The sequence below is a fragment of the Staurois parvus genome, unplaced genomic scaffold, assembly GCF_062004578.1.
Source record: "Staurois parvus isolate SC_StPar_1 unplaced genomic scaffold, SC_StPar_1.0 ptg001653l, whole genome shotgun sequence".
Taxonomy (NCBI): domain Eukaryota; kingdom Metazoa; phylum Chordata; class Amphibia; order Anura; family Ranidae; genus Staurois; species Staurois parvus.
The window spans coordinates 1-143,678 of NW_028319449.1; the positions used below are offsets into that span (position 1 = coordinate 1).

Here is a 143,678-nt window from a genome sequence, read left to right on the forward strand (position 1 = left end):
GGCTGGAGCTTGCAGCCAAGTTCAACAATCTACAGATTACTTTGTAGCAGCTCAGCGAATGCTCTGAAACCTCGTATTTCAGGTAAGGAAAATGACAGGGTCTGGTGGGACCACACTCAAGGGGCAAGGCTGAGCAGACACAGGGCAAGGATGTCTCACCTGACCACCGGTGTGTGCTGTAATAGGCAAAATGCTGTGATCTGCAGGCTTCTATGTATAGCGAATACAAATAGGTGCATGCACCATACAACCTAGGATCATATCTACAGCAGGCTGGAATATTATTATTATTATTATTATTATTATACAGGATTTATATAGCGCCAACAGTTTGCTCAGCGCTTTACAATATAACGGGAGACAATACAGCAACAATACAGTTCAATACAAGAGGGAAAGGAGGGCCTGATCCTTGGAGCTTACAATCTAGGAATATTATTTTCTTTATGTGCATTTTTGTGCACATTTGAAATCTAGATTAACAATCTAATGGTTTACCGATAAGTGTTAGCATTTAACACAGGCATTTTTTTACATTTTTGTTTATGAATAAGATGCTACTATTATCCCTTACAGTGGGTTACATTTCTAATGTCATAGTGACTGCTCTCATCATTGACACGCATCTATAAAATAATTTTGCCAGTTGTGGCCCTCAAACCATTGGGGAAATACTAGTCTCAGCATGCCCTTTGTCTAGTACCGCAAACTTGCGGCAGTTCATTAGTAGCTGAAAGTTTGTCCAACCCCAATACACAGATCAAGCTGGGCCTGGCATAGAAATGCTGGGAACATTAGATGAGAAGTATGGGTTGTCGTTCTGCCATGGAAAGTGACCTTCTGTGCCTTGTACTGACTGGAACAAAATGTTCTGATTTCCAAATTTCCCATTTATTGTCTTAATGTTTTAACCTGAACTGAATATAATAACTTATGCAAAGCATTTATTCAGAAAGCCAGTACTGTAGCCCAGATCACTGCAGAAATTAATATATGTGATTAGAAAATTAAGCCAATTTTTTACATCAACTTAAAAGAAATTGTAAAATTAGGTTTAGTATTTTTTACAAGTTCCAGTTGTTTCAATCTATTGTTAATAATGTAAAGAAATCACACAGCTGTTTTTTTTTTTTTTTAATTCAAGTCTTCTTTGGGGTCAATACATTTGGAAATTATGTGCCATTTTCAGTCCTCACTGAGAAAATTATGTAAGACATGTAAAGGTTGTTAACATCTTATATGTGGCATTATATCCAATTCCACTAAACTCCAAATTTTATAAGGATGCATGGAGTCATATTTGTGAAGCAGAGAGTAATACATAGTTACATAGTTAGTCTGGCTGAAAAAAGACAAAAGTCCATCCAGTTCAACCTTAAAAAAAAAAAAAAAAAAAAAAAAAGTTATAATTCTATACCCACAGTTGATCCAGAGGAAGGCAAAAAAACCCAGCAAAGCATGATCCAATTTGCTCCTGCAGGGAAAAAAATTCCTTCCTGATCCCCTTAGAGGCGATCGGATATTCCCTGGATCAACTTTACCTAAAAATGTTAGTATCCAGTTATATTCTGTGTATCTAAGAAAGAATCCAGGCCTTTTTTAAAGCAATCCACTGAGCTGGCCAGAACCAACTCTTGAGGGAATCTATTCCACATTTTCACAGCTCTTACTGTGAAGAAACCTTTCCATGTTTGGAGATTAAATTTCTTTTCCTCCAGACGTAAACAGTGCCCCCTTGTCCTCTGTGATGACCTCAGGATGAATAGCTCTACACCGAGTTCACTATATGAACCACTGATGTACATATACATGGAGATTATATATCCCGCCTTATGTATTATACATGTTGATCATATCCCCCCTTAATCTCCTCTTCTCAAGAGAGAATAAATTCAGTTTCTCTAATCTTTCCTCATAGCTTTCCTCAATAACTTCCAAAGACTATACCATTGCATAGATGTAATGGGGTTGATTTATTAAAGGCAAACAGGCTGTTCACTTTGCAAGGAATTTTCTCTTTTTAAGGGTATTTTCTCTTAAGTGGTAGTAAACTGCCACAAAAATGAAAAAAAATCTGACCCCTCCCCCCTGCAGGTTTATGTCATAATGTATTAGGATGTACCACCTATGAGCACATTATGACCGACTTGCCTGCACAAGGAGCCCTCCAGCGTAGCGCTGTCACAGCTCTTTGGTGCTTTGATCGGGGGTTTGCAGGCCCCAACTGTATGAATGCACGGTGCTCCGCATTTCACGGCACACTGTATGCCCTGAATGCAGATCTTCACTGTCCATGAATGGGTGACATGCGCTGTTGGCGATATTCATATCTCTTAAACAATATACACTGACAAGATGTTCATTGCACCTACAGGTAAGCAAATGGTAAGCCCCACATCCCCTTGGTGTCTATAGCTGTTGGTACCTCCTTCACGTTGTGCCTGTAAACCTATGGGGCACAGTATGAAGCACGTCACAAAGCAGTGAATATTTGAGCTGTGCTGAACTGCCACCAAATTGCAGTGTGTAATGAGGGGTCAGGCTTATACATTTGCCAGACAACCAGTGTGAATGAGCCCTTTTATTTTTACAATTTTTTATTTATTTTACAATTTTTAAAGTATTTTGAATTTTGTAATTATTTTTTATTAACCATGCTGTTGGGGAGGCATTTAGTGAAATATCAGGGGTCTAAACAGACTCCTGATGTCTCACTGATGCAACACCTCCTGCGCTCAAGGACCCAGATCAGTAGAGGGCTGATGGACCAATATATACTAGGTATATGGAAGTTCGTCCAAGACAAATAAAAGGTTGTGCAGCTCCAACACAAAGCTGGGGAAACTCCATAAAAACTGTAGTAGAGAACATAGAAGGGACAGAGAACAAAAAATGTCATCCCTTTCTCTGCAGCCTCAGCTGCACTAGACAGTGTGTGAACAGAAAGCTCTGTACAGAGGCCACCTGCTCATTCACAAACTAATGCATAGCAAGCACAATTTACTTTGCCTCAGTTATCAATGAAAACGGTAAATGATCAGTACGATCCAGGGGTGGACTGATCATTCGAGCATTCGGGCACTGCCCGAGGGTCCGGGGTCAGTAGGGGGCCCCATGAAATGCCCCTGTTACTTTTTTATAGGCTTTTTTGGGTGTGGGCAAAGACACGGGCCCCATGATCCCCTATTGCTGGGGGGCCCCATGAGTTGTTAGTCTGCCCCTGGTACAATCACTCATTTGTTCATTTACAAAAGGAAGGGGCTGGTAAATATAACATATTTACAGGCACCTCTCCATCCTAAAAACAGCAGCAGCTGGTGAAAGAGGAGAGGAAAAAATCCACAGCACGGTGGGGTGGGGAACAATACACAGGGTGGGGGGGCTCTGACAACCAGGGGTTAAAGAATGGTGCACAGAGATGGTGATCGGTGCGGCAGGGGTTCATTTTAGGAATTGCGTCTCTCCCTGCAGCAGCTGAGCGCTGGCAGGAGGGAGAGAAGGAAAAACCATCTTTCAGCTGTTGCAGTGAGACACAGAGGGGATTGGTTCCTGTACAGTATTTGCCCTCCAGCTGCACTGATCACCCCCTCTCCTGCTCACATCTGATTCCTCTGCTGCCTGAGCCCCTCTGCTGGCCTGTACCCAGAACAGGAGGACCGTTGCTACCCTGTTATTGGTGGCCCTGTTTGAATTCCCATGTGGCTGGGGAATCGGATCTTCTTCCACGTCATCCTGTGCCCTAAGGTGGCTACCTCAGCAGCCTTATGCTGGAGCTGCCCCTGACCATTACAATCTTCCAGCCGCCTGTGTCCTAACAACCAATGATGTCATCCGTTGATGGGGAAGATGTCGGGTGCCTGTCCAGCATTCTTGTTTGACCTTTCACCTGTCAGCCCTGGGTTCACATGAGTGAGGGTGAGAAACTGAGGAAGAAGAGGATCATTGGAATACTGGTCAGTACCAGTGTGGAAAGGAGTATTTGCTGCCTCCGCAATATATGTGGAAAATGCAATTGTATTGGTGTATACAGCCCGAGTTGTTTTTTGGTTGTTTGTTTATTATACTGTCACCTTTTGACTATTTTTTATATTACATGTTATTTTCTGTATGTCCTTTCCCCTTCTTGTGAGGTCATTTGCTCTTTCTTGTGTATGAGTTTTATCTTCACTTCCTTACAAGACACACATGGGGATAGAAAAAGCCAATAGTCCTTTTTGAGTGCATAAAACAGTCTACAGCATCTTCTCATATTGCCTCTGTGTTCTGCATACTCTAAAGACATTTTTGTGGATTTCAGGTGTTTGGTGAGTTCGGCTATCTCAGGAAGATTTGTCCGTGGTGAGTGTCTGTGCTATATACAGGCCAGGCATGGAGTCGCTATTACAACAATTGGCATCAGAATAGTTACTGTTGCGGAATGCCCTACAGGACATGAAGGGGCAATCTTCCCAGATAGGACAAGTACACCGATAAAATAAGATCAAGGTTCTGACCTCTGATAGTCCAGAGCAACCATTCTCAACCAGGGTTCCTCCATAGGTTAATAGGGGTTCCTAGAGCCATGGTGTATGGACCTCTCATCTTATGGTGGGCTGCATATTCCAGGACCAATGTCACTTGACAGAGGCACCAAGGACCTTTTTTGAGTTCTCAGTTAGGCCCCTTGCACACAAGGACACCTAGCTACTGTGTCCCTCCAGGTATTTTCGTGCCCGTCCTGGAATTCATGGGGCCCTAAACAGGAGTACAACTTGTTAGTGTTCAGCCCTGTCCATTTGCAGCCTGTTATAGACTTTGGTCCACTAACAACCTTTTTAGTGGACTGAATCTTTGCCGCCCCTATTTTATGGTGTCCCTGTTTTTACAGTTCCACCTTTAAAGTGTTACTAAACCCAGGCCCCTGCATTAACTATATCTGGTCTCCCACAGTACACAGAACATGGAAGTGCAATTATTTTAGTAAATATAAACTGCTAAATACCTTTACTCATCAGCAGTTAGAGCAGTCTTGTGACTTCAGCTGAGCACTGGTTAAAGCTTGTAGGAGGAGTTTTCATGTTCTAGGAGGATGCAGAACCCCTTACCTCTGTCTGGACAGTGTTGATTGGCCCTGTGCTGATCACATGCACTCTTCCAAGAAAAAAACCCTCTCTAGCAATACACACCAAACTGAACATGTGCAGAATGACTCCACATGATATGTCTTATCAGGAGGTAAGAGGGGGATTCTGGAAGGAGAGGATCAGAGAAGACAGGCTCAAACAGCCTTGTTACACAATGCAGAGGATTAACCCCTTAGGTTCCACAGTGAATATAACAAGCATGCTTTACTGCATATACAGACTGATTTTACTGTTGAGGGTTTAGTAACACTTTTTAATTTGTTGTATCCATCTGTTATAGACTTTCCTATAGAGTCTGACAGGCTGCAGGGCTGAGCTGGAGGGACTCATAACAGTTATACGCCCCAATGTTCAAGGGACCTAAAGGTGGCTTTCTGAGCACTTATGTCACCTATGTCAATGGGGCATTTTTCCCACAGAATACCAATCTGAGAAGCATTTTCACCATTGACCTCTGATGAATTAGTTTCAGCACAGGCTTACTGAGACTGGGAAATTGTTTGAGGGGGTTTTTCAGGGTATAAAAGGTTGAGAAAGACTTGATCAGAGAAAATACATTTTATAACTGAAACAAACATCTATTGTTTTTGAAAAGATAGAAGAACTGAAGTAGAATAAATCTGCAAAATTATTTCTCCATCTTTCTCTACTAGACAATGGAGTTCAGAAGCTCAGACAGAGCTTCAATGCTACCATGGCCAAGACTATTGTGTAATTACATACAGCAAATAATTACATAGAGATCTTGTTCTGAATACATTTTGTGCTTTTAAGTGTACAAATAAAATGTCAGAGAAGGCTCTTATTCTAATGAGATTTGCCACTGTATAAATGCCAGGAAATGGTTATGGAGATCGCCTGTAACAATTGCATTTAAACTTTCCAAGTGTAAAAGTCACAAGTGAAGTTACTGTTAAAAATGATGCAATGCTATTTACAAGGAAAACGTATTTTTTTTTTTGCAAAAAGTAAACTGTGTGAACACTGAAATATTAATGATTTCACTAAACAAAACCTCAACAAGAGAAAACATTCATTGGAAAGAGGAAATAAAATGTACTTTCTGCCAGGAGACCTATACTGTATGTGTTCCCTAACTTGACGTTCGGCCAAAACTCTCAAATATTGGGCAGCCTCCATTGCACCTGTGTGCTGTGCTAATGGCCAGCAATCTACTTTGCCTGCTTTTGGACAGCAGTAAGGAATTCTAGAGAATAGTTCTCTTACAAAAAAAATATATACCGTATATATATGTATAAAACTTCTCCATGCATGATAATAGCATAATGTGCTAGTATGCATCACATGCTAGCTCATTATGAAAGACTTACCAGAAAATGAAGCCCTCCAATGGAGCTCTGCCATGGCTCCCCAAGACTTACCAGAAAATGAAGCCCTCCAATGGAGCTCTGCCATGGCTCCCCAAGACTTACCAGAAAATGAAGCCCTCCAATGGAGCTCTGCCATGGCTCCCTAAGACTTACCAGAAAATGAAGCCCTCCAATGGATCACTCCCATGGCTCCATCTTTACTAAGTCTTCCTTCCGGTTTACAGGCAGCGGCCATTTGACTGGCCGAGCCGCCGAAGACATCACTCCCACTCATGTGCACGGAGGTCTCGGCCGCGGCACGGCTCTCTCAAAGGACAGCACACCATCCATTGAGAGTGCAGTACGCATGCGCAGGTGACAGGTCACCAGCGCTGCCACATTAAATATCTCCTGAATGGTGCACGTTTAGGAGATATTTACAGTAAATACAGATGAGCCTTATTAAAGGCTTACCTGTAGGTAAAACATGAAAAACAAGGTTTAGGTCCACTTTAGGCGGTCCTACTTTAAATGCGTGTAGTGTGTTTTCAGGTCATTAACTTACACTAGAGATTGTTATCTATTAGCAGCATATTCTTTCTTCGTTAATGACCACAAAACCTAATTGCTGAAATGTAATTGAGATTTAAAGTGATTAAACTGAATGGGTTGTTTTACGAGGTGAAGGTTTACAAATAGAAATGAAAAGCAAAACATTTGTGTACACATATAAAAATGTTTATTTATTTTTTTGTTTTCTTTTTTTAAATAAGGGATCACATTTTATTATTTATTTCAGGTACTTATATAGCGCTGTCAATTTACGCAGCGCTTTACATATATATTGTACATTCACATCAGTCCCTAACTCTCAAGGGGCGTACAATCTAAGGTCCCTAACTCACATTCATATACAAAGGCCAATTTAGACAGGATCCAATTAACCTACCAGCATGTGTTTGGAGTGTGGGAGGAAACCGGAGTACCCGGAGTAAACCCACGCAGGCACAGAGAGAACATGCAAACTCTAGGCAGGAGGTGCCGTGGCTAGGATTCGAACCAACGACCATAGTACTGCCAGGCGGAAGTGCTAACCATTTAGCCACTGTGCCACCCATAATATCTGTTCTCAGCTTCAGGAAGAGAAGGGGGAGGAAAAACAGCAGGACTCTAATCATCCCAGAGAAAGGCTGTGCAGGATGGGGGGGAGGGAGAGGAGCACGTGTCAGGACCAAATCTGTTCATTGGAGGAGAGTAGGCTGAATTCCCAGCTCAACTAGAGCACTGACCATGGTGTATTATCCTGCTTAGTGTGGTCAGTTTTCATTAGGAAAGCAGAGGGACTGGCGGGAACACCAGGGATATCACACAAAGGAAGCAATACAAAGACAACAGGATAATTTTGCATCGTATGAAATGTTGGGTTTACATATTATTTAACATGGGAACCTCTTGCCACCTATGCAGCGGCGGACTGACCATTGGGGAATTTGGGCACTGCCCGAGGGCCCAGGGTCAGTAGGGGCCCCATGAGATGCCCCTGGTACCTTTCATAGGCTTTTTTGGGTGTGGTTTGAGTGTGGGCGAGGACACGGGCCCCATGATGCCCTATTGCCCGGGGGCCCCATGTGTTGTCAGTCTGCCCCTGCACCCATGTAACCCATATGTGTGGCACAAGGAAAATCAGTGGCTCACAAGCTGCACAGATTAATTTATGGATGACCATCATTCCTGTGCTAATAGCAGGCTCACTGGGTGCTTCCAGCTCAGTGACCCCCTGGGCGTAAAGACCCACTTAAAGGGATGCTAGAGCTGGGCGGGAAGGGATTAATGTAATTTTTAAAATTTGTTTTTGAATCCCTTTTAAATTTTCAGTATCCATTAAAATAATACCTGGTGACCCTGCCCTGAAAGTCCTTGTTCAAGCACTTCTCATCCTAGGATGATAATGCTCTATCCCTGTATCCTGTTTGTTCAGCTTGAGAGTTGTCACCTTGTTGCACTCTCTCCGAACAGAGACTACAAGTACCCATGCACATTGCACAGGCGTGTTTAACTTTTCTTACAAGGAAACCCTCCCTAAAAAATGCAATACAGCTATTGATGTGTGTGCAGATAGGAAGTGGCTGCAAAGAGGCTGCAGGAAAACACCAACTCTGATATTTAACAATGAATGTAAAAAGGCAACAAACAAGTCATTTATATTACAAAAAATGGCAATTGTTTACGATACACAATGCCGTCACAATCTAAAATGGCATTAATTAGGGTTGCCATGAACTTGAATCTACCCTATGTTACATAATTACAAGCAATGCATGCCTGCACTCAGCATTGTTGGAAAGCAGTGGGTTAAAGGGCCTATCCCATTTTCTTATCTTGACTTTTTTTTCCCAGCTGTCTAAAATAGAAACCATGAAACTTTGAAAACAGGCGGGAGATAAGCATCAGCCATCACTACTTTTCAGTATTTTTGTTAAATGTATATTTATTGATTTTCCATTATCTCACATGAACTGCTGACCGCACTGCATTACTGTGCTTAGTGACCGGAATCAAACCCATCTGCAGAATTCACTACAAGCAAACTTACAGAACAGATTATTCCAGTAGATCATTTCAATACATCTGTTGAGGCAAAAATATATAATGCCTACCAACATTTTTTTTGGTGGAAAAAAGGTTTTTCGTAATCTTAATTTTTTTTTACGCCGTTTAGGGTAATTTTTTACTTGGATTTTACACAATGCCTAAAGTGCAGCATTCTAAAAGCATGGAAATGAAGTATAAAGGGTCAATGTGACATTTTCATTTAGATGGAGGTTGTGCCATCCCTTTTAATTACAGTGCCATGAAAAAGTATTCATACCCCTTGAAATTTTCCACATTTTGTCATGTTACAAACTTACAACCAAAACCACGTAAATTAATTTTATTGGGATTTTATGTGGTAGACCAACACAAAGTGGCACATAATTGTGAAGTGGAAGGAATATGATGAATGGTTTCAAAATGTTTTACAAATAAATATCTGTGTGGTGTCAATTTGTATTCAGCCCCCTTTACTTTGATACCCCTAACTAAAATCTAATGGAACCAATTGCCTTCAGAAGTCACCTAATTAGTAAATAGAGTCCACCTGTGTGTAATTTAATCTTCATAAAAATACAGCTGTTCTGTGAAGCCCTCAGAGGTTTGTTAGAGAACATTATTATTATTATGCAGGATTTATATAGCACCAACAGTTTGCTCAGCGCTTTACAATATAACGGGAGACAATACAGCAACAATACAGTTCAATACAAGAGGGTTAGGAGGGCCTGGTCCTGGGAGCTTACAATCTAAGAGGATACATTAGTGAACAAACCGTATCATGAAGGCTATGACACACAGCAGGAAGGTCAGGGATAAAGTTGTGGAGCAGTTTAAAGCAGGATTTACTTATAGCCCCCCCCAAGCTTTGAACATCTCATGGAGCATTGTTCAATCCTTCATCTGAAAATGGAAAGCGAATGGCACAAATGAAAACCTACCAAGACGTGGATGTCCACCTAAACTGGCCGGGCAAGGAGAGCATTATTCAGAGACACAGCCAAGGGGCCCATGGTAACTCTGGAGGAGCTGCAGAGATCCACAGCTCAGGTGGGAGAATCTGTCCACAGGACAACCATTAGTCGTGCACTCCACAAATCTGGCCTTTTATGGAGGAGGGGCAAGCCATTGTTGAAAGAAAGCTATAAGAAGTCCCATTTGCAGTTTGTGAGAAGCCATGTGAGGGACACCACAAACGTGGAAGAAGGTGCTCTGGTCAGATGAGACCAAAATTTAACTTTCTGGCCTAAAATTAAAATGCTGTGTGTGGTGGAAAACTAACATTGCACATCACCCTGCACACACCATCCCCACTGTGAAACATGGTGGTGGCAGATATTGTGGGGATGCTTTTCTTCAGCAGGGACAGGGAAGCTGGTCAGAGTTGATGGGAAGATGGATGAAGTAAAATACAGAGCAATCTTAGAGGAAAACCTGTTAGAGTTTGCAAAAGACTTGAGACTGAGCAGAGGTTCACCTTCCAGCAGGACAAAGACCCTAAACATGCAGCCAGAGCTACAATGGAATGGTTTAGATCAAAGCATATTCATGTGTTAGAATGGCCTAGTCAAAGTCCAGACCTAAATCCAATTGAGAATTGGTGGCAAGACTTGCTGTAAAGGTCCCAGGTGGCGTACACTTGGTATCACCCCTCCTGGGACAGCAGCCAGCACTGGAGAGGAAGCAACGACTTACGAGGCTACTGCTTCCGCCTGCTCCCTCTGCTGCCGCCACCAGCCCGATGCACTCTGATGCTCTGGGACCAGGGGCGGACTGACAACTCATGGAGCCTCCGGGCAATACGGGATCATGGGGCCCCTGTGTCCTTGCTCACACCCAAAAAAGTCTATGATAAAGCCAATGAAAGGTACCAGGGGCATCTCCTGGGGCCCCCTACTGACCCCGGGCCCTTGGGCAGTGCCTGAGTGCTCGAATGGTCAGTCCACCACTGTCTGGGACCCAAATTGTGATCAATGGGTTGCCAGCTCATGCTTCTCTGGTTTGAGGTTGCAGGTCACATCAAAGAACTCCATAGGCCCCATGTGGCCACAGGTTGGGCACTCCTGCCCTAGGAATATCTTGAGCTGTGGCTATTTGAATTTCTATGTAATGATGCCTTTATAGTTCCAGTCCAGTAGTGACTTTAAAAAGAGTTTATTATATGATCTTCAGCTGTTAAATTTTTTTTTATTGGGATATGCTTTCATCATTGGTTAGACACTTTGCTGGTGGATTTTGCTTTGATGAACTTTTATTGATGAACTTATGTAGAACTTTTTTAGATGTGGTTTGTTTTATATATTTATGCATGCTTATTTTTTGGTTTCTCACTATTTTGATTGTCTGTTCATCCTTTTTTTTTTTGCATTTATTCACATTAACTTTTTTTTAATTATTTATTTGTGCACATTGATTGACAGCGCTACACAATTTTAGTATTTTTATTTTTGTTGTATATAGTTTGGTGTGTGGATAGTGGTGAGAGCAGCTGTCAGAATTTCTTTTATTAATTTCACAGGTTTGCACTTTAAGTGCAGGGCACTTTCTTGTTTTAAATCTAGTTCCAGTCCATTGCCACTTGGCGGAGTCAGCGGCATGACACCAATGGATTGTAAGCTCCGAGGAGCAGGGCCCTCCTATCCTCTTGTATTGAACTTTTATTGTTGCTGTATTGTCTCCCATTATATTGTAAAGCGCTGAGCAAACTGTTGGCGCTATATAAATCCTGTATAATAATAATAATGGTCTTTTCCGCGAAGTGTAAGGGTGCAGTCTAACCAGCACTGTAGGGGGTCATTTCCTCCACTGACCACCAATGTAAGAGGCAGTTCCTTTATGACCCTTAATGGACTAATCTTAGCAGGGCTACCTAGATAACTCAAAATAATTTCAAGGGTTCCTCTGGGGTTGAGAGAGGCTGCTCTAAAAGTAGGCACCGCTACTACAGTGATCTACTGGGTCCTACTCTGAGCAGCTGCCCTACTGCATTGTGAACACAGGAGATCACCTCATGGCAAAGCATTCTCTGATTGTATGAAGTGGAGGGGCATTGCAACGACGTCCACTTTGTCCAATCAGAGAATGTTTTGCGTTCATTGAGAAAATGCAAAGTATTCTTTTGAATGACGACCATGCCGGGCGAGCGACCAACCTCTTCTGTTCGCAATGTAGCAGAGCAGCTAGGTTCTGCATGCCCAGGCAGCGGTGGAGTGGGCTCAATAGCTAACTCTTTCTTTCTAATCCAAATTAAACGGGTTCTATGGAAATTGTGTTCAGAACATAGGACACTGCAACTGACGCACCCCCCCCCCACCCCACCTTTCCAATCCCCGTAGCCCAGGGATCAGGTCTATGACGATTAGTCTTGTAGGAGGTTGCTGCAATGTCCTCCTATGAAGATTCAGAGGCACATAGTGCAGAGATATGCAGCACAGTTTTTTCCACCAAACACCAGAGACAGGAACAGATGGGACCAAAGGCGCTGAGGTTGAAGTTTTGTACCAATTTAGTTACAATAAAGCCCAGGTGTATGCAAAACCAATGCAGTTTACTATCTGCAATTACAAACACAGAGTTGTTAAATACACAAAACGTTATCCTCAATCAAAACTCAAAAATCATATGTGATTTTATTTATTAACCACTTGACCTCTGGAAGGTTTTACCCCATTCATGAACAGCCATTTTTTTTTATATTTGGCACTGTACTTCTTTGACAATTATTGAACACTGTACCCAAACGACAATTTTTTAAATCTTTTTTTTTTTTTTTTTTTTCCCCTAAATAAATAGAGCTTTTCTTTGGTGGTATTCAATCACCTCTGTGTTTTTTTGTGTTTTGTTTGCAATATAAACAACAAAAGACCAAAAATTAAAAAAAAAAAATAAAAAAGTTCTACATTCTGTTATAAAACATATCCAATAAAATCAAAATGTATTCTGCTATGTCTCTTTGGTTAAAAAAAAAATCAAACAAGACAAAAATCCCACAAGTGCATATTAACTGATTTGTTCAAAAGTTATAGCATCTACAAACTATGGTATACAGTATATATTTGAATTTACACAGCTATGACACTATAGTAGTAATGGCGGTGATCAGTGACCTATATTGTGATAATGTGGAAGGCATTCTGGCGCTAGCTCACGCTGGCTGTGAGGGACACATACTGACCTCCATAGTGACACTAATACAGTGATCAGTGCTAATACTGTACACTGACACTGTCCTAATGACACTGAGAAGGGGTTAACGCCTAGCAGCAAGCAAATGCTTAACTGTGTGCCTCAGTGAAGTCCCAAGCTTTCCTCCTTCCAAGGTCCTCTTCCTCTAGGTAGGCCCCTCTCCATCTGGACCCCCTCACAGGCTTCTGTCTTCCAGACTCACATCCTCCTCAACTCTCCTCCTCCAAGTCCTGCTGCTGAGCAGGATCAGTTAATCGTAAATGCTTTCCTTAGCCCCATGCTAAGCCTCTTGTTGGGGATTGGCCAGGTCCCTCTAAGAGTACAGACCAGCTATTCCTTAGATCCACCCACTGCTTCTAGACCTTTCTCCAAAGTTCTAGAGCAGGGGGAAATTCCAGCTGGCTGGTCTGCAGAGCCTTTCCGCTCCTGACCACAATTTGACCCCTGCTAGCTATCACACCCAGGCTGCTACTTGGCCTTCCTAGCTTACAATTAGTCTTGCTCCCCCTAGCTGGCTAGGAGGGTGCTACACATTTATCAGATTTTTACAGTCTGAACTGTTGAGTACTGAACTGTAAATTCCACATATTTTGAAATCCTTTAGTGTGTTGCTCTGCGAAACACTGTTGATACAAAATGGTTACATTTAAATAGTGAGTTGTCTGCAAGTAATTAGTTGTGTCAGTACAACCATATGTTTGTCTGTGTTGCAGAAACCAAACAAAAAATAAAAGAAGGAAATTCCCTGATTGTGTTGCTGAGAATGTTTAACTGCGTCAGTGTTAAGTGTTCAGTTATTAGATTCCTATTATTAGGTTCCATATTTAGGGAAAAGGTATGGCTTGTGTAGTAAGTTCTGCTAAATATATTTTTTTCTCTGCTATAGATTTATCAAATACAATGCAGTTCCATCTGACGATGAAACCTCCCCCTATCAACCAAGTGCCTTGACTGAAAACCTGAATTCATCAGCTGGGAAGTGATTTCTAACCTTCGGAGCAGGTAGTGTAACAATTCCCAATTCACAAAGCAGAACATTGTGGTAATGTGATTTAATGCATGGACCATGCCCGTGGGTGACTATTTCTATTGGTTTTGCCTTAAAACATGATTGAGGAGTCCCTGAAAAAGCTGAAAGCACATCAGTAGATATCTACATTGCCTGTCCTCTGTTGTGCATATTACGGTCACTCTTCTGTGTGGTTCTAAAAACAAGTATATGCTTTTTTTTTTTTTTTTTTTTTTTTGATGGCCTTTTCTTTATTAATCTGGCAATAAAGCGGCCCTATAGGCACAGAACATTTAGCTGGCTGTGAAGATACTTTGTGGAGCAGTTCAATTATTTGTGTAGCACTTAGGAGCCGTTGTTTTCCTGGGTTCCCTGTTCCTAGTGCCCCCAATTCTCCAAGCAGCATCATGCTCTCCGACCCAGCAGAGCTGAAGAGGGGATATTTACTGTATTGCAACACGGCACAATAATTCAGCAATTAGAATGAAAAATGTCAATAAACACTTCAACGAGTATGTGAAACAGTTGCAAAGTACCATATGCGCTTCGCTTGGTAATAAACAAGCAGACCAGTGACTGAGCCCTTATTGCTATACTATGGGCAGTGGCGTATTTAGGTTTCGTGCTGAAATAGGCAACACAACAATTGGCTCCCCCCATTGACCAACAACATCCCAGTCCCCCTCCCCCTGCTGAGAGAGCCTTCCATTACCACCGCCCCCATACACTGGCAACCCCCCCCCCACCCCAACAAGAGATGAGACACTCACCTTCACAACTCCAGACATCCCCGGGAACAAGAGTCGGGCTCTGCATACACCATCAAGCAGCCCGCAGCCTCTCTCAGATCCCACCTGGTCCCCCTGCTGCATGTGTCCCTTCTTCCTTTCCTTCTTTCGGGGGACAGCGCTGCCCCCCTGAAAAATGCTGCTGTGCCCCTGAAAAATGCCGCCCTAGGCAAATGCCTTGTGGTAAATACACCCCTGACTATGGGAGATCCTGTCTAAGGGGTGATGCTAAAACAATGGCTCAGCATTCTTTAGCAAACCCTCCCCTACTAGCCAGTGTGTTTGGGCCCTAATCTGGAGCACTCAAAATTAAGCCCCTCCAAACCTGGGTGTAGGTGTCTAAACAGTGTCCTAAGTAAGCAATACTGTTCTGTTAAAGCAGAACTATACTCACCCTTGCTCCAGCAATGCTGCATTCTGGAGCTCCTGCTTCCAGGACCTGATTGCAGGCCACTTTCATTGTCTGAATGGGAGTGATGTCACTGTAACACATATGTGGGAGTACCGTCAGCTTTGGCATTGCCAAAATTGTACAGTGGGCAGCTCACTGTACAAAGGCAGAGAGGCAGGTAGGTAATGCTAATGCAGAAGAGACATAATCCTGCCTGTTCACTCATTTATCTTTTGTACATAAATTTCCACTTTATTTACGGAGTGGGAGAGTACAGTATGGCCAGTAACATCTCACCAACTCCTAGGGTGAAGACCTCATTCCTTCTGCTTTCTGTCTTGGGCTCAGTAATGCCAGCTGCAGTGACGTCCTCCCTACAATCTGGCGGAAATACTAGGCTCAATAGTGGTGGTTCCACAAACCAGAAGATGTCCGCTGCTCCGCTGCTACACTGCTGCAAATGACTCGACAGCAGCCTTCTTCACTGTGTGTGTACTCCACCACATTCTCTCTGAGACTGTCCCAAGTCCCAAAATAGCATAGTTGCCAAATATCCCAAATTTTAAAGCCCTGTCACGCAGTGGCATCCCGAGGCAGGTGCAGGGGGTGCGGTCCACACCGGGTGACACCAACCGCATGGGGTGACACCGGACCCGCTCCACAAAAAGGTAAGTTGTAAAGCAAGCCGACGATTGGCTTTCTTTACGACTTACCTTTTCTTGGAGCGGGTCCGGTGTCACCACGTATAGGTGCATGCTGGCAATCCGGCGGGAATAAGCAGCTCTATCCAGACACAATTGAATGCCCCACTCATAATTAAAATGTTGTTCCACCCATACCACTTTTCTGGACATACAGAAAAAAAAGTGCCCTTAAAATTTTTGGGAAATGTTGGCAACTATGGAATAGTCCTTCCTTTTTCTCCCCACAGAGCTCTGGTAATGCTAGAATATGCAATACAAGCAAAATCACCCTGGGGACTACATTTCTCACATGTCATAGCTCCTCTCAGCAGGCTTTATCCTTCAGACAATCCACAACTTCGTTTCTTCTTCCCTTGTTTTTTTCCAAGGTGATGGGTGAGGCTTTCCTCCAGCTCTCTGTGGTTTCATACATATTGGCTCATTAAAAATGGCAACCGCCAGGGTTAAAGGCATTCCATACCTAAGCATTGTTCATGGTCTTTCCCAAAATGGGCACTGCAGTTCAGCATTGCAGGCAGTTCATTTTTTCCTCCTTGTGTCTTGGGTAAGAAACAAGACTTTCAAAAAGGGAAAAATGTTTGTAACCACTAGAAAACCTGGCTACATAAGAATCATTGGTGAAACTATAATAGAGCATTACCAAATAAAGTGCCATCTGGATAAAATGAAGGGACCTCTAGACATATTTAAGTTTTTTCAGAGTGCCCGATAGCTCTGAATCTCAAGTACTCAGTCCATGCATGTCGTGACCGCATATGACTTCATGCACCCAGGATGTTTTTTTCCCTCCTGGATGCCTTTGCTCTAGGGGGGAAGCAGTGTTAAAAATGTATCTTAAACCGCTTTTTGCAAATGTATTTGTACATTAGAATGAATGAACGCTCAAGCACTAAATGCACCTAGTGCTTAAGCACGTTTAAACGCGCATCAGGTGTTTTTTGCAGCAACATGATCCTCTCCTGAATGTGTGCTCACATTGTGTTTTTATTCTGCCTCTAAATGCTCCTGTCTGTAGACAGAAAAAAAAAATCAAACACCCTTTTAAGTGGTCTTTTTGATGCCAAGTGTGCATGAGGCCTATAGCTGGCTGACTTTGGCCTCTCCACTTCACGTGTTTCACAGTTGATCGCTGAGACTAATCATCACATTGATGGACTAAAGGTGAGACACCAAAGGTAGGAGAGGGCAGGGCCAAATGCCATTTTCCTAGCGAAAAATGGTATTTGCATACATAGAGCATTGTGGAATTTGTTGCTTTGAAGTTTTTTGCAGTTACAGGGGTTAGACAAAAAATGGAAACACTACATGATTTGCAGGTGTGAAAGTGACCACATGTTTTGCATTGAAAGTAGAAGTAATGTAACATTCTTTTCCTTCTGCTGTGTGATGAGACAACTAGCTAACAGGTGGGAAGCCTCCCTTTTGCCATTTACTGCGTGCACTGCTAGTAATATGGAGTCTTGTCAGAGCTTACTGAGCTTCAAAGAGGGCAAATTGTAGGTGCTCGCTTAGCTGGTGCTTCTGTGCCTGAAGTTACCAATTTATTTGCCATGTCACGAGGTACAGAATCAAAGGTTATGACAGCAAATACGGTTTCTGGTTAAACGTCATCTGATAGGCATAAGCACGGTTGCCACAGTCAACTGACCGAGACAAAAGGACATTGCGTAGGATTGAGATCCAGAATAAGAAAACTGCTCAAAATGTGACTGCAGAGCTCAATCTCAGTCCCTTGCAGACCGAGAATGAGCTCTGCAGTCACTTTTGCTGCAGTTGTTTTCTTTTCTGGGTCACAATCCTGCACAATGTCCTTTTTGTCTCTTTCAGTCGACCATCATGATTGAGGTTATGCTTGACATGACATTTTCCCGGAAACTGCATAGGCTGTCATAACCTTTGATATTGTACCTTGCGACACCAACAATTTGCCCTCTTTAAAGCTCAGTAAGCTCTGACATGACTCCGTATTGCTAGCAGTGCACACAGCAAGGCTTCCCACCTTTTAGCTAGGTGTCTCATCACACAGTGGAAGCAAAAGAATATTACATCACTTCCAATGCAAAACATGTCATCGTTTTCACACCTGCAAATCATGTATTTTTTCCAAATTTTTGTCTATCCCCTGTATCTGCCGACACTACTGAGTGCATTCTTCATGGTAATTAAGAATGAAAATTCAGACAGGGAGCATGGGAAGCTGTCATTATGGCCATAATAGATGTGTGGACTCACCAACAGAGTATGCACTGATATTAGAAATTTGTCAGACGAATGAGTTCTTATCAGTTTGGGTTGACCGACCCATGATTAATATGATACTATTCTGGTCTTTGTATACCACTAGTAATGGCTTTGTTGGATAATATGCATTATCTCCAATAGATTCATTGATATTCTTAAAGAGTTCTGCTGACATATATTGGTTGATCAGTATTGTCTTAAAGCGGAACTTCACTCTCTATCAACATTGACTATTATTAATCCTTAATGCTGCTAACATTAGTAAATCGATAAAGTACCGTATATTTTACTTTTTTAAACCTTTTTTTTTATTTCTTTACTTCCTGGTTTCCATGCCTAGGAAAATCACTCTCTATCAACATTAACTATTTTTAATTCTCATGCTGTCAACATTAGTAAATAGACAAAGTATATTATATTTACTTGTTTCAAACCTTTTTTTTTTTTGTTACATTTCGTTAGTTACTTCCTGGTTTCCATGCCTAGGAAAATTGCATACATCCCAGGAGGCTTCATGATAGGAGGAGGGCTTTTCTCAGCTAAGCACGCCCTCCTGCCTGCATGCCAGAGCTAAGGGTAGATGGATTCCAGGAAGTAAATGCTACATGAATTATCTGTCATTACTCAAGATGGCCACAGCCAGAAATGCTAGGAGGTGTTTTTCAAAGTGATTTCTCAGGAAAATAAAGCATGGAGACATGGATGGATGGATGGGTGTGTTTTGCTTTGAATGTTAACCACTTTGCCCTCCAGAGGATTTACCCCTCTTCCTGACCAGGCCATTTTTTGCATTGCGGCGCTGCGTTACTTTAACTGACAATTGCGCAGTCATGCAATGCTGCACCCAAATGAAATTTACTTCTTTTTTTTCCCTTTCTTTTGGTGGTATTTGGTCACCTGTGTGGTTTTTGTTTTTTAATTTTTTGCGCTATGAAAAAGGAAAAAAAGACCGACAATTTTGAGAAAAAAACAATATTTTTGACTTTTTGCTAATAAACATGTCCAGTAAAAAAATTAAAAAAAAAACAAATTTCATCAGAAATTTAGGCCAAAATGTATTCTGCTACATGTACAATACATGTACATAAACTGGTTTATGTGAAAGTTATAGCGTTTTACAAATGGCAGTATATATACTGGAATTAAAAAAAATATTTTTTACTAGTAATGGAGGTAATCAGAGACTTATAGCAGGACTGCAGCGAACATTCTGACACTGGGGGAAACTGACTTGGTGTCACTGACATCCCCAGTGACACCAATACAGTGACAAGTGTTAATAAAAAGCAGTGACACTGTACTAATGGCCCTGGGCAGGAAGGGGTTAACATCTGGGGCAATTAAAGGGTTAGCTGTGTGTTTTTTACTGTTTGGCTGTGTGTGTGCTTTCAACTGTAAGCACACTGCTTTGCATGGCTCTGCTATGCAGAGCCATGCAAAGCAGTGTGTGGGAGCTGACAGGGGAGAGAACTGTATTGTTTACATACAGTTCTCTCCCTCCGTCGGTAATGCTCCGTGATCATTGGGTTCTGGCAAGTAATCACCGGCTGGGACCTGGTGACTGACAGAGGCCTTGAATAGCGGCGCAGGTAGGGAATGCACGCAGCTCCTACCTGGAAATGCAAAATCATGTGTATATATATATGTTATATATATATATATATATATATATATATATATATATATATATATATATATATAATGTATGTATGTGTGATTTTGCACATCCCTGTAGCCGTATATCTGCTATAGGGCGGTGGGAAAGCGGTTAAAAATGAATGAAGTAGCGTTTTTGGTTTGTGGTGCTCAGATGCAGTGTCGTTCCACTTTAAAGAAATCCAGTGTAATGGAATGTAACATGACGGTTTATGAGATACCTCATACTGTCCATATAGACTAGAGGAATATTCACACATTCTATTGGATTGTACTAGATTTTGCTATCTTTTGTATGGAAGTGAATCATGTGGAACGGGTAAAACAAGTCTACACAAAATCCTGGATCCGGTCTTCTCCCTGTAAAACAAGAAGGACCTGAGTCACACCAGATTCAAGTTTACTCTGTGAGGAGTCAGCATTTTATCCAAACTGGGTCATCCACATCCATAGTTAATGCTGAATTCCATAGCCTTCAAGTGAGTCATGGAATGGTGTGACACAGACTATCCAGCAGGATGATACACGTGGGATCAGCAGAGTTGTTAACAGTCTTGTTTCCAAAAACCTGTGAATCTGACACCAATACACATTGCTTGTTCGTTAATTGTTCTTCATACCTACTGCAGAGGAATGTGACCCTGTCTGATCTTCAGACACTAATTACTGCAATGTGCACTGACAGCTAAAGGCACTAGGCTTTCTGATTGAAGTTTGTATGGTGGGGAATGTTAACTTTTACTATTACTTGGATAATTCATATGCATTTACTTAAAGTGATTGTAAAGCCTAATTTGTAATTGTAAAGCCCTAAGCCCCTGGTCACGATGGGTGCGACTTGGCATGCGATTTGCATGCCTTGCGACTTGCAAATCATATGCCAAGTCGCACCCTATTGTCCGTTATTAGAGCGGTCATATCGGTGCGGTTCTGACTTGGAGCCGCACCGATTTATAAAGTAGTGCATGCACTACTTTTGTTGCAATTTGCATAGACATCTGTGTCAGATCTCTTGCAAATCGCAAGGAAATCGGCAGGTCACCCAATTTTGAAATCATGCAACTTCACTGTAAGTCGCACAATTTCAAAATCGGCTTGGATGTGACCGGAGGGTAAAATAATGACAGAAGTCCTACTTGCCTAAATCTGTGTAATGGTTTTGCACAGAGTGGCCCCGATCCGACTCTCTGGGATCCACTGCCAGTGCTCCCCATTCCTACAGAGAATGCATTAAAGTAGTTCTAAAGGATGAAGGTTTTTTTTTTATCTTCCAAGCATTTTACGTGTAGCACCCTCCTAGTTAAGTGCTAGGATGTGTATAGTCATAAGCATAGCTATGTTTCCCTGCTTGCCAGAGAGGCTGTCGGGTAAATTCGGTGTGGTATTCTGCTTGAGAGAGTGCTGCAATTGATTAGTTAGGTCTGCTCATGCTTCTCTGGTGCTGTTGGAGTTTGGGTTCTGCCCACCTTCAGGAAGCTATGAAAGCCTTCCAGAACACAGGAAGGGGCTAGGAAAATGATCAGCATGAATATGGATACAGCCCTGGGCAATTGCGGTGGAAGGCAGTCCCATTGCATGCTAGGAGTGGTATTTATGTTCTGGGAGCACATGGGTTTGGTTTTTCTTGGGAGTGGATTCCACCAGCCAGGCTGGAGGCAGGCTTGCCTCACCTGGCACTCGCTGCCATGTGGCCTCAGGTGGGTCGACCTGAGGGCCTGAAGTTAGAGCGTGACCCTGCTTGTTCAGGAAGCTGACTGAGGGGAATTGTCCACCAAAGCTGTCTGGAGTCGCTGGAGGGTTTCGTTTGGACGATTGGAAGGAGGAAACCATTCTGTCAATGAGCCTTTTGAGTACTGATATATTGAGGAGTTTGGGGACACTGTGCTTGCTACCTCCCCTGGTGTTTGACAGTCAGCATGGGTTTGGAAAAGGGAACATTGGCTAATGTTCTAAAGAGCTTGTCCGAGTGTTGCTACTGCAAAGGAACTTTGCTATGTTACCTTTGGGCTGTCGCAGTCTGTCGTAACTGCCTTGTACCTCAGGAGCTCAGCCCTGTAACTACTACTACTGCAAAAAGGGACTTTGCTCACTCCTAAACTACTTGCTGCTGTATGTTACAGGGAAATCTGCTATCTACTGTCAGCTAAGACTTCAAAAGTGCTCAACTAAGAGATCAGTTAGATGTCTGCAGTGTGAATAGTTCTGATTTTGGAGTGTCCTACTACAATTCCCCAGCTCTATAATAAAACTTCAAAAACAAAACATCCCCTAGACTGGTCATTGAAGACAAAGATCGGACGTGTGAGTGTATTTAGTTGAAGGAATACACTGTGCCTGGCTGCATGGTTAAGTAAGGGGAAACCGAGACATCATACAAGCAGCCTTCATGAAGATTGTACTTACATATGCATGATGGTAAAATATCTTCAATGTGCAGCTCCCTTTATACTTACCTGAGCCCACTCTCAATCCAACGGTGTGTGCAAGAGAAGAGGCTCTCCTGGCTCTCTCCCTCCTCATTGGCTCAGATATAGCAGCAGGTGCCATTAGTTCACACTGCTGTCAATTACAGCCTGTGAGGAGGTGGGACTGAGCCATGTTTTGTGTGTCAATGAACACACGGAGAGGGGCTCGACAGTGAGCAGCCATGAGTGTTCCCATAGCAAGTGGCTTGCTATGGGGGGCACTCAGCAGGGGGGAGGGGCTAGGAGATCCAGCACCAGCAGGGGACCCTAGAAGAGGAGGTTTGTGGTTGCTGTGTGAAAAACCATTGCACAGAGCAGATAAGTATGACCTGGTTAGTTAAAGAAAACAAAACCTTTTAATATCACTTTAAAGTTGTTTTAAAGGCAAAAGGTTTTGTACCTTAAAGTATAACTAGAGGCAAAACTTTTTTGTTTTTCTTTGGATTGAATGGAGAGGGATTTGAACACCTGTCAGTTGTTGTTGCTGTCTGTACCCCTGTTGAGGGGATTCACCCTCTCTATTTGTCCTTTTTACCATTATCATTGAAAGTAAAAGAAAATCGCAAATTTTGGGTTATCCCCAGAAAAGTAATGGAGAGGAAATCTTCCAATGGGGACAATAGTTTTGGTGACCTGGGGGTCCCCAAGGAATTCCCTTAATTTGCACAAATTTCCTCTCCCTTCCTGTTTGGCTATGGGACAGGACATGAAGGGAAATCTCCACAATAGGACACAGATGGCCAAAAAAAATCTGACAGGGGTTATAACCCTCCCTTGCTCTATCCAAAATGGAAAAACAAAGTTTTGCCTATAGTTCTGCTTTAAAGTACATAAAAAGCCAACAATTTTGGTTGTATTTTTGGATAGAGTGGGAACTGTTTGAACTGTTTTTCCCTTTTATAGTGGCAAGATTCCTGCTGTGTCTTTCGATTCCTGTTGTGTCTCTTGGATATAAAGTAACAGGGAAACCTTACAATAAGACAGGAATGCAAAAAAAAAAAGCAAGGGTTTTAACCATTCCTTATTGTATCTAAACGTAAAGTTTGCCTTTAGGTATACTTATTGTATTGTGATTGTGCATTTATTTATATATTTGTTACGGTCAAGATATAATCCATATAATAACCAAATCTGTAATCATAATTTTTTGGTAAGGTAAAAAGGTAATGCTTCATGCAAATATTTTTGGTGTTTCATAACAATCCAGCAGGTGCAGCTCTAGTCTTTTTCTAATGCACACCTCTCCATCTTTAACTTTAAAAAAAGATGTCTGGTGTTAGCAGAGCTCAATAACTGAAGCTGTAATTTACACACAAGTAGAGCAGTGACAGCAGTGTCTGTTTCAATTAATTTTGGGTGTTCTTTCTTTAGAAAACTCTGAGCGCTCCCAAACTCTTTTCACATTTGTTCCATGTATTAGGCCCAGCTCACACAAGTGCAGGCCTTGCAGCCCGTGTTTGTTCATTTGAATGGGCTGCTGTGCCGCGTGTCCCGCACAAAAAAGGTGCATGCACCTTTTCAAAAACGCATCTGCAGGGAATCCCTGCAGTTCCTGCACTCGCGCTGCGGGCTGATGTGTGGGGGTACCATTTAGAATAAATGGCAGTCCCACGTGTCTCGTCAGGCAGCGTGATTTGGCTGCAGGTGCTGGAACAGATACGATTCCCACACCCGCAACCGACACGCACAGTGTGAACCAAGGGTTAAAGTGCCTCTGTGGCGGCAAAAAAAAAAAAAGGCAGTCTGTAAATGAAGAGTGATAATATATGCCACTCCCTCTGCTGGTGACTTTGATCTTCGCTCTCTTGAAGAGCTACCCCAGCAGAAGAATCTTCAGCATCCAGCACTTGTCGGATGTCTGTATTACCCTTTGAGCTTGTGGTTCCACCTTGGGGACTGGAATTGAGACACCCAGCTATGACAAATGCTGGAGATCCAAATGGTCAACTGGAATTAAACTTTAAGGACAGCATTTCTAGTATAGAAAAGCTAAATAACTTCTTTTTACTTTGATCTTTAAAAGCAAAAGGACTGAAATAGAATTAGAAAACCTTTGTTCTTTATGCAAAGAGAGATCCTCTCTCTCATTGAATACTGAGATAACATGGAAATTACTGAGATAAGCCTTAGAGGAAAGGCTTGCATGCTGCTCTTGCTGCCTTCAGCTCTGACTTGGGAATTCAGGAAATCCATTTCTGCACAGTGCATAGGTATTATTTTATGTGGATACCTCTTAGCCTTACCCAGGGGTGGACTGACAACTCATGGGGCCCCTGGGCAATAGGGGATCATGGGGCCCTGTGTCCTCGCCCACACTCAAATCACACCCAAAAAAGCCTTAGAAAGGTACCAGGGACATCTCATGGGGTCCCCTACTGACCCAGGGCCCTCGGGCAGTGCCCGAGTTCCCCAATGGTCAGTCTGCCCCTGGCCTTACCCCAGCACACAGGCATTGACATCTGACTGTGTGGATTGTGTACACTAATTTAATGGATACGGGTTTAGGAAATATTGTTACAAGTGCAATATTGGGCGTCCTTCTCCTTCCACTCTAGGGTTAGAGAGTATATGCAAACTTTCTAACAAGGGGTCAGTTCACTGTCCTTCATACGTTTGAGGGCCAGACTGTGGCCAGAAGGAGTAAAAAATGTCCTGATGTCAGTAGGAGTAAATAATGCCACATCTTTTAATGGGAGGAATAATGCCCCCTCATTGGTGTTAGTGGGAGAAATAGTGCCCCATCATTGGTGTCAGTGGGAGGAATAGTGCCCCATCATTGGTGTCAGTAGGAGGAATAATGCCCCATCATTGGTGTCAGTAGGAGGAATAGTGCCCCATCATTGGTGTCAGTGGGAGGAGCAGTGCCCCATTGTTTGTGTCAGTGGCAAGAATTTTCCTCCCATTGTTGGTGTCAATAGAAGAAATAGTGTTCCAAGGGCTGGATAAAGGCAAGCAAAGGGCTGCATCCAGCCCCCAGGCCGCAGTTTGGAGACCACTGATATAGTCTATCGCACACAAATAATACATTTCTGGAATGTTGCTTTTACTAAATCTGAGAGCTGTTTAATTGGTATGTGTATGATTTTATACGGGTTTGCCTCATGTTATGCCTTTAACATTTGCCTTTTTGGAAACCTATTTGTTTAATTGATTTCTGCTTAAACTTTTGGCTGTGGCTCAGGTGAAGGTGTCCTCTTTTTGGAATATATAGTTGTAGTAGTTATAGTGTGGTTCATCCATAAGAGCTCCTTATGGTATTCCTGATATATTAGGAGAAATGGGATCATTTTGCCCCAGTGGACTCAGTAATGCACCAACAAATGCACCTATCACCTGCCCTGGAGTGAGCCTATAGTCCCTATGGATTCTCTTACATCTGACAGGGGGAGGATTTGACCATACCATCTATGGGGGGATGTCTTCGAGAAACTGCTTTTGTGTATACATTCAAATTTTAAATGAATTTACCTTCATTAATCTCCTGATGGAACAATAGGAGGGTACTGTGAAACGTGTTGGGACAAGCCTACCCCATTCCCATTAAAAAAAACAGCATCAGGATGATCATTTGATATATTTATATATGGGTAATGATAAAAATATGGATATGATGGTGTTGATATTCTGACTGTAAGGGGAGACTTTGATGTAGGATATGTATCATTGTCTAACTCAATCATAATGATTTTTGAGTACTTTTAGATAATCATTTTACTCTTTTAATGGTTATTTGTAGTACATGGATATTTTAATGAAATTATGATTTGTGTACATGGTGCATTCAAAAGTCTGCATTTCATCTTTTTGTTGGGAAAATATTCTTGACCTTTCATCCATCTTCAATCTCTATTTTTTTTATTTTGAAGCCCTTAAAGAACAAATCCAGGCAAAAATGTTACTTTCCCATGCAGTGGGGCTGTGCACAAACTGCATGAGTTAACTGCTTGTTTTGGTCTAGGTGATCATAAAGCTGAAATATACTTACCTAATACGCCTCTCCTCCGAGTGCAAGACTGGTCCCCAATGCTCCTACCCCCCCCCCCCCCCCCCGACGTCATCACACCCATAGACTGGCTCCGGATATGAGGAGACCAGGAACAGTCCACCGCTGGAAATGAGGGTGCACGGTTTTCCAGAGGATGGGGTAAGTATAGTTTTTCCCTGAGCCCCTAGACAAAGCAAACAGTTAACTTATGCAGTGCCCCACTGCATAGGAAAAAAATTAACTGGAGTTCTGCTTTAAGGAAAAAAAAGAGAGCAGTGTATTGGTAAAGTGAAATAACAGATGGATCTTCTGCTATCTAAAGTAAAATGTAATAATGATAAAAAGGTTTAGCGGTGATGGTGAGGTAGAGCAGCAGGGAATTTCTCAAATTCATAACAGAATAAAGACTATTTCAGGGTATATGTATAAATATAGGAATTATTTCTATTTCAAATGTATTCAGGGGATCTAATTGTGAGAGCTCCCCGCCAAAAATCCAAGTTTCACCTGCTTGTGAGTAGGTGCAGCGTGGTGAAGCGTCAGCAACCACATGGAGTCTAGTTGCAATTAAAAAAACTTGTATTGAAGTAATGGCCCAAAGATACAAGCAGCCCAGTGGGAAGGCACCCAGCTAGGAACACTCACAGTTCAGTGCAAACTTAGGCTGGCCATACATTATACAATTTTCTTGAGTTTTTTGGTTTAGATTTACCAAAAACCATATAATATGACGTCAAACATAACAACACTTTCAATTGTATTCAATTAGGCAGGCTCTTGCACCACATAGTTGAAGGTAAATCTAAAGGAAATTGGGCAGAAATTGGGCATAAAATTGTATAGTGTATGGCCAGCCTTGGGGTTAGTGGTAAATTGGAGCAGGTTCTGATGCACAGACAGCGTCTGTCTCTGGGGGTACAATGTAGCTTGGCTAGTCTAAACCCAATGAGGAGGATTCCATTGCAGGATGGAGTGTCCCTAGCCTGCCCCTAATCATCAGGAACCTTTCCCTACTGCAAGTCACTCTCCCTGACAGGTGGGTGAACTGTCCTTACACTATCCACTTGCCGGAAAGTACATCAAAGCCTGGCGGCAGGCACTTAAAAAGGCTCTACTGACCCAAGATCACCCAGATGCAGCATTGCCAACCAGAACATTGCCTAGGGGACCAAGGGAACCATAGAGAAACCAGGTTTCTCTTGACTTCCTCTCCAGTTGAAGTATTGCTCTGGCCACGTGCCACCTACAGTGGAGAACATAGACTACACCTGCCCACATGCTGAAATCATTACAGAGAAAGATTATTTTATCAAATTCTTTGACCTTTTCCCCATAGTGTAGAAGAAACCCATTATTAATGAACACTGTGCTGCTGAGTGACACCTTCATTATGACCTTGTTGGGACCAGGTAAAGACACACGTTATTGTGGAAAAATCTTGTTACCAGCGTAAGCAGCAGCCAGCAGGTGATTAATCCTACTGATGTTCACCTGAGATATCCATTTGGGGCAGAGCTTTTAATACAGTTGTTCCCAGTCCTCCAAGCTATCTCCTAAATCTCATCTACTTAGAGACCATTCCACAAAGGATCAGTCATGTTTGTCATCAATATTTGTCTATCCCTATAGGTCTTTGTTTTCAATGACTGTGCAATGACCTTCTAGTCATGCCACTGATCCTCTAAGACTGCATTGTAGACAGTCATACATCTTCAAGGTTCTTCTACCTGTGTCAGATAAGCCCCACCCTGTAATCAAACTCCCAGCCAGGTAAGAAAAAAAAAAATGATTGTACAAACATGTCAGGTTTCCTCTCTCCACCCCATTCTCCCGCGCTCTCTCCCTCCTCTATTCTTGTCTTTTCAAACTTTCCTTACAGTGAGTGGATTATTTCACGTGAGTGATCAGGCACAGGCTCTGCTGTCCAGGTAAGGCTTTTCCTCCCAGTGTGTGCAGGCTACTTTCAGACGTGTGTGCATTTTATGTCGCAATGTTAAATATTGCTCAACTCTGCAACATATATCCTGTCTGACCAGTACAGAGAACACGGGGAAGAACTCAAGTTTAGTATGAGTGAAAATCCCAGGGCTTGTGTTAGGGTAAAGGCTGATTGTGTGCGCTCTTACACTGGCTGCTTTATGTTGTATTTTGTATTTCTTTTTTATTAACTTCTACACTGCATAGTTATTGTTCTAGTCTATACCGTATAGAGTAAGTGCTTGCTATGTAAATGCAGCACACTAGGACATAAATCCCTCCAGCCCATGTGATATTAGATGTACAGAGATCAGGGTGAGGATCTCCTACTCAGTATGGGTCCTGAGGGTTAGGGGTTGATTTACTAAAACTGGAGAGTGCAAAATCTGGTGCAGCTGTGCATAGAAACCAGAAATCAGCTTTTTCTTTTTTTTTTTGTCAAAGCTTAATTGAACAAGCTGACATTTGAAGCTGATTGGCTACCATGCACAGCTGCACCAGATTTTGCACTCTCTAGTTTTAGTAAATCAACCCCCTAAGGTGCCTATACACTAGACAGAAAAATCATCAGAAAATCTATCATTTGGACAGTTCATTTGTTTTTCGTCCAGTTAATGGGCACGCATCGAAAATCGATAGTAATGTTTTTGAGCCAAAGGAAAAGTTTGGAAAAACTGGTTAATGTACTTCTTGCCCGTTAAAAATTAAACTGTTCGTAGTACGCATATGTGACAAAACAACCAAATAATTATTAATTTATGTCCATTGAACAATTTATTGCAATATAATTTTTTGGAAATGCGTTAAAATGATTTTTCGACTAGTGTATGGCTAACATTAGTATTGAAGACAAAGGCATACAGTATGGCCATTTAGATGTTTTATGTTTTCTTTTCTTACCTGATATTTTAATTATGTACTTTCCATACAAAAGAAACTACACTAGTTTTAATGTATGCATTTGTATACATTTTTGAAATATTTTAGATTGATCAGGTAACATTATCTTCTTCAAGACAGTAACTGTTTCATACCTTTGCTACAAGGTGATGACTTTTCTCAGAGCTACTTTGTCCGGAATAGTTCAGCTTTGTACAGCATGTAAATGGTGAAATTACCTTTTGCAGGGAAACAACTCCTGGAAAGAGGCATCTTTTTCATGATGTTTACATCCCCCTGCTGCTGTTGTTAACACATGGATAGCTACGTTGTAAAAGCGGTACTGAGCTATGTGGCATCGTCCATTTGTGACTGTCTTTCTTTATACATATCCTTCCTCCCTCTTTGACGCTCCCTGGCGCAAAGTATAAAAAGTGCCTACTATAGAAGGTCATTGCTTTTTCTAGTGGATGTGGGTGTTCAGATGTCTCAACATTTTGCTAACTTCTGTTTGCATTTCACTTGTTTCCTGCAGTATGTTATTTGCATCTGGCATTCAGAAGTTGGTAATTGTTGGCTTCTATGTCCACCACAGAAAACCATTTTCTAAAAGGGACACTTAATACATCTGTACCCAAAATCTTTAAATATAGGAGCACTCAGATATGGTTGAGTTCCCTGACAGAGATGAACAGAAGAGTAGCCTTTTTACTTAATGTATCAATGGATGTCTCTAAGCCGAAGCACCTAATACACATGCTCTGGGTCTCCTGGCAGCTGCCCCTCATGTTGGTCTATGAGTGTAATCCCACTGCTCCCCATCTTTCATTAACCTCCACCTTTTGTTAAATGGGGAAAAAGCAGCTTGCTTTTGGTTCAATGTGCATTTAGTAGGCATTTGAGATTAGTTTGAGGCATTTGATCATTTGCGGTTCATCATTTGATCTTCAGTTGACCTCCTGTCTATAGGCCCAAGCACCTAAGACATAAGCTCTGGGTCTCCTGGCAGCTGTCCCTCGTGTAGATCTGTGAGTGTAATCCCACTGCTCTCCATCCTCTATTAACATCCAACTTTGCTAAATGGGGGACAGGCAGCTTGCTTTTGCTTCAATTTGCATTTAGCAGATATTTGAGAACAGTATGAAATGCTTGATCATTCACAGTTAATCAACTGACCTGCAGTTGACCACCTCCTAAGCTGCACCAACCTTCTTCAAGCTGCTTTTGCATTCTTGCTGCATTCCATTGGTAGAGGAAAATTTTAATAATGCAACCAAAAGCTCATTGACACAGACCATACCAATGTAGCATACAGTGGAGAAAGGTTTTCCGTAAAACACAGAAAAGTGCACATTACATCTATGGACAAAAATAACCGGTAGAAAAGCTAGGGCCATACAACATGTAAGGGAGGGTAACAAATAGTGTCATTATTTTATTCACTGCTATATATTTAAGCACCACGGGTTTAAAATTGTTATATATTCAGAGCTTACAATTGGTGGCTCAGAGTATTGCTCTCTCTGAACGCTTCATGGTCTTCATTTCTTCTTTAATGAGTAGCAGCAGTAGGCTGAGTGGTTGGATTGCCTCCAGGCAGAACCTGAGTTTTCTACACAGTATTGCAGAGCTGTATTTTTTAGGCTTAGGGATTTGACACATTGAATTGTATCATTTCAACATTATTAGATATGTTAAAATACAGTTTTTATCATGATAACCTATGTTCTTCATGATTTATTACTAGGTTAAGGCTCAGATTTAAGTTTTAGCAATATATTTTAGGGCAGTTAAGGTTAGGGGTCAATTTGTGCTGGCTCAAACGAATGGTTTCAGTTAAGGTGCTGGAGTTAATTTTTCTGGGTTAAATTTAAGAGTTCAGTTAAACTTTAGTAATATGTTTAGGTTAAGGGTCAGAGATTGAGATTATATGGTATTAAATTTTAGGAATAGAAAATAGTTTGTATTGCGATAACCCAGTTTTAACCTGGTTTTTATATGGTGGCTTATTGGGAATAAAATGGACTGGTATCTGAAAGTATGCCACATTTACACCCTGTTCCAAATTATTATGCAAATTCTATTTAAGTGTCACAAAGATTAAATATTTTGTTTTTCAGTTTAACTCATGGATGGCATTGTGTGTCAGGGCTCTTTTGATCACTGAAAACAATCTCGGACACCTGTGATAATTAGATTGGCCGGTGAGCCCAATTTAAGGAAAAACTACTAAAGGAGGGTGTTCCACATTATTAAGCAGAGCACCATTTTCAAGCAATATGGGGTAGAAAAAGGATCTCTCTGCTACCGAAAAGAGTGAAATAGTTCAATTCCTTGGACGAGGTATGAAAACATTAGATATTTCACAAAAATGTAAGCGTGATCATCGCACTATTAAGAGATTTGTGGCTGATTCAGAGCACAGACGGGTTCGTGCAGATAAAGGCACATTGAGGAAGATTTCTGCCAGATCCATGCATCGAATCAAGAGAGCAGCTGCTAAAATACCATTACATAGCAGCAAACAGATATTTGAAGCTGCTGGTGCCTCTGGAGTCCCACGGACATCAAGGTGTAGAGTCCTCCAGAGTCTTGCAACTGTGCATAAACCTTCTATTCGGCCACCACTAACCAATGCTCACAAGCAGAAATGGCTGCATTGGACAGAAAAATACATGAAGACTAATTTTCAAACAGTCCTGTTCACTGATGAGTGCCGTGCAACCCTGGATTGTCCAGATGGATGAAGTAGTGGATGGTTGGTGGACGGCCACCCTGTTCCAACAAGGCTGCAACATCAGCAAGGCGGTGGTGGAGTAATGTTTTGGGCCGGAATCATGGGAACAGAGCTGGTTGGCCCCTTTAGGGTCCCCGAAGGTGTAAAGATGACCTCTGCAAAGTATGTGGAGTTTATGACTGACCACTTTCTTCCCTGGTACAAAAAGAAAAACTATGCTTTCCGTAATAAAATCATCTTCATGCATGACAATGCACCATCTCATGCTGCAAAGAATACCTCTGCGTCAATGGCTGTTATGGGGATAAAAGGAGAGAATGTCATGGTGTGGCCTCCATCCTCCCCTGACCTCAATCCTATTGAGAACCTTTGAAACATCCTCAAGCAAAGATCTATGAGGGTGGGAGGCAATTTCAATCCAAACAGCAGCTCTGGGAGGCTATTCTGACATCTTGCAAACAAATTCAAGCAAAAACTGTCCAAAAACTCACAAGTTCAATGGATGCAAGACTTGTGAAGCTGCTATCAAATAAGGGGTCCTATGTTAAAATATAACATGACCTGTTAAAATGTTTAAAAAGTTAAAATGTTGTTAAAGTTTGATTGAAATAGCTTTCGATTTCAGTAAATATGCTGCAAACACAACAAATGACAATTTTCAGTTCTTTACAACCTATAAAGTGTTTTGAAACTTACTGTGCGGAATAATTTGGAACAGTGCATTTATGTTTAAAAAAAATCCTGTTATCAGGAGGTTTGTTCAATAAAATGTGAATTGTACTCCTAATAGTTGTAACATGAGAATTATGCTGACTGTTATTTACATCAATTATTAAGATAAATGATAAAAATATCATTTGCATAATAATTTGGAACACGGTGTATTGTGCCAAAAATATTGTACTGCCTGATGCTGGTGCTAGAATGCACAATATCTTGGAGAACTACAGGTTCTCACAGTGCTAATGAATGCATGCTACACCAGGAATTCCCCTCAGCTTGAAAACATTGCTTGGTCCAGGTGATTGGCATAGTTGAAGAACCAGCCTGGCTACTTAAACCACATTACCTCTATTCCTAATTAGTCACCAAGGAGTTATTCTGTTTGGCACTGCTATTTGTGTGCAGGAATGAATGGCACAAAGATGGGTGGAGGTTTACATTTATTTGTGTAACCTCAGCCAAATGATAAATGCAATGACTTGGCTATAGCCAGCAATATCCAGACATGCACTGCTGTATGTGCAGTACTGCAAAAGAGGTGTGCCGATTTCCATCTCATTGCAGATGAAGATTTCATGTCTGAGAAGCACTATATTAATGTGTTAAAAGACAATAAAGCCTATTATTATTGCCTTTTTGCATTTAAACAGGGAAGGATCAGAGGCTGAAATATATTTCATGTGTAGCCCTTTTTTGGGGGGTTATGAGAAATGACCCTCCCCAAACAGGATATTGCACTAAACCTGTAGGTAATTAACAGAACCTTTGCTAAGTGGAATGATAATTTAATAATAAAGTTGCCAGTGCTTCCACCCATTACAGGGCATCTGTGAACAGAAGGGATTCCCCTCCTGGGAAATTAACCAGTAATCTAATCAAAGTAATTGGGAGCGAAGGAATTACTGCAAGCAGCATATAACATTAACAAGTATATAGATGTACACCAGTAAAGAAATAATACAAGCTTTATATGAGAAAAGATAATCGTACATACATCAAATGTTATCAGCAAAGTGCCTGATAAGAGACTTGGTTGTGCACATAGACCAAAGTTCTGTATATTTATTTATTATTAGTAATACCTCCAGATAAATGTTGCAGCAAAGTTCAGTTGCATCTGTCTTTATGTAGGAGACCTGAAGACCAGATCATTGGTGATGGAGAGATCCTCCAACTGTTCAGTTATTCTGGAATGCAGCTTCTTACACACAGAAACTGTGATGTGACACTAAAACTCGGAGTCAGCCTCCAAGAGTTAGGAAGTGCTAATACATAATTATACAGAACACTATAATATTAGCAGCTAACAGTAGAAGACAGCCGATCCCTACACATGCAAAGTGTATGTCAATGTAAAAACTTTTTTTTTTTTTTTTTGGATCAGGGGAGGATTAGAACCCTTGTCTTGTTTTTAATGATATACAAGGCTCCATATCCAGGGCTCCATAAAAGCGATTTCCCTCACTTTCTGTCCTGCTGAGAACCGTTTTTACCAGAAAGGAAATTATAGAAATTTGGCAACAGGAGCACAAACAGAAACAAGAAATCTGACAGGGGTTCTAGCCTTCCCATATTCTGCTAAAACATCTCTATTTTTGTATCTTGTGTTGTTGAAGAGTTCCCTTCACATTCAGTAATAAATGTCACCAGGACAGGAAGCAAGGGGGCATTTCTCCAAAGAAATAAAATCTGACAGGGGTTCCAACCCTGTCAAGTTTTGCCTTGACCAGGGGCGGACTGATCATTCAAGCACCCGGGCACTGCCTGAGAGCCTGGGGTCAGTAGGGGCTTTTTTGAGTGTGGGCCAGGGGCGGCCTGACAATTTGGAAACTCGGGCACTGCCCGAGGGCCCGGGGTCAGTAGGGGGCCCCATGAGATGCCCCTGGTACCTTTTTTCATAGGCTTTTTTTGAGTTTGGGCAAGGACACAGGGGCCCCATGATCCCCTATTGCCCGGGGGCCACATGAATTGTCACTCCACCCCTGGTGTGGGCAAGGACACAGGGGTCCCCATGATCCCCTATTGCACAGGAGCCCCATGAGTTGTCAGTCTGCCCTTGGCCTTCACAAATACTTTAAAGCATAACTAAACCTAAAAACAAATCTGTAATACATTATAGCTAACCAATCACTGGATGTGGTGGCTGCATTTGTTTTTTTTATTTTTTTCGTTTTTAAACATTTATTCCTTTTTTTTTCATCTGATGATCAGCCAGTAACACACCTCCTGTCTTAGGGTGGCTACATTCACTCCTCCACTGCATCCGTGGAGGAGCAATGGAGTAACCGTTGGACAGTAGTATTGCCACTCAGTAGAGAGGGTAGTGTTAGATGGACTAGTAGATTTAGATGAACTTTACAACATTTAAAGCTGAACTCTTGAATAATGAACTCTGAATAATGCTTATTCAGCAGTTCCTTGTTGGATAAGGGTTTTATAAATGAATAGAAACTGACCCTAGTAAGTACCTCGATCAGTGTTAAATGGTTTGTTCACACACTTGCTGGACAGCTTGGTCTGATAAAGGAAGTTAAAAAACAAACAGACTTTCATAGTTACATAGTTGGGTTGAAAGAAGACATCCATCTAGTTCAATCAATACTGGCTGGATCACCAGGTAATAAACTATGTATGGGGGACTTGCTGTGTTAATGCCCATGACAGACTGTATCTTGCATGTCATTTTGAATTTTTGCCATAATTATGCTTTATTGACTACAACTCACAGAAGCAGGTTGATACTACAGGCAGGCTTCTAATTCTGTTGTAGGCCAAGTAGATTTTTTTTTCCTTCCAGACAGGACATCTTAAAGTGGAACTTCACTCTCTCAATCAACGTTGACTATATTTAATCCTTATGGTGCTAGAATTGGTAAAAAAAATGGGAAAGTGTGTCATATTTACTTGTTTTCTTTTTCTTTTTACATTTCTGCAGTTACTTCTTGGTTTCCATGCCTAGACAAATGAGGTCAGACATCCCAGGAGTCTTCAGGAGGGGTTTTCTCAGCAAAGCACACCCTCTTGCCTGCTTGAGCTAAGGGTAGATGGATTCCAGGAAGTAAATGCTACATGAATCATCTGCCTTTACTCAAGATGGCCACAGCCAAAAGTGCAAGGGGGTGTTTTTCAAAGTGGTTTCTTAGTAAAATAAAGCATGGAGACATGGATGGACGGGGGAGTTTTGATTTGAATAGTACAAAAAAAATGGCATTTTCGGTTTGTGGTGCTCAGATGCAGTGTAGTTCCGTTTTAAAGGCAGATGATGGTAATGAGGCTTGACATGCTGTAGGTATTACTGACTATTTTCTCTTTAGTATTGTATATTGCAGCCATTCTTAGCCAGGGGTCCAGGGAACTATAGGGTTCTTCATGAGGTTGCTAGGGGTTCCTGAACTTTGGCTGGTTGATCTCCCACGTGATGGTGCCCTCATAGTTCTGGGGCCAACGCTGATAGGCAAAGCCAGCTTCTGGACACCAGCGATCATTTTGGATGTCTGTCTGTAAAGATGGCATTTGACTACTGCTGTAAAGGGGGCATTTTTCCCACTGACCCCCAAGGAATTTACGGGTTCTTCTGGGGGGGGGGGAAGAAAGTTGGGAAAGGCTGGTTTAAAGCATTCTCTAGGGTAAAACCTAGTGTGTAGATGTTCCTCGTGGTATCTATTGATGTTTGCGCAACACATTCATTTGACTGATTATTGCAGTGACAACACATGTTGATAAAATCATGGTATGGAATGTTTTCCTCTCAGTAATGTAGTCAGGGAAAGGCAGCCCTGCAGTCATACCATTTCTTTTCAAAACAAACACTGCAAGTTGGAAAATGTTCAAATAGCACTGTAAAAAAAAAAAAAAAGCCTGTCCTTTCAACTTCTGGAGACCAATTCTGGCTGCTTGGGTCATTAGTAATGCAAGGGTTTGTGCGTGCACGTGACTTTGCTCCATCTGTCCGCTGTTTTTTTCTGACAAAAAAGTGAAAATTGTGACAATAATACCGTAATTAATTTAGCCATTGTTCCCCTCGGAATCAGGCAATGCCCGATATCTGGAATGAGCAATGCAGAAATATATTCATTTTTCGGTACTTTACTTGACATTTCCTTCTAAAGGAGTATACAGAGTCTGAAAGATTGATTGAAGGGTGGTAACTTAGGCTTAAGGAAGAATTATCCTGTGACGGTATTATTTGCAGGAACAGAATTTCCACTATACAACTTTTTCTTTCAGGTTGTCACAATATGTGTATATAAAATTTTAGTTTGTTCGGCAAACCTATAAACGCCTTAATACCTTAAAGTGGTTGTAAAGGCTCAAGGTTTTTTACCTTCATACATTGTATGCATGAAGGTGAAAAGCCTTCTCTGTGCAGCATCCCCCCCAGCCCCCCTAATACTCACCTAAGCCCCCTCTCAATCCAGCAATGTGCACTGGAGTCTCTGCTATCCCGGGACTCCCTCTTCTCATTGGCTGAGTAAGAAGCGGGAGCCATTTGCTCCCACTGCTGTCAATCACAGCCAGTGAGCCAATGAGAAGAGAGAGGGGATGGGGCCAAGCCATGGCTCTGTGTGTGAATGGACACATGGAGCAGTGGGTGCCCCCATAGCAAGCTGCTTGCTGTGGGGGCACCCAACAAGAGAGGAGGGCCAGGAGAGCCTGCGGGGGACCCGAGAAGAGGAGGATCTGGGCTGCTCTGTGCAAAACCACTGCACACAGCAGGTAAGTATGTTATTTTTTCTTAAAAAAAATAAGCCTTTAGAATCACTTTAACAGAATTTTCGGACGCTGTATGTGTCAGACCTTTGAAATAGAACTATAGGTAAAACTTTTTTTTTTTAAATTTTGGATAGAACAACGGAGAGTTATAACCTGTTAGGATTTTGACATCTGTGTCCCATTGGAGAGATTTCCCATCACTTCCTGTCCCATAGCCAAAAGCAGAAGTGATAGGAAATTCTCCGAAAATTAGAAATCCTTGGATGACACCAGAACTGGTGTCTTTATTGGAAGATTTCCCCTCTATTAGGCTTCATGCACACTGGGCTTAAAAAAAAACAGTTCCCTTGGTAGAAAAAAAAATGCTCATAGTGTTTTTTTTTTCACACAGTTTAGGCAACTTTGGGGGAGTTTAGCGTTTTTCTGCCAGAAAGCTCCAATCAAAAACCCGAAGCAGAAGGGTTTTTTTCTGCCTCCTAAACGTTGAGCTTGAAATCTCTCTAATGGTCCTAATGTGCATGGACACATTGGATAACACTGAGCTGCTTCTACAGGCAAAACACAAAACTCCTGTAGAAGCAGAGACCCGTAGGCCTCAGAACATTTTTATAGCTGCACTTAGGGGCCTGGTTTTTTTTGCCTTTTTTTTTTCTTCCCTCTACAATCCCCTGCATGTTAGCCTAAGTGTACAGGCGCCCACAATGTTTGAGGCAGGAAAGAATCCACTGCCAGTGTGTCTAGGAGCAGCAGAGTTTTGGTTAAGTACATTTTAGCGCTTGAACGTTGATTAATTTCAATGACCAGAATTATTCTTGCCAATTAAATGAATTACCTCCCAAATGCTTGACTCGGGGGGAAAACGCAGCTAAATGTGAGACTTTTACAAGCGTTAGTCATTGTTTTTGCCAACACTCTGCTGCCAGGAGGAAGACTTTTAGGACAATTAAGAAAACGTGTGCATGAGGTCTTCCTATTCAGGGGACAACCCAAAATTCTAGATTTTCTTTCAGTTTAGGTGATAACGGTAAAAATGAGAAATTGTTCCTGTTTCTTCTTGGCCAAGGCTGCTATTTTGCTGAAGCCCAGAGCCCGAGTGGCAGTAAATCTTTAGGCTGTCAGCAGATCGACCTCTGCATTTTCAGCACAGTGCCGGAAAATAGAGCTCAACTGCATGTGCAGAGTGGAGTGGGCATATTACTAGGGTCCGGAGAATTTTTGATGTGTTTTTTCCAGTACAGTTCTGAGCAGGAAAAATGCAGCATGTTCTACTTTTTTTTTTTTTTCCTTGTAACCAGAACGCACTGGAACTGCAAGCATTGGTGTGAACTATGCCATTGAAAACCATGTAACCTATTTTCTATGCATTTTGGAAGCATAAAAAATACTGGGACGAAAAAAAAAACCCCTCACAGATTCCTTCAACACAAGTGATGTGGATACAGCGATCACTCCTGCTGCGCTGTCTGTCAGAATACAAATTGGCTGCATGTGCTGATCAAGCAGGACCATTGGACAGAAGCCGGTTGTTTGCCAGACAGGGGTACATGCAGAGAAAAATGCATCCAGTTCCTGTTGAACTGGCTAGTTTTTGGTCTGTGTATAACCTGCTTAAATGGTATGAAATAGAAGTTAATTATTAGTGTTCAGCCCAAAACTAGCTTAAACTTGTAGGAGGAGTGTTCATTCTGCTCTAGGAGGATGCAGGACCCCTGACCTCTCTGCCCAGTACTGAATAGCCCTGTGCTGAACACATGCACTCTCCCAAGAAAAAAGTCTCTAGCAATACACACCAAACTAAGCTTGTGCAAAATGCCTACGGTTCAGTCTATCCTATCAGGAGATAAGAGGTGGTCACTTAACCTCCCTAGCGGTATTCCCGAGTGTAGCTCGGGGTAAAATGTCTGTACCAAAAGCGGTAACCCCGAGCTACACTTGGGCTTACCATGCAGCGCTGCATAGGGAGTCCCTGCAGCACTTACCTTGTCCTTCGCTCCGGCGATGTGTCCCCTGCAGCGTCCCAGCCATCTCCTCCGGCTGATGCCGGCATCCGGCTCCTGTGTTCCAGTCCCTCTGACGTCGGGACGTACGGGCGCCGGCGGGAAATTTGAAAATTTTAAAAAAATTTAATTTTTTTCAAAACGATTTTACATGGTAAAACATTGCTGTTTCAACCCATTTCACATACATTTTGTCCCGAGTGCTTTATCCTGTCCCCTGTCTGCATTTTGATTGTTCTTTCTGCCTGGAAACTTAGAAAAGTCAATGGCGTCCAAAAAGCGTCCCTTTAAGTCAAAAGCGGGTTTAGATCAGCTAGAGAACAGTGATAGTAAATTACAACTACTTGCAGAATTGAGTGATAATGATTCGTGGAGAAATTCGTCATCAAACACTGAAAACGATTCTGCGACTTTGCTCAGTGATGTGCGAACTTGGCGCTCTATTTCAAATTTCAGTGTTTTTGGTTTGATTATATTATTGAATTAAATGTATGATTTAGAATCTTGCTCAGACAGATTTCAGTGAGTTATTCCTAAAAATTACAGCCTACAATAAAAAAACTACATATTTCCATGCAAAATAATTGTACCGCTTTCAGCACCAAAAATATGAAATAATCATACCGCTAGGGAGGTTAAACAAGGGGAGGAACATAGCAATCAGGATCAAACAGCCTTTTTACACAATGCAGAGGATTAACCCTTTTGGTTCCACAGTGAGTATAACAAGCATGCTTTACTGCATATACAGACTGATTGTACTGTTGTGGGTTTAGTAACACTTTAAAGCTGAAGATAAAACAATCATATTAAGAATCTATATGGCTTTGTTATTATTTTGTTTTATGAATATTTAAAATCATTAGCATTTTTTCAAAGATGAATATTCTAACACCATTCATACAACCTGTTTAGAAAGAAAACAGTAAGGTAGTTTCACTAAAAATATCTCCTAAAATTATTTCTGGCAGAGTAATTAAACATCTATCTAAATTGTAATTATAGCATAATTATAGTAACAGAGCGAGGAGCAGTGCCAGCAATCACTTGATATGTGTCATCTTGGAATGTTAACATAGCAGACACAGATTCATCAAAGTGGCATTATTTCAAAGACTGGTATTTCTCGGACAACCTCCAAATATCTAAGGACAGTTAGGAAACGGAGGTGGTGTCTCGTCTCTGAGTCAACTGACTCAGCTGTCAGAATTTTGGGAGGCCATTTAACCATTTAAGAAACAATTGAGTACTGTCCGTGATACTTTTTTTATTTGCACTAACATACAATTTTGAGGACAAGCTTTCAGGGTATGTCCCCTTCTTCAAAGTCCAAGCAGTACTTTGAAGAAGGGGACATACCCTGAAAGCTTGTCCTCAAAATTGTATGTTAGTGCAAATAAAAAAAGTATCACGGACAGTACTCAATTGTTTCTTTCGCAAATGCACTAATACGGCTACAATCACCTCAAGCAACCATTTAAGAAAATTATTTCTAATTTAATAAGGTAACAAAAATGGAAATTGGAAGGGCTACATCTCTGCTAAGAAGTTCAGATTCCACTTTGTTCCAATAAAAGGCAAGGGGATAACCAAAAAAAAGTCACTGGCACACATAGCTGCTGCTGACCAGGCCTGCGCTTATAATCACACTGGAAGAAATAACAGTAAGCCCCGGTTCACACTGATGTGGTGCGGAATTTGCAGCATTTTCTGTGCGAATTCCACACCACAACAGAATCACACCCTGTTCATGCGAACTGCTGCGGGTGTGTATGATAAGTTAACAACACCCCGAAAGCGATCCGCAAAACGCGGTGCGATATGCAGAATCGGATCGCATAGGTGTGAATACCCATGCAATCTGATTTGAGTGCGGATAAAAAAAAAAGGCCCTGCATCTTTTTGGTGCAGGTGTGATGCAATTTAGAACCATACAAAATGTATGGCTCCAATCACACCGCACACAAATCGCATGTAATTTGCACAGGAATGCGGTGCGTTTCCTGTGAGAATCACATGCGTTATACCGCACCGCACATATGTGAACCCAGGCTAAAGGTCCAATTTTCTTGTAGTCCATTCACATGGTTGGCAATCCCCAAAGCCCTGATAAGGGGGGTGTTTTTGAACCCCAGAAACATGTCGGATACTTTTTAGATTGTCCTGACTTTTATTGGAATAAAGTTGCATCTCGACCTCCTTCCTGCTTCAATTTCCAGTTTTGCTACACTGCACTACAAGTCAAGGAGATGGCAGAGATTGGAGGGTAGAAGATGTTTGCTGGGAGCCGGATTATTTACATCCACATTGTTACTTTAAGAGAGCGATACCAATAAGATAACCTTACGAGTCCAGCGCTAGTTCTACACTTTCCTCAACTGATTTAATAAAGGGTGTGGAGGACCTCATCTATCAGGATAGATTACCTGCAATTAATTTTTCCACCCTCCAGGAAAGGTGATTAAGAGAGACTATGATTACCTTTGTATGCATGCATAAAAATGTCCCATACAGAAAAGTCATACAAAAGGTACAAAAGCCTTTGCTGCTAGAAGAAAAGAGGAAGGCTTCTTTGTTGTAAGAGCTGTGAAAGTGTGGAAATATTGTGCATAGCAGATATACATTAATCAGCCATAAGATTATGTACGCCTAAAATAACTGAACTCCCCACCCAATACTGAATGGGTCCTTTTTTTGCTGCTAAAGCAGCCCTGACCTACTGAGGCACAGACCCCACAAGACAAAGCATCACACTGCTCCTGCTGACTTGCCTTCTTTCCATGGTGCATCCTTGCACTTTCTTTTCCCCTGGTGAGTGATGCAAATGCATCCAGCCATCCACTTGATTTAAAGGAAAGCATAATTAATCAGACCTGGCCACCTTTATCCATTGTTCTGTAGTCCATTTCTGATGTCCACGTGCCCTGGCAGTGTGTTGATGCTTATGGCTATGCAACAGGTCAGCATGGGAACCTCGATCTGTCTGCAACTACGCAGCTCAATACATAACAAACTGTGATACTCTGTGTGTTCTGACAGCTTTCTATCAGAACCAGCATGAACTATTTCTGAAATTTGATCTACAGTAGCTCTTCTATTAAATCAGACTACGAAGACCAATCTTTGCTGCCCAGGTGCATCAATGAACCTTGGCTGCCCATGGCCCGGTTGTTGGTTTTCCTTCCTTGGACCACTTTTGGTAGGTCCTGACCACTGCAGACTAGAAACATCCCACAAGAGCTGCAATTTTGGAGTTGCTCTGACCCTGTTCTAGACATTACAATTTGGCCCTAGTCATTCAAATCCATATGCTTGCCCATTTTTCTGCTTTCAACATATCAATACCAGGAACAACTTGTTCACTTGCTGGCTAATATATCTCACACATTTTCAGGTGCCATTTTTACCACTTCATGTCCGGACACTTTCACCCCCTTCCTGCCCAGGCCAATTTTCAGCTTTCAGTGCTATCACACTTTGAATGACAATTGCGCGGTCATGCAACACTGTACCCATATGAATTTTTTTGCATTTTTTTGAGACAGATAACACTTTATTTTGGTGGTATTTATTCATCACTGGGATTTTTTTTTGCTATATAAATGAAAAATTCAAAACATTTAAAAAAAAAAAATAACCTAATTTAGTTTATAATCAAAAATTATAGCTTTTCAAAAAGATTTTTTACATTTTTATTTTTTTTATATTTATTTTTTGTTTTTAACATACTGTCACCCTAGCAGTACAGTGTCACCATAGTGACACTGTACTACTTGTGGGGGGGTAATGAAGATTTTTTTTTCTTTTTTTACACTGATTACTTTTATACCCATAAAGGCTGTAAATGCAATCATTTCTCCTTCTTTCTGGCTGCATTCCTGCAGCCATTGAGCAATACTGTGAGAGCTGTGATTGGTCACAGCTTGTCACATGGTACAAGGCTGTTGTGAATAGTCTTGTACCATGTGATCTCTGTGATCATTCATAGATTTCACACATAGTAAGCAATGATGTCAGGAAGTGACATCTTGTTTACTATTATTCATGTGATCACTGATTGGCCAATTAGTGATCACATGAATCGGGACCTCACACAGAGGTCCCGTACAGCGATCTGTGTTCTGGAGGAGACAGTGGACACTGATCGCGGTGAGGCGCGATCCTGGGGTGTGCACACAGGCAATGGATGCGCTGAGACGTTAAGAAACCTCCACCCACATCGGCAGCGCTCTCTTCCGGCTGTTTATCTACATGGGCCAGACAGGAAGTGGTCACAAGAAAATCAATGTGATTATCTTTACCTGTCAATGGTCAGAATTTTATGGCTAATCGGTGTATATTGCTTCGATAAAAGATAGGACACTTTTTCTAAGAGCACCCTATGTAATTAGCAGTCTATAATATACTGTAGTAGACTGTGCCAGGGAGCCATCTGATTGTATTTGGGAATCAAGACAGAAGCAAAATGCAACACACTTTTTGAAGATTTGCTTTACCTTCTGGTGCAGCTATGGGTTAAAGCAGGAGTAAACCGCAACCTTTAAAAAAAAGCAAAAAAACCTGCCAATGGTATAATGTGCTAGTATGCATCAAAAACTAGCACTTTATGTGAAACTTACCTTTAAAACAAAGCCCTCCGAGCACACTGACAGGGCTTCCATCCTAACCCAGTCTATCCGGGTTCAGCTTGAATGGCCGAGTCATGATGACCTCACTCCCATGCATGCTCGTGGGAGTCACTTTTTATGGCACACAGCTCTGAAGGAATGGCATGGGCACGCCATTCCTTCAGAGTGCATGCGCTGGTGCTCTTTTAACAAGTAAATATCTCCTAGATGGTGCACGTTTAGGAGATCTTTACAGTACCTACAGGTAAGCCTTGTTATAAGCTTACCTGTAGGCAGTGGTGTATTTAGGTTTTGTGCTGCCCTAGGCAACACAAAAATCAGACGCCCCCCACGCGGAGAGAACCTGGCACCTCCTGCCCCCCCACCTGAGGAAGCCTTCCACTAACACACATTCCCTCCCCCAGTGAGGGAGAGACACACTCGCCTTCACAGCTCCAGACATCCTTTGGAACAAGAGTCAGGCTCTCCATACACCATCAACCAGCCTGCAGCCTCTCTCAGATCCCACCTGGTCCCCATGCCGCATGTGTCCCCCCTTCTGTCCTTTCTTCCGGGGGCCCCCTGAAAAATCACACCCTAGGCAAATGCCTTGTTTGCCTTGTGATAAATACACCTCTGCCTGTAGGTATAAATGAAAAAAAGTGTTTTCCACCACTTTGAGTTCTAAGGATGCAAGTTCTTCTTTTTTTTTTTTTTTTTTTTTTTTTTTTTTGTTTAGGATGGACATGTTTGCTATTTACAGCCTAACTATACAACAGCAATTATTTTTTTTATAAAGTGTTTTATTAATCATAAAAGTATTTTGTAACATTTTCAATTAATGTCATTGATATCATCCCTCTTTGAGTGGCTTGGCTTCCAGGCGAAGGCTGCAATAAAGGAAAGTGTTCTAGTCGTATTCAGAGTGGAAGAAGTTTAGTAAAGCTACCAAAAACTGTTTGCTGAGACTGAGCTGCATTTGTTGGCAGTTGCTAATATTTTCTGTAATATTTGGGGACTTTCCCACTAAGCTAAGGCAGGTATACCAGTTTTGGAAGACTAGGAGACACGATTTCGCATTTACAATATGCTTAATAAATGTAAGTAGAACTCTAGTCAGGCAAGCCAATACACAGTTGATTTTTTTTTTTCTATCAGGGGTTTTCAACCCTTCTCTACTAAAAGAAGGCGTTTCGACCTTAATTGCTTTAAACCAAAAGATAAAAATGTCATATAATGGAAGCTTACCAGTCCTTGGATAGAGTTGGCTGCATTCATTTTCTTATTTCAGTCTTTTCCCCTTTGTTTTCTGCTGCTCGATATGAGAAAAAAAAACTTTTTTTGTCCCGTTTGTGGCTACTCTTACTCCTAGCCCTGTATCTATGGAGGGAGCCATGGGTGGCTGGACTTCAAACATGTCTGCCTTGGTTTACCTATAGTGTGGTGGTTTGGTGAGGATAATAAGAATGTTTGTGCAGTTTTCTGCAAATGTTCTTAGCTTGAAAATAAAAATACAAATGCAGCCCCCACATCGAAGGAATGGTAAGATGTAATGGTTATATTTTTGCATTTAGATATGCTTTAGTCTGAAAATTGACATGCTATTCATAGATGCCAGCCTAGTTCAATAATTAAAGTTCCACTTTAACATTTGTTAAGTCCTGCTGGATCACTGAATGTATTCTCTCTTCAGAAGGAGATTAAGGAGGGATATGATCAACATGTATAAATACATCAGTGGTTCATATAGTGAACTCGGTGTAGAGTTATTCACCCTGAGGTCATCACAGAGGACAAGGGGGCACTCGTTATGTCTGGAGGAAAAGAAATTTAATCTCCAAATACGCAAAGGTTTCTTCACAGTGAGAGCTGTGGAAATGTGGAATAGACTCCCTCAAGAGTTGGTTCTGGCCAGCTCAGTGGATTGCTTTAAAAAAGGCCTGGATTCTTTCTTGGATACACAGAATATAACTGGATACCAGCATTTATAGGTAAAGTTGATCCAGGGAATATCCCATTGCCTCTTGGGGATCAGGAAGGAATTTTTTCCCCTGCAGGAGCAAATTGGATCATGCTTTGCTGGTTTTTTTTTTTTTGTCTTCCTCTGGATCAACTGTGGGTATAGGATTATAACTTTTTTTTTTTTTAATGGTTGAACTGGATGGACTTTTGTCTTTTTTCAGCCAAACTAACTATGTAACTTCAGGCTGGCTCGTTTTTGCATGTATAAATATGTAAAACATTACAAATACAGTAGGTGCCTATACTGTTTGCAATCCAGTAATACACTATCTCATCATACTCTGCACAGGCTCAGTTACCCTCCTTTTTTTTTTTTTTTTTTTTGTCACTGTGCTGAAAATCTGAGCCGCTAGAGGCTAATCTGCTGACAGCCTAAATATTTACTGCTGCTCAGGAGCTCTGGGCTTCAGGAAAATGGCAACCTCCAGCAAGAAGAAACAGGAGTAATCGTGGAGGCAATTTACAGCACACACTAATTTTGGTATCAAAATTATTAATGTGGAATGTGGGTTTCTTCCTAAAGAACTTAACTTTTTATTAAGTTGTTATGGGTAAAGTTCCGCTTTAGTGGTTGTAAAAAGCTTTGTTTTTTTTCTAATTAAAATAGCAAACATGTTATACTTACCTGCTCTGTGCAATAGTTCTAGAGCAGCCTCGATCCTCCTCTTCTCGGGTCCCCCACTCATTCTCCTGGGTCCCCCGGCCCATGCTCCTGGGTCCTCTTCTTCATCCAGTGCCCCCATTGGAAGCTGCTTTCTATGGGGACACTTCTGAGCCCCGCTGCCTACATTCGTAGACACAGACAGCGGGGCAAGGCCCTGCCCCCCATTGCCTTGTCAGAGTTACATTGACAGCAGTGGGAGCCAATGCATCCCACTGCTATCAGTCTGCCCCATGAGGTGGGACAGACCTGGGAGAGGTGCTGCTCTAATGTACAGAGCTGGAATGTGATGAGTCTCAGGTAAGTATAAGGGGGACAGTAAACACAGGAGGAATAAGTGAGCGCTAAAATAGTATCAACTCTGTCAGCAGCTGTACACCAAAAAGGCACCATATAAGACCTTCAAGGACACATGTAAAAAAAGGGGGGGGGGGTGTAGCGCTGCACCCCCCCTTTTTTTTACAGGTATATGGGGGGGCAGGGTCGGATGCACAGAATGTAAAAAAACTTTAAAGTATTACTTGTAACAAATGTTAAAGTGGAACTTTAGTCAGAAAATTAAGTTCTGCTGGATCACTGAATTCATCCTCTCTTGAGAAGAGGAGATTAAAGGGGGATATGATCAACATGTATAAATACATCAGTGGTTCATAGTGAATTCGATCATACTTACCATGTCATACTTACCTACTCTGTGCAATGGTTTTGAACAGAAAAGCCCTGATCCTCCTTTTCTTGGGTCCCCTGCCAGCGCTCCTGGCTCCTCCACTCTGCTGAGCTCCCCCAATAGCAAACCTCTTGCTATGGTGACTCTCCAGCAGGCTTGCTCCCTAGCTGAGCTCCTGTGAATAGACATTGTCCCTGCACACAGCGTGGCTCAACCCCACCTCCTGCTCTCTCCTCATTGGCTCACTGGCTGTGATTGACAGCAGCAGGAGCCAATGGCTCCCGCTGCTGTTAGCCAATGAAGAGACATAGACCTGGGATAGCCACTGCTTTCATACACATCGAGATGGGGCTCAGGTATGTATAAGTATGGGGTGGGGGAAGGGGGCTGCATAGAATGCATGAAGGTGAAAAACCTTCTGCCTTAGAAACCACTTTATGGCTTTACAACCACTTTACATTAGAAAAGAGAAGATAAGACGTGGGCAGCACAGTAGCTAAATGGTTAGCACTTCCGCCTGGCAGTACTAGGGTCGTTGGTTTTGAATCCCAGCAAGAGCACCACCTGCCTGGAGTTTGCATGTTCTCCCTGTGCCTGCGAGGGTTTCCTCTGAGTACTCAAGTTTCCTCCCACACTCCAAAGACATGCTGGTAGGTGAATTGGATCCTGTCTAAATTGTCCCTAGTGTGTGTATGTATGAATGTAAATTAGAGACCTTAGATTATAAGCCTCTTGAGGGTTAGGGACGGATGTGAATGTACAATATATATATGTAAAGTGCTGCGTAAATTGATGGCACTATATTAGTACCTGAAATAAATAAATAAGACATAAAAAAAAAAAACATTCCTGGTACATTTTGGTCAAGGATTTAAAAAAAAAAAAAAAGTACAAATCATGAAAATCTAAGGCTGCCAACAGAAATTGAGGTCAGTTAGGATCAATGCATTCACCACATAAAGGAAATGAGAATATGTGACTTTTCTGGGACAGGATAAAGATATGCATGCTTCATCTCTCGCTTGCTCTTTACCTGACATTACTATTCATCACAATAAAAATAATAGAAGATGATAATTAGGGGTCATGATTGACCGTGTAGGACGGTAACGCGATATCTAGATCATTATAAAGAAAATACAAGCTGGCTGATTTGGGTCACATTCTAGAAAGACTACACAGGTAGGCTATACAGATCTGTATAATGGCTTGTGTCTTTATAATTGACCAGAGAGTTCGGTCCTGTCTTATCGGTGAGAAGATTTTTTCCAAATAGAATGTGCGGTGCAGACATGGTGTGTGGGTTCTGACAACAGTACATCTCCCTGGTTATTGCAGTTAGAGCAATACACAGTCTGACCTTCTCAAGGTCATCATTAAAGATGATAAAGTCGCTTCCTCTTTCCACATGTACTTTTCTGTTGCTATGGTGATGCATGGTCGTAAATTCTAAGCAGATGCCATGTCTTTTGTACTGATAAAACCTAGAACTAGACATTTGCATAAAATACTCCCTTTGTTACTGTTCCTCTGTACTTATTAGAATTGCTAAAGCCAGATTTAAAGGGTATGTCCACCTTTTGGCTGTTTGACTACCTCTGATTTAATATCTGTTAATTCTGAACATACTGTAACGGGGATGATATTCAGAGGAAAAACAGCTCAGGTAATGGATAGGTATTTGGTAGAGCTCCATGGTATAAATGAGAGGAGCTCAACCAGAATCCGTCTGCCTCCCATCCAATCGCAGTGCCTCATTGGCATTGATATTGGTTGGGAGGTAGATGTTGCTGGTGGGTAACTAAAGTATAACTAGCCTGCGGTGCTTGTGCCCCTGGAGTGACAGTCCATGGGTGCCAGAACAACTCACTGCAGGAAAATTGACTTTGATTTTCATACGGCACATTGCTCACATCACCCATTGAACACTTTAATACACACCTGCCTCCTGGACTGGGCCTTTTGGCCGGGATGGGAGGAGTTTTTACACCAGCTGGAAGGCCAGTTATTTTCTAGCACATTGGCATCTGAAGTATTTTTTCCTTTATCCCCATTGCCTTTTTTATGTTTGTATGTTTTTGCACAGCACTATGCACTTTAACTCACTTCGGATTAGAAGGGTGTAGGTCCTCCGACTTCCTGGGTTCTCCCCCTCCCATGGGGTCTCCCTTTGGGAGAGCCTCACTTAGTACTTGGGGAAGCTTATTCTGGCAGGTCCCATAAAGAAATGGAAAATTCAAAAGAAAGAGGGAGCACCAGCCTAGCTCATTATCCCAGTAACCATTTATTGTCCTTTTTTTAAATACATCTGCTGAAAAACAAAAGTTGGCAAAGCACATTAAAAGTATCACGATTGTTCAATTCACTTCACATGGGAGAATGTCACCTGGACCCAACACATTTCACAGCCAGTGCCTTCTTCTTCAGAGCTAAACAAGAATTGTGTCCGATTGGTTTCTGCCAGATGGACCACAAGTACCCCAGTCCCTGTTGGGAGTCTTGTGTCTTGGAGGATCAGGGCCAGGTTCCTTTGTCATCAGAGAAGGACCAAGTGTACCTCCTGTGTACTTTGTTGTGTGCTTCACTTTTTGTGTTCTAACATTTTTTTGCACCTGGTGTTAGTTTTGGAAGAAATAATAATGTATAACTAAAGGAAATACTTTTTTAAACTTATGGATAGAGTGCAGAGGGATTAGAATATCTGTCAGCATTTGGAAACTCGGGCACTGCCCGAGGGCCCGGAGTCAGTAGGGGGCCCCATGAGATACTCCTGGCACTTTTTCATAGGCTTTTTTGAGTTTGGGCAAGGGCACAGGGGCCCCATGGTCCCCTATTGCCCAGGGGCCCCATAAGTTGTCAGTCCGCCCCTGTCTGTCAGGTTTTTTTCCTGCTGTATGTGCCCCCCACACTATCATCGTAAGTAAAAAAAAAAATCCCACATTTTAAGTTGTCCCCGGTAATAGAGGAAGACTCTTCCAATGGGAATACTAGTTCTGGTGACAACCAGGGATCTCCTCACTTTGGAGATGTTTTCTCCCACTTCTTCTGTTTTGGCTTTGGGACAGGATGTAAGGGGAAATCTCCCCAATGGAAATGGAATGGCAATAAAACTGACCGATATATAATCCATCCTTACTCTATCCAAATTGAAAAAGAAACATTTTGCCTTCAGTTCTACTTTATTTATTAGAGCACCCTTTCTTAACCAGGTTTTGTGGAACCCTGGGGTCTCTTCTGAGGTTGCTAAGAATTCCTTGAGCAGTGAACAATGGCAAATTGATCTCCTACCTACACCAACCACCAATACATAAGGGCAGGGGTGGGTAACTTTGGCCTGCCAGCTATTGGTGAACTGCAAGTCCCATCATGCCTTTGAGAGTCATGCTTGTAACTGTCAGTTTTGCAATGCCTCATGGGACTTGTAGTTCTACAACAGCTGGAGGGCCACAGTTGCCCACCCCTGCATGAGGGGATACTTCTACAGTAATCACTGGGATGCCACAATTTTTACTGTCTGCATTTCTTTACCATTATTACCATTTTCTGAATTTTAAAATTATTACTTAAAATGTTGTACAGAGTATCAGGGTGCAAAAATGATCTGCTTAGGGTGTGAAATATGCTAGGTATACTAAATTATGTTTATACATAAAATGTTTCATAATTCAATGATCATGGTAATGTATAATAGACTGCACGTATAGATATTTTTTGTAGGGGTTTCCCAAGACCTGAAAAATATTTAAAGACATTCTCTATGACAAAAAAGTTGAAAAAGGCTGCATTAGAGGTTTGAGATAAAAACAGTGTATCCAAGATTATTGCAACAATAAACGTATATCTAAACTTTTTTTTGTTTGGGTATTTTCACCATTTCTTACATTATCCAAAGCTAAAAAAAAAGGGGGGAGTTAGATATACGTTAACAAAGAAATGACAAGGCAGTAATATTTCTCCACATTCTGATAACCAAAAACCGCTAAATTACCATACATCCAAATAGTAACTATGTACTGGACTTGCAAAGTCAAATGCAAAAAGGTGGTTATACAAGACTTCATGCAAGATCTGCCACATAATCTCCTACTGATTCTTTTAGCTTCAGGGCATGTCCTTCAACTGTGCTGCCTGACAGAATCTGATGTCACTTGTCTAGCTGAGTGCAGCATAATTACCGCAGACCTGTGCTAAACTAAAATTGTGTTTCCACTTTGAAAATCGCATAACTAAGGTAGAACATTTAACATTTACAGCTTACTTTTTTACTGGCTTAAAAAAAGGAATTTCAGGTATGGATATTCTGGGGGCAGTAACATCATGCTCTCCACCTCATCCAATCAGAGAATAGCATGCATTAATTGTGAAACTGGAAAGCATTCTTTGAATGGCGCCCATGCCCAACGGCCAACTACTCTGGCTCACAATGAAGTAGGGCAGCTGCTTGACATGGGATCTGGAAGCTAGTGGAGATCACTGGAGTAGCAGTGCCCACTACAGTGATTTCCAGCTTTTAGAGGGATCCACAGGTATGGTATATGCATAGTTACATTGATCCAGGATGGACCAACATACAGTGGGGATCGAAAGTTTGGGCACCCCAGCTAAAAATTTGTATTAATGTGCATAAAGAAGCCAAGGAAAGATGGAAAAATCTCCAAAAGGCATCAAATTACAGATTAGACATTCTTATAATATGTCAACAAAAGTTAGATTTTATTTCCATCATTTACACTTTCAAAATAACAGAAAAAAATGGCGTCTGCAAAAGTTTGGGCACCCTGCAGAATTTATAGCATGCACTGCCCCCTTTGCCAAGCTGAGACCTGCCAGTGTCATGGATTGTTCTCAATCATCGTCTGGGAAGACCAGATGATGTCAATCTCAAAGCTTTTAAATGCCCAGACTCATCTGACCTTGCCCCAACAATCAGCACCATGGGTTCTTCTAAGCAGTTGTCTAGGAAACTGAAAATAGTTTACGCTCACAAAGCTGGAGAAGGCTATAAGAAGATAGCAAAGCGTTTTCAGATGTCAATATCCTCTGTTCGGAATGTAATTAAGAAATGTCAGTCATCAGGAACAGTGGAAGTTAAAGCAAGATCTGGAAGACCAAGAAAAATATCAGACAGAACAGCTCGCAGGATTGTGAGAAAAACCATTCAAAACCCACGTTTGACTGCACGATCCCTCCAGAAAGATCTGGCAGACACTGGAGTTGTGGTACACTATTCCACTATAAAGAGATACTTGTACAAATATGGTCTTCATGGAAGAGTCATCAGAAGAAAACCTCTTCTACGTCCTCACCACAAAAATCATCTTTTGAATTTTGCAAATGAACATATAGACAAGCCTGATGCATTTTGGAAACAAGTTCTGTGGACCAATGAGGTTAAAATTGAACTTTTTGGCCGGAACGAGCAAAGGTACATTTGGAGAAGAAGGGGCACAGAATTTAATGAAAAGAACCTCTGTCCAACTGTTAAGCATGGGGTTGGATCAATCATGCTTTGGGGTTGTGTTGCAGCCAGTGGCACAGGGAACATCTCACGAGTAGAAGGAAAAATGGATTCAATAAAATTTCGGATGGTAACTTGATGCCATCTGTGAAAAAGCTGAAGTTAAAGAGAGGATGGCTTCTACAAATGGATAATGATCCTAAACACACCTCGGAATCCACGGGGGATTACATCAAGAGGCGTAAACTGAAGGTTTTGCCATGGCCTTCACAATCTCCTGACCTCAACATAATTGAAAATCTATGGATAGACCTTAAAAGAGCAGTGCGTGACAGACAGCCCAGAAATCTCAAAACTGGAAGACTTTTGTAAGGAAGAATGGGCAAAGATACCTCTAACAAGAATTGAAAGACTCTTGGCTGGCTACAAAAAGCGTTTATAAGCTGCGATACTTGCCAAAGGGGGCAGTACAAGATATTAACTCTGCAGGGTGCCCAAACTTTTGCAGACGCCATTTGTTTGTTTTCTGTTATTTTGAAAGTGTAAATGATGGAAATAAAATCTAACTTTTGTTGACCTATATTATAAGAATGTCTAATCTGTAATTTGATGCCTTTTGGAGATTTTTCCATCTTTCCTTGGCTTCTTTATGCACATTAATACCAATTTTTAGCTGGGGTGCCCAAACTTTCGATCCCCACTGTAACTATGTGAAAATATCCATTCTTTAAAAACTTTACCTAGCTTTTTCTCATCTGTAGGGTTAAGGAGGGGACTTGGAATTACATGTACCATAATTAACACTGTCTATACTGTGTTGTCATATTTTATTATCAGTTAACTGATGTGCACACTGTCTGTTCTAACAAAGGCTGATAAACAAAAAATCGGTCATTGCTGATGCTGCCACTAATGTCCACGAAAAACAGCCGTTTTTCGTGGATTTTCCAGCATGACCGATAAAAAGAAACTAGAAGATCCACGAAAAACGGCCGACTGCATTGCCCCGCTAACGGCATGAATATCGGCCGATCTTCCGCGTGGACAAAAATTCGGCCGATAAACGACCCGTCTATGGCCTGCAAAAGGGTTGCTACACTGTTTTTTAATGAACTCTTAAAAAAAAAAAAAAAAAAATATCCCTCATTCTGTCCCCTAATTGCATATTGCAAGCTATCCTAAACAATAGCAACTGAATTCAAAGCTGGCAATGGATGGTTTGGGGAATCAAGCAATTCATCTATGGCTTGCCTAAGTCCTGTTGGGGGCTGACAACAGTTGTCTTATGCTAAACTACTCAGATCCTCCTACTTTTCCACCTCTACAACATAGAGGAAGATTTACTAAATCCGGTGGCCACACAATCTGGTGCAGCTGTGCATAGGAATCAATCAGATTAATTGAACAAACTGAAATTAGATGCTGATTAGCTGCTCTGCACAGCTACACCAGATTCTGTGTGCACCAGTTTTAGTAAATATTCCCCATAGACACTAATTATCTTGTAGTTTAAGACAAGAACTTGGACTAATTAGACTTATTGAAATAATGCACTACACAGGACAGCTCTGAATTTCTGACCTGAACAACAGGTATTTTTTGCGCTTATCCAGCAGATAACATAACACATGCAATGGCATATTTAACAGATCAAAATATAGCAAAAAAAAAGTTAATTCTTGAGATTCATACATGTTAACATTTGACTTTAGGTCCATGTAACGCAAGCATAGGCAGGACAGAACACACAAAGAAGATGGTAAACACACAAAGCTTTATTGAACTATGGAAGGCACTCAATCAGGGCAGGAAGGTAGTGTCCAAGTACTCAAAAAGGGGAAGAGAGGGGAGGAGCGCAAAATAATTGTAATCCGGCCCACGATAGGGCGCTTTGGGTAGCGATGGCCCAAGCACTCAGGGGGGCAGTCCAGGTAGCTATAATACGGGCACGCAATGGGGCAGTTCAGGTAAGGGTAATCCGAGCACACAATAAGGACAGTTCAGGCAAGGGTAATCTGGGCATACAATAGGGGCAGTCCAGGGCACTCTGCAACATGCGGCTTCTAGGGACACTCACGGTAAGCGGCTTGTGGACACTCAGCAGGCAGCTTCTAGGGATACTCATGGTAAGTGGCTTGCAGACACTCAGCAGCAGGTGGCTTCTAGGGACACTCACGGTAGCAAGCTCACAGGGACTCAGCGGCGCCCTGGCTGTGGGGTCTGACCTCAGCGCAACCCTCACACAGCTCTCTAGGGACAACAGCAGGCTCATGGGGACTCAGTGGGATCTTGGCTGTGGGGTCTGACCTCAGCACAGCCCTCACACAGCTCTCTAGGGACAACAGCAGGCTCGCGGGGTCTTGGCTGTGGGGTCTGACCTTTCCAGGGACAACCAGCAGGCCTACAGGGACTCAGCGGGGGACCTGGCTGTGGGGTCTGGCCTCAGCTTAGACCCCACACAGCGCTTCTCTCAAGAGCAGGGGACAAACAGGGCAGTCAGCTTGCCAGGGACACAGCAGGCTTGCAGGGACTTGGCAGGGTCTAGGCTGTGGGGTCTGACCTCAGCTCAGACCCCGCACAGCACCCTGTCCCGACTCCCTGACTCCTATTTAACATGATTTTGAATGTGATTGCTTAATTCTGAACACTGCTAAATCCCCAGTTATAAGAGGGTGTGCACATTTATGCAACCACATTTTAGTTTTTTTTTTTGTTTACTTCCCCCCCTAAAAGATGTCAGTTTGTTTTTCAATTGAGTTGTACAGTTTATAGGTCACATATTAAGGTGGAAAAAGTTTTTCAGAACTAGCAACTCTCCCTAACTCTGGCCTGAAACCTATACAACTTTTGCAATTTCTGCAGACTTATCCTAACAGTACACAAACTCAGTAGTGTGGCTTTTGACCTTGTAGGCAATTCATTTCAGGTTATAAGGCACTGAACCGGTTAATTAACATACCTGCTGGACAAGATTCTTGTGTCTTCCATGGGTGTAGATCAGATATAATTTTTTTTTCTATGGTGCCTTTTGCATAGTTTCATAGTTATACAGTTACATATTAAATATATTTCCTGTTATGTACTGATCAAGCCACTCTAAGACAATCTTTACTGTTATGGACAGGTCAGTGCAAAGCTCTTTGTTATTATAATCACAAATAATTCTTCTCTCCCATTCACTGGGTCTAGTGGGGGCTGGAGGCCTTAATTCCAGATGTCCCCTTATTTTGAATTTAAGAGGTTTATTATCTATTTTAAGGTGTTCCTAGGTATGCTCTGAAATATAATCTCTTAACTATGGTATGGTTTCTGCCCCTGTTCAATTACATATCGATTTTGGAACATCTAAAAGAAACTATCATCATATCAACTGTCATCTTCAAACTATCTTTTTCCCTAGAAACCGTTTAGCTTGACTCGCTAAGATAAGAGTCTGCCCTGCAATTCATTTTTTAGGACATCTTTCCCATATACCTCTTTCCTAAACCACTAATCTTTAGGAATCATCTTTCGTATTTTCTGTGAGCACCTATGTTGTTCAAAAATAGCAGTTACTTGGGAAAAACTGGTTTTGTGATTTGCATAGTCATTTATGTTCATATCTAAAATTATATATCTGTCTTCATTCTACCTTCTATTGGCATTGGACTGCTTAATAAATATGCATTGCGCGGAATGTTACTCTGTCAACCAGGGGCGGACTGACCATTCGAGCAATAGGGCACTGCCCGAGGGCCCGGGGTCAGTAGGGGGCCCAATGAGATGCCCCTGGTACCTTTCATTGGCTTTTTCATAGGCTTTTTGGGTATGGGCAAGGACACAGGGGCCCCATGATCCCCTATTGCCCGGGGGCCCCATGAGTTGTCAGTCCGCCCCTGCTGTCAATTGTTTCGGCTGATGCTGAGTAGAAGGGAACCAATTTATCTGGCCAGGTTGATAGCTGCTCTCTGAGTCAAATGTCCACCAGGACGCCATGGTTGGTGGTCAGCAGCCTCTAGGACCGCCCACCATCCATCATGTTATAACATATCACCATAAGGTTCAGCGCTCCTACACTACAAAAAGATTGAGTCAAATGGAAGACAACTGTTCTTGCCGGAGGAAAATTACTAACTCTCATCACCTTGACAGCTGCATTTAACATGAACAGATTGACCAGAGCCCCTCATTTTGGTACCCTTGAATACAGCACTAACTCGTAATAGCCATTTTCTCTTTTCTTTTTGACTTTCATGTCTGTACTGACTGCAATAAATGGTTTGCTTTAAAGCTAAAATTAACAGTAAAAAGAAAATCAAGTAAAACTATGTTATCCATACTTAACAGTCCTGCTGCAGTGACTCCAAGCTCTGATCTTCAGCTGCACCACTACTTTCATTTCTAGGATCTTCTGCATCCAACAGTTATAAGTCCTCATGCACACTGGACATTTTTACAGCTTCTGTTTTTGGCTTTTGGCTTTTTTTTTTCTACAGCCAGTAAACTCCCCAGCATGTTATCTTATGTGTCCATGCACACATAGGCTTTAATCAGTGTTTTTTGGCTGGAAACCCCCCCCGAACTAGTGGGTTTCTAGAGGAGTTTTTTAGCTGTAAAAATGCTCTAATGCTGAAAAATGTGGTAAAACACGGCAAACTGGTGTTTTTTTGGGATTTTTTTTAGCAAAAATGTTGGGTTTATTTGTGTACAAAAACTCTAAATAATGCAAACATGGCTAAACACACCTAAATGCTACAAATGTTGAAAACTTGCGTTAACGTAACTATACAAAGCTAACGCTCCCAGCATTATTAAAATGCCTAGTGTGCATGGAGCCTTATTGTATTGGATGTTTGTGTTCTGTTCTACATACAGTGGCTTCCTCCCAGCTGCAACCTCACTGGAGAGCCCCTTTTAAAGCTTCAGGGACAGTCATGATGTGGCAGCTGGTTGATGGAACCAGGGAATGCGGGCATCAGACACACTAAGTGTGGGATGCTGAAGGTTCCAGTGGTGGCCTTAACTCTGCAGGAGAGTCATGACTGGAGTCGCAGGTGGCATTTTAGTAAGGTATATTTGGGCAGCAGTCCAACCTTGAATCTGTATGATCCAGTCTTTGGGTACCTCTCTCCAAAACTTCTAAACTCAAGGGGGATTAAAAAAAATTCTTGAAGCAGCATTCTGATTTGGTAAAAGTAGAATGCAAATTTTCAAGCTGCCTAAATATTGCCTAGTTGGATCATAGCTGGACTGAAAAGTCAGAAGAAGCACATGCATACTCCTGCTGCACAAATCAGATCTAAAAACGATTTTATTTGATAACTGTACGGGGACCATAACATTTTATTCACAAGTGGAGCTTCTGATGTTTGTCCATAAACAAAGTAGGATACATTTCTTGCCAGAAAATCAAAGATTACCAGTTGCAGTGCATTGGAACCATGCAGGGCTTCTTCATCAGGGCATGTATGCGAGGCATAAAACCACCTGTGTTCTACAGTATTTGGCCCTCACACATTGCAAGTTTGTATTGATCACTTTTATGCATGTGATTTAAAAGCTGAATCATTTTCAAACCGTGTGCTGGTGACACGTCTTTCTTGATTAACGTTGGGGAAAGTGCCAACTGTTAGGTTGCTAGAACACTTGAATGATTAAGGTCATTTCCTGACGGACTGCAGCTGGGATATGCAATTCCTTCATAAGCTGACTGTAACACAGAGGTAGGAATGCTTCATCTTTAGGTGCAGAGTTCCTGATGGGAGCAAAAGAAGGCTTTAGTGACCTTCAGATTCTTGATGCATATAGATGAGCCACATATTACAGAATAAGCTCCTAAAGCCCAATGCCAGGAAATCTGAAAATTCCTCCTTGTGGTGGGGTTGTACCCACATTGCAAGGGTTAGCTGCTCATTTAGGTCTAGAAGAAAGTAAAAGTACTTTTACTTACCTGATCCTCCACTCCCCTGTTGTATGGCAATCCCCCATGCCCCAGTGGTGGACTTTCCCTTTGCATCCTCTCATTCAATGCAGGGCTATGGACAGTGGAAGAGCTGAGGGTTGGGTAAGAATATCTTTTTTGTGTCCCTAGACCTAAAAGATCAGTTAGTCCTTGCAGGCATGGGCACAGCCCCACTGTGAGGAGGATTTACATTGAAAACAGCCACTGATTTACATTGAAAATTATTTATATATTGACCAGTTAGGGGATTTCCTTCACAGTAAGACACAGCTTACTTACATTGCAGTACGGGAGGATGCGTGATATAGCGGCAATGGTGCAGAGGCTCCGTGTGCTTGCAGATCATTGCCACCACACTATTGGTAACTGCAGGGTGTACCAGTAACCTCTATATAAATAAAGATTTTTGAGGTAAAGGGCACAGGCACATTTATAGTAATTATTTTAATGTTCTTAAACCACAAAGCTGTAGCCTGTTTAAAGAGTATGAAGCTCGCCACAATGATATCATATGAGCCCCCCATGTGTATGAACCTTTGGATATTCAATCTGCCTCAAATGCTTTCAGTCAGTATACAGAAGCCTTAAAAAAAAAAAAATAGTAGAAAAAAAAATTCTGGGGGAGAGTTCAGTCCCATAACCTGTCAGTTTTGTGATGATCTCTCTTCCAGTTACAGAGTCATGTCTTCTGTGTTAAGCCAGGAGAACTCTGTAACACACCTCAGGCATCAGGTCTCAGCCTGCATGTTATAAATGGGACAGAAAGTGGAGGATGTAGTGTGAAATAACTTTGCAGTATAAAATGAGAGCTGATAGCAATATCCTCTGTCATAAATGGGCCCCCTAGTCCCTCTATCTCAGCCTTGGTTCACGCCAGTGTGACATGTCATGCGACTTGAGAGTTCAAAGTCTCATGACAAGTCGCACCCCATTACCAGCAATAGAACTGTTCAAACTGGTGTGACTCAGAAAAAGGTTCCTACACTATTTTTGTGCAATTTCATTGCAATTTGCATTGACATCTGTTAAATGAAGTCAAAGTGAGTGTCAACAAGCCACAATGAAGTCTCACTAAATGGTTGGCTTCAAAGCCGCACTGGTGTAAAAGAGGGCTTGGGAGAAAGCAAAAGCTGCATGCATATATATAGAGTTCAGACATCTAGGAGTGGAGGGGAGCAGGCAAGCTTCAACCCTACTTAGAGGTTTCGAGGCTCTGTCCCTTCAGAATGGCTAGCATTCAGGCATAGGGGAAGGAAATGAAAGCTGTTATATGTACAAATATCTCTAGGTGCCTACACTTTGTACCAGCCTTCTTTTCTTATTTTGTTATCAGCATCTCTTTAAGAATTTGCTCTCAAGAATAGGAACTCTGAATCTCTCTTGAATGGGGCCATTTTTGCCTGGGCTTATGCTTTCTGTGTAGATCAGCTTTTCTCAACCTTTTCAAGAGTAACCCTTGAAATACCTTTCTGATCTCAGGGAACCCCGAACACACTGACTGTATCTACAACTCAAAATATATTACTGTGATGATTAGTGAGATCGGTCCTTACACTTGTGGTCATTGGGAAGAATCACCCCCTTACAGCTAGCTAAAAAGATCAATGGTGTCAGTGAGAGGCAAAAAATGCACATTGTTCAAGGAACACCTAGCAACCTCTGGAGTCACCTTAGCATTCCAAGGAACCCTGGTTGAGAAACCCTGGTGTAGATCCTTTAATTGAAATGGTCATAGAGCTTCTTCAGTTCTTTAGTCTCAAGCTGGGTACACACTATAGGAAAATCAGAAGAAAAATTCCGTATAGGGAATGATCGGTTAGTATAGTGCAAGCTAGAAATTTTTATTGTATGTGAACACAACATCCAATTTTTGCTCAATGTGTACAGTAATTGTACAAAAATAATCAAATTTTAAAAAAATGTGCATAATCAGAAACAAAGAACGACCAGGAAGAAGGTGGCAATGAACATAGAAATCCTACACAAGAAAGAAGCATTTGCCTTTGTCGTTTACATCATGATATGCGCTTTTGTGGAAAATCAGAGGGCCGTTTGTCCAATTTTCTCATAGTGTGTACCCCACTTTAGACTGTCAATGATCATTTCAGTTTGACAAAAATCTTTCTGAACATATGACGGTTATCTATGTACCTGAAACGTAAAACCAGCCACCTGTGGACAACCTTATTTTCACCACTCAACATGGCTATAGGTGAAGCTAGGGAATTCAGGTGTTAAACCACAAAGGTCATCTGAGCATGCTGCTCAAATTCTGCTACTCAACATTTTTTTTTTTGTACATCTGTATTATGCCGTAAAATCCCATAGGATAATGCTGATTTATTGGGTTATATTTTTCTCTTCCTCATTTTTCATCATTTATAGTACATTGGTGCTCAGAAATACTGAACTTTTGGAGATTGTAGTGTAAGCAGCTCATTCGTCATACATTGTCATACTGATACAGGAATGAAAGAGAAGAGAGAGAGTGCACAGAATAAATTGAAGAAAGTCAGTGAGTTTACCATTACACAACTGTTAAGCCGAATGCTCTAAGCCAGCCTTTCTCAACCAGGGTGCCTTGAGGTTTCTTTAGGGGTGTTTTGGCAAAATGTCTAAAAATTGCCCAAAACTTGCATATAAGCCAGGGGGTGGAACAAGCCTGCCTTTTAGTGACACAAAGCCACAGGTTTTCATTGTGCACCATTATGACCTTCTAGCCACCGGCATCCTGACAATCAATGACATCATCAACTGACAAGGAGGATGTCAGCTGCCTGCGCAGCATCCTTGTTTTACCCTCCCCTGCCTCTCTCTGTCAGTGCTGGGGTCACATTAGCTCAGTGATGGAGAAAATCTGAGGGAGAAGAGAAACACTGGAATAATAGTCAGTACCAGTGTGCAAAAGTGTATTTGCTTTGGAAAGATAAATCGCCTCTAATGTTGGGTGTCCTACATGTGTGGATGTTGCTGTTAGAATAGTTTTTCACATTTTAGAATGGGGTGCCCTTTTAAAATTATGGACAGTCTTGAGGCACCCCATTTTAGAATGGGGTGCCTTGGGACTGTCCATAATTTTAAAGGGTGCCTCAAGACTGTCCATAATTTTAAAGGGTGCCTTGACTGAAAAAAGGTTGAGAAACACTGCTCTAAGCTAATAAATGCTAGGCTCTATGAGTTCTGCCAATTAGAGGGTTTTTTTTGGTGGACAAACATGCTTTGTTACGATACCTTCAGGAACATGTTTTGCAACCATTATAATTGTTCTCTATAAATAATTTCAGAAAAAAAATGTAGCACCACTATGGGAAGATGTGCAGTGATAGATTTATTAGTGCTAGATAGTGGAGACCCAAGGGTGATATCAGATCCTGAATCCCATGGCATTGTGTATGAACACAATAGTATTAATAGCAAACTGTTGGTTCTCTGTTCATTAAAGCATCATTGTCTCAGTTCTCCAGGGTCAAAATCCACCAACAATTTTCATTGCCTTCAATTAGCAAGGAAGATGGGAGTAGTTCACCATATGAAATTGTGTGTTCCTTCATTTTTCTGGCCTGTACACAGCATATGAGCACTAAATTTGGACAGCATTGCAACAGAACATAAACAATGAGACGGTGACATATGAAAAAAGCACACTTGTTTGTCTACACCAGATTACAGTTGAGCTTTGCCATCTGTGTACATTTACAGCAACTCCGCTCTTATGGTGGCAGCTTGATGAAGTATGCGGAGTAAAGAGTCACGTATATCTTGTTTGCTGACTCCCGAATGATGGCACATATGGTTTTGACATATGTGAGAAAACATGGTTTTGCTATATTTTATTTTTCTCTTTAACCACTTCAATATCGGGCACTTTTAACCCCTTCCTTCCCAGGCCAATTTTCAGCTTTTAGCACTGTTGCACTTTGACAATTGCACGGTCATGCAACAATGTACCCATATGGAATTTTTATTCACATAAATCAAGCTTTATTTTGGTGGTATTTATCACCACTGGGTTTTTATTTTTTGCTAAATAAATGGAAAAAAGCTAAATATTTGGAAAAAATTACCCCTTATTTTTCTTTGTTTCTGCTATAAAGTTTTGCAAACAAATAATCTTTCTTTATAACTTTAGGCCAAAATGTATTCTGTTGCATTGCTTTTGTGAATAACCCAAATCCGTGTAAATTATTTAGTCTGTAGAAAAGTTAGAGTCCACAAACTATGGGATAATAGAAAAAATGGATCAATCCTGATGTGCTGATGGCCTATCTCATTTCTTGAGACCTGAAAATGCCAGGAAAGTACAAATATTCCCCAAAATGACCCCTTGTTGGAAAGTAGACAGTCCACGATATTTAGTAAGAGGCATGGTGAGTTTTTTGAAGTTGGAATTTAAAAAAACAAACCTTTTTTTTTTCCCCCAATGTATTTTTATTACATACTGTCACAAGTGCAGTACATCCTCCTCATATAACTGGCGTGCGGGTGATCAAGCACACTGACTGGTGACAGTATGCAAAAAAGAAAATAAAAAATGTAACCATTTTTTTTTTTCTTTTTATAAAATATTTTTTTTCTTTTTTATTACATCATTCGGTATTTCCTATTGTTGTTGGCTGTAATTGGCCACAGCTAATCACATGGTACAAATGGGCTGTGATTGGCCCTGTCTGTACCATGTAATCACTGTGACCAATCACAAAGATACACACAATAGTACACAATAGATGGCATGAAAGAAACGCCATTCATTGTGTACAATTGTCATATGATCTGCTGTGATAGGTCACAGCAATCACATGGTACCAACAGCAGCTGGTACACTGATGGGTCATCCACTGTGTCCGGTGGACACAGCAGGTGACAGATTGCGCCACGGCCCATGGGAGGCCTCACGCATGGCGCGTTCCATGGAGGATGTCACATGACATCTACCTGGAATGACAAGTGTCCTGCCCAGCCATCATTTTAAACAGACTGGGCAGGAACTGCTTAAAGGATAACCAAACCCAAGGACAAAAGTGTAATGTATTGCGGCTTACGAGAAATGCAGTTTCCTTGTCACCTCCTGTGAGTTGAAATGAATGGGTTGTCTAAACTACTAATCTTCCTGTGCTCCAAGAAATGGAGATGAACAAAGATAGAATATTTTTAGTCCAGTTATATCAGCTAAAGGAAAGCCGTTCTCGATCACCTTATACAAATTACCTGGTGGGGAAAACCAGGCATTGGCATCAGCCCTATGTAAGCCGAGCCAAATAAAGTATATAAAATAAGCTGGCACTACAGTGAAGATCATTGGTATCTTTTTAATATGCCAAAAGGCTAAAAACAGCCTGACAGGGATGCTAACGCATTTCGGCCACACAGAGCCTTACTTTGAAATGCGTTACTGTCCCTATCAGGCTGTTTTTAGCTGTTTGATATAATAAAGTATACCAAGGATCTTCACTGTAGTGCCAGCTTGTTTTATTTCATGTATTTAAGTCCACCCTGGATGGCTCCCTCCAAAGATGCAGTGAAGTGAGTGACTATAGCCATCCGGGGACAGTAGGTGTGTTTTAATCATGGGATGACCAGCTGAAAATAAAGGAAAAAAGGCCTGAAAAGAAATAAAATTATGTAGGCACCTTATCTTTTTGTTTTTGGATTTAGATATGCTTTTATATATATTTAATCTCCTTTTCCCCTGCACTTTGTTTTTTTGTTAAGAATATTTTAGTATTTGGCACAGGCAGAATTTCAAGAGAATAAAAAGTGAGAAATTGAATGTGTAATGGCAAGGCTTTATTTAGATATCATATTGCCCTTGTCATGCCTGACTGATGGCTTAGTTTTATACAATCTTGTGTTTTGATTTGTAAATTTAGGGCCCAAGAGTACATTATGGAAAATAATTTAAACTGCCATCTCCATGTGAAAATCATATAACAACATTTATTAAAAGCCTTCTGTTTTTGCAAGGACAGCTTTATTCTCAGCGGCTCACTGCTTTTACAGTTCCCTGCACACACTCACGGCGGGGACAGATGCTGAAAAACGATCTCCCTGCAAGGTGAGGCAAAGCTGCCTACACTACCATGTGGTACTAGAGCCAGGCTGGGTAGGTGAGATGCGAGGTAGCTTTGAGGGGTGATGAGGGCTGTGGAGGGAGATGTGTGCAGAGGTGGGGGATGGAGGGGGAGTGCTGCAGAGGTCAGAGCTAAGGAGGAGGGAAGGACTCCTGAACTCTGCATTCTATTTGTAGCACACTCCTGAACTCTGCACTCTGTACATGACACACTCCTGAACTCTGCACTCTGTACATGACACACTCCTGAACTCTGCACTCTGTACATGACACACTCCTGAACTCTGCACTCTGTACATGACACACTCCTGAACTCTGCACTCTGTACGTAGCACACTCCTGAACTCTGTACGTAGCACACTCCTGAACTCTGCACTCTGTACGTAGCACACTCCTGAACTCTGCATTCTATTTGTAGCACACTCCTGAACTCTGCACTATGTACATAACACACTCCTGAACTCTGCACTCTGTAGCACACTCCTGAACTCTGCACTCTGTAGCACACTCCTGAACTCTGCACTCTGTAGCACACTCCTGAACTCTGCACTCTGTAGCACACTCCTGAACTCTGCACTCTGTAGCACACTCCTGAACTCTGCACTCTGTAGCACACTCCTGAACTCTGCACTCTGTAGCACACTCCTGAACTCTGCACTCTGTAGCACACTCCTGAACTCTGCACTCTGTAGCACACTCCTGAACTCTGCACTCTGTAGCACACTCCTGAACTCTGCACTCTGTATGTAGCACACTCCTAAACTCTGCATTCTATTTGTAGCACACTCCTGAACTCTGTACTCTATTTGTAGTCCACTCCTGAACTCTGCACTCTGTACATAACACACTCCTGAACTCTGTACGTAGCACACTCCTGAACTCTGCATTCTATTTGTAGTCCACTCCTGAACTCTGCACTCTGTACATAACACACTCCTGAACTCTGCACTCTGTATGTAGCACACTCCTGAACTCTGCACTCTGTATGTAGCACACTCCTAAACTCTGCATTCTATTTGTAGCACACTCCTGAACTCTGCACTCTGTACGTAGCACACTCCTGAACTCTGCATTCTATTTGTAGCACACTCCTGAACTCTGTACGTAGCATGCTCCTGAACTCTGCATTCTATTTGTAGTCCACTCCTGAACTCTGCACTCTGTACATAACACACTCCTGAACTCTGTACGTAGCACACTCCTGAACTCTGCATTCTATTTGTAGTCCACTCCTGAACTCTGCACTCTGTACATAACACACTCCTGAACTCTGCACTCTGTATGTAGCACACTCCTGAACTCTGCACTCTGTATGTAGCACACTCCTAAACTCTGCATTCTATTTGTAGCACACTCCTGAACTCTGTACGTAGCATGCTCCTGAACTCTGCATTCTATTTGTAGTCCACTCCTGAACTCTGCACTCTGTACATAACACACTCCTGAACTCTGTACGTAGCACACTCCTGAACTCTGCATTCTATTTGTAGTCCACTCCTGAACTCTGCACTCTGTACATAACACACTCCTGAACTCTGCACTCTGTATGTAGCACACTCCTGAACTCTGCACTCTGTATGTAGCACACTCCTAAACTCTGCATTCTATTTGTAGCACACTCCTGAACTCTGCACTCTGTACGTAGCACACTCCTGAACTCTGTCCGTAGCACACTCCTGAACTCTGCACTCTGTCTGTAGCACACTCCTGAACTCTGCACTCTGTACGTAGCACACTCCTGAACTCTGCACTCTGTACGTAGCACACTCCTGAACTCTGTACATAGCACACTCCTGAACTCTGCATTCTATTTATAGTCCACTCCTGAACTCTGCACTATGTACATCCAATTATTTATTATGATAAAGAGTAGATACAAAATCTTATAGATGCTACGGCCCTTCAAGAGCAATCATAATACTGATACTGCCTGTGATGAAATTGAGTTTGACACCCCTGCCTCGGAGTATATAAGCATTTCTAAAACCAGTAAAATAAAAGTGTAAAAACACGCCTGAAAGAAGATGATTCTGCCCAACAAGGTGCTCTGTGTTGGTGTTTGTACACTTGTACAACAATATTGAGATTTGAGTCTCATTAAGTTTCATCCATTGCACTGCCTGTAGTCACCATGTAATCACATGGCTGACTCATCATGGAACGAGGAAGTGACTTCTCTCCAACTCATAAAACAATGAAGTCACCTTTCTTTGTGTTTGGGCTTTAGCCTGCAGCATCCGTGGTTTTTGTGTTGCTCAGACACTTAATCCTCAAACATTGGCTGACATGCTAAATTTTCCAATTAATTTATCCATCAAACTTTCACGTTCCCAAAGTACTGCAGTTTCAGAGATCCGTGTTGGAGTTCACAGTCATTAACTGGGAAACTGCATACATCTAAGAAACGTTTTCTTTATTGTTTGAAAGCATTTAAGTAAATACAGTTTTTGCAAACAGGATAATTGTTCATTTTAACCATGAGCATACGTGCATAGCAAAAATTGGTTAGATCCAACCAGTTCTTTGCAACCTGTGGGATGGTTAACACCTCCATACCATATTATTCAGCTATAAACAAGTAAATTAATTTGATGCAGCCGCTACTGACACAGGATAAGTTGAGTACAACAAGGGCTACCTCTTGGTCAAGATCTAAGGAGAGGGCAGTGGGGCCTCCGGAAAGTTTGGACTGTTCACTTATCCTCTGACTGGAACACTATATAGATTATTTTATACTTAATACTGTATAATTGTGAGGGTTTTTTATTTTCTTAAATAGCTTTATGTGCTTCACAAAGCCAGTGTGCTGCTTATGTTTTGCAGCTGATTTCCAATATACTCCATACACAGCAGATGGCAGTGAAGCTTGATTGAGTACTACTTGGAATATTAAATTATTATTGTGAGAAATTTTGATATGATGTTCTCCTTGTGTGCAGCGTCCCAGTGGACAGCAAACAGGGGGCTAGTTCAGTGTTAGGGCATAGTTTATGCATTACATTAGGTAATACCAGGGTCAAGGATCAGAGGGTTTAGTTTAAGTTTTTGATCTAATTTACACAGGTACTATTGCATTTAGCTTTTCTAAATACAGGAGAAGTGATCTTGGAAGAATTAACAATGATTCCCAGATCAATTTTTCCTGCGTTTTTTAGATGTTCCTGCTTTAAAGCAGGTTTAGCTGCATTTAGATGTGTACACATATACAGTGCCTTGAAAAAGTATTCATACCCCTTGAAATTGTCCACATTTTGTCATGTCATTTTGTCATGTCAACCAAAAACCTAAATGTATTTTATTGGGATTTTATGTGATAGACCAATACAAAGAGGCACATAATTGTAAAGTGGTAGAAAAATGATAAATGTTTTTCAACATTTTTTACAAATAAATATCTCAAAAGTATGGCGTGCATTTGTTTTCAGCTCCCTTTACTCTGATACCCCTAACTAAAATCTAGTGGAACCAATTGCCTTCAGAAGTTACCTAATTAGTAAATAGAGTCCACCTGTGTGTAATTTATTCTCAGTATAAATACAGCTGTTCTGTGAAGCCCTCAGAGGTTTGGAGAACATTAGTGAACAAACAACATCATGAAAGACAAGGAACACACCAGAAAGGTCAGGGATAAAGTTGTGGAGAAGGTTAAAGCAGGGATAGGTTAAAAAAAACTATATATCACAAGCTTTGAACATCTCTCGGAGCACTGTTCAATCCATCATCCAAAAATGGAGAGAGTATGGCACAATCTCAAACCTACCAAGACATGGCCGTCCACCTAAACTGACAGGCTGTGCAAGGTGAGCATTCATCAGAGAAGCAGCCAAGAGGCCCATGGTAACTCTGGAGGAGCTGCAGAGATCCACAGCTCAGGTGGGAGAATTTGGCCACAGGGCAACTATTAGGCGTGCACTCCACAAATCTGGTCTTTATAGAAGAGTGGCAAGAAGAAAGCCATCATTGAAAGAAAACCATAAGAAGTCCTGTTTGCAGTTTGCGAGAAGCCATGTGGGGGACACAGCAGACATGTGGAATAAGGTGCTCTGGTCAGATGAGACCAAAATTGAACTTTTTGGCCTACAAGCAAAACGCTATATGTGGCGGAAAACTAACACTGCACAGCACCCGAAACACACCATCTCCATCGTGAAACATGGTGGTGGCAGATGTTGTGCGGATGCTTTTCTTCAGCAGGGACAGGGAAGGTAGTCAGAGTTGATGGGAAGATGGATGATGGTAAATACAGGACAATCTTAGAAGAAAACCTGTTTAGAGTCTGCAAAAGACTTGACACTGGGGTTGAGGTTCACCTTCCAGCAGGACAATGACCCTAAACATACAGCCAGAGCTACAATGGAATGATTTAGATCAAAGCATATTCATGTATTAGAATGGCCCAGTCAAAGTCCAGACCTAAATCCAATTGAGAATCTGTGGCAAGACTTGAAAATTGCTGTTCACAGACGCTCTCCATCCAATCTGACAGAGCTTGAGCTATTTTGCAAAGAAGAATGGGCAAAAAGTTCACTCTAGATGTGCAAAGCTGGTAGAGACATCCCCAAAAAAGACTTGCAGCTGTAATTTCATCGAAAGGTGGTTCTACAAAGTATTGACTCCAGGGGGCTGAATAAAATGATCGCCACTCTTTTCACATTTATTTGTAGAAAATTTTGAAAACCATTTTTCATTTTCCTTCCACTTTACAATTATGTGCTACTTTGTGTTGGTCTATCACATAAAATCCCAATAAAATACATGTAGGTTTTTGGTTGTAACATGACAAAATGTGGACAATTTCAAGGGGTAGGAATACTTTTTCAAAGCACTGTATTTAGCCACATTTAGAGTTTCTAATGTGACCCTGGAAGCACAGAATTATATATTTTCTAACCATAGATGAACTGACTGCACATAAATGCAGGTAAACAGTGGACAGTTTCCAGTCAGTTAGTTTGAAGGAGGGAGGCACAGGAGTGTTACTTGCCATCCTAGACTATGGGGCTGTGTCTTTCTATTGATGCACACAGTGTAGGGCACATCAATCACAAAGCCCACAGGCTGAATCTGGCCTTCCAGGCCATTTCATGTGGCTCTCACACACCTTCTGTAGCTGCGGCACTCTCCTCCGCCCCGACCTTGTGTCAGCAGCCGACAACAGAGAGGACAGAACTCCTCTGTCACATCCTGCACTTCTTCATGCAGCTGGAGCAGCTCCTCTCCGCACCCCCCTGTATCAGCAGTCGGCAGCAGAGAGGAGGACAGGCCTCCTCCTACAGATTCCTCTCCGCTCTGTGCAGCCACAGCAACCATACTCATGGTTATCATGTGAACGCATATACATATAAATTATTAAAGTGCTTTTAAAACTGCACTTAGTGGCACCCCCTTCTATTCCTCATTGACTTCTGATTGTGAGGAGGCTCTTGACATCTGATGGGGGGGGGGGGGGGGGTTCCAGACATCTAGTCTTACAGATACAACTGGCTCTTTGAGGGCAACCATGGGCTGATACAGCACCAGGATGAAATTGAGTATGACACCCCAGGTTTAGGGAAGCACAATTCTAGTCCCTACATACAAGGGTGTCTCCATAGGATGCTTCAAGACAAAAGAGCCACCCTGACCCTAAACAAATAACAATGAATAATGAGAACTTCTAACTGTTGACTTGTTAGGTTAGTATTGGACGTTCATGCCTTGAATATTTCGACCATTAATGTTGAATATTAAGCAATTATTATCACTATAAATACACTTTTACAATGTCGGGTTCATTAAGGTATTAGAATGTTTTCATGATGCATTGTTTTAACAATGTATTGTTTCATAGTTATGAATTGTGAATGATGTTTAATTAGTACTCATTACGTCTTAGCAAGAAATGACTGGTTTCAGTGTTTGAAGCAATGGACAAATATTTTTTTTTAGCTATCACCATCTCATGCTTTGCCTTTTTATAGGATTAAATCATAGGAATAGCTTGTGAGTATCATTTATTCCTCAGAACATTATACTCCAGGTTAGTAGGCTGTTAGAACATTTTTTTCTAGTTTCCTGTGAAATGACAAGTCCGGGAGAACAAATGATTTAAGATGAATGTCAGAAATGGATATTTTACATAGTTACATCATATACCATACCTCTGGGATTCCCCTGGAAGCTGGCAATTGCTGTAGAAGTCTTTGCTACTACAGTTATCTCCACTAGCTTCCGAATCCCATGCCAAGTGACTGCCCCCTTGCTTTGTGAACACAGGAGATTTGCAGCTTGTCGTGGGTGCCATTCAGAGATTGCTTTGCATTTTCTCAATGAATTCAAAGTGTTCTCTGATTGGATGAGGTGGGGAGTCAGAACAGTGACATCACAATCCCCAACTCCTCTAATCAGGGAACATCTTGCATTCATTGAAAAAAATTGGAAGAGTTCTATGAATGGCACCCATTCCGAGCAAGCAACCTCAGTAAGCAACGGGGCTTAATGTATTTTATCAATGACTGTTAAGCACATTTTAGGGCTTATTCACACCAGATGCGTTGGTACATTTTTTTTCAAACACATGCTAACGTAAGGACCTGTGAAAATGATGGTATGTATAGGGGAGTTGTTCACTCTGGTCCATTGGGCTGATCTGCATTGGTAACAAAAAAAAAATGTATAGCAAGCCCACATTTTTTTTGAGCATGATGCAACACATTGGTAACGTGTCCGTGCATTGCGCATCAATGCACAGGCAACACAGCAGTCCAGCACACGTTTGGCTCCTCTACCATCCTGTAGACCAGGGGTGGAAGTCATGTCTGTGGCTGTCATTCTTGCAATGACTCATGGGATTTGTAGTTTCTACGCAGCTGGAGTGCTGAGGTTGCCTATCCCTGCCCTAGACCCTTTGCATCTTCTAGGTACTCCGGAGAAAAGAACATTTTTAATGCATAATGCAATGCAGCATGCCAACGCACTTCAGAATTATATCTGCTTAGATACAAGCCATTATATAATTTTGGAAGAATGTTCTTTCACAGACTATACCTCCTTTTTGTTTTAGCGTTTCAGTCTGAAATCATGTTTCGAAAAAAGAAAAAGAAACGACCAGAGATCTCGGCTCCTCTGAACTTCCAGCATCGTGTACATACATCCTTTGATGCCAAGGAAGGGAAGTTTGTTGGCTTACCTCCACAATGGCAAAATGTACTGGACACCCTTCGACGTCCCAAACCTGTAGTAGACCCATCCAGGATCACTCCAGTGCAGCTAAAGCCTATGAAGGTGAGTGGTGGGGATGGTATTTTCCAGCATAACTTTTCACAGCCTTCATAATTGTCAGATATCCCAAATTGTGTGTACCAGGTTCATACAGGAGCAAAATTATGTTTTGTTACCTGGAAAAATAAACCTATCATTACCTGCTATGGTACAGCAAAAGTGAAGCTAGCAATTTTAGAGATAACATCTTAACAAGATCCATAGTTTAGAATTCTGAACATCTGTCTGAGAGGCTATAGTGATGATAAAAGATGGTGCCTACTCAGAATAGCTTCTACACAGAAAGGAATAGGTTGACTTTTTATGAAAATGGTGATACTATATGCATTTTTACCTCCGAAAGCCAGGATGGTATAGTGTTTTTGTACAGATTTATGCATGTATGAACAATGGTTTTGGCCATCTTTGCTACTTTTCAAGTTCAACAGACAACACCTGAAAAAAGGGTGGGGCCACCCAAACCATTGTTCATATATGCCAGTGTAGATTTGATTTATCTCGATGCAAAAATCTATTGAATCTGCAGGAATATTTCTTCAGCATCCCTCCAGTCTTCCATACTGAAGTTACTTTATATGGGAGCCCCTCTGGTGATTACCAAGAGATATGTGCAGTTTGGCCATTGATTTTGGAAGGGGGAATATATATACACACTATATTGCCAAAAGTATTGGGACACCCCTCCAAATCATTGGATTCAGGTGTTCCAGTCACCTCCATGATCACAGTTGTGTAAAATCAAGCACCTAGGCATTCAGACTGTTTCTGCAAACATTTGTGAAAGAATGGATCGCTCTCAGGAGCTCAGTGAATTCAAGCGTGGTACCGTGATAGGTTGTCACCTGTGCAATAAGTCTATCTGTGAAATTTCTTTGCTACTAAATATTCCACGGTCAACTGTTAGTGGTAGTATAACAAAGTGGAAGTAACTGGGAGCAGTAGCAACTTGGCCACGAAGTAAAAATGACAGAGCTGAAGCGCACAGTGCACAGAAATCGCCAACTGTCTGCAGCTAAAGACTTCCAAACTTTGTGTGGCTTTCAGATTAACACAACAAAAGTGAGCTTCATGGAATGGGTTTCCATGGCCGAGCAACTGCATCCAAGCCTTGCGTCACCAAGTACAATGTGTCCGGTGCAGTTGTGTAAAGCACGCTGCCACTGGACTTTAGAGCAGTGGAGATGTGTTCTCTGGAGTGACAAATAACACTTCTGTGTTTAGCAATCTGATGGATGTGTTTGAGTTTGGCAGTTGCCAGGAGAACAGTACTTGCCTGACTGCATTGTGCCAAGTGTAAAGTTTGGTGGAGGGGGGATTGTGGTGTGGGGTTGTTTTTCAGGGGTTGGGCTTGGCCCCTTAGTTCCAGTGAACGGAACTCTTAAGGCATCAGCATACCAAGACATTTTGGACAATTTCATGCTCCCAACTTTGTGGGAACAGTTTGGTGATGGCCCCTTCCTAATCCAACATGACTGCACACCAGTGCACAAAGCAAGGTCCATAAAGACATGGTTGAGCGAGTTTGGGGTGGAGGAACTTGACTGGCCTATACAGAGTCCTGACCTCAACCCGACAGAGCACCTTTGGGATGAATTAGAGCGGAGACTGCGAGCCAGGCCTTCTCGTCTGATATCCGTGCCTAACCTCACAAATGAGATTCTGGAAGAATGGTCAAACATTTCCATAGACACCCTCCTAAATGTTGTGGACAGCCTTCCCAGAAAAGTTGAAGCTGTTATAGCTGCAAAGGGCGGGGCCAACTCAATATTGAACCCTACGGACTAAGACTGAGATGCCATTAAAGTTCATGTGCATGTAAAGGAAGGCGCCCCAATACTTTTGGCAATATAGTGTATGTATATGTATGTATGTGTGTGTGTGTGTGTGTGTATATATATATATACATACACACACACACTTCATGACAAAACCGATCCTAATCTTAGAAAAACACAATATAGCCTTGAGTGCATTTACTTCCACGTTTACCAGCGCATATTGTCTGAGAATATGCCATATGGGTGTGTGCTACCCAGGGCAGGTGAATGGGCTCTTTGGATAAAATCACACTTAGTGCTTTGCATTGAGGCAAGTACACACTATTATTTTACATGTCAGGGGTTTACAGCCACTTCTGGCATAGTACAACTTAGTTGTTGTAATATATTGCATATTGTATGAAGGCTATTGTATAGATAGCACTCCTCAAAGCTGCAGAAAGCTGCTGGCCCAATTTCCCTCTGCAGTTCACAAATGGGTGGCAGTTGCGTGTTGATATGTAGTGTGCAGTATTAGGGGCTCTATTTTTTTTTTGTCAATAGTGGTAAGCACAGTTAATAATACTAGTTAATTAATAGTAGTTAAAAATTGCCTCTTTTATTTTAAACAGACTGTTGTTCGTGGTAGTACCATCTGTTTGGAAGGATATATCTCAGGGATATTAAATGATATTCAAAAACTTTCTGCAAGCAGTTCCAACACTCTGAGAGGACGAAGCCCTTTGACGAGAAGGAGAGCTCAGTCTTTGGGAGTTCTGAGTGAGGAAAGGCTAAACAATGGACAGTATATTATTACAGAGCAGAATATATCGGACAAGTATGGCAATTACGTCAACTGTAATGGTAACTCTAAGGCTATCAGGCGGCAGACTATGTGGCCTGATTACAAACCTTCAGAGGACAGCCCCTCCAAACCCAATGGTCCTGTTTCTAAAGCAAAGTCTCTAGATCCTGGAGATTTTCAGGATACAGTGGATCATGTTTCCCAAGCCAAAACAACACCTGGAAACCTTCACAAGACTATTAGTGGAGGTCATAGCTTTGATGAGACCACACGAGCACATACAACAACAAGGAGACAGTTATCCCATGAAACACTCCTAGAAGAAGGAACGGTGCCAAAACCTGCAGAGAACATTTCACAACTCGAACATCTGCAGAGTGGTTTCACATCCTCAGTTGATGGGAAGAGTTCAGAAGAGCCTATTCCAGCACAAAAGATAAAGGTTTGATTGCTTTCCTTACTTATTATACTTGTATTTTACATTTTACCTGTAATAGACCTGGGCAATTCAAACTGAGCAGAAAACTGAATGTCAAAACAATAAGTCAGAAAATATAGGAAGCTGAATCTATTTACAACTCTTGACTTTTCCTGTTACAGGTGAGCTTAGCCCCTTCCACCTTCTAAGCCTTCTTGTTGGTTAATGAGGCCACATTTCAGTGAACAGTGAACTTCCCTTATTCCCTTTTGGTGTGTTATTTTGTTGTCCAAACAGGGAACAAATTGGTTCCCTTGTTTGTTCCCTGTTTGATCATGCCATTAAAGCATTTTGTTATATATTTTAGATACAAAAGTATATCTGTGCTCTCTGCCAACAGTTATCGGTTACATTGTTCCCAGCTATCTCTGAGGTTTAACAAACACCTCCACCTATGGCAGGGTGTCAAACTGGTGGTCTTCCAGCTGTTACGAAACTACATGTCCCATCATGCCTCTGCCTTTGGGAGTCATGCTTGTAACTGTCAATGTTGCAATGCCTCATGGGAGTTGTAGTTTGGCAACAGCTGGAGGGCAGCCAGTGTGACACCCGTGCCCTATGGTATGGAGAAGTGTTCTGTAGTGCTGTTCTAGGGTGCAGCTTCCCTTAGATACAGTAAGGTGAGTGAGCATTGTCATCCTACGATAAGAAGTGTGTTACTGGCAGGATTGCCAGGTGAAATTTAAGTAAAAAAACAGAAACCGAACTCTAAAGTAGCCACCATATCTAAGGACTGGACACGGTAATATATATTACAGTTATCTTCTTGGGTGTGATGGAGCGTATGCATTTTTGTGCAATTGTGTATTTTTTTTAAGGACAGCTCATTCATTTTGATAGACTGTCATATACACAATAAACTCACAAAAGAAGTACATGACCTTTTTTAAAAATCATGCTGCACCAAAACACGTGGTACTTTTGTTACAATACGCTTTAGTGCGCTCGTTAGCAAGATGTGCAGAGGTGCAATTAAGACTTGATGGCACTGCTGCGCGTCTGCAAAAAGGCTGCGCATTTTTGTGTGTTGCGGGAATGTGTGCAAAGTGTGCACCTAGCCTCAAGATTATTTTCAGTGAATCAATCCATAGTCTTGAAGCTATCAACAAGAATGTATGCTATAACTTATCATTTATTTCTGTGTCAACATATTTGAGGGCTTTCTTGGCTACAATAATGGTCACTTGCAGGTGTCTTTCAAATGACAAAGGTGTTTTGTTTTGAGTTAGACTAATGTTTCTCAACCTTTTTTCAGTCAAGGCACCCTTTAAAATTCTGCACAGTCTCTAGGCACCCCATTCTAAAATGTAAAAAAACGAAACACACAGTTTACATGTTACTGGAACATCCACGCATGTAGGACACCCAACATTAGAGGTGATTTATTCTTCCAAACCAAACACACCTTTAGTGTACTGGTACTGACTAGTGTTCCTATGTTTCTCTTCTCCCCCAGTTTCTCCCCCTCACTCTACTATTGTAACCCCAGTTCTGACAGAGAGGGGCAGGGGAAAAGCAAAAAGGATACTGTAGAGGCACCCATCATCCTCCTTATCAACCAATGACATCATTGGTTGTTATGATAACAAAGGCTAGACTGTTGTAATGCTGCACAATGAACCTGTGGCTTTGTGTAACTAAAAGGCAGGCTTGATCCACTCATAGGCTTGTATACACTTTTGGGCAATTTATAGGAATTTTGCCAAGGCACCACTGAAAATACCAGACGGTACCCTGGTTAAAAAAGGCTGAGTTAGAACAATCATCCTCCAGGGCAATATTTTAGTAAGAAAGGTGTGAATATAACCCAACGTTGGCATACTCTTCAGACGATAAATATTTTGACCACAATATTTAATTAAGTCAGAGTATAGAAGTAATATACAATAGTTTATTTGTTGCATTTAGAAATGCTATTGGTGCAAAATAAAGAGGTTTGGAAGTGGGTATGAAGTAAGAAGAGAAAAATGATCCATAACAATCTTTGCTTTCTCTGATTCATGTCTCTTTACAGGGACAGTCAATATATATACTGTGAAGTGGCAGGGATTGACTGAAACACATTACTAATTGTCTTCTATAGCGCAGTCCTATTGCATGGCTGCCTTACCTTTTCTTTTTCTCTGCAGAGTTCGGAGAACTTTAGGTCTGGTTAGGTGCTCATAATTAAGGCTGAAATCTAATCTGCTTATATTTTGCATTTGTGGGGTAGGTGCAGCTTGGTGTAGCGGCAGTAATCACACTGAGGCCAGAAGTGTAGAAAACTGTGTATTAAAGGACTTGCAGAACAGTACAACCACCTGGCTGGGTAGAATGCCTGACTGGGAACTCAATGCAGGAAGTCAATGCAGCGGAAAGCGGTAGTAGGCCCAAGCTGAAGATAGTGCTTGCCAAGGGAGGTGGAGTGCGGCATGGCCAGTCCAGCCCAAGAGAGCACTTGGGGAAGTAAAGGCAAAGGCCCTGCTCTTACCCTACTCCTCTGGAACCTTTCCCTACCTGTTCCTGTAAGCTCTCCCTACACTAACCAATTTGCAAATGTACACCAAAACTTGGGGGCAAGGACTTCGACTCTGCTTGAACCAAGATCGCTGCCATGGTCATCTGGAAGCAGCGTAGCCAACCAGAATGCTGGGGAGCCAAAGAAAACCATAGAGAAACCAGGTTTCTCCTGACTTTGTCCCCAGCTGAAGAACCGCTCTAGTTGTGCACCACCTGCAGTGGAGAAAACAGACTGCAACTGCATACTCATTCCCTAAATATTTTTTAAAATAAAACCTTTTCATTTTCATAACATACCTTATTTGTACTTGGCAACATCATCTCTGTTTTTCTATGCAATGTAAGAAGTTTTTATTTCTGGTCAGGCAGGCCACCAGGGGGCTTCCTGAAAACATCACAGCACCCTGAAAAATCCTCTCAAGAGTGATTAGCCTTATGCAAGCAGTGGGCTGGCTTTTGGGTGGAGTTATGCAAATATTAAAATTCCTTGATGGTTGGATGTCAGTTTGGAGGAGTAGATGTACCTTGGAAGCCAGAATTTGTATGTAGACCACGTTTGGTATCACCCAACTGTGATAGTTGCTTTGTAGTGGTGGTCCTCAGGGTTGGAGTGAGGTGTAGCCGAGGTATAAAGGTTACAACCTAAATGGGTTTTTGTTCCTTTTCAAACAACAAGCCCATTTGTGATGCTGAGCCTTCATGATTAAAAACAAATGAACTACAAGGAATGAAAGGTAGATCAGGGTTCTCCAAACCTTCTAAACAAAGGGCAGTTTACTAGTGAAGATGTGGATGCTGCTCAACCCACCCTAGCAGCCCAATGTTGAAGAATGGCCTCAGCCGCCATTCTGGTCACACCTCTGATGTGTTTGGTCACAGAACATTGGACTCCTCAGGTTGGTTGAGCAGCATCCGCCTCTTCACTTGTATAGGCTGACACTGGAAGCGCTCGGACTCATACTTCTCTCTTTCATCACTTGCTGGTGGGGTGACCTTTTTCCTTCCATCCAGTTTACTGCCTGTCAGACTTTAGGGGGCATAACTGTGGCCATTGGGAGTAGAAAACGTCCTGACATCAGTGCTAAAAACAATGCCCCATCTTTGGTGTCAGTGGAAGGAATAGTGCCCCATCTTTAGTGTCATTGGGAGGAATTGTGCCTCATCATTTCGGTCATTGGGCTTCATTGTTTGTGTCATTGGGAAGAATTGTGCCCCATTGTTGGTGTCTTTGGGAGGAATTTAACCCTTAATTGGGTCAGTGGGGGGAATTATGTCCCATTGTTGGAATCAGTGGATGAAATGTTGCCCCAAGGGTCTGATAAAAGTAAGGAAAGGGACCCCATGGCCGTAGTTTGGAGACCACTGTCCTGGATAATCCTGAATATCCTCCAGCCAAGAAATGAGGTAGGCTCTTTCTGTCTTACTGCAGAATCAAATACTCGCCATGAGAAGTTCACAGTGCAGTGAAGTTAGCATTTTGAGCAAAAATCAAATGAGCTTGAGATGGGCTTCAATCTGCTTATATTTTCTGACATTTTGACATTATTGCAAGTTGCTGAGTAGAGAGGAGGTTATTTTGTGCACTTCCAGTATAATGTGTCTGGTGCCACATCAAAATGCATGTCCTTGAGAAAATTCACCATGTTCACACCGACATACTGTGTTGACGTACAAGGCTCTGCCTGCTAATATTTGGTGCACTGACCTGTGTTTTCTAGTCTGTTTGTGTAAAAATGCATCAAAATGCATGAAAACAAATTGTATATTTATGTAAATGTATTTTTCCTCAAGCCAGTAATTTCCATTCTCCTGTGTGATCCTGACAAAAAAGTGTTGTTCGCTTTCAGTGAAAAACTTATCAGTGCAGCAGATAACTTTTGAGGATTTTTTTTTCACGCATGGCATTTCACAGCAGTTGACATAAAGAAATATGTTGCTTTCACATTATAAAGATCTATCCTAAGGGAAGACATTCTATTTGGCCTCACCTCTTCCAGTATAGACAGGCAGACAGGTGTCTACACTGTTCTAGTTCAGGCAGGTAAGAAGGGTCCTCATCTGTACCAGCTATTTCTAGTCAGGATGCTGAACAAACTGTGCTAATTAAAAATAAACTGCACAGAATCCACATCACCTTGAGTTATGTCAAGTCAGCCTTTTGTACAAGCCTGTACAGCAGCAGTACAGCTGTGTTATGAATCCAGCACCAGACAGATAAGGCCTCCAAGGCTTCAAAAAGTCCTTCATGATGGTTATTTACATCAGCTGGGACACTGGACCTTGCAGGCTTGTTGATTTAAATAACAATTTTCAGAAATTGCACTGATGTACAATTTTAGACTTTTTTGGACTTTCTGGAAATTATGTATGTCCTGATTGGTAATTTGTGCTGAAAACCCATTAAATGTGATTCTATTTTTATTATTTTTAATTTGTGAATGCAGTTCACAGCAAGAGTGGTCCCCACATTTGGCCAGTGAGACCAAATAAAAATGACAGTAAACCATTTGCTAGTATAGTTTTAAAACAGACTAGTAGTACTGGGTATAAGGATGAACCGTAATACGTATATAGATGGATGGCGGTTGGATCGACAACTAGCAGGTGACAGAAAAAGGGGAAGCGGGACTTCTCTCACTCAATCAACAATGACTATTTTTAATCCTTATGCTGCTAGCAATAGTAAATGGATAGGAAAGCATATCATATGTACTTGTTTTAACCTTTTTTGTTTTGCATTTCTTCATTTACTTCCTGGTTTCCATGCCTAGGCAAATTATGTCATACTTCCCAGGAGTCTTCAGGAGGGGGAGGGTTTTCAGCTCAGCCAATGCCTGAGCTAAGGGCAGATGGATTCCAGGAAGTAACTGCTACATGAATCATCTGCCCTTACTCAATATGGCCACAGCCAGCCATGCCAGGGGGTGTTTTTAAAAATGATTTCTCAGCAAAATAAAGCATGGATACATGGATGGATAGAGGAGTTTACTTTGAATATTAAAAATGAATGAAATTACATTTTTGGTTTTTGGTGCTCAGATGCAGTACAGTTCCACTTTAAGTGGAAAATATGTCAGTTGGAGATCATTGGTTAGCAGTCTGGTTTGATACCATTGGATGCATTGAAAACATCGTTGTATAGAATGTTGAAGATCTATGGGCAAGATTTGAATGAAAGATTCCCAAACATCAAAGAATCTTCGGACCCGTGGTTTCTTATATATGGAGGCCTCCACTCATTCCATGTGGAAACATAAGATAGTTTGTTTATAAACAAAGAAATGGTGGGGGGTTCTGGATAGATCCACTTTTTGTAGGATAACTTTCCTTGATACAAGGGATATGACAATAAGGAGATGTCTACAGTCTCTTGAAATTTTGAGACGTGATGTTATTTAGGCCAAAAAGTGCCCATTCAGGGGTTAGAGGTAAGTAGTTTACTAAATGTGCGGTATCATAGTGGACTACAGTGATACAATATGATTTAATCTTGGGGCATGCAGTAAATGGCTGCATTTCAGGCAGAAAGAGGAAGAGCTGAGGCCCATATGGTAGAAGTGACATGAAGATGTATAACAGTGGCAAAAAAGTCAAAGCATCATTTTCAGTACATTGTGGCTTTAGCCATTACCCAAAAGTAACATAATGAATTTAAAAGAGTATCAGCTGGAAGCTGGGGGAAATTCTTGGTCCATTTGGTTAGGCCAACCATAATAGAGGTATAGTCTTGAAGAAATTTATATACAGTAGAAATTTCTTTGCTTTTTGGATTGTAAAATCCTAATTTCCTAATGGTAGTGGCAATATAAAACTTTACTTTTAAAAAGAGGAATGGGTTGCTAAGCATGGAAATTTTTCTAGGGCTGCATTGGAAGAAAATAATTGCTTATGGTAAATATCTACCAAGAATTTTATGTGGTGAAGACCTTCACGGTGCCATTGTCTAAGGCAGGGGTCTTCAAACTTTCTAAACAATAGGCCAGTTTACTGTCCTTCAGACTATAGGGGGGCCGGCCTAACTGAGGCTACTGGGACTAGAAGATTCCCCGGTGGTCAGTGGGAGTAAAAAAATTATTAATTGTGCCCCATCATTTATGTCAGTGTAAGGAATAGTTCCCTGTCATTGCTGTAAGTGGAGGGAATCATGCTCTATTGTTGGTACCAGTGGGAAATATGGTGTTCCATGATTTAGGTCAGTGGGAAGAATATTGTTCCATCAGTGGTTGTCAGTGGCAGGAATTATGCCCCATTGTTAATGTCAGTGGAAGGAATGGTGCCTTGTAATTGATGTCAGTAGGAGGAATGGTGTCTCAAGAACCAGATAAATGCAAGCAAAGAGCTGCATCCGACCCGTGGGACACAGTTAGGAGACCACTGGTCTAAGGCAAGAAAGTCCAGATGACTCTGGACAATAGGAGTTATTTCGTAAGGGGTGGGGGGGGGTGGGGGGAGATGCATGGCTATTCAGCATTTTGTGCCATGCCAGCCACTTAGAGTATAAGAGAGGATTCATGGACACTCGGTCACTCGGTGGGCAGGAGTTCTTAATTTAGATGAAGAACATATAACAAATTTTTCAAATGATCATGGTTTTTATCAAATTCAGTGTGATAAATTGTTTATGATTTTTTTAATATAATCAAATATCATATACTGAAGATGGGCCATAGTAAGGCAAACCCTAAATCTTGGATCACAAAATATAAATACATAAATTCTATGTATGTTATATATATATATATATATATATATATATATATATATATATATATATATATATATACACACACACACACACTAGAGTGTCATCCTGCTAGGTATTCTATATGCACATATTTAAATTTGCTTAGTAATTATGCAAGCTTGGCAGTGTATGTGTGTATGTGTATATATATATATATATATATATATATATATATATATATATATATATACACATTGGTGGTTTTTTAATATGTCTGCAATGCCTTGCTCCAAGTTAAGGTATTGGGGTTAGATTACTGTTCAATAATGAGAAAGTATTCTACCTATCCTACACAGCCAAAAAAGGTATTTCATCTTACTGTCATCCAATGGAAAATCAGTGAAGTTTATATTACACCTGCCATAGATAGGGGCTGCTATTGCTGATCGATTTAAAATGCTAGTAACCTAGCTGCCAATACTACTTAGTCTCTGACATATGTGCAAAAAGAAACACAGGAAAAAAAGGTCAAAATTCCATATCTTATAAAAGCATCAGCATTGGAGCCAGACAATTAGCTTTTTCACAAACCATGGTCAGTAGTGGCAGCCCATGCATCTTTTTCATAAAAGGTTGCCTTTGATAGCGGTAGGCTAATAATCTGCCAATACAAAGTGTATTATATCTACTGACAAACGATTTGCTCTGAAAGGGTGTTTCATCTGAGGAATCAACCTTTAAATGCCACTAGCTGTGATTTATATTAAATGGCAATTTAAATGAAATAATATTACAATGATAAGCCACTGAAAAGATATTTGTTTTTTTTTTCCAGAATGAGGGCTACCAGCGGCCCATATTGACGGCTCGGGGGATTTTGACTAAAGCAGCTTCCCTTCCACCGGACCATTTATCTCCAGACTTTTCTAGGGTCATTTCAGGGACACCATCAGAGCGGGTCTCCCCTCTCCGACCTAGCAGACCTTCTCCAGCAGGTTCTCCTCGCAGCCGTCCTATCCAGACCAGCTCCTCCAATCTCCATTTGTGTCAGGACTCCTTTAACAAGAACCCATTAGCCAATCAAGACACTACAGTAGTGACTCATGAGCAATTCAAAACAGCACTTCGCATGGTTGTAGACAAGGGAGACCCACGTATGCTATTAGAGGATTATATGAAAATCGGTGAAGGGTCTACTGGAGTGGTTTGCATTGCTAGAGAAAAGCACAGTGGGCGTCAAGTAGCTGTTAAAATGATGGATCTCAGAAAGCAGCAACGTCGAGAACTACTATTTAATGAGGTGAGATTTTGTACCTGAAGTGTGGGTATGTGGTGAATTCAGGCATTTTATATATATATATGGAACACCTGTGTGGTTCCTAGAGAACGCTGTAGAGCAGGACTGACCATTTGGAAACGCGGGCACTGCCTGAGGGCCCTGGGTTCAGTAGGATGCCCCTGGTACCTTTTTCATAGGCTCTTTTGAGTTTGGGCAAGGACACAGGGGCCCCATGATCCCCTATTGCCCGGGGGCCCCATGTGTTGTCAGTCCGCCCCTGCTGTAGAGTTTAGTATTTTGTAATTGTAAACGCCTACAGTAGCTAGTGTAGGTAAATTTGGTTCGGTTCTCCTGTAGGCAGAGGAGCATATGTTAATTGTGTTTAGGAGACTGGGCTGTGCTTCACAGGCTGTGGCTCTGTTTTCTCTCCCTGTTTTCTGTAACTCACTGGATATTTCCAGAACATGGTGGAGGGACAGAGGCTACAGCCTGAATATTAATGGAGCTTCTTCCACCAATACCTGGGAAGGCTGACCTAGTAGGTGGGGAAGCAGCCCATAAATATTCTGAAGCCTGGCAGTCTTGGAGCAGAGTCCAGGGTCCAGATATCTGAAGGTTACCCTTATGCTGGGGGCAGAAGAGAGCACAAACAGATGAGAGGGAGAGGAAGGGAGCTCCAGGACATCACTTAGCTACAGTCTTGGCTAGGCTTGGCTGCAGACTTCACACGCAGCCAGAAGCAGCCTGTTCAGCAAAAGACCAGTACAGCAGCCTTCTAAATTCTGGGAGCTACTGAAGGAGACAGATTGAGTACAAGCCAGCCATACAGTGAAGTGCAATACCTCACATGTCTGGGGCCAGGGGTAGTTTAACCACATCAATACTGGGCACTTTCACCCACTTCCTGCCCAGACCAATTTTCAGCTTTCAGCACTGTCACACATTGAATGACAATTCCGTGATCATGCAACACTGTACCTATGTTAAATTTGTATCACCCTAATCCGTGTTTATTTCATTATTTAGCCTGTAGGAAAGTTATCCCACAAACTATATATATATAATATATATGAAAATTGATCATTCCTGATGTTCTGATGGTCTATCTAATTTCTTGAGGCCCGAAAAATTAAAAAGTAAAAATATACCCCAAATGACCCCTTTTTGAAAAGTAGACAGTCTAAAGTATTTAGTAAGAGGCATGGTGAGTTTTTTTAATTAACGCTTTTCTTTTTTTTTACATACTGTCACTAGTGCATCACAGTGTCAACAGTGTCCTCATATACCTGGTGTCGCGGTGAAATTTTTCTTTTTCTTTATTAATTTTTTTTTTTTTACCCTTTTTTTTTTTTTAACACACACTGTGACCAGAGCAATACAGTGTTACCATAGTAACATTGTACTGCTTTGGGGAAGTTACCAGGATCTGTTTTATTTTACACATTGTGATTCCTTATACCAGTAAATTTTTCTATTATAAGCAACAATTTTTTACTGAATGAAATTGATTCATTCAGTGTTTACTATCGAGATTGGCCACAGCTAATCACATGGTACAGATGGGCTGTGATTGGCCCTGTCTGTACCATGTGATTACTGTGACCAATCGGAGATTAAACACAATAGTAAACAATGGATGGCATGAATGAAAGCCATCTATTGTGTACAATTTTATGTGATCTGCTGTGATTTGTCACAGTGATCACTTGGTACCTGTAGCGGCATGTACACTGAGTGGTCATCCTCTGTGTTCGGTGGAAATATAGGTGACAGATCGTGTTTCAGCGGAACAGTGAATTTCCTGTCCAACTGTCATTTGCCTATATGCTGGGCAGAAACCATTGAGTGCAGTGCAAGACAGCCAGGAACACCCCAATAACTCTAACTTTGGGCTTAGAGCAGCCAGGTGCTGTGTCTTCAACGTTACTTTTTGGGACTTTTTTCCTTGTTTTACCTACACCATGACTCCCACTGAAACACAGTTCAGTTTGGATTATAGCAGCTATATTATAGCAGCCAAAGACTTTAGTAGGTCCCCAGCCCCTTGTTTGGAGTTTGTAATTTCTTCAGTTCTGTGCATCTCATCTACCTCTAATTCCCATCAAAGTTCTGTTCTACATTCCCAAAATAAATACTAAAAACCAAAACCCCTAGATGTTTCTTGAGCCATTGGAGAGAGTGTGGAAAATTCCTTTTGTCTGACTGTGAGGGGAAAATCGGCCCAAAATACAGCAGCTCCTTCAGGGGTAGTGCTACATATTCTTGTTTAGTTTTCAAGTGCTGTCGTATGTTACAATAGTGTACAATTGCTGTAGGGCAGGGGTCAGCAACCTGTAGATCGCAGCAAGGTGACTGGTAGATCGCAGTCTGGGCTTGCTGATCCACCATCCCAGAGCATCAAACAGAGTGCAGAGTTGTAGTAGGGATCAAGAGCCGCATAAGCCGATGCCTCCTCTGTAGTGCCGACTCCTGTCCCATGCGGAGTGATACCAACTGCACTCCACCTCTTATCCCGGCTAGCGGTGTCCAGAGTGGTGCCAGCAGCAGGAAAGAAGAGATCTTCAGGTTAATGTGAAGCAATATACTGGGGAAAATGTATAGCACTGCTTTCACACTGATGTGCTGCGGTTTCCCCACACCGTGTGTGCAGTGCAATGTACCTGAAGTTTTCCTGCGGGTTTGCTGTGCTTAGCAATAGACTTCTGTTATATCCTGCGGGTTTGCTGCACTTTCTGAAAGCGCACCAAAACTCCTGAATGCAAGAGTTAATTTACATTTGCCATTGGGGGGGGGGGGGTAAAACACCATAGTCAAGCAATAGACTTCTATTATATCCTGCAGGTTTGCTGCACTTTCTGAAAGCGCACCAAAACTCCTGAATGCAAGAGCTAATTTACATTTGCCGTTGGGGGGGTGGTAAAGCACCATAGTCAACCCACCTGCAGTGGCCAGGGATGTACATATGTCGTAGCCGCAGCAGGAGTTATATACCCTGTCATGGTTGGGGAGTGTAGCACCTGGCAAGCATGACCCATTCAAGTGAATGAGGCCACTCTGCAAGTCCCCTGCAACCTTGTGCAATACAGCAAACAATGGGATAAAGCAGGCAGCGTTGTGTTGCTTTCTCACCACCTGCTTTGGACCCAACTGAAGCATGCTGTTGCAGGGCACTTGCAGAGTAGCCCCATTTACTTGAATGGGTTGCGATTGGCAGGTGGTAGCACGCATCAAAAGCTACGGAGGGTTTAATTCCTGCTGTGGAATATGTAAACCTTTTGGCTGCTGCCTTAGCATCTAAAGGGGGTAGGGATTGGGGATGGAAAAACTGTGACTCAACCATAGGGTTTTACCCTTCCCCAACTTTACATGTGAACAAGCCATAAGGGTGCAGCTGGCGAATCAGGGGTGGATTGACAACTCATCGGGCCTCCGGGCAATAGGGGATCATAGGGCCCCTGTGTCCTTGCCCAAACTCAAAAAAGCCTATGAAAAAGGTACCAGGGGCATCTCATGTGGCCCCCTACTGACCCCGGGCCCTCGGGCAGTGCCCGAGTTTCCAAATGGTCAGTCTGCCCCTGTGCCGAATGCAACTAAGGGTTCATTCATAAGTGCAGCAGGCACTGCTTCTCCTCTGAAAAGCAATCCAAGTGTGTTTGACAGGTGGTGAGAAGGTGACATGTTGCCTCCTCACCAATTGTTTTAACCCATGATTGCTGTGCAATGCACGCAACTGGGACACAGTAGTACGGCAATTAGAGCACGGTGCCCGGTGATCTTTTGACTTTTCCCATTTTGTTCAGGTAGATCTTAAACTCTTTAGGGTTGCCTCCTCCTGCTATAGGGAGTCTGAGCTCTGCAAGGGCATATAATGTCTCCAGGAGCCTCTAATGCAGTGGTTCTCAACCTGTGGGTCGCGACCCCTTTGGGGGTCGAACGACCCTTTCACAGGGGTCCCCTAAGACCATCAGAAAACACATATTTCCAATGTGTAAAGAGCAGCTACTGTGTAGAAAGCAGCTGCTGTGTTGAAAACAGCTACTCTGTTAAAAGCAGCTACTGTGTTGAAAGCAGCAGTATTGGAGGTAAAACGACACTTCATGAATTATAATTACTGGGTAAATAATTTTATGGTTGGGGGTCATCACAACATGAGGAACTGTATTAAAGGGTCACGACATTAGGAAGGTTGAGAATCACTGCTCTAATGGCTTGAGGCTCCTGGAAACATTCTGTGACAAACCACTTATTGGTTGATGTGCTTGGGAGGAAGTTGCTGAATGCAGCAGGCTCCTTTTTTGCAAGTCAGCAGTTTGCGTGTAGGAAAAAAAATGGGTAAAAGGTATAGATCACAGGTTGCAGATCTATGATTTTAGACTGAAAAATACCATCTCCTCCAGTGGTCAAACTAGCCTCACTAGCCATACAGTCATGGCCAAAAATATTGCTCCCTCTGCATTTCTGTCAGATAATGCACCACTTCACCCAGAAAATTGCTTCAATTACAAATATTTAGGCATTCTCATGTTTGTTTGTATTGGTATGGCACAAAAAAGTAAAGAAACAAAAATCCAAATCTGACACATTCTATGCAGAATGCCAAAAATGGACTGGATAAAATTATTGGCACCCTCAATTTAATATTTGTTAGGACACCCCTTGGAAAAAATAAATTGGATCATTCGCTTCCTGTAACAATCAGAATTTCTACTGGAATTTTTGACCACTCTTATTTTGCCAACTGCTCCAGGTCTCACAGATTGGAAGGGTTCCTTTTCCCAATTGCTGTTTTGAGATCTCTCCACAGGAGCTCTATGGGATTGAGATCTGGAACCATTGCTGGCCAGTTAAGTACTCTCCAGAGCTTTGTCTGAAACCATTTCTGGGGTTTTTTTTTTATTTGTGTTTTGGGTCATTATGTTGCTGTAAGACCCATGACCTCTGACAGAGACCCAACTTTCTGACGCTGGCCCTACATTGCATCCCAGAATTCTTTGGTAGTCTTCAGATTTCATAATTCCATGCACACGGTCAAAACATTCAGTGTCTGAAGCAGCACAGCAACCCCAAAACATAAGTGAACCTTTACAATGTTTGACTGTAGGGACTGTATTCTTTTCTTTCTTGCACCTCAACCATGCAGCTTATATATGTTCAAGTATGATTGTATTGTGATAATTTTTCCAGAGCAGCCTGTATTTCTCCTGAGGTTACCTGTAGGTTTTTTCTTTGTACCCCAAACAACTCTTCTGCCAGTTTTGGCTGCAATCTTTTTTGGTCTACCTGACCTTGACTTGGTAGCAAGAGATCCCCGGACTTTCCACTTCTTAAAAAGTGATTGAACAGTAATGACTGGCATATTCAAGGCTTTGGATATCTTTCTATATCCTTTTCCATTTTTATAGAGGTCCTGTACCTGTTACCCAGGTCATTTGACAGTTCTTTTCCGCTCCAAATGGCTCAGTATTTAGCCTGCAAATTGCATCCAAGCGAGAGCTTTGTTGTCCTAAAAACCATGGTAATCTAAAATATCACACTCTAAAACTCCTCCTTCATACCATTTAGATTGGTGGCCACCTTGTAATCAGGCAATTAGATGTATGCCAAAGCAAATATAACTGGTGCATATATATTTTGTATCTTCTCAAAATAATAATCCAAGTATCACCAAACACATGAAAACCACTTTTTGGACATCCACAATTGTATTGCATAGGTCCAATCTCTGAGCCATTCATATTACCCTATAAATTGTTGACACAGAGATATGGTGTTGCCTTCTTCATGCTGGACTTTTAAGGCTGAGTTCATATTTCAAGCTGCCTTGCTTAACTTTGCCAAAAGAAATATAAATGTCCATATTTGTCAATGTTTGCTTTTGTGCTTGCACTACAATATTGGAATACCATAGTACATTATTATGGTGTACCAACGCCTAGTGAGCAGATCTCTTTTTCTGAATAAATTAATTTACATCGAATAGATTTCTTTCTCAGTTTCAACATTTGTTGGGCTCTGCTCAGTCTCTAAAGCTGCCTTTCTCAACCTTTTTAACTTGGAGAAACATTCCAGGCTTAGGGAACCCCTACTAATAAATACCAGATCTACAGCTCAGGGCATGTTATTGTGATGGTCACTGGGAAGGATATTCCTTACATTTGTGGTCAATGGGAATAGTCCATTTTTACAGATGGGTAAAACGATTACTGATATCAGTAGTTATTTATCTGAGAGGCAGCCATTGCTCATCACCCAAGGAACTCCAAGCAACCTCTGGTAGGAATCCTGAGGTTCCATGGAGAAGACTTTGAAGTTTCTCCCTAAATTGACGTCATGTGACCATCAAACACAATAAAGTTGCTTGTATTGTCTAGCTGTTGGAGGACATGGGTCTACATATACCAACTTTGCATCTAGTAACTCCCATAGTTAGGCATTAGTCGGCACCAAATCGTACCATTGGCAGAGTACAATAGACTCAATCCCTAAAACATCAAAAAATAACAGTTAAGTTCAGATGAGTTCAATTAAATTGAAAAATCACAGTCACATTGCTGAAAGAAGGACACCCTGAAGTGTATTTTAATTATCTGACCAACTTCATTCCTTTTTATTTGCGTTCATTGGGAATCCATGCATTATAGCTGCTATGTTATTATGGATATGTTTTGGCCCGGAGTTTGTGCCGTAACTTTGTTCTTTGTGCGGTACACAGGTTGTAATCATGAGGGACTATCAACATTCCAATGTAGTGGAAATGTACAAGAGCTATCTTGTAGGAGAAGAACTATGGGTCATGATGGAGTATGTGCAAGGTGGTGCTCTGACTGACATTGTTTCACAGACCAGGTAGGTGAAAGCTCCTGCATGTGCTAAGGGTATTGAAATGCTTGAAATCTGGCCGAACTAGGACCTTTTATCAGAACAGATTCTTGTCTGGCCATATAAAATGTGACGATAGAGAATATGAAAAGAGAGTTGTTAGTCTTGGTGACTGGGTTTTATTTTTTCACCTGATAAACAATGTATATCACCTTTGACGTTCTATAAAATATATTACCCTCTTGTACATCTAAATGAGGTCTTACACCTTTGTTCTCCATTCTAGGCTGAACGAGGAGCAAATTGCTACTGTCTGTAAGTCTGTGCTGCAAGCTCTTGAGTACTTGCACTCCCAGGGGGTCATACACCGAGACATCAAGAGCGACTCCATCCTTCTTACGCTGGATGGACGGGTGAGCAGCCATTGCTTTTTTTTCAGCTTTAGGATTACATTGTACATGATATAACAGGTAACAGCATTTTAATCACAAGAATGTATATTTTTAGTTCTTTTAAAGTGTTACTAAACCCAGGACCCTGCATTCACTATATTTATTATTTATTTATTTCAGTTACTTATATATCTGGTCTCCCACAGTACACACAACATGGAAATGCAATTATTTTAGTAAATATAAACTGCTAAATACCTTTTCTCACTAGCAGTTAGAGCAGTCTTGTGACTTCTATTAGCGTCCAGCCAGGGCCACCTTAATAGCATCATAGGCCCCTGGGCAAAGTAATGCACTGGGGCCCCTACCAGCCTGCCCCAATTTACGCACATATGCTCAAGAGTTAAAGTATAAATAGTTAGTAGAATTAAATATATATTTATCAGTACTTTATTTAATAAAATCAATTTTAAACAATAAGAAAAAATGCCATCAATCAAAGGTAATCAACATAAAGGGTAGACTACAGGGGGGAGTCAGGAGGGCACAGTACAGGGGGGAGTCAGGAGGGCACAGTACAGGGGGGAGTCAGGAGGGCACAGTACAGGGGGGAGTCAGGAGGGCACAGTACAGGGGGGAGTCAGGAGGGCACAGTACAGGGGGGAGTCAGGAGGGCACAGTACAGGGGGGAGTCAGGAGGGCACAGTACAGGGGGGAGTCAGGAGGGCACAGTACAGGGGGGAGTCAGGAGGGCACAGTACAGGGAGGAGTCAGGAGGGCACAGTACAGGAGGGGATCAAGAAGGCACCATACTGGGATCAGGAGGGCACAGTACAGGATCTGGGACACTGCCATCCCGGGATAGCTTAGTAAAAAGCGTGACTGTCCCAGCAAATCTGGGACAGTTTGCAAGTATGATGTAATGCAAGATTATCATGGGGCCCCCATGCACCTGAGGCCCTTGGGCAGTGCCCAGGGGTGTCCATGCATTAAGACAGTGCTGTGTCCAGCAGAGCACTGGTTAGAGCTTGTAGGAGGAGTTATCATTCTCCCCTGATTGTCCTGTAAGGCTGCATTACCCCTGACCCTCTGTCTGGACAGTGCTAATTGGCCCTGTGCTGATCGCACACACTCCCCCAAGAAAAAAAAAAACGCTCTGGCCATACACACCAAACTGAGCATGTGCAGCTTGCCCCTAAGGCTCTGGTCTATCAGCAGATGGATTGGGGACAGTAGAAGGGGAAGGTTAGAGAAGACAGGTTCAAACAGTCTTTTTACACAATGCAGAGGATTAACCCCTTAGGTTCCACAGTGAGTATAACAAGCATGCTTTACTGTATATATAGACTGATTTTACTGTTGTGGGTTTAGTAACACTTTAAGTTACAGGTGTTTTTGGTAAATAGGGAAGAAAATTCAATGGGACAATTGTTTTTCCTTAGAAAGAAGCCACGGCCTGAGTATAAATCCTGTTTACTGCTAACATGCTGCAGAGAAGGACCCTTGCTTGCTAAACAGTGGTCTCTCTGCAGAGGTTCATAACGTCCCTTGCAGAGTCATTCCTGGATGTGTACTGAGTTCATCTCACTTGAAGGTCTTTTTGAAAGACTCTTCATCAAGCTCTAATACAGGTCCCCAAAGGCTACTTTCACACTGCTCTGTATCAAAAATGAATATGCGTTTTTGCTACGTTGCATTAAATTTAACGCGTTTCATGCGTATCGCTATTCTAATGCAATTCCAGTGTGATTTCCAATGTCACTATGCAGCGCGACTTGCATGTGACTTTGATTTGACTTTGTTACAACTTCAATGCGACTTTACTCAGAGGTTGCATCAGCATAGATGAGAAGCATTGCTATGCGACTAAGATGGATCAGTTGTGTTTTTTAACCCTTACCTCTCTTCCCTGGTTCTCTCCTCCCACTATTCTAATGAGTTTTTCATGCAATGCCAATGCAATTTCCAGTGCCACTATGCAGTGCAACTTGCTTGCGATTTTGATTCGACTTTGTCGCAACTTCAATGCGACTTTACTCACAGAAGTCGCATCAGCATAGATGAGAAGCATTGCTATACAACTTTGATGGATCCATTTTTCTTTTTCTAACCCTCACGTCTTCTCTCTGGTCATCCTTGCTGCCTAAAAACTTCCTCCCAAGCACATTCCATTCACACCTGAGCATAGCAGAAATATGTGTTCCTCCTTGTGTTTTTCTTGTGCGTTTTTCAAGAATAAACTTGTCACTTGAATGGGTTTCCTCACATGTGACAAATGCCCCAAAGTAACTCTAGAATGTTTTCGGTAGTGGAGTGTCATGTGGCTTTTTAATGCACATTTTTTGTCTCGTGGAAAAACATGCGTCTGCTAACCATGATTAGGATGTCAATAACAATCAGGCTGCATATTTCCGATTGCTTGGCAAGCCTGCACACATTTTGGAAATGAGCTGCAAACCGGCATCAAGCTTGCGTTGCCATAATAGCAACGCAAGTGTGATGCATGTATCTGAAAGTGCCGCAAAGCATCCATTTTCTGTGTGAGTTGATGCGCATTCAGAAATGTGCAGATGCGAACGCAGCTTATTTGGCAATGCAAGCGTGACACAAATTTTCGAAAATGCACATCAAAGTGTGCGTTTTTCTGTGAGGTTTGCTGCACACTTGAAAATGCACAGATGCAAACACAGCCTAAATGGCAACGTGCATTTTCTGTGCGTTACCAAAATGTGTATTTTCTGTGCGGTTGCTGCATGCTTGGAATCAGGTAGATGTGGACACAGTCTAAATGGCAATGCGAGTGCAACACGACTTCGCCATGTGTTTTCTGTGTGGGTTTCAGCACGTTTGGAAACATGCAGATATGAACTAAATGGCAACTCATGCGTGATGCATGTTGTGCCGCGGGTTTTGGAAACATGAAGCAAAATGAGCATTTTCAATTTAGATTGTTCTGCGTTCGGATATTTGTGAAAAATGTGCAAAAAAAAAACCTAAGCGGGAACGCACATTTCTACTATGTTCAGGTGTGAACAGAGGCGGACTGACCATTTGGAAACTCGGGCACTGCCTGAGGACCCGGGGTCAGTAGGGGGCCCCATGAGATGCCCCTGGTACCTTTTTTCATAGGCTTTTTTGAGTTTGGGCAAGGCCACAGGGCCCCCATGATCCCTTATTGCCCGGGGGCCCCATGAGTTGTCAGTCTGCCCCTGGGTGTGAATAGGATGTGCTTGAGAGAAGAGTTTTTAGGCAGTAAGAATGACCAGGGAGGACAGCGGAGAGTTTAAGAAAACAAAAACATGAAAAAGAAAAAAAAAACACTGATCCGTTAACCACCTCCGTATAAGGAAATGACGGACTGGCAATTCCGCCTCACGGGGCACACACACAGCTGGCAGATCACTTCTGCTGTGAACTGTCAAAGCAGAAGCCAATCTGCGAGTCCTGGCGAACCAATAGTTACTTAGGCAGAGCTCTGTTCTGAAAGCGGGGAGCGATCGATCGTGTGTCAGAGCAGAGCTGGGGACACGATCCATCACTTCCCCTTGTACCAGCACCGCCTAGTGTACACCAAGCACATAGCTAGCTGTCATTCATACAGTGACCAGTGCATATTTATTAGCACTGATCACTGTATTAGTGTCACTGGTTCCCACAAAGTGTCAGTTTTGTGTAAAAAATGTCCACTGCAATATCGCAGATAAGTCGCTGATTGCCGCCGTTACTAGTATACAAAAAATAATTCCAGTATATTTCCCATAGTTTTCAGATGCTCTAACATTTGTGCAAACTAATCAATATATGCTTATTGGGATTTTTTATTACCAAAAAATGTAGCAGAATACTTTTTTGGCTAATTTTATGAAGAAATTTTGATTATATTTTTTTATTGGATATGTTTTATAGTAGAAAATAAAGTTTTTATTCAAAATTGCTGGCCTTTTTTTGTTTATAAAACAAAAAATAAAAACCTCAGAGGTGATCAAATAACACCAAAGGAAAGCTCTATTTGGGGAAAAAAAAGGACATAAATTTAATTTGGGTACAGCGTTGCATGACTGTGCAATTGTCAGTTAAACTAACGAACGCCGTAAAAAATGGCCTGGTCAGAAAAGGGGGTGAATCTTTCAGAGCTGAACGTCATGAATGATCTGAATTACTTGCAATAGCCCAGTATCTAAGTATGTGTATCTCTTACCCAATGGGCTTCTGGGAAAGCTGAGAATCGCTGTAGTAGTGAGCACTACTAGCAAAGCTGCTAGCTTGTGCTCTGCTGGAGTGGCTCTTCCTCTACACAGAACACAGGGCCCCTCTGCCATTCATAGAATACCTTTTTCAATGAATACAAGGTGTTCTTTATTTGAACAAGTTGCAGACGGTGACATCACTACCCCGACTACTACAGTGATTTTTAGCTTCCTCAACAGACCATCAGGTATGGGATTGACTATAATGGACAGCAGCCAGTGTTTTATTGGATCGGCAACTGTTTCCAGCTGCAGTAGGGGGCAGTGTGGTGCTCAATTCATGGCATCATACAACTCCCTTTTTTTTGCTTTGTATAATCTTTATTGGAAGTGTACATAATGTACACTTCATGGCACTGTGCAGCAGCGTGGTGTGCTGCACTGTCATACAGTGCAATGCAATTCTGTGCGCTGTAATAAAATGCGTCATGTCTGCATTTTATCGTAGCACAATGCAGCACAGCCGTAGGCTGCGTTGCAGTGTGAAAGGCACACATTGGAATCAGTTGTTTCCTATGTGTCCTTGCGGTGACATACGTTTTACAGTGCAATAAAACATCTGTCACCACGCGCAGTGTGAATTAGCCCTTATGGATTTTCTGTTTTTACAAACACATAAAAAGGTTTTGTAGCATATTATATAGTTATAATACTAAAGAAATGTTTTCTTGTTTCTAGGTGAAGCTTTCTGACTTTGGGTTCTGTGCGCAAATTAGCAAAGATGTTCCTAAAAGGAAGTCATTGGTGGGTACCCCATACTGGATGGCACCAGAGGTCATACTGAGGTCTGCATATGGCACAGAGGTAAACTCCTAGATGACTTACCTATATCTATACTGGACTTCAGTCTGTGTCCGGGGTACTGAATTAAAACTCATGGAGGTCCGACCAGTAAAGTTTTCTTCCAACAGAGGTCCGAACTGCATATTTTTTTCCAGCCCTCTCCTACTGTATATCACAATCCATATACTTCAGTGTCATCAGTCCCCCCCCCCCCCCCCATTAGTACAGTACACCCCCATTATTTTCAGCAGTCCTCAACCCCCCTTCAAATCATCACCCCCACCCCACACTACTGTCCTCTGCCCCTACACATCTCTCCCCCACACTACTGTCCTCTGCCCCCTTCACATCTCTCCCCCACACTACTGTCCTCTGCCCCCTTCACATCTCTCCCCCACACTACTGTCCTCTGCCCCCTTCACATCTCTCCCCCACACTACTGTCCTCTGCCCCTACACATCTCTCCCCCACACTACTGTCCTCTGCCCCCTTCACATCTCTCCCCCACACTACTGTCCTCTGCCCCTACACATCTCTCCCCCACACTACTGTCCTCTGCCCCCTTCACATCTCTCCCCCACACTACTGTCCTCTGCCCCCTTCACATCTGTTCCCCACACTACTGTCCTCTGCCCCCTTCACATCTCTCCCCCACACTACTGTCCTCTGCCCCTACACATCTCTCCCCCACACTACTGTCCCCTGCCCTTTCCCATCTCTCCCCCACACTACTGTCCTCTGCCCCTTCACATCTCTCCTCCACACTACTGTCCAATGCCCCCTTCACATCTCTTCCCCACACTACTGTCCTCTGCCCCCTTCACATCTCTCCTCCACACTACTGTCCTCTGCCCCCTTCACATCTCTCCACATTACTGTCCTCTGCCCCCTTCACATCTCTCCCCCACATTACTGTCCTCTGCCCCCTTCACATCTCTCCTCCACACTACTGTCCTCTGCCCCCTTCACATCTCTCCCCCACATTACTGTCCTCTGCCCCCTTCACATCTCTCCCCTACACTACTGTCCTCTGCCCCCTTCACATCTCTTCCCCACACTACTGTCCTCTGCCCCCTTCACATCTCTCCTCCACACTACTGTCCTCTGCCCCCTTCACATCTCTCCCCCACATTACTGTCCTCTGCCCCCTTCACATCTCTCCCCCACACTACTGTCCTCTGCCCCCTTCACATCTCTTCCCCACACTACTGTCCTCTGCCCCCTTCACATCTCTCCTCCACACTACTGTCCTCTGCCCCCTTCACATCCCCCCACACTACTGTCCTCTGCCCCCTTCACATCCCCCCTCACTACTGTTCTCTGCCCCCTTCAGATCTATCCCCCACACTACTGCCCTCTGGCCCTTTACATAACCCCCAGTAGAACTGTGCCCCCTTCACAACCCCCCACAACACTGCCTCCCTTTACATCACTCCCAACAGCACTGCCCCCCCTCACATCATCCCCCCCCCCAACAGTAATGTTCTCTGACATTTCACATCAACCCCCCCCCCCGCACACACAGCACTGACCCCCTCACACCCCCCCCAGTAGTATACTCTGCCCTCCTCACATCAACCCTACCCCACAGTACTGTCCTCTTCACATCTCCCTACCACATCATTGCCTCCCTCCTCACAAATCCCCCCTCAAAAATAGTGTTCTCTGCCCTCCTCACATCAACCCCCCAACAGCACTGCCCCCCTTACATCACCCCTTCACAGCACTGCCCCCTTTACATCACCTCCCACCACCACCACATGCACACAGCACTGCCCTTATTCCCATTTTGTCCCCCTCGATATCACACACACAGCCAGAGTAGTGTCCCTGGCCCCCCTTCATTCTCCTACCATAGAGCGGAGAGCAGGAGGCGGAGCATTTCTGGATCAGGTGTGGGAAGCACAGCACATCATTGGACAGAGCCGCTTCTTTCCCTCCATCCTCCACCGCTGGTATAACTACAATAACAATGTCCAGTCTCCTGATGGCCACTCTGCTGTTATAGTAGCTGCGGAGGATGGGGGGAAAGAAGTGGCTTCTAAATGGCGCGATCAGGTTCGGATAAAACAGTGTCTAGGTCCGCATCTGGACCGTGGTCCGCCATTTACTGATGCCTGGTTTGTGTTTAACCAGATAGTTTCTCAGAAACCTTATGCATTGTGTTCCAATTACTAGTCTTTTATTGAGTTTGACTTGATTCTGTCTACATTAGTCCTTCATTTCCTCTATGGCTCCCCAGGTGGATATCTGGTCTTTGGGGATCATGGTAATTGAGATGGTTGATGGTGAACCTCCATATTTCAGCGACTCTCCTGTGCAGGCCATGAAAAGGTTGCGGGACAACCCTCCTCCAAAGCTGAGGAACTCTCACAAAGTGAGTGACATCATTTGATTATGTCAGCAATATTTACTTATCTATGTCTTATCAGAAATATTAAGACTTATTTTGTAATTCAAACTTGTAAGGTGTACAGGTTTGTTGTGTCAGGACAAATGGATATATTTACACCGACAAGGGGAGGAAAAAAAAATCTGTAATTAGGGAAAAGAGATTTGCAAACCCCTAGTGGTCAGATGTTATATTACACAGGTTTATATTACATTAATTGTCTTCGGGGTTCAGGAAGGAGTTTCTGCCTCCCTCCACACCTGGAATCAGGCTTCATGGGGGGGGGGGGTTCCCTCCTCAGGATCAACTTTGGGTATAAGATTATGTATATGGAAGTTTTCTATTTACTTTATTTATTTTTTCTATTGGTAGACCTGTCTTTTTTTCAAACTAACTATAAAACTTTAGGCATTTAATATACAGTATGTGATTATGCAACATTGATATTGACCATGGTTAGTACCCCAAAAAAGCTCCATGATACCCTGGTTTTAAGCCGGCCATATATGGGTTGAATTCTGAAAGAATTTTCGTTCGAAAATCTTTTCTAAGAATTGTCATTCGAAAATCTTTTCTAAGAATTGTTCGAATTTCGCACCATCAGTGGGGCACAGAAACGGACGGTTTTTGTGTGACTATCGAATTTGAGTGATCGGGCATGTTGGAAATTTTCTGAAAAACAAACGGATTTCGAATCAATGATGGGAGAATCGTGTGAAAAATATAAATGAAAAAGAAATGAGCGTGAGCTGTGACCTGGAAAGAAAAGGAAATTCTTGGCCATGAAAATTCTTTTCATGAGATAAAATTGAAGGGTTGGTCAGTTGAATTTCAAAATCAATAGTGGCACCATTGGATTACATAATTTCAGATTTTTTTTTAAAGAAAATTCATTTGGAATTTGACCCATGTATGGCCTGCATTAGATACAATATTTTTGTCAGATTTAGTTTGGTAGTTTTTGTGTAGTGATATTTTAATAGCTTTTAGCGTGTCTGCAGGTGGGGGTATTACATGGTAGGGTTGGTTTACTTCAGTTGTTGATTTACCATTTTCCGGTATAGAACATTTTTACCAAATATATAGTGGTGCGGGCAATATTCTGGGTGTGCGCTTTTTTTTGTCGTCTTTGTTTGTCTAGTTGGGGAGATTTCCTCTCACTCTCTGTTGTGTATCCAGCAGCAAAAGCCATTTCAGGAGTAGTGGATGAGAATATTTCTAAGCACTGATTGCTCCTACTACTTCCCTAGGTTTCGCCGGTTCTCAGAGATTTCCTGGATCGGATGTTGACACGGGAGGCGGCAGAACGAGCCACAGCCAAGGAACTTCTAGACCACTTTTTCCTCCTTCAGGCCGGCCTGCCAGAATGTCTGGTGCCTCTGATCCAGCAATACCATAAGAGGAACTCTACGTGCTAGTCTTGGGAAGCCAATACTCCACTTCATTTTTTAATGTATTACGCTGTCTTTGCCTGCTACGCAATGAAGGGAATCAGTGACTGGTAAAAGCTGATTCCTCCACAGACAGGAGAGAGACTGTAAACGCAGTCACGTAAATAACAATTCTATTGCAGAATGATGGTGGAAAAGCTGCTTGGACTTCCGAGACTGGAGAACACAAGCCCCCTCTCCGTTCAACAGGGTTAAATGTGATTGTTTACAATTGTTACTAGCCATTTCAGTGCTGGAATGGGCAAGCTTTATTGCTGACGGCAAATGGTAAAGCATTTATTTTTACACTGGAAATGAGAGACATACAATGGCCGAGAGCAGAGGCACCTTATTTTCTTATACCCAAACAGGGCATCTGGCTGCTATTGTACTGGCCGCACTTCCTCAGATAACCAGCAGAGGGGGATGGTTACACAGACATATACACTATATGACAATCAGTAATGACACCTTTGGGATGTGCAGTGTGCTGTTTACTTCAGCATTATTAGACAATCCAAAAATAAGATCAACCTCAACTAATAGCTGTTGAGAGACTTTTATACAAGCGCAACAAATATGTTAGCTGCAAACATTTTGCACAGAAAAGCCACATTTTTTTTCCATTAAATAACTACGGTGACAGCTGTCAATTCATGAGAGGCTGGTTTTAAAAGTGATTTTCGCCGTGTTTATAGCATTAAATGGCAAACTGAGCAATACAGAAATGTGTAGCTGTGAAGACACGTCTCTGACAGTGTTCCAGATTCATCAAGCTGCATAAGAATATTTAGGCATGCAAGAGTAGCCTCTCAAGCAATCTTAAATGATAAAACTGCTTGAGAGGCCACTTTGGCACACCGTAGATGCAATTGTACCTTGATGAGTCAAAGCGAGTAACCATTATTCTATTTGTGACAACTGTGCTGCAGCACATATGAAACAATATACATCTGTTGCACTTTTCCTTATGATGTCTGCTCCTATTGTGGAGCTGTCATGTGTGTTGTCTGTTTTGGTAAACATCCATGTGGCATTTAGGATTTAGAAGTAGACAAATGTATTCAAGTCTGTGGTGGTCCAGTGCACTGGTATTTTACAATCTAATACTTGAAAACACTGTACAAAGTAGAGGTCTTTAGAAACTGTTCCACATGTTTAGGCTTACCTAATAAAGCAGAACCAGTATGCAGCTACTTGTCAAAACCAATCATTTTTCATTGTTTTGATGCTTTAAACCAGCCTTTCTCAACCTTTTTATCCCAGTGGAACCCTTGAAATATTTCCCAGATCCCTTTTAAACTAATTGATCGAGGGTTGGTGGTAAAAATATCCCTTACATTAGTGGTCAGTGGGAAGAATGTATCTTGCATTGTTGGTCAGCGGGAAGAATATCCCTTACATTGGTGGCCATATGGAAGAATGTATCTTACATTGGTGGTCCTTGGGAAGAATATCCTTACATTGGTGGCCAGTTGGAAGAAAATACCTTTACATTGGTGACCAGCTACATTCTTTTTTTTTTTTTTTTTATCCAAACAAATTTTTATTGGAGTATAACAGCAAATCCTTATGCAGGCCATAGACGGGTCAAAAAACAGCCGTTTAAAAAAAAAAAAAAAAACGAAAAATTGGTCGTTCAATAGGCCGACGTTACCACCAATGGTAAAAAAAATCAGCCGATTTTCTTCCCGTCTACGGCCAGCATTTAATTACTTCTGTCCCTTGCAGAGAGCTCAAAGTATTGCGGTTGCAACAATGTATCCATTTGTATTCATTTCAGATACAGATGGTTTTATTCGGATACAAATAGATACATTGTTGCAACCGCAATACTTTTTCATGTCAAATATAATAGCGGACTGGAATTCTTCTTTTTCTCCCTTTTTTCCTTTTTTCTTTCAGGTCACGGCTCATGCGCAGATTTTTTTTATCGGTAAAACGAGCGGCTGATTTGCCAATCATTGCTGGGAAAATTGGTCGATCAGCAAAATCGGCCAATTTTTTTCCAACTTTACTGATAAAAAAAATGTGCCAAAACCCTGAAAAATGGCTGACCAATTAACCAACTAAACGGACGATTTTCGACCCATCTATGGCCTGCATTACATTCTTACATTGGTTGCCAGTTTATTGAATGTCTATTACACTGGTGGTCAGCGGGAAGAATGTCTTTTACATTGGTGGCCAATTAAAAAAAAAAAAGCCCTTTATCTTGGTGGCCAGGTAACAGAATGTCCCTTACATTGGTGGCTAGTTGGAAGAATGCCCATAATTTGATGGCTAGTTGAAAAAATGTGACTTACATTGGTGGTCAGTGGGAAAAGTCCTTTATCTTGGTAGCCAGTTGGAAGAATGTCTATAACTTGATGGCCAGTTGAAAGAATGTCCTCTACATTGGTGGGCAGTTGAATGAATATCACTCACATCGGTGATCAGTGGGAAGAATGTCCCTTACATTGGTGGCCAGTTGGAAAATGTCCTTTATCTTGGTGTCCAGTTGATAGAATGTCCCATACAATGGCAGCCAGTTGGAAGAATGTCCTTTCCTTGGTGGCCAATTAAAAGAATGCCCCTTTCATTGGTGGCCTGTTGCTAGAATGCCCCACCTACAGACAGCTAAAAAGATCTCTGGTATCATGCTGCTGGCTCTGCCAAGTGGCCTTCATTCCGGAACTATGCAGGCACCATCAGAACGTCAATCACAGCTCAAGGAATGACTAGTGACCTCTGGAGGAACCCTAGATTTCCATGGGACCCTGGCTGAGAATGGCTGCTTTAACCTGATAAGTAGTACTTGACTAGATTCCATGGGTATATCCACATACATTGTTGCCTTTTGTGTTGCTTCTTTTAAGTAAGCCACCATTTTTCATAACTGCTTGGCAGACTGCAGTAATGTATTGAATCTGAATTGTTATTACACACAAACTGTTTTATCAGTGTTTATATGAGTAACCTAAAATATTGTCAGAATTTATAATATTTATAAATTAAAAATGACACTGTTCATATTATTTTAGCATCACATTATATAAAAATCAAGACTAATTAATGATACTGCATCCCTGCTCATAAAGCTTTATAACTTGCCTGTTCTCGTAGTGTCTTTTAAAGTGGGCATGTTACTTCCGACTACATTTCATACCTAACATTGCAGTTTAACAACAAGGTTCACCTTTATAATAAAATGTACTCTGCAGTCAAGGTGACTCAGTACTTAAAACGGATCCTGAGTTTAAATGTTATACCTGTAGACAAAGTCTGGCTTCACCAGAGCCTAGCTGAAAAATTAGCATTTGGAGTGATCCGGTCTGTCCTAGCCAAGTTCTTGAAGCCCCTCTGTTGCACCACCGTGTCACAGGAACGGGAGCTCTACCTCTTTAAGACCTACTAGGTATGGAATTTCAACTAAGGAAGCGAAGAACCCAATTTCTAAGCTGCACATTGTAAAAGTACTGGATCCCTTTGACTTCATAGTACATTGTATTACAAAGGTGGAATCAGCTTTCTCATGTAGGGACCACAAGGTGTCTGCAAATACCTTCAACAGCCATTATTTGTTTATTGTTCCCAATCCTGCCTTGTACTCTGGGATTCAAAATTCTTCCAAGGACAAAACCTACATGGAGTTTACATGTTCCCCCAATATTTATTATAAGATTTTTTTAGATGCTCCAAATGCCTTCCAAACTAGCTGGCATCTTACCAGACAGGCTATGGAGTCTGTATACAAGTGTTTTTTTTTTTTTATTTTCCTGTCCCTGTGCTTAACCACTTCCCCTGGGTGGACGTCATATGACGTTCTGGGAGTAAAATGGTTATACCGGGCTGATGCCTACGCCAGTAGGCTTTATCTATCTCAGTATCAAAATTTACAAACGACGATTCTCTTTTAAGCACAAATGATTAGAGTGGCTCAACAGCCACTTCATCACTTCTGAGGGTAGTGGAAGGGGCTGCTGCTGCCTCTCCTGTCCGATCCCCCTCTGACCAGCAGCAGTGGATGTTGTTTCTCCCTCTTTGTGACTCCAGAAACTACAATGCAAATTTAGTCACTTCCAGTTTCAGTTTTGTTTACCTGGCCAGGAAAGCAGCCACACAAACTGCTCTGTGTCTAATCAGCTGCATTGGAGGCCAATGGAGACATCTGGGGTCTAATAGACCCCAGATCTATCCATAAAGAGGTCCTGTCACTGCCTATGCTGTCACAAGGGATTTTGTTCATACTTTGTGATGGCAATAAAGTTGATGAATAAAAACGTAGGCAGTGTAAAAAAAAAAAAGTTTTAAATAAAATAACTAATAATAAAAAGAGTAAAGTGCTCCCACCCCCCACTCCTTCCCTGGTGCTTATGCACAAATACAAACACATACAAGTCTAACACAAATGTAGACGGTGATTGCGCCACACGTGTGGTATCGTTGCGTCGCCTATGGAGAGTTTTAGGTACTGTAGTTGCATACACAAATTTAAAGCATGAGATGTTGGGTATCTGTTTACTTAGTGCAACATCCTCTTTTTATATTTTACCAAAACTTTTGGTATTATATACTGTGCAATTAAATTCATTAAAGTGTATTTTTTCTCCCCAACATTTTGAAAAACTGCTGCACAATTACCATGTGATATAAAAAATTGCAACACCCACCATTTTATTCTCTTGGACCTCTGAAAAATAACATAATGTTTAGGGGTTCTAACTAATTTCTATCAAAAAGAAAATGTTGATTTTTGCATTGGCCTGGTGTATGGTTAATGGAATGATTTTCCTTTACCAGCTGTCCCCGTGACCCCCTGTCCCCAAGCAGGATATGGGGGAGGGACTATAACAGAAATAAAAATGTATTTGTATCTCATGTTCCCCAACGGCATACTAAACAGTCAACCCAGCACTTAGTTGAATGTGGTTCACAGTGCAGGTGCAGATTATCCCCAATGACATCTTATAGAGAACAAACTGGCTTGAGTCTGTATTTGCTGCTGATTCACTAAGGGCAGAGTCTGTTCACTTTGCAAGCTCTGCTGACCTCCATCATCCAATTATATGCAAGCAAAAATACATTCACAATTGAGAGGAAAATTCTCTTGCAAGGTGAACAGTCCATTTGCAAATCAATGCCAATGCTGTTGAAACTGGGAGCTGATTTCAGATGTTTTGTCTCTAAAGTAAGGGCCGGTCCTTTACAGATACAAATAATTCAGGATTCTGAATGTTAATAGTCTATTTGAAAGTATTTTTTAAATTATTAACGACCCCCCCCCCCCCTTCTCTCCCATTATAAGGCTCCATGCACACTGGTCGTTCTAATGACGCTGGTAGCGTTAGCTGTGTAAAGTCACATTAAAAATGTGAGTTTTTCAGCGTTTTTGCTTTTAGTGTTTAGCCGTGTTTTTTTCTTCCATGTTTGCGTTTTTTTTTATAAAAAAAAAATTTTTTTTTGCTCAAAAAAAGTCTAAAGCGCTGGTTTGCCACTTTTTATTGCGTTCTTCAGCGAATAGCAATTTATTATTTTAGATTGTGTGAGCAGCACCACCTGCTGGTGATATTAAGTGTAGCTGATAGATCCTACAATAAGACAGCACTGTGTATACCAATAGTAGATATCCAGAACTGCCTTTTCTTTAAGAAAAAAAAAAAATTTTTTTTTTTTTTTAAATTTTAACATTTGTCAAGTAGCGGAAGACAGGACTTTATGTTGATTAGAAAAATCCAAAACCGTGAGGACTCTGATTCTAGACAAATGGAACTTTGTTGCTCTGTCCTAAATTTTGGACAAATGATCTTTTTTTTTAACAATATTTAGATGAATTTTCCATTCACATACACAGTAGATTGAGATTCTTCTGGAGATCATTGATCTCTGTGCTGATGGAGGCTAATCAGAAGGTTGCGGGCAAACTGGGTCATTTTATTTATTTTGTTTTTATTTACAGGTACTTGTATAGCACTGTACCAATTTAGGCAGCACTTTATTTATATATATATATATATAGTACATTCACATCAGTCCCTAACCCTCAAGGGGCGTACAATCTAAGGGTCATTTTTAATAATGTCTTCACATTGACTTATTTCTGTATTATGAACGGAATAAAAGCGAGAACCACGACATGCGTAGAGCTATAGAGGAATGTGATCTGCTCCTCTAACCCAGGATGCTCTGCTTAAAAGGGGCTAAAACGTTTCTTTTTTTTTAATGCAAGCAGTCTAAGCACCTTTGTTTTTTGACTTGGGATCAGCCGCTTACACTCCCTGTACAGCAGAGGCTAGATGGGGGAGTTGGGAAGCAGCGCAGCACAATAAGCTGGTATGTTGTGCTGCAGTGCAAGTAACATGCTCATAGGAGGAGAGAGCAGAGTGACAGTCAGTTCATTGGAGTGATGCTTCCCTGCTGACTTAACAAGGTGGGGAGGAAACCTGTAAAGCTAGCCATACACATATATTTTTAACCGATTCCCCCATCCATGCTATACAGCATAGGTGGACGAATCTCTAGCTGCGTCTATTGTATTTTCACCGCCAGCCCCATTGGCTTTCAAAATACACAAACCGCTCTTGGACAATTTTGCGCCAGGCTCCTTTTGATTTTTCACTCGAAAGATCAAAGTTTGGGTGGAATGTGACCAACAGGGCCTACCACTAAGCTAATTTTCAGTAATGCTTAAAGTGATATCCTTCTCCAAAATTATTCCATACTCCTCTCCTACTTAAATTGTTTCTAAGCCCACAACAGTAAAATCAGTCTGTATATGCAGTAAAGCATGCTTCTTATACCCACTGTGGAACCTAAGGGGTTAATCCTCCACACTGTGTAAAAAGCAGGTTTGATCCTGTCTTCTCTGATCCTCCACTTCTTCTGTCCCCAATCCATCTGCTGATAGAACAGAGCCTTGTGGGCAATGCACATGCTCAGTTTGGTGTGTATGGCTAGAGTTTTTTTCCCCCCCTTGGGAGAGTGCATGTGATCAGCACAGGGCCAATCAGCGCTGTCCAGACAGAGGGTCAGGGGTTATGCAGCCTCATAGGATAGTCAGAGGCGAATGAAGAAGTCTTCTACAAGTTTTAACTAGTGCTCTGCTGGATACTGATAGTGTCACAAGACTGTTCTAACTGCTGATGAGAAAAGGTATTTATCAGTTTATATTTACTAAAATATCCATGTTCTGTGTACTGTGGGAGACCAGATATAATGAATGCAGAGTCTGGGGTTTAGTAACACTTTAATGGCCCTGTAATCTGTCATGAAATTGTTTTACTGCTTTTTTTTTTTAATCTGCCTCCTTGTAACATCCTCCATGAGCACCGACACCTCTCCTTTTCCCACTCACTTCCATTTGTTTGGAATGAGCAGTGCACATTAGTTGCAGTCATGTGCACAGTTCTATGGATTCTACAAATTCCATAGTCCATCTCATGAAGGAGCAAGAGAGGGGGGCTACATTCCTCTGTACAGTGGGACCATGGAGAATATTCCACCCTCTAACAGGAAGTCAGGTCATAGTACCAAAGAAATTAATTTGGAGGAAGCTAGGAGCAATAGAATGGACTTGTTATCAGTACATACTTTAGTGTCACTTTAAGCTGGTCATGTACTATGCATATTGTGTGTGGACTCTGATAAACCAGCTGACATTTGTGTATGACCAATGGAAATGTTACTGAACTACAGCATTGAAAAATGATGGCTCCTCCCCTGCCAGACAGAGGTGCGAGGGGTGGCAGAGCTGTGTATATTTCAGAACTGGATGGACAAGAATACAAATTGTTTGGTAAAACAGCTCCTTTATCCTTTTCACCTGTTTGTTTAGCTTTTTCTCTATTTTCAGGTACTTCTATAGCGCCCTCAATTTACGCAGTGCTTTACATATATATTGTACATTCTCATCAGTCCCTGCCCTTGAGGAGCTTACAATCTAAGGTCCCTAACTTACATTCATACATACACATATTAGGACCAATTTAGACTGGATCCAATTAACCTCCCACCATGTCTTTGGAGTGTGGAAGGAAACCAGCGTACCCAGAGGAAACCCACGCAGGCACAGGGAGCACATGCAAACTCCAGGCAGTTGGTGCCGTGGTTGGGAATCAAACCAACGGCCCTAGTGCTGCCAGGCAGAAGTGCTAACCATTAGGTCCCTGTGCTGCCCCCTGTCTAGATTTTAGTGTTAATGTGGACCTATAACCTAATACAGATTGGTCTGTAGGAGTTGCCCCTCAAGCCATGCTGCATTATGTGGGTGAAGTACAAAAATGTGTTTTTTTTTTTTTTGTTTTTTTAGTACTTTCATGACTGAAATATAACCTGAGGTGTTCAAAGCCAAAAGCATTCTCGATTATAAGTCTGATTTAAAGTGGTTGTCAACTCTCACATATACCTAGCAAAGTGACTGGGTGATAGACAGAGATGAAGCAAATCCTCATATAAAAGTTGTACCTGTTTATCTGTTGCTGTCTTTCCCCTATATCCATTCAAAGTGCAGAATATACACCGGATATCTCAGCTTTGAAAAGCAGGGGGGAGAGATCAGTGAGAAGAGCTCTAAAAGGATTGGAGGGATGGGACACAGCCTCCTTCACACAGGAACAGAGCTGAGGCTGTCAATCAGGCTGTGCCTTCCCGTTCCCATTTTTCTCTTGGTGCCAGAAAACTCTTCAGAAGTGACTCATGCTGATAGCAGAGGAACAAGGCAGGAGACACAAATGACAGTGCTCTGGATTGAGACAAGCACACACTAAAGAGGGATATACTTTGCGCATATTTCATGTCTGAGGTTTACAACCACTTGAATGCAGGAGTATTACATGATATATTGACGTTTTACAAAACTGCTAATGTCTGTTTTATATGTCCAACAGGGAAGGCTTATCTTTTGGCTATCTAAAAGATTTAGCTGATCTCTGGTAAAGAAACAAAATCTACCCTTGCAGTGGAACCCTCACACTCCATGGGTTAAATAATTCTCTAAGGGTGCAGGGGTAAGGTGCAATAACTTATTCCTGGTTCTAGCAGGTTTCCACCATTCATGCAACTGGCCCAGTGCAGGATCCTCTCTAAGGTGCTCTCGGCTGCATGCTTGCCTCCTCACATACAATGCGGGTTAATAGCCCTGTGCACTCTATGGGATGACCCAGAGCGGCTGGTCCCAGCCAGGAGTTTTCAGTAGTAGAGAACAGAGTTGGAGCCTGCCGGACTGACGGATAGAAATACACCTTACCCCTATACTAAACAAGCATTTAACCCTTGCAGTATGGGGGAGGGGACACATTGCAAGGGTAGATTTTGTCTGATTCCTGGAGTTCATTTTCAAAGTGTATTTCCACATTTGCAGACAAATTTAGATAACACCTACTTTAATCATTACACATTTATTTATTTCAGGTACTTGTATATCACCATCAATGTACGCAGCCCTTTACATATATATATTGTACATTCACATCAGTCCCTAACCCTCAAGGGGAGTACAATCTAAGGTCCCTAACTCGCATTCATACATACAGTGAGGAATAGAAGTATTTGAACACCCTGCGATTTTGCAAGTTCTCCCACTTAGAAATCATGGAGGGGTCTGAAATTCACATTGTAGGTGCATTCCCACTCTAAAAGACAGAATTAAAAAAAAAATTCAGGAAATCACATTGTATGATTTTTAAAGATTTTATTTATCTTGCACTGCTGAACATCAGTATTTGAACACCTGAGAAACAGCAAGAATTCTGGCTCTCAAAGACCTGTTACTGTGCCTTTTAAAAAGTCCGCCTCTACTCCACTCATTCATCTAACTTAGTAGCACCTGTCTGAGCTCTCTAAAGACACCTGTCCTCCCCACAGTCAGTCAGACGCCAACTACTACAATGGGCAAGATCAAAATTGTGGACCTCCACAAGGCTGGAAAGGGCTACGGGGCAATTGCCAAGCAGCTTGGTGAAAATAGATCAACTGTTGGAGCAATTGTTAGAAAATGGAAGAGGCTAAAGACGACTGTCAGTCTCCCTCGGACTGGGGCTCCATGCAAGATCTCACCTCGTGGGGTATCACTGATGATAAGAAAGGTGAGGAATCAGCCCAGAACTACAAGAGAGGAGCTGGTCAATGACATGAAGAGAGCTGGGACCACAGTTTCAAAGGTCACTGTCGGTAGAACACTATGCCGTCATGGTTTCAAATCATGCATTGCTCGGAAGGTTCCCCTGCTCAAGTCATCACATGTCCAGGCCTGTCTGAAGTTTGCCAATGACCATCTGGATGATCCAGAGGAGGCATGGGAGAAATTCATGTGGTCAGATGAGACCAAAGTAGAACTTTTTGGTCTAAACTTCACTCATTGTGTTTGGAGGAAAAAGAAGGATGAGTTGCATCCCAAGAACACCATCCCTACTGTGAAGCATGGGGGTGGTAACATCATGCTTTGGGGGTGCTTTTCTGTGAAGGGGACCGGACGACTGCACTGTATTAAGGAGAGGATGAATGAGGCCATTTATTGTGAGATTTTGAGCAACAACCTCCTTCCCTCAGTCAGAGCATTGAAGATGGGTCGTGGCTGGGTCTTCCAATATGACAACGACCCAAAGCACACAGCCAGGATAACCAAGGAGTGACTCCGTAAGAAGCATATCAAGGTTCTGGAGTGCCTAGCCAGTCTCCAGACCTAAACCCAGTAGAACATCTTTGGAGGGGGCTGAAACTCCGTGTTGCTCAGCAACAGCCCGAAACCTGACAGATCTAGAGGAGATCTGTGTGGAGGAGTGGGCCAAAATCCCTGTTGCAGTGTGTGCAAACCTGGGCAACAACTACAGGAAATGTTTGACCTCTGTAATTGCAAACAAAGGCTTCTGTACCAAATATTAACACTGATTTTCTCAGGTGTTCAAATACTTCTGTTCAGCAGTGCAAGACAAATAAATTCTTTAAAAATCATACAATGTGATTTCCTGAATTATTTTTTTAAATTCTGTCTCTCAGAGCGGGAATGCACCTACAATGTGAATTTCAGACCCCTCCATGATTTCTAAGTGGGAGAACTTGCAAAATTGCAGTCCTCACTGTACGCATACTAGGGCCAATTTAGACAGGATCTAGTTGACCTACCAGCATGTCTTTGAGTGTGAGAGGAAACTGGAGTACCCAGCACAGGGAGAACATGCAGACTCCAGGCAGGAGGTGCCATGGCCAGGATTCGAACCAACAACCCTAGTACTGCCAGGCAGAAGTGCTAACCACTGAGCCACTGTGCCTTCACTTAGCATAACTATTTAACCATTTGCCGCCTGGCCAATGGCCGTTTGGCGGCGGCAAAAGTGCTTCTGCATGCCGGGTGCACGCCATTTGGCGTGCTCCCGCACATGCTCAGTTCGCGCAACTGCAGAGCGGCGCAGCAGCGCGATCTGTCACCGGCCGTGTACCGATGACAGATCCGAGTACCGGCTCCCGTTGCTGGTACCATGTGACCTGCTGTGGCCAATCACAGCAGGTCACATGACAGTTGTATACAATGGATGGCTTCATTCATGCCATCCATTGTATACTAGTGCCTAGCTGTGAATGGTCACAGCAGGTCACATGCACATGTCATGTGATTAGCTGTGACCAAATCACAGCTAAGCACAAAAAAAAAAAAACTGAATGAATCGATTTCATTCTGGTAAATGCTTGCTTATAGCAAAGTAATTCTTTGCTATAAGCAAATTGTGTAAAAAATAAAAAAAATACTGATCACTTCCCCAAAGTAGTACAATGTTACTATGGTAACATTGTACTACTTTGGTCATAGTAAAATATGAAAAAAAATCTTAAAAAAAATAAAAAAAATGTAATAAATTAAAAATAATAAATATATTTTATATATATATATATATATATATATATTTTTATACTGTCACCAGTCAGTGTCCCTGTTCACCACCATGCCAGTTATATGATGATGCTGTACTGCACTGGTGACAGTATGTAAAAAAAACAAATTGTGAAAATAATTTTTTTAATTTTTTCATTTTCCAAAAATTTATGACAAAAAAAATACAACTTCAAAAAACTCGCCATTCCTCTTATGAAGTACGTCGGACTGTCTACTCTGCAAAATGGGGTCATTTGGGGATATCTGTACTATTCTGACTTTCTTGGACCTCAAGAAATTAGATTGGCTGTCAGTACTTCAGGATTGATCAATATTCAGATCTATACCATAGTTTGTGAACTCTATAACTTTCCTACAAACTAAATAATACATCCTAATTTGGGTTATTTTCACCAAAGACATGTAGCAGAATACATCTCGGCCTAAATTTATGAAGAACAATTATTTATTTGTAAACTTTTATAACAGAAACAAAGAAAAACTTGTTTTTTTTCAAAATTTTTTTTGTTAATTTAGCAAAAAATAAAAACCCCAGCAGTGATTAAATACCACCAAAAGAAAGCTCTAGTTGTGTGAAGAAAATGATAAAATTTTAGTTTGGGTACAATGTTGTATGACCGCGCAATTGTCATTCAAAGTGTGAGAGCGCTGAAACGTGAAAACTGGCCTGGCAGGAAGGTGTAAAATTGCCCGGTATTGAAATGGTTAAACATTGGGGCTTTTTTTTTTTTTTTTTATTTGATCTGTTCTGGACACTCCAGCAGGGAAAATCCTAGGTAGATTTCTTTGTTTATGAGGGGGTTGAGCAGCTGTTTTTGCCATAATTAACGCTGTCTGTACTATGCAGGCAGATCTTCATTATCAATTGTATCTAGATTTGAACAATGTCTGTCCTAACAAATGGTTAAAGATGGAATGACTGGGCTGCTTGCATTGTATGATAACCACTTGAAGACCAGGCCTTTTCTGACACTTTGGCCTTGATTCACTAAGATGTGAGTGTATTAGCAGAGACTGACCATTCAGGCAGACTCCGGTCAATCAATCAGTCGTCTGACCAGCGTCTAGCAAGCTCATTAACGAGCGTCTACTTTGCCATTAGTGAATGTGGTATCCCGTCTGGCACATTTTTAGGTGCAATACCGGATATATTCGCTAGATGGCGCACAAGCACAGGCTTTATTAACATTGGCGTTTTTCTGATAGCAAAAGAGAATTTTTAGAATGTAATAAAGAGTACAGCTGTATTAGAATTTTCTATTTTTTTTTTTTGCTGTTTCTCTAAAATGATCAGGAAAGTAATGCATTTACTAATGAATGTCATACATTCTATTTTCAAATGTTAAACATTTTCACACTTATATCTCAAATAATTTATATACTTCTAATTTCCCAATATAGTTATATATCTTCATTCTCTTTAATCACATAACTATTCTATGTTAAAGACAAGTGCAGCGCTATAAATGCATGTGATCAATAATGAACGCATGTAAAAACCAAAAAGTGCAAAGAATTGCAATAATGATGTAAACTGGTAAATCGTGCTAAAATAAGTTCATATAATCATTCCTGAATAATGGAATGTCCTTCGTGTGAGAGTACCAACTCAGAGAGTGCCTATGAATGGCACGTGTGGTCTCTCCGTGACGGACAATAGTGCATGAACTCGTGAAAGGTAAACCACCCTTGGGACTGGTCTACACTCACCAGAACAAAAGTATTAATGTGCATGGGTTATACACATCGCACATCTGGGGGTGCAGCGGTATGCTGGCAGCTATGGGTTAGTCATCCAGCTCCATCCATCCATCAGGGTGGGTGCCCAAATGGTCCTGGGGAGGAATTAGCTCAGCCACAGGAGCCAGAAAGGTGCTCAATAGTGTAGTACACTGTCACAGGGGTGGATGACCTTTCACGAGTTCATGCACTACTGTTCGTGGTTATATTTATCTTGTGTAATACCATTTTACTAGTCTATATCATTTGACCAGCGCTCGCTTTATCATTTTTAAACAATGTAACTATTCTACATTATAACTCAAACTGTGTCTCCCACAGTGGTTTAGTGGTTAGAGCTCAGAACTTACAGCACTTGGGTCATGGGTTCTAATCCCAGTCTTGGCAACATCCCAAAAAAATGGAGAACAATTTTCTGGGTTGTGGCAGGAATATTGATCAATCAATTATGATTTTGCCTAATGACTAGAAAGTGGATGAATGTTACTTGCGTACTGTTCTTCTGCCAATTAGGTCATGTGCAAGTTTCATGCCGTGTATATTTCATTGTAACTTTTTTCTCTTTTAAATCTGTCTCCTTATACAACTTAACCCCCTCCCCCACCCCATCATCACCTGTCCCATATGCAAATCTATGGATCACCGCCCCACTCTTTAACTATTTACTGATCAAGTGAATGTGTCTCATTTTCTATCAGCTACAGCTCAGATCTCACATTATTATACAATTGCTGATTGTATCTCACCACTAGTCTGATTGAATTCACAATTCCTGGTCAGTCCTGTTCCCTGACCTCTAATAACCTTTAGGGCCAGTTCACACTACATGTGTTTCAGTTGCTTTTTCAGCATCACAAACGCACAGAAAGAAGGTTATATGGTTGTCAATGTCATAGTTCACATCAGCGCTTGCATTTTCAATGCATTGCAGGTGCTGTAAACAAAGTTGACCACGCTGTATTGTTTCTGCACAGAACTGTACTGGAACACATTGAAACGTCCTTGAATGTACTAAAACGCACATGTCCCTAACTACATTGAATACAAAGAAAATAGAAAAAAATAAGTGGAAGGGATACAAAAATGCAATGTAAACATGTCCAAAACGCATCCAAAATGTACTGGAACACACTAAACATGCATGCCAAAAGGGCATGAAAAAAACCCATCAGGAACACATCTAGACTGTTTCTATAGTGTGAACCGGCCCTTAGGACTTGTTCACACCATTGGTGGTGCAGAAACGCATGCAAGAACACACATTTTCCAGCACAGCAAAGAAATGCAATGCCCTATGTAGATGTGCGCAGGTACCATGATGAAAACGTTGTTGCACCTACACACGTCTATTAAAAACAGCCCCATTCACAGCCACAAATATGCATGGCACCACACTACTGTGCGGTTAGGTGCGACACACTTGGAAAATAACATAAAAATAAGCCAACATGGCTAAAACATATCTTGAAAATATGGGGACTCTGATATCCGGCGACAGTCCGTTCACGAACGAGAAGCAATTCTGCACCCAAAAACCAACATAGAGGAAAGGGATGGTCAAATTGCTGTGCTGCTTCCAAACCACCTCTGGCATGCCAGGGTCATTATGCAGGTCCTCGATGCCAGTTCTTGCCTGCGGCCACAAAATATCCACTGGCCACAAGTGAAGGTGAGTGGAGGACGTGAAGGTGGATTTCTACCAGCTTCAACCGCAAGCAGTACCACTCCTGAAAAATGAGAGCAAATAATCATTGACACGTCATCATGACAGTCAATTCTCAGTGCAGGCTATCTAGAGTGTCTTTCCTTTTTAACCATTTCAAGAGTTCAAGGAAACATTCTTGGAGCATCTACTGTGTTTGGAAAGGCCAAAGGTCCCCCCCTCCCCCAGGCACACTAATGCTTATGCAGGCCATAGACGGGGAGAAAAACAGCCGATTTTTCTTTTAAAAAGTGAAAAATCGGTTGTTCAAGCGGCCGACGTTACCAGCATTGGTAAAAAAAAAATCGGACGATTTTCATCCCGTCTACAGCCGGCAAAAAGTGTCCCTGCAGAGAGCTCCGCTATTTCTTTGACAGTTCCTTGACATTTATAGTGGTTGCAACAATGTATTTGTATCCATTTCGGATACAGATGTTTTTATTCGGAAACAAATAGATACAATGTTGCAACCGCTGTAAATGTCAAGGAACTGTCAAATAAATAGCGGAGCTCTCTGCAGGGACACTTTTTGCCATACTGGAATTCCTCTCATTTTTCATCCTTCTTCTTCCTCTTCTTCTTCCTCTTCATCATCATCCTCTTCTTCTTCATCATCATCCTCTTCTTCATCATCATCATCATCCTCTTCTTCATCATCCTCTTCTTCTTCATCATCATCATCCTCTTCTTCTTCATCATCATCCTCTTCTTCTTCCTCTTCATCATCTTCTTCTTCATCATCATCCTCTTCTTCCTCTTCATCATCATCCTCTTCTTCATCATCTTCTTCATCATCATCATCCTCTGCATCATCCTCTTCTTCATCATCATCATCATCCTCTTCTTCTTCTTCATCATCATCATCATCCTCTTCTTCTTCTTCATCATCATCCTCATCTTCTTCTTCATCATCTTCATCATCATCATCATCCTCTTCTTCTTCTTCATCCTCTTCATCATCTTCTTCTTCATCATCATCATCCTCTTCTTCTTTTTCTTCTTTTTGTCTTCCTCTTGCAGGTCACTGCTCATGTGCAGATTTTTTATCAGTAAAAAAATCGGCCGATTTGCCCATCATTGCCGCGAAAATCGGCCGATCGGCAAATTCGGCCGTTTTTTTCCAACTTTACCGAAAAAAAAAATCTGCCAAAATACCGAAAAACGGCCGAACAAATAGCCCACTAACGATCCGAAAATCGGCCGATTTATTTATTTTCGGCCGAAAAATCGGCCGATTTTCGACCCATCTATGGCCTGCATAAGATATGGTGTGGCCCTAGGGTCAATGTGTGTTTTAGAATACTTCCAAAATGCACATACAAAAACACTCCATCCAAATGCATGTTGCATTTCTATAGCATGTTAAACAGAAGAAAAATGCACTTCCATAATGTTAACATGCGCAAGTAAAAATAGACAAAATCCACATCCTTTTATTCTGGCTTCACATACATGCATTGTGGGCTAACACCGCACTCCTGGGCAAATCACATGCAATTTGTGTGCGTTGCAATTAGAGACAAACATTTTGCACACCTCAAATTGCACCGCATCCGGGCCAAAAATGTGCAGGACCCTTTTTCAGGGTATGCACATGGGTGTGAATAGGCATGCCATCCAATTTGGCAAATTGCAATACGCTTTGTGTACCAATATTGGTGTGTTGGTAACTTCACCTAGAAAGCCGCAGCAGGTGGCATGAAGGGGTTGCGGTTGTGATGCGGTGCAGCGCTTGCACAGAAAACACTGCAAATTTCACATCGCATCTGTGTGACACCAGAATGTGCCAATATGTGGCTTGACAAAGCACAGTGGTCAGTGCAGATTATTTTCAATCCATGTTTTTTTACACTTTTCATTCACTGGTTTAACTCAGGTGATCATTAATCACAATTATCTCTGGAGATCACATGCAGCCCCTCAACCATCTACACATATCTCTGGAAATCTATACAGATCTCCTTGAAAAAATGTCTCCTCTCTTCTTCGGAAAACAATTGTCCTCCACCTCATAAACAGGGGGACAGAGAAGACTTCTCCTTGATAACTAAAATCAGATGAATTATCTGTGCTTAATAAACATACACCAATACTGCAAATGCATTGTACTGTCCAAGGCATTGCACACTAACGCATTGCACACTATTTGACATTTTTCAAATGTCAAATGCGTTAGTGTGTACAGTGCATGAGTGTAAAATGCTTTAGTGCACACTGCAGTGTACAACGCATTGCACACTGTAATACACTGTACAATGTAATACCATGTACACCCACAGATTGTAGACTGTAATGCACTGTACTCTGTCATGCAGGATGGAGCAACGCATTGCACACTGTGATACCGTGTACACCCACACATTGTAGACTGTAATGCACTGTACACTGTCATGCAGGCTGGAGCTACGCATTGCACACTGTGATACGCTGTCCACTGTCATGCAGAATCCAGCAACGCATTGCACACTGTAATACCATGTACACCAACACATTGTAGAATGTAATGCATTATACGCAGTATACATGTCCAGATATTCAAAGATTAGCCATGAAGGCCTAGCTGGTTACCTATTTGGCGACCGCAGATAGCCGAATAACGCTACACTGCATCCAGGCAGCTCTGGGAGGGCGTCATATGACATCCTGGCAGAACGCGCTCTCCGTGATTGCTGTGTCCTAAGGACACAGCTGATCACGTGATGTGGTAAAGACCAATCACAGCGCCTTTTTACCATGTGATCAGCCATGTCCAATGACACGCTGATCACCGGGAAATGCATTTGCCGGGTCTTGGCTGCACTTTCATCACGCTGTCAGAATGTGTGGAAAGTACTGCCGAGAACCAGCAGTTATCAAAGCAGGGGTCGGCCCCGATAATCAGTGCCCACCAGTGCCACCCAACAGTTCCGCCCACCTGTGGCCAGCAGTGCCGCCTCATCAACGCACATCAGTGTTGCTAAATTACCAGTTTACCAAATGTTATAATATAAACAGACTGTTATTCATTATGAGCTATTTTGTTGTTAATGGAGCAAAAAGTAAAACTCACAGCAGCAAGTCAATACCACCCAAAGAAAGCTCTATTTGTCTGAAAAAACTGATACAAATTTAAGATGGGTACAATGTGGCATGACCGCACAATTGTCATTCAAAGGGTAACAGTGCAGAAAGATGAAAATTGGCCAGGACAGGAAGGGGGTAGGAGTACCCAGTAGGCAAGTGGTTAATATCATTGACCCATCAATACCCAGGAGCTAATGTACAGATAAGTAGCATGTGCACCAAGTGAGATTCTGCTAGGCCCCACCCACAAAATTGCAATTACTTGTCCCTCACATGTTATAAACATATTTGCAATGGCCACACTTACTTTACATATAAGGATCATCTCCTCAGTTGAGAACTGTGCTCTCGCCATGTCCAAATGCCAATAAGGTTATCAAAATTTTCAACCAACACAAAACCTCCAACCACTTCTCATCCACTTACACTCCCCACAACCACTTCCGGGTGCGCGCGCACCAGATGACGGACTTCCAGGATAGCTGCTCGTGCGCCATGGGGGACACCTGTTTGGCGTTTATTTGTGCACGATCGCGCATATCTATGCACGATTGCTCATTTCTATGCACGGCTATGATAGCTTTCGCGAATGTGTGTTTCTTAGTGATTTTTTTCTTTTTAAACCTTGGCTAATATATATTTGTTGCCAAAGGCCAAAAATCAACATACAGTGGGGACTATTTTATTACTGTAAATCAAATTGTAGAAAACCTGTAGCTGGCTGCACAGTGAATGTGACGTATTCATTAGTACATAACAATATTGTGGTGCAAGCAGGTTTTTTATTTTTTTGTTTGGTTTTGAAAAAGCCAGTTTGCACCCACTTGCATATTCACGCTCTTACAAGCTACATTTGAGCAGATTATATAAGTATACAAAGTAACTATTAAGGTTGTTCATATATTGAACATAAAATAAACACAAAAACATCGGTCAAACATTTATTGATCAAATATATCTTCATTTATTTGGTCAGCAGGAACAAGTAGGTACAGTCAATATCTTGGTGAGTCACAAAAATAGGATTGATGTGGCAAAAAGAAAACACTCCTGCTCATAAGAGCTTACAATCTAAAGATACTTCTAATGAACTGTGTGTGCTCAGGTTATAGCAGGAAACAAAGGGGAAGATGAATCAAGTAACATTTTCGTGCACATAAGGTTTACTTACACAATCATTTAGTATAAAGATCCATTCACAAAAAAAGTCTACAGATCAAAATATCAAGAAAACAAGACATATGTGAAAAACCCCTCCCACCTCTACAAATCCCCTCCCACCTCTACAAATCCCCTACACATACATTTGTCAGCAGGTTTGTAAGAAAAATGCATTTGAGTCTAAATAAGCAAGCATAATTAAAACAAGGGCAGATTTTAAACAAAACGATTGACATGTGTGAGGCTTTCAATGCAAAGAGAAAAAACACAATCATTGTGCAATAACACACAAACACACTTTACAAGGCCAAAAATATGCAAACATTTCCAGCCCACTTCCAAACACAGCCTGAGTGGTGTCTGGGGCAATTCAGCACAAAATCTCTTCCTCCCCCAAACCACTACAAGCAAGGACTTAGTCACAAACCACCCGGCCTAGTAACAGGCCAAATCACTCCCTACTGCACATCTTTATATAAGCTAGGTTGTATTTGGAGCACGCCAAACAAGGCCCCACACCCAATGAAGCCACACCCACCACTGACCTTAATTTGGTCAGTGAAAGTGTTTTCACCTGATGAATCCGCTTCCTACCTGCATTAACCCTTGGTATACAGGCCCCACAAATCAGAAAGATATATACAGTGAAATGTACGTGTGCAGCATACAACAGAACATTGAGCAGGGATGTGAAAGGGAACCCCAATTGGAACCTTTATTGCTACTATGGTCACAATTCCCTCCAGATTCTCGCATGAGGTAAGACAGTCACATGACCACATCTTGTATGCAATACTGAAAATGACAAATCGATTTGACTAGTATGGTGAATTTCCCATCAATTGGTAAAACACTCCAGAAATCAAACATCACCAAACATTACACTCTGGGCAAAGCTGATTTACAAATCATGCAACTTACAGTAAAGTTGACCATTTCAATGCAATTTTCAAGACATCTGACACAGATCTCTATGCAAATTTCCACTAAAGTAGTACATGTACTACTATAGAAATCAGTGTTTGAAACGCACCCATGTGGTCACTCTAATAGCAGACAATAGGGTGCGACTTTGCAGACGATTTACAGCTTGCATGTTGTGCAAATCACATGCCAAGTCCCACTCAATGAGCACACTATTGGAGCGTTCATATTGTTGTGGTTCAAACTTGGTAGGAGCCGCAAGTAATAATAGAGTAATGAATACACTACTTTTCATGCAATTTGCTGAGAGATCGATGTCGAATGTCTTGCAAATAGCACTTGAAATCACCATGTACCCGACTTTGAAATCATGCAACTTCTATGCAAGTCACATGATGTGACTGTGGTGTCAATAACACCACTTAGAAATCTGCTTTAATGTGACCGGGTAGCCCCCAGTAACATTGTTTGCGATTGCCATGCAATTGGCATGACAGGCGACTTGCAAATCGTAGACCAAGTCGCACCCTATTGGCCACTGTAGGCTCTGTTCACATCCAATTGGATTGTGAACTCGTGCAACTTCACTGTAAGTTGGACAATTGCCGCATCGGATTAGATGTGACAGTGGTGTTGGCCCCCAGTAACATTGGGTGCAATTTGCCATGCAAAGAGCAAGCTGCTGGCCATGCCAATCACATGACAAGTCACATCCAGGGTGTGCAATTTGAGGTGCGATTTGTGCATTGACATCGTACCTGATATTGGATATAATGAATGTGAGTGTATTAACATACACCATTTGTTGCAGCGAGAGTTCAAAGGTATTTGAGAATTGTGGCCATTTATTAGCAATTTAACATCTAGACTCAAATAGAAATCGCAATGCTACACACAATTGAAAACACAACTAGTTAGTAATTCTCTAGAAAACACAGTAAAATTGGCAACTTAAAGAGTAATTTTCAATTGCATATAGTGTGAGCGAAGCAGGAAAATCAACAAAGGAAATAAATCTTTGAAGGCGTGCGGTACCTGCCTGCTGGGATAAGGGTCTGCTATGCATTTGGGGGGAAAGTGCACGCCAGGATTTGTGACAAGTTTGATGTGTGGATTCACCAACCAAGTCTTTTCTCTCTCGTTCACTCTTCTGAATGTCTCTCTTTATCACTCTTCAGTATGTATCTCTTGCTCACTCTTCTTTGTCTCACTGGCTCGCTCTTCTCTCTCGCTCACTCTTCTGAATGTCTCTCTTTATCACTCTTCATATGTATCTCTCGCTCACTCTTCTTCGTCTCACTCTTCTCTCTCTCTGTCAGCTCTTTGCTTGCCAAATCCTTCACAAAAGTGGGTGGAGTGTAAACCATCATTATCAAATCTATTAGTGATTCAGGCCCTTATCTTATCCCATTGTATGACATTCACATAAGGTGCAGCTTTGAAGGTGTTTCAACAGACAAGGCCTCATTCTAATTCACATTTTAGGGATCATTTAGACAGAAAGCAAAGATGTTGCCAGAATATGTATGTGAAGACAGCCACACACGGAGATCATGCTACTACCTCGCCGGGGTTGGGATTCAAACCTACAACCCTAGAATTATGAGGCAGTAGTGCTAACCACTAATCCACGGAGCTACATTGCTAACCCAGCCTGTATTTCTGTGCTGTGAATCAATCCTAGGTCCCTGGGCAAGGTCAGTATAACTACCAGATATCTCCAATGTGACACAAATGTTGTGCTATGTTGCCAATTCAGATGTATGTTGGTTCTATGTATCCCAATACAAAGGATTGCAATACTAATACAGGCGTACCTCGGTTTACCAACGCCTCAGGGAACGTCATATTTGGGGTACAAATGTCAAACCATTTCAGTTAATTGGTCTGTTTACAAATGTTTGAATAATTTGGTATGGGCATGTGGCCTGGTATGGTTCAGGAGAGGGGGAGGCGCTCGCTCGTCCCCCCCCCCCCTTTCCTGACCTGCCGGGCTGCATGCTCGGATAAGTATGTGTTATGGATTTAGGGGGGTACCCCATGCTGTTTTTTATTTAATTTCAGCGTGGAGTTACCCCTTAACATCCATACGAGACCCGAAGGGCTTAGTATGGATGGGAGGGGGGACCCCACGCCAGTTATTTAAAGAACTGTTTATAAATCACTGCAATACTTTGACATTCAACTGTCAGTGGGGAAATCCGCCGACAGCTGAAACATGAGCACTGCATTGGTTTTCATTACTAAAATGCTGCATGAGTTGATAACATAACTAATGCGGAATTGTAGGAGTGACAGCCATGAGTTAATGTTTCAACTGTCAGCGGGGTTCCCCACTGACAGCTGAATGTAAAATAATTCCCTTTATTGCATAAATAATAAAAAAAAAAGCGTGGGGTCCCCCCTCCCATCTGTACCAAGCCCTTCGGATCTGGTATGGATATTAAGGGGGAACTCCACGCTGGAATTAAAAAAAAAAACCAGCGTGGGTCCCCGTCAATATCCATACCAGACCCTTATCCGAGCATGCAGCCCGGCAGGTCAGGAAAGGGGGGGGGACAAGCGAGCGCCCCCCCCCCCTCCTGAACCATACCAGGCAACATGCCCTCAACATGGGGGGGGTGCTTTGGGGCAGGGGGGCTCCCCCCCCCAAAGCACCTTGTCCCCATGTTGATGAGGACAAGGGCCTCTTCCCCACAACCCTGGCCGGTGGTTGTGGGGGTCTGCGGGCGGGGGGCTTATCAGAATCTGGACAAGGGGGCCCCCAGATCCCGGTCCCCCCCCCCTACGTGAATGATTCTGCGGTACACGGTCCGCAGACTTATTCACAAAAAAACTAAGTGTGGTGTAAAAAAAACACAGTACAGGGTCTTTGACATGTCCTTTATTAAAACAATGTCCCCCGAAGTAGATCCAACGTCAATCGCGGCGGCAGGGACCCGAAAAAAAAAAAAAAGTTCCTCTCCCGTCCGAGGCTTCCAGCCTTGTGAAGAAGAGGCTAGCTGACATTTCTTATATAGGTATGGGGCCAGCCGGGGACATCATCTGAGTGACCCGCCCCATGTCACATGCTTGCTCTTCCCGGCTGGCCCCGCCCCATAGCTATATAAGAAATGTCAGACTGTCTCCTGCATTCAGCTAGTTAGCCTCAGTGGAGAGACAGGGTGACATTTCTCAAATAGGTAAGGGGCGGGGATGATGTCCCCGGCTGGCCCCGCCCCATACCTATATAAGAAATGTCAGCTAGCCTCTTCTTCACAAGGCTGGAAGCCTCGGACGGGAGCTGAACTTTTTTTTTTCTTTTTTCGGGTCCCTGCCGCCGCCGCGATTGACGTTGGATCTACTTCGGGGGACATTGCTCTAATAAAGGACTTGTCAAAGACCCTGTACTGTGTTTTTTTTACACCACACTTAGTTTTTTTGTGAATGAGTCTGCGGACCGTGTACCGCAGAATCATTCACGTAGGGGGGGGGGCGGGATCTGGGGGCCCCCTTGTTAAAGGGGGCTTCCAGATTCTGATAAGCCCCCCGCCCGCAGACCCCCACAACCACCGGCCAGGGTTGTGGGGAAGAGGCCCTTGTCCTCATCAACATGGGGACAAGGTGCTTTGGGGGGGGAGCCCCCCCTGCCCCAAAGCACCCCCCCCATGTTGAGAGCATGTGGCCTGGTATGGTTCAGGAGGGGGGGGGGGTGCTCGCTCGTCCCCCCCCCCTTCCCTGAGCTGCCGGGCTGCATGCTCGGATAAGGGTCTGGTATGGATATTGAGGGGACCCACGCTGTTTTTTTTTTAAAATTTCGACGTGGAGTTCCCCCTTAATATCCATACCAGATCCGAAGGGCTTGGTATGGATGGGAGGGGGGACCCCACGCTTTTTTTTATTATTATTTATGCTATAAAGGGAATTATTTTACATTCAGCTGTCAGTGGGGAACCCCGCTGACAGCTGAAACATTAACACATGGCTGTCGCTTCTAAAGTCCCGCATGAGTTATGTTATCAACTCCTGCGGCGTTTTAGTAGTGAAAACCAATGCAGCGCTCATGTTTCAGCTGTCGGCGGAGTTCCCCACTGACAGTTGAATGTCAAAGTATTGCGGGGAATTAGAAACTGTTTTTTAAATAACTGGCGTGGGGTCCCCCCTCCCATCTGTACCAAGCCCTTCGGATCTGGTATGGATATTAAGGGGGAACTCCACGCTGAAATTAAAAATAAAAACAGCGTGGGTCCCCCTCAATATCCATACCAGACCCTTATCCAAGCATGCAGCCCGGCAGGTCAGGAAAGGGGGGGGGAACGAGCGAGCGCCCCCCCCCCCCTCCTGAACCATACCAGGCCACTTGCCCTCAACATGGGGGGGTGCTTTGGGGCAGGGGGGGCTCCCCCCCCAAAGCACCTTGTCCCCATGTTGATGAGGACAAGGGCCTCTTCCCCACAACCCTGGCCGGTGGTTGTGGGGGTCTGCGGGCGGGGGGCTTATCAGAATCTGGAAGCCCCCTTTAACAAGGGGGCCCCCAGATCCCGGTCACCCCCCCCTACGTGAATGATTCTGCGGTACACGGTCCGCAGACTCATTCACAAAAAAACTAAGTGTGGTGTAAAAAAAACACAGTACAGGGTCTTTGACAAGTCCTTTATTAAAACAATGTACCCCGAAGTAGATCCAACGTCAATCGCGGCGGCGGCGACCCGAAAAAAGGAAAAAAAAAAAAAAGGTTCCGCTCCCGTCCAAGGCTTCCAGCCTAGTGAAGAAAAGCCTAGCTGACATTTCTTATATAGGTATGGGGCGGGGCCAGCCGGGAACAGCAAGCATGTGACATGGGGCGGGTCACTGGGATGATGTCCCCGGCTGGCCCCGCCCATACCTATATAAGAAATGTCAGCTAGGCTTTTCTTCACTAGGCTGGAAGCCTTGGACGGGAGCGGAACCTTTTTTTTTTTTTCCTTTTTTCGGGTCGCCGCCGCCGCGATTGACGTTGGATCTACTTCGGGGGACATTGTTTTAATAAAGGACTTGTCAAAGACCCTGTACTGTGTTTTTTTTACACCACACTTAGTTTTTTTGTGAATGAGTCTGCGGACCGTGTACCGCAGAATCATTCACGTAGGGGGGGGGGGGCCGGGATCTGGGGGCCCCCTTGTTAAAGGGGGCTTCCAGATTCTGATAAGCCCCCCGCCCGCAGACCCCCACAACCACCGGCCAGGGTTGTGGGGAAGAGGCCCTTGTCCTCATCAACATGGGGACAAGGTGCTTTGGGGGGGGAGCCCCCCTGCCCCAAAGCACCCCCCCCCATGTTGAGGGCATGTGGCCTGGTATGGTTCAGGAGGGGGGGGGCGCTCGCTCGTCCCCCCCCCCTTTCCTGACCTGCCGGGCTGCATGCTCGGATAAAGGTCTGGTATGGATATTGAGGGGGACCCACGCTGTTTTTTTTTTAAATTTGAGCATGGAGTTCCCCCTTAATATCCATACCAGACCTGAAGGGCTTGGTATGGATGAGAGGGGGGACCCACGCTGTTTTTTTTTTTTTTTTTATTTATTGCGGACCTTTATTTTTACATTCAGCTTTCAAAATAAATATTATCTAGACCTTCAAAATAAGTAAAATCATAACAGAAATAATTATAAAGGATAAGAAACAAAAATAGAATCACTAGAACTAAGGAAATCTAATTAGATTACATGAAGATATGCTTAGTGCTGTTTATTAAACACAGTAGTCGCGACCGAGTGCCGGCTGTCAGAGGAATCCACAGTAAGATTCACTATTAGTCAGTGGCTAAAAAGCAAACGCCCATGGCAGAGGACTAAAAGGTGTTCTGCACATGCTCAGTTCTATCTGCCAAAGACACTGCACGGGCATCTAGATTTTTACTGTGTCGATTTCCTTGAAAAAAACGATTTTTAACACATTCTTAATTTTTTTGGAAATAGCAGATATTGTTTAAAGTGAAGTCCTGATATTTGGCAAAGCAAATTTCTAAGTGAACATGTCTCTACAGTGATTTTTCATGGTGTTAGACGTGCTTCTTAGCAAGTCTGCTTTTGTGAGTCTGATTCCGGGCGTGTGTCTTTTTGTGAATTAGATTGGGCATCTGCTTATGGGCTCTGCTCAATAGTGAATTAGGTTGCAGGGTAAAAAATAGACGGACGCCCATGAAAATTGGGCTTAAGCCCATAAATATGCGCCCACGCCCAATAGTGAATCAAGGCCTTTTTGTCTACCTATTAAAATCCGTATTTTTGCTAGAAAATTACTTAACCTCCCTGGCGGTATTCCCGAGTGTAGCTCAGGGTAAAGTTTCAGTACCAAAAGCGGTAACCCCGAGCTACACTCGGGCTTACCATGCGGCGTTGCATAGGGATTCCCTACAGCGCTTACCTTGTCCTTCGCTCCCGCGATGCATCCCCTGCAGCGTCCCCGGCCATCTCCTCTGGCCGATGCCAGCATCTGGCTTCCGTGTTCTGGTCCCTGTGACGTCGGGACGTACGGGCGCCGGAACCGGCGGCAAATTTGAAAATTTAAAAAAAATGACTTTTTTTAAAACGATTATTTCATAGCAAAACATTCCTGTATCAAAGCATTTCACATACATTTTGTCCCTATTGCTTTGTCCTGTGCCCTGCCTGCATTTTTACTGTTCTTTCTGCCTGGAAACTTAGAAAAGTCCACGGCATCCAAAAAGCGTCCCTTTAGGTCAAAATTGGTTTTAGACCGGCTAGAGAACAGCGATAGTAAATCAGAACCACTTGCAGAATTGAGTGATAATGATTCATGGGGGAAATTCCTCATCAGACACTGAAAACGATTTTGCGATTTTGCTCAGCGATGTGCGAACTTGGCGCTATATTTCATATTTCAGTGTTTTTGGTTTGATTATATTATTGAATTAAATTTATTATATTATTTTTTATGATTATTTATTAAATTATAATTTATGATTTTGTGTTTCAAGTTTTATCATATCCGGAATGTTTACTAGACTCTTGTTCGGTCAGATTTCAGTGAGTTATTCCTAAATTACAGGCCTACATTAAAAAAAATACATATTTCCATGCAAAAAAATGGTACTGCTTTCAGCACCAAAAATCTGAAATAATCATACCGCCAGGGAGGTTAATACCCCCAAACAAATTTTATTTATATATATAATTTTTTTTTTTTTAAGCAGAGGACCTAGAGAATAAAATGGTGGGTGTAACAATTTTTAATATCACTTGGTTTTTCAAACTCAGTATTTCTGGCAAACAATACACTTTACTGCACAAAAAAACACAATATAATACCCAATTGGTTGGTAAAATATAAAAAATTATGCTAGGCCAAGAAACCAAACATGTCACGCTTTAAAATTGCACACACCCTTGGAACGGTGACAACTTGCGTACATTGTATTATTCATGAGCGACATTTTAAAAAGCCTTTACAGGTTACCAATTTAGATTTACACAGGAGCTATGGTGCTGGAATTATTACTCTTGCTCTCATGTTTGCGGTGATACCTCATGTGTGGTGTGATTGCTGTTTTCATACCAATGCGGAACCAGCGCGTGTGTTTGCCTTTGCACATGGGGAGACAGGGGCACTTTAAAATGTATTTACATTTTTTTTATTTTTACACTGTACCTTTAATTTTTTTTTCCACTTGCTATAACAAGGGATGAACAACATCCCTTGTGTTAGCATGGGCAGTGACAAGTACTCTTTTCTGAGAGATCTGGAGTCTATTAGACCCCAGATCTCTCCTCTGCCCTTAAGAGCTTTGGATCAAACCAAGATCGGTAGGAGCCGATGCTTTTTCCCAATCAGTAAAGGTTTGAATACAACCGGTGCAACCAGAAGTGTCCAAATACTCATCACTTCTGGTCTCTTAGACCAAAGTGATGATGGGGACTGTTTCGGTTCCTGATCAGCTCTATGGTCAGCTGGTGGAACTGCCATCTGCAGTCCTGGGTTACCTGGTGGATGGGAAAACCCGCAAAGATGGTGGCAGAGGGAGGACCCCCTCTCACCACCTGTAAAAGCAATCCAACGGTTATTTAGCCGCTAGGATTGCTTTTACAAAAAAGTGGTCTGCTGGCTCTAAAAATACAATACTGGGATGATGCCTGCAGCTGAACTGCAGAAGCTTCCACAACATATGGGGCATCAAGAGGTGAATGAGGACAGACTTGGGACAGGCTCACTCCAACATCGTTAAAAAAAAAAAAAAAAAAAACCTTGAAGATAGTCATGACAACTCCTCCTGAGAAACATTTAAAAAGTAAGAAATTTTATTTTTTTAGGCATGCTGTGTGAATGGGAACATATAACAAACCTATAGATGGTTTTCTCAAATTTGACTTCAAAAGTGGACATAATGTGCACTTTGAATCTCCAGCTTCCCTCTCTCGTTGGCCCTCATTGGAAAGCCTAAGGCTCCGGCGTTGCTGCTGTCAAATGTTATTGTTTCCGAAGCAAGCACTCTGAACAGAAATGTTTTCTTAATAAAGCTTTGATGGTCTGTCAAGGCCCCTCGTCCTATCTGATTGTATGAATTGAATGTTTAGAATCTGCCTGTCCCCAGTTCCTATTTCCTGAGCCAGACCTCTGCTGGGATGAAGACATTCTCCAGAAATGATTTGTCTTCTATAAACCTCGGCAGCCTTCAGACGCAGACAGGAAGTCGGTGAAAGATTAGGAGGCTCATCCACATTCCTCCGCTGCTAGAAAAGTTCCATCTGGACCCAAACTTCTGAACTAGAATGTGAAAAGTCCTTTGTAAAAACTGCCTGTCCCAGTATTAGAGCCGCCCGCTATGATTATTAACAGTAATTCAGTATTGTACCGATGACCTATAGAGAATCTGGAAGGTTACAAAGAACACACCAAAGTAATGAGAATAAATGATATAAATATATTATCTGTGTGAAAATTGTATTGCTCATTGACTAACATTGAATGATATAAGCTGCATCATGTGTCCAGTGCAGGGGAGGACTGACCACTCATGGGGCCCCTGGGCAATAGGGGATCATGGGGCCCTTGTGTCCTTGCCCAAACTAAAAACAGCCTATGAAAAAGGTACCAGGGGCATCTCATGGGGCCCCCTACTGCCCTCGGGCAGTGCCCGAGTTTCCAAATGGTAAGTCCACCCCTGGTCCAGTGACATCTTCATTGTGGCTTTGTGGGGACAGATACATTAAATCCACTGCTGGGAAAATATCACCACTGTAAACTGTAAGGGGGCTGTTTACATATGTGGGTGGGGGCAGTAAAAACAGGGGGTTACCACCCCCTTAAGCTGCAAAGCCAGGAATGGGGTTGGATCATTGTACTTGGGGCAAAAATGACCAATTAAAGGGTTAAAACAAGTGCTGAGGAGGCAAACACCTCTGAAAATCGATCGAGTGTGGCTCGCTTTTCAGAGATGGGACAAGCCCAGTCATAAAGATACTATTGGAAGCTGCCAAAGATTCCAGCCAGTCACTACTTAAAGTGTTTTTAGTGGAGATGGTTAGATTTTTTTTTTTTTACATTTTATTTTAGGAGTTTCAGTGATTCAGCTCTATATAGTTATTTTTTATAAAGCAGTGGCTCTCAACCTTTGTGAGACCAGGGGCCCTTTGAATTAAAAAAAAAAAAATGGACCCAAAAGTAAGAAGAAAAAGTTGGCCCATTGTCCTGCCAGTCCCAGCAGCGATCTTAGGGACACCAACTGCCCACACAAGCAAGGATCTGCATCAGTGCTCTGTGTGGTTGGTTTACAAGGAGGATTGGGGATAGAGCCATACTGACGTGGCTGTACCTCTCAGACAGGAAATATGAACAAAGCATATCCCTCTATAGTGTGTACTTGTCTCTATTCAGATCACTAAGTGCCATTTCTGTCCGCTGCCTCTTTCCTCTACTATAACCCTGAGTCAATTCTGATACATTTTCCTGACACCAAGATAGAAACCGGTGATGGGGTGGGCACAGCCTGTGAATACAGCCTCAGCTCTGTTCCTTGAGTGAAGGGGGGGGGGGTGTCCCTTCCCTCCAAACAGCTCTCAGAGCTCCCCTCATTGATGTAACTTCAGCTCCCCGCTCCCTGCTTTTTAGAGCTGAGAGATCCTGTGTAAATGCTGCACTTTGAATGGATGTAGGGGAAATACAGTAATAGATAAACAGGTACAACTTATGTAGGAGGATTTGTTTTATCTCTGTGTATCATCTGAGGCCAGTCACTTCCCTGGGTATATGGAAGGGTTTACAACGACTTTAAGTGAATTCAAAATAAAAAGACTAAGCACACACATAATGCAAACATTTGTAGAGGTAACATAATGAAGAAAAAGAGGGCAAAAAGAGAAATTATGGGGGGAAGCAGTCAGTGCAGGTGCACGGGGAAAACAACCGCCATCTCCTAGCGGCTGCCAATCAGATGGGAGGCATGAAGAAGAGTGTGACCCAATAGTTGAGAAGCACTGCTATAAAGAACAGACCATTCAGATGTCAAGAATACTATCAGCATTCTGCTGAACAGAAGAGAGCAACATCACAATGATATCCAATTATGATCTATAGAAGCACCACAATATGGATGGGCGGGGGGGGGGGGGTAAAAAAACGAAACAGAATCGGCATAAACATATTTAACACTTGGCTGCGTTTATTTTTTGAAAAATGTATCATTTGTGACAACTGACACATTCTTTTTTATTATTGTATTTTCTTCTATTACATCTGCACCACTGCAATATATTGTACCCCTTTGCATTATATATTTCATTGCTAACAATTTTAGTGTATATTATTTATTATTCACATACATCACTTTTGTGCATTACATATCTATTTATACACATTGCTGTATTACTATACGCATTATAACATTCATAGGCACCCGTTACACCAAAAGATCATTGTTTTCTCAGAACTCGATTACATAAAATGAACCCTTAGGTACCTTCAAGTGGTTGTAAGACTCAGACATAAATTATGAACAAACCATATCCCTCTATAGTGTGTACTTCTTTCAATGTAGAGCACTAAGTGCCATTTCTGTCTGCTGCATCATTCCTCGGCTATCAGCATGCGTCACTTCTGACAAGTTTTCCTGACACCAAGAGAAAAATGGTGACAGGGGAGAAACCTCCAGCATATTGACAGCCTGAAGGCTGTGTGGAGGGGGGTGTGTCCCTTCCCTCCAATCAGCTCTCAGAGCTCTCCCTACTTAGCTCTGCAGAGTGTAACTCTGAGTAACTCAGAGTTTGCCTCTCCGCCCCCTTTTTTCTGAATTCTGACAAGCTTTATAAATTCAGCACTTTGAATGGATGTAGAGATGAATGTAGATAAATAGGTACAACTTATGTAGGAGGATTTGTTTCATTTCTGTGTATCACCTGAGGATAGACACTTCACTGGGTATATGGAAGGGTTTACAACCACTTTAAGGGAACCTTCTGTATAGCTGAGGAGTTGTAGTATGGTTCACTGTATGAGTCCAATACCCCGGGGCATTTGAAGCAGGTCCCATGTGGCTGGTCTGAATGTGTGTTATATTAGCTCAGGACTAACCACTAATAAAATTAGAGACTAATTAAAGTGATTGTAAATCCTCACCTTGTAAAACAGCCCATTCAGTTTAAAATAGAAATGAAAGGCAAAACGTGTATAGATATAAAAATCCTTATAAATAAATTTTTACATTTTGTCACTTTTTTTTTTATAAGTGATCACATTCCCTCTGTTCTCAGCTGCGTAAGAGCTGGAGGAGGAGAAACAGCAGCATGCTGATCTTCCCAGTGAATAGCTGGGGAGATGTGTCAGGACAGGTCTGATCATTGGAGGAGAAAAGGCTGAGTTCCCAGCACAGCTAGAGAAGTGACCACGCTGTCCTCTCATGCCAAATGTGGTCAGTTTTTAATAGGAAAGCAGAGGGACTGGCAGGAACATCAGGGATTTCACACAAAGGAATCAATACAAAGGGAACAGGATACTTTTTCATACAAGTACATGGTACAGCAGGCTCATATCAGGAATATGAAATGTTGGGGTTACATATTCTTCAACAACACCAGACAAGACGAAAAGTAGAAATACACACCAAGCAAAGAGACATCCGCTTTGGTGGATATACTAAGGCTCTGTTCACACTTGAGCATATTGAAATCATGGACAGAATTTCGGCAAAAGCGCTCAATGAGCTCATGCGGCCTAAAATACCCGCAGCAAAACATGCGACACCAAACGTGCCTGGCTCAGTGCCAGAATTTGGTACATGAGATTCTTTGGCGTGTTTTTGGAATAGTAGGAGGCGCATAAAAAAAAATGGTGCCAAACGTTACAAAAAAAGATGAAAAACATGACGCAGCAGCATCACTCGGGTTCAAACAGGGCCTAATGGTCGGTTCACACTATAGAAACACAGTCCAGATGCATTCCAGGTGTGTTTCTGCTTGCGTGTTTTTGATGCATTTTTAATGCGTTCTGGTGCATGTTTGATGCGTTTTTGACATGTTCCAGTGCGTTTTGTGGCTTTCTGGTTCATTTTTTCCCCGTCTTTTTCTTCAATTTAAATAGGGACATGTGCACTCCAGTGCGTTTTGATGCATTTTACCGCAATCCAGTACAGTTCTGTGCAGGGAAAATGCAGCCTCTTCTCTTTTTTTCTGCAACCGGAACTCACTGGAACTGCAAACACTGATGTGAACAATGACATTGACAACCATATCACCTACTTTTTGTGCGTTTTGGATGCAGAAAAAAAGCAACTGAAATGCATGCAGTGTGAACTGGCCCTAATAGCAGATAGACTGTGCACTTTTCAAGGGCAGTTGCACTCACTTTCCCCAGTTCTTAGTAAATGTGGTAAAGCTTTGCTGATTTCCATCATCCAATCATATGCAAGCAAAAATTTTGCTTTTTTTATTTCTCTTGCAGCTGATTGGATATTCTTTACTAAGGGAAGCTTTACCCTAAGCTCTGGGGAAAATGAGTGCATCTGCACTTGCAAAGTGCACAGTCTATTTGCCTTTAGTAAATTCATCTCAAACAGTTTCACAGTGAAACAATGTTCTAGTACAACCATAAGTTTGTAATTACAACAAGTCTGAATATGGAGGGTGGAGAGGATAGAGGTTGGATCACTAAAGGAGAAAGGTCTGCTTCACATCGGGGCAGTTTTTTTTTTTTTTTTTACAGGAGTTTGAGGTGCGTTACCATTTGACCTCTATAAAACATGCGTTTTGATGAAAGCGCATAAAAGTTGCACCAATAATTTTTTTTTAACCCACCAGACCTACGTGCCTAGGGGACAGCATCACAGTAAACGTGACAAAGCCTAGGTTCACTCTATGAATCGCAGAGGAATGCGCAATGCACTTCACATGCGAATTGGTGCAGTGCGATTTGAGCGAATGAGCTTAAATCATGCCGCATCGCACCAAAGTAGTGCATGCACAGTTGTTGGAATCGCACTGCAACCAGATTGTATGGTAGTTTTGTACCATGCGATTGGGAGCAGGCAAATGCACTACATTTGCGACCTGCGTTTGGGGTGTCGTTAACATTGCACTGACACCTGCTGCAGATCAAGGACAGTGAGTTTTGAATGCGATGCAGGAAATGTGCATGGAACGTGGGTTTCCTGCACCGCATTCTAGTGTGATCCGGGGCTAAAAAAGGTGAAGCAATATTCACTTTTGCTAGGCGAACAGTTCTGCTCCTTTAGTAAGCTGACCCCGCAGCCGCCCTTTCCCACAATGGCAGTTACTAATACTTCTTTGTCTAAAATATGTTGCTCAAACATCACCTCCCTGCGAGAAATCTGGAGGTCAGGGAACACCGACTGTCCAGCCATGTGAATATATAGGCCACATATCCTTGTCTTATGCAGTATGGGCTTGGAAATGTATGACAGATGAAGTCACACAATATGGAATTCTGGGACACAGAGGATATCATTCCCATCTAATACCACAAGTGGAAAATACCTGGACTGGATTCCATAAAACACCCAGCAGGGTTTCAAGGGATCCTGAATTTCCTGCCTTCATAAATGGGGCCCTAAAAGGTCAGACATTTGAACTATATTTGAAAGAAGTTATTTAAAGTGATAGTAAACCTCAGACATGAAATAAGAACAAAGAATATCCTTCTATAGTGTGTACTTGTGTCTATTAGGAGTACTAAGTGTGACTTCTGTCTGCTGCCTCGTTTCACTTCTCTACAAGTTTTCCTGACACCAAAAGAAAAATGGTGACAGGGGAGGGGTCTCCAGCAGATTGACAGCCTCAGCTCTGTTCCTGTGTGGAGGGAGTGTGTCTCTTCCCTCCACTCGGCTCTCAGAGCTCTCCTCACTGAGCTCTGCAGAGTGTAGCTTAAGCTCCCTGCCCCATTTTCTGACAGCTCAGACAAGCGTTATAAATTCTGGACTTTAAACAGATGTAGAGAAGAGAAGACAACTTATGTAGGAGGATTTGTTTCATCTCTGTGTATAACCTGAGACCAGTCACTTCATTGGGTGTATGTAAGGGTTTACAACCACTTTAAGTTACATGGAAGTGATCAGAAGTATGGGGTACAAGAACAAACCTTCATATCAACCACTATGCTGCAACTGACCCACATTGACTCTAAGGCTAGCCATTGATTACACAGTTTTTTCTTTCCTCCAGTCTCGGTTCACACTGATGCAGTGCGGGAAATGCTGCGAATCCTGTGCATTTCCTGCCCCGCACTGCAATCACATGGCGTTCATGCGATCTAGTGTGGGTGCCAAAGTTAAATTAATGCCATCCCCAAATCAGATCGCAAAACGCAGTGTGATTGCCAGAAGTCGCATTGCATAGGTGAGAACACCCATGCAATGCGATTCATGTGCAGGTGAAAAAAAAAGGTCCTGCACCTCTCCAGTCCGTATGCAAAATGTATGGCTCAAATCGCACCACACAGACATTGCATGTAATTTGCACAGGAATGCAGTGCGATTCCTGTACGAATTACATGCAGTGTCCCTCTCCACATGTGAACCCGGTCTAAACCACAGATTTTAGGAAAGAAAATCGCTTGATTGAACACGGACTGTGTTGATGGTGGAATCCCTCCTGCTATGCTTTTGTATTCTGACAGTGGGAGGTTTCCCAGCCATCAGAATGCAATGATCACTGCTGGCAGCTATACCCACTGGTGGTGATCAAATGAGAAAAAAAACCCCCAACATTATGGTTGTACTGAAGTCGATCAATAGATTGATTTCAGCATAACCACCCTGTCCCATAGATGGATCAAAATTTGGCCTGTTCCTGCTGAACCAGCTGAACTTCGAGCCATATATGACTGGCTTTAGACCGAGAACTGATCACATGACTGCTGATAGCTCTCGATCAGCTCAGAGGGGAGAGCAGTGACTATGAGTCACCGCTCTCTGCTCCACCCCTCCAGTGCTCACTAGAGTGCTGGGAAGGAGAGGGGACAAGTGAGGATGGCTTCGTCTCCCAGCCACGTGTCAGAGCCAGTTGTTAATCAGGCAGCAGGGTAGATCCCAACAATATGGTCAGGATCCTTCCATAGCCTGGAGCTGCTCTTAGACGTCAAGTGGGCCGTAGCCCACGGGTCATAGGAGAGCAAAAGAAGCACATTTCCGTGACCCACAGAAGTGTGGCCAAAAAAATCTTTGGGGTTACTTCTCTTTTAACTTTTCAATCAATACAAAAATATTTTCCCATGAGAATTGCATTTAAGAAGATAACACAAAAAAAGTTCTAAGTGTACAATTCACTGATCAGCATTGTCTGTGGGAGATGTGCACCATAAGAACAGACAGAACGATTATATAAGACACAAGGAAATGTAAACAGTTTGTATTATCTAAATTGCTAAAGAAAACAACTTGAATATATATTAATATGACCATACAGAGATACAAAGGGGTTGGTTTACTAAGATGGCAATCAGCTACAAGTACCGACACGCATTGCGGCTGTCACTGTCAATGTGAGATGGGCCACATCCTGTACAGGCAAACAGATATACTGACAGGTCTGTAGGAGTCCTGGATGACACCAGCGATCTGCTGATCTCCGGTGCAAAGCTTTCCAGGCTCCTGCAACAAAAAAATAACAAATGCACATTTTTTCACCTGCAAACAAATAGCATTTATTATTTTTGGTCAAAAGGTGAACTTATCCTTTAAGCTTTAACAAAAAAAAACTTGGAAGCTGATTGGTTTCTATGAGGTGCTGCACCAGATTTTGCACGCGCCAGTTGTAGTAAATCAACCCCAAAGTTTACTTAGCAGCCATTTCAACTTTTTACCCATACAAATCCTACCCAGGGTCCCATTCTCACTATTGCATTACCGCAATGGATACTAATGCACGTTTTGTGCATTGGTGCAATGTGATGCCGCCCCCAATGTGCTTTGCTGTCAGAATGCATTGCATCCAGGGATGGTAAATGCACTTTTTTCACTGTTACACAGCCCATTCAAATGCATGGGCTGCCTTAACGCATTACTTATTATTGCACAGCACAATGCATGTTCACAATAGTGTGAATAGGCCCCTAAGAAAAATTGCAAAGTATATGCCATTACCTTTAATAACCAGAAGGACCTCCCCTCTGTGCCTCCTTGATTTAGCGGCCTATTTAAAATGAAGTGCAGATATCATTATATTCCACAAGGTTACTTCACACCATGGCCTGCATTTTACAGTCCATTCATAAAATGCAGACCATTATTTTACAGTCCATTCATAAAATGCAGACCATTATTTTACAGTCCATTCATAAAATGCAGACCATTATTTTACAGTCCATTCATAAATGCAGACCATTACAGCATTCTGTCCGATTAATGCAGCAATAGGAGATCCATTTAAATGACTTTAACAGGTCACATGACCATGCTCTTCTCTTTGGCATAAACCCCTCTATGTGCAGCTTGTCCAATAAGAGAGCAGTTAATGGCCACTAAATCCCTTTTGCTAAATGGGGAAAGTCGCTGGAAGTAAAACACAAATTCAAGGAAGCTAAGCTCCTAGTAAAAAAGTATAGCTAAACAAGAGAAGTGATATAGGAGGGATTTCTTGACTATTAAAGGCAATAGACACTTAGTAATGCCGATCTCAGGTAGGACTTTTGGGTTCAAATAAGGAAAATGGCTGACAGGTCTTCTTCAAAGGCCATCTATAATGAATAACTATACACCATTCCTCTTTGTGCTATGCTGGTAAATAAGGCCGTGTTTCTAGTGCTGTACAATAATAGGTGGTATATAGGAAACACCCAAAAGGCATAAGGGTGCCTGTCAAAGGCTAGATCAATATATCTACATGGATTAAAACGATTTAGTCATATTCAAAGAGATAACTACATGTTGGAATTATGGATACTAGGTCAACATCACAAATACCCTCCAAATTATTCACTGCTGTGTGAGCAGGAATGAGTCGGGGTACTTTACTCTGGATCTGATATCACTGAAGGCCCTAGTTCACTTTAAAAGGGGTCTATGTGTACAAACTTTTCCGTCTGGATGTTTCACCATCCGCACAGGCACAATGAATTATCACCATATTGTTTGTAGTCTGGTTATCTCCTATGTTTGTTAGCGCCATCTAGGGAACATAATTTTTGTTTATTGGAGGGATTTCAGAAAAATACTGCATTATGACCACTAGATGGAGCTGACAATCATAGGCGATAATCATATTACAAATACAATGATAGCTGGTTGTGCCTGTATGAATGCTGAGGACATCTGCACAGCAAATATTTTATACAAGTAGCGTTAGCATAAAACTACGTTAACAGTCTTCCTGGGATGGAAGTCGCAAAAAGAAGTAGTCCATAGAGGGTCTGAACACCTTACCTTTCCTGAAGAAAATGATGGCGCAGGCTCCTTTCAGTGTTTGTCATGAGATTTAAGACCTAATTATTTGGTTGTGTGACCAACACTGCGGGGTGCCTGGAGCATCCATGAAAAATAAGTATTGAACTATTTCTATAACTCTATACCGGTGGCCTCCAAAATGTGGCCCATTTGTTGCTTGTCTTCACCCAGCCCTTAGGGCATGCTTCCTCTCCCTGATGCAAGACTCTATTCCTCCCACTGACACCAACAATGGGGGCGTAATTGCTGTTACATCAACAACGGGGCACCATTACTTCCTCTGATACCAATGATGGGACATTAATCCTCCAACACCAATGATGGAGCACTATTGCTCCCACTGACACAATGATGGGGCACTGTTCTTTCCACTGACACCAACAATGGGCAACTATTCCTCTAACTGACACCAATGATGGAGCACTATTTCTTCCACTGACAACAATGATGGGGAACTGTTTTTCCCACTGGCACCAACAATGGGCACTATTTCTTTCACTGACACCAATGATGGGGAACTGTTTTTTCCCACTAACACCAACAATGGGGCACTATTCCTCCAACTGACACCAATGATGGAGCACTATTTCTCCCACTGACACAATAATGGGGCACTGTTTTTCCCACTGACACCAACAATTGGGGCACTATTCCTCCCACTAGAAATCCTGGAAGGTCTCTCTGCACACTGCTATATATCCTTGCCAGCAAACTTTGCAATAAAAATGATGCATTTTTAGTTCACACAATGCAATACATGATTAATCTGGCCAACTGCGTCAAAGTAATCCCTTCTGGCCAGTCCTACTCTGCTCTGCCAATGCAAATGCTACTGTGGACCAGGGGCGGACTGACAACTCATGGGGCCCCTGGGCAATAGGGGATTATGGGGCCCCTGTGTCCTTGCCCAAACTCAAAAAAGCCTATGAAAAAGGTACCAGGGGCATCCTACTCACCCCGGGCCCTCGGGCAGTGGTCAGTCCACCCCTGCTGTGGACACAATGCCACGATGACTGTCTTCTATCTTTAATAGAATCTTGCTATATGTATTGCTTTATGGTGACCACATGGTGTATGATATTGCTGCCAGAAATCACTGTAACATTTTCTGCTAAACTTTGAAATTTTATTTTGGAAAAAACAAAAACAAATTGGTCATCTTAGCCCAAAATGATGTGATTTCACCTTTGATCCACCTATTGCTTATATAAACTGAGCATGCTTGTCAACATCTATGGAATGGGATGGGGAGAACCTGACATCAGACTGCTCTGGGGGAACACAACATGGAATGTGTACTACTATTAACATCCAAACAGGACATTTTGTAACCCCCCCCCCCCTCCAGAAAACAATGAAAGCTCTCAGTTATCGTTTGCTGATCTTCATCCAGTCTAACCTAAATTGTCTACATTGCACAACCATCTAAAGTCTGTAGGTCCCTTTAGTTTGCCAAGACTTGTGAGTACAAAGGCATGGAAGATGCATGCTCTATGGTAGCCCATTATCTTGCAGCACTGGGGTCATTGGTTTGAATCCAAACCAGGATGCCACCTGCATGGAGTTTGCATATTCTCCTTGTGCTTGCATGGGTTTACTTCTACACTCCAAAGACATGCTGGCCTCTTTTTACAATTGGCCTGTGTATGTGTATGTATGCATGTAAGATAGGGACTTAAAACTGGCCACAATTTTGGCTGGATCCTGATAAATTTGCTCCATGGGTGGTCTAGTTGGCATCTGATTGAAAAATTGGAGGAGGCAATGGGAAACTGTCAGCTGAACAGCACCTTCATTCAATTAGATGCAGGTACTGCTTGGATATTTTGACAGCTGTCAGAATAAAATAGCCAGAGAGGGAGATTTGCCCACAGGCCGAATGGAAAATACCTGTGTGTATGGCCAGCTTTAGATTGTAAGCTCCTTGAGGGCAGGGACTGATGAATGTATAATATGTAAAGCACTGCGTACATTATCAGTGCAAATACAAACCTGTAATAAATAAGGTCCTCTACAGGGCTACACGGTCAGCCTGACACCCAAATCTATAGTCTGATTAGCTGAACCCATCTTGTGAGCGCAGAGTATACACCCTGAGATGTTTAGAAGGCAACCTGTCACCCCTATATGTCAACTTTTCTAAAATCTGCTTTGGGATGTATAGTTCATTCTAAACATTGACTCTTCATTTATTTCAACTACTACTGGCTACTAGCTAATTTTGTAGTTTTATTAAAATGATACATTTAGGAGATCAGCCAAGTATGTGCCCTAAATTGTAGTAAAATATGATTTGCTTTACAAAGATACTTGGAAAAATGACTAAGAAGCCTATTATTTATACACCAACCTATATTCTAGGTAAAGGACAAAAACTGTTCATCAGTCATATGAAGGTGATCGGTAGATAATTACCATCCCCCCTGACAGTCCCTGCTGAGAGATCTGTCTACACAGGAGCTCCATGAACACCCCCGGATGATGAAAGAAACATCATGAAGTGTCTAATGTCCCAGCATCTGCCTGTCAGGTGACACATTAATGTCCCCATCACTTATCGTCTAATGGCATCATGGCCAATGGCAGCCGTCAATTATTTTCTTACAGTCCTCCTGGTCAGGTACGGTTCATTAGACGTGTCACTGCAGCCAGTGAGTATTACGGCTCTCAGGATTACAGATCTGAACGCTGGGGCCCCACAATGCAAACACACTGCCTACTGGAAGAGAAGACCCCTCTATCTGTGTTCCCAAGTCACTATGAGGATCACGGGAAGGTTGTAGTATGTCCATCACAGGTCATTATGGGGCCACAGGAAGGTTGAAGTATGTCCATCACAGGTCACTATGGGGCCACAGGAAGGCTGTAATATGTCCATCACAGGTCATTATGGGGCCACAGGAAGGTTGTAGTATGTCCATCACAGGTTATTATGGGGCCACAGGAAGGCTGTAATATGTCCATCACAGGTCATTATGGGGCCACAGGAAGGTTGTAGTATTTCAATCACAGGTCACTATGGGGCCACCGGAAGGCTGTAGTATGTCCAGCACAGGTCACTATGGGGCCACAGGAAGGTTGTAGTATGTCCATCACAGGTCACTATGGGGCCACAGGAAGGCTGTAATATGTCCATCACAGGTCATTATGGGGCCACAGGAAGGTTGTAGTATTTCAATCACAGGTCACTATGGGGCCACAGGAAGGCCGTAGTATGTCCATCACAGGTCACAATGGGGCCACAGGGAGGTTGGTGTGTGCCCATCACAGGGGGGCTGCAGTGTGCCCATCACAGGTCATTACAGGGCCACAAGAAGGCTGTAGAAATCCTATCATAGGTCCCCCTGGGGCCACACGAAGACTGCAGTGTCTTCAAGTTACAATGAGGCTTTAGTCTGTCCATCAAAGAGAGGCTGTACTGTGCCCATTAGAAGTTATATGGAGGCTGCAGTATTACCATCACAGGTACCCCTGGGGCCACAGGGAGTGTGTACTGTGTCCATCATTACAAGTAGGCTGTAGTGTGCCCATAATGGGTCACCATGGGGCCACAGAGAGGCTGCAATTTGTCCATCACAAGTTACAATGAGGCTGTAGTCGGTATGGTCCCCCTGGGGCCACAGGGAGTGTGTACTGTGTCCATCATTACAAGTAGGCTGTAGTGTGCCCATCATGGGTCACCATGGGGCCACAGGGAGGTTGGAATTTGTCCATCACAAGTTACAATGATGCTGTAGTCTGTCCATCACAGGGAGGCTGCAGTACCCCCACTACAAGTTAAAGGGAGGTTGTAGGGTCCCCATCAGAGGTCACTTGGGGGCCCCAGGGAGGCTGTAGATTTTCCATAACAAGTTAGAATGGGCCATCATAGAGAAGCTGCAGTGTTCCTATCACAGGTCCCCCCTGGGGCCACAGTAAGACCACAATATTGCCATCACAGGGCCCATGGGGTCACAGGGCCAGAGCCTGCCTGTTGCTGGGCAGGATGAGCTGACTACGGCTGCAGATGCTGTCCCTCCTCATGTCCAGGGTGTGGTCGGTCAGTCCCTGGCAGAAGTCGGGTGAGGTGACCCGGCGGAGCAGGCGGCTACAGGGTGCGGTAGGAGAGCCCCCGCGGACCGGCCCGTCCCAGCTGTGCGCTCTCTGTATCCCGGACTCGGGGACCCGGAGCTCCTCCTGCTGCCTCCATCCGTCCTGTGTGCCGGGGTGAGCGGAGGAGCAGCTGCTGGAGGAGCGGAGGAAGATGACGTCCCGGTCTTCCCGGCGGTGTGAAAAGGGTCGGGCAAAGCGCTCCAGCATCTGCCGAGACAGCGGCTTGGGGCTGCGGAGCTCTTCTCCTCCCCTGCGGGGCTCCGGGCTGTGCGCGCTCAGTGCTCTCTCACACTCCCGGTGTCCGGAGACCCGGGCGGCATCCAGGGCAGACACCCCGGCCCGGTTAGTGGCGTCTAGGCGGAGCCCGAACCTCTTGTAGGAGCGGAGCAGGAAGATGAGCTCGGCGCTGTGCCCGCAGGAGGCGGCGTACATGAGGGCCCGGTTCCCCGCCCGGTCCGCGATCTCCGGGTCCGCGCTGTGCTGCACCAACAGCTTCACGGCGTCCAGGTGACCCAATTCACAGGCCAGGCTCAGCGCCGTCCTGCCGCCTCGTCCTGCCCGTTCACATCGGCGCCCTTGTCCAGCAACAGGCGGACGAAGCGGCCCCGGAGCTCGGCTTCCCGCAGGCACACGGCGTGCATCAGGGGGGTCCGCGCCTGCTCCCCCGCGGGGGTGTTCACTATCCTCCGGTCCAGGGCGTCCAGCACGAAGCGGGCCAGGTGCACCTTCCCCCCGTACATGGCGTCCAAGAACGTCTGAGTACCCGAACTACGCCGGAGATCCCGGGGCCGGAGCATGCTGAGCGGAGTGTGTGAGAGACAGCGCCGGGAACACCGACATTTATACCGCCCCGGTCTCCATGGTGACCACGGCCGTGATGCTGCTGGCCGGGGAGACTCCTCCGGTGTCAGAGAGGGGACACCACCGGGATCAACCGAGGACTAATACCGGGGGAGAAATACCGGAGGGTCCAGGGAGATCCCCGCCAACACCGACCTCGGTCCGCTCATATCTAATATCAACCGGACAGATCCTCTCCTCCATCCTCTCCGATTTCATTTCTCTCTTCTATATCCCCCTCCCCCATCTCCGTGTCTTCTCTCTTTTTTCTTCTTTTCTTTTTTTTCCCTGAATCCTCTCCCTTTTCTTTCTTTCTATTCTCTTTGTCTCTCCACTTTCTCTTCCACTCTTTCTTTTTTCTCTCCCTCTCCTCTCCTCTCCTCCTCTTCTTCTCCTCTTCTCTTCACTTCTCTCCCTCTCCTCGTTCCTTTTCTTCTCTCTGGTTATTTTCTTCCTCACTCCTCTCTTCTCTATTTTTTCACTTTCCCCATCTCTTCCCCTCCTCTTCTGTCTTCCTCTCTCATTTCTTTCTTTCCTCCATTTTTTCTTTCTTCTCTTTTCTTCTTATTTCTTCACTCTCCTCTCTTCTTGTCTCTCTCTTCTATCTAACCTTTCTCTCTCTTCTCCTCTCCCTTCTCTCTCTTCTATTACTCTCTTCCTTTTTTCCTTCTCCCTCCCTCCTCTTGGTTTTCTCTTTCCTCCCGCTCTTTCT

General features: G+C 42.5%; 2 protein-coding genes across 3 annotated transcripts; one reads left to right on the forward strand and one right to left on the reverse strand.

Moving 5' to 3' along the window:
* PAK6 (p21 (RAC1) activated kinase 6) lies at nucleotides 1-100,915 on the forward strand. 2 transcript variants are annotated; one of them, XM_089663309.1, is made up of 10 exons: nucleotides 1-82; nucleotides 14,097-14,212; nucleotides 71,941-72,161; nucleotides 74,548-75,162; nucleotides 83,217-83,681; nucleotides 90,373-90,506; nucleotides 90,766-90,892; nucleotides 95,797-95,922; nucleotides 98,144-98,278; nucleotides 99,544-100,915. In XM_089663309.1, exons 3-10 carry the CDS (start codon nucleotides 71,958-71,960, stop codon nucleotides 99,709-99,711), a joined length of 1,974 nt encoding a protein of 657 aa, XP_089519435.1. In that variant the 5' UTR covers nucleotides 1-82; nucleotides 14,097-14,212; nucleotides 71,941-71,957; the 3' UTR covers nucleotides 99,712-100,915. The 2 variants fall into 2 exon arrangements, with proteins under 2 accessions (XP_089519435.1, XP_089519436.1); XM_089663310.1 differs by lacking the exons at nucleotides 1-82; nucleotides 14,097-14,212 and adding an exon at nucleotides 28,258-28,377.
* A 29,870-nt stretch (nucleotides 100,916-130,785) lies between these two features.
* On the reverse strand, nucleotides 130,786-143,576 carry ANKRD63 (ankyrin repeat domain 63). The gene is given in 2 exon segments (XM_089663311.1): nucleotides 130,786-142,674; nucleotides 142,677-143,576. Coding segments are annotated over 2 exon segments (936 nt in total). The 5' UTR covers nucleotides 142,924-143,576; the 3' UTR covers nucleotides 130,786-141,985.
* Between the last annotated feature and the right edge of the window lie 102 nt (nucleotides 143,577-143,678).

Coding starts and splice junctions, on each gene's coding strand:
- PAK6 (XM_089663309.1), top strand. CDS start 71,958: ATGTTTCGAAAAAAGAAAAAGAAACGACCAGAGATCTCGGCTCCTCTG. Junction 90,507..90,765: donor GACATTGTTTCACAGACCAG/GTAGGTGAAAGC, acceptor TCTCCATTCTAG/GCTGAACGAGGAGCAAATTG. Junction 90,893..95,796: donor TTCTTACGCTGGATGGACGG/GTGAGCAGCCAT, acceptor TCTTGTTTCTAG/GTGAAGCTTTCTGACTTTGG.